At 33.4% G+C, this 144179-nt stretch overlaps 3 protein-coding genes and 1 long non-coding RNA gene across 9 annotated transcripts in view; 2 read left to right on the top strand and 2 right to left on the bottom strand.

Moving 5' to 3' along the window:
• The window catches only part of LOC128674192 (uncharacterized), a 1959-nt gene extending 704 nt beyond the window's left edge, over positions 1-1255 (top strand). For both annotated transcript variants that reach the window (XM_053752597.1, XM_053752598.2), the window contains exons 2-5: positions 1-152; positions 351-510; positions 786-833; positions 928-1255. The exon at positions 1-152 is cut by the window's left edge and continues 19 nt beyond it. In XM_053752597.1, the coding sequence (XP_053608572.1) occupies positions 1-152; positions 351-510; positions 786-833; positions 928-986 (419 nt within the window). In that variant the 3' untranslated portion in view covers positions 987-1255. The remainder of the gene's footprint in view (positions 153-350; positions 511-785; positions 834-927) is intronic.
• Positions 1256-7216: 5961 nt separating this feature from the next.
• LOC128674165 (uncharacterized) lies at positions 7217-8456 on the bottom strand. The gene is made up of 3 exons (XM_053752546.2): positions 8282-8456; positions 7583-7703; positions 7217-7393 (listed from the first exon to the last, which is right to left on the bottom strand). The coding sequence occupies exons 1-3, from the start codon at positions 8385-8387 to the stop codon at positions 7291-7293; spliced, it is 330 nt and encodes a 109-aa protein (XP_053608521.1). The 5' UTR covers positions 8388-8456; the 3' UTR covers positions 7217-7290.
• Positions 8457-45950: 37494 nt separating this feature from the next.
• Fas2 (Fasciclin 2) lies at positions 45951-134533 on the top strand. Of its 5 annotated transcripts, none has more exons than XM_053752551.2 (16): positions 46183-46394; positions 121885-122047; positions 122330-122487; positions 122896-123020; positions 123493-123633; positions 124078-124212; positions 124431-124738; positions 124922-125043; positions 125195-125345; positions 125802-125994; positions 126333-126607; positions 126960-127107; positions 127196-127388; positions 130471-130666; positions 131578-131598; positions 132035-134533. In XM_053752551.2, the coding sequence occupies exons 1-16, from the start codon at positions 46328-46330 to the stop codon at positions 132159-132161; spliced, it is 2523 nt and encodes an 840-aa protein (XP_053608526.1). In that variant the 5' UTR covers positions 46183-46327; the 3' UTR covers positions 132162-134533. The 5 variants fall into 5 exon arrangements, with proteins under 5 accessions (XP_053608527.1, XP_053608526.1, XP_053608525.1 ...); XM_053752550.2 differs by lacking the exon at positions 131578-131598 and adding an exon at positions 130911-130979; XM_053752549.2 differs by lacking the exon at positions 131578-131598 and adding an exon at positions 130875-130979.
• A 4225-nt stretch (positions 134534-138758) lies between these two features.
• Positions 138759-140736, bottom strand: LOC128674390 (uncharacterized). The gene is made up of 3 exons (XR_008405158.2): positions 140604-140736; positions 140002-140188; positions 138759-139382 (listed from the first exon to the last, which is right to left on the bottom strand). It is a non-coding gene; the product is annotated as an uncharacterized LOC128674390 (long non-coding RNA).
• Positions 140737-144179: the final 3443 nt, after the last annotated feature.

The raw sequence follows: 144179 nt of genomic DNA, 5'->3' as shown, positions 1-144179 counted from the left end.
TGGTGATATGTGTAATATATTTGCTTGTCCACTTTGATCGTGTCATGTTGGACCCAATCATGGGCATAATGACTATCAGTACCATGACCATAACTTGCTTGTCATCATACCAGATCGTTATAAGTACTCTGATGATATGGCAGAAAAGCCAGGTAAGCAGAATTTTATTTTTAACACTATTTTCATGACACAACAAAATTAGACTTTCAGAAAGGCCGACAACGGTCTTTTGAAACGCCTGTATTGCAGTTGCTTCCGAGCAGCGGTGATCACTTAACTACACTACACTATAAAAAAGACATAATTAAGTTGGACATATATTGAATTGTTTTAAATACTTTTATTTACAGAAACAACCAAAAATATTCTTTTTCTCCATATGGTTTGTGTCCCACTTGTCGATAATAACTTTGTATGCCATGATGGCCCTGGCTATTGTGGTGATTCACATGGCGAACAACAGCTTGGCCATGGGTTTATTATACTTGTTCTACAGTTGCGCATACCTAGGTATGGACATTTAATTTACTTTAAGGCCTATCTCATGAAATTGTTTCACTTTAGATCAAATTGGAATATTTTTCTATTAATTTAGGATGTAGTTCAAATTTGACATTTTTTTAATTACATTACCTAATATCATAATTTAATTGGCATTTACCAGGGTATTATTAAAATTGTATAGATTCTAATACAATCTGAATGGAAATATTTAGGTTTATAATATAATAAATATCATAGGTTTCCTAAAAACTTTATTTACTTATTTAATACGGTTGTTTCAGGCACGTTAATTTATTTCGAAGTTGTGATGAACAGTTATCTAAACTCTGGTAATATTGAAGACAGATTCCTCTGAAACTATTACAAAATTAAATTATTATACTAGAGTACAAAGATAATAATAACGCCATGCTATTATTACAGTGTTGATACCGAAACCTTTTCCGGAGATGAGCAGCCGACAACTTTCGTTACAAAATTAATTTTCCATTTTAAGTTTTTTTTTAAATTAAAAGCAAGTACATACGCAGCCATGTAAATAATGTTATTAATTTTAGCTGCATAGAAGAATACCAAGATGACCTTGATCGGCTTTTTCAATTTGAGTAGGAAGAGGAACAACTTGTTCATGGTTATTTAATGTTTCTCTTATGAATTTACATGTATTTTGTAACAGTGTTCGTTTACATTTTTAATAATCTGCTTTACAATACTATCAACGGGATTTGTAAATAAATTTACATCTTTTCTAGATGTTATTTGATTTTGAAATATATTCGTTTGAAAATGATCCAATTACTTAGCTGCGTCTAACGAAGGGAGTTTTAATTCATCCGATGTCGTCTAGATGTCTAATTGGTTCATTAAGAAAGTAAACTGATTGATCGTTTACTTTACTAATGAATACGCATGAGTTGCGAAGGTCGAGATTGAAGTTTTATTTAATACCTACTATTTTTATTTAATCTTATCTGTTTATTTAGTAAATATTCATGCTTTTAGAAAGATAGAACACAGGTATTTCAAATATCAGCTTGGGTAAAGTGCCAAGTTTTCTAGAGAACAGGTAGATAGTGAATAAATTTATACATCGTTATAAATATAAGTAAAATATCGAAGTAAACATGAGTTGATCCAGGCTTCTGCTTTACCAAAACTGTGTAATAGCTAAGTCATTTCAGGAAACTTTGATTTGATTGATTTCATTCCGCGACCTTCATTCGGAACCACGATAATGACGTCATAAAATATTACCCCGGACAATTGTTTTTTTTTCTCTGACATTCCTGAAAAAAAGGTCACTAATGTATTCCCTCGAAAACCACACCTAAGGCATCCAAGAAGTCCTTAAAACTAAAAGAAATCCGGGGACGGTGGCAGCCCTACTAGTATGAGATTTTATTGGTTTTTACACAAAAGTACGTACCTACTAAGCTAAGTTTATAGTACAATACAATTCTGGCCTTACTGTCTACCAAGGAACTCGTTAAGCTCAAGTGTACAGCCATTCCAATAGGAACCCACTGCTTAATCCATTGTGCTCCCAGATTAAGTGCGCAGGCGGTGATGGCTTACAGCGTCTTCATTTATAACCGGGACAGATGGTTGTGCAGCTTTTAGTGCCAAGAACTGCTTCATACGCGATATATTGGAACGCTGCGATTCGATTATACGAAGGACAGGGTGTCGATTCAAAATAGCATCTCGATGGTGTCAAAATCGCATTACAATTTTCAATTTCATTTAAGTATAATATGTTGCTCTTTACTATGCCAAAAATTACCTCGATCCAATGGTCCGTAATGACGTGATGGTAAGACAAACAAACACACTTTAGAAATTAAATATTTTATTTTTACTAGGTTCATATTGGTAGTAAATTTTGCATTTCAATAATATTATGGTATGGATATATATTTTATTTTGACGGAGACTGGCTAGTTCCTACTATATCAACGTAAAAGAAATTCCAATTCTTGTGATAGGCATAGAGTCGATTCCAACATAGCCTCGTAAGGCACGTGACCAATTCAAAATCGAAGGTACAAGTTGAAATACATTTGAACTGTTGAATGATGCCTCCGAGAGAAATCGATCCTCAATCGTTTTCAATCAGCTAGTACTGTAAGTTTGAAGCGGTGGTGGTTTAATGATTAAAATGAAAGGTTCCTAGGTTCGAATCTTACCCGTGCCACATGAGTTTGTTTACCAATCTGACTCATGTATTAATTTTCATAGACTACCTTCTTCCGATGAAGGAAAACATCGTGAGGAAATCTGCAGACAGATTGATTATTAGCATGTGTGTGAAATGGGGGAGGCATAGGCAAACCACTCCATTGATAGTTCCAAGAAAGTTATTGCGTGTGTTTCATTCCACGTAATGACAACGACCCTCTGCCATGTGGAAATACGACTATGAAGAGAGAGATATTCAGTACAACGACTTGACCTGGCTTGCACGGGTTTTTATGTATGTATAATAAACCTTCGGGAATAAATTGTCTAAATAACAATGAAAACTGCATTATAATTAGTTGCGTAGTTTCAAAGAAGAAAGTTTACCAGATAAACGCTGAGGGCGACTTTATTACATACTACGTAGTGATTTACGTACTTATTTATAAAACAGATTTAAGTTTGTGATTGAAATGCAAAGTGCATATCCGCGGGACGCTCGCATCTCTTAGATTCTATTTGCATATGTCTCCATACAAAGTACACACATAAACGTACATTGCAGTACAAACAAATTACTTCAAAACTCACATTCATAAAAGTACAAGTCACATTCTCATAATTATTAGCGCTTGTTATCTGATATTAGCTATTGGATGCGACTCCATCCGCGGCAAAATGTATGTCACTCACTAGGTCTCCAATTATGGACTTACGCCTGATGTTAACCCTCTTTGGGAATGCTTTTGTTGCCTATCAGCAGTCGAGGCATGTCCCTTAGTCGCTTCTTACGACATGCACGGGAGAATATGAAGTGATCCCATCCAGAGTGGAAACGTCGCGACATACCTAATGTTCTAACTCAGTAAACAGATATTACTTGGATGAAAATAGTTTAACGATTTTTTTCCCTATAATTTTCTAGGAAAAGCTGTTAAAATTGATTTAACAGTTTTTCCAAGAAAATTGGTTAAATCCACATCATGGTTTAGTCAGAACAAAGACTTGCGGCGTTATTATCGTGCAGTAAAAAAAACTGCAAAATAAAGCATTATGTGGATTTAACATGTATAGAATGTATTCAACTAATAACAACATGAAGTACATAACTAGGTATATCGTAACTGCAAGTTTCTGGAGCATTGACCCAGTTCGTGGCAGTCGCAGCGATCTGTCGGCAAATGTTGACGGAATGCAGAACCTAATCAAAACTGTTAATAGAGACTGGCTTGATTGATTTGATGTTTGTACGTGTGTACTGAGCGTACAGATGTATGAAATGAACAGTACATGTATCAGTCAATTTTGACGCCATTTTGTCTAAATGTCAGAGCGCGCCGGTTAAAATCAATGTCAAAATTAACTGGTGCACCCAGCGTGGGTTGTATCCTAAGAATAAGTAGGTACTAATATTGTTCTGAGGTTGTATAAGTCTTTGACGTTAACCTTAGCCTATATGGAATAATGCAAAGTATGCCATTTTATCTAATCGGTGGTGGCGCGTAACTTCACTGATGCAACTCACCCTATATGGTAATATGGCAACATCTTAATCTTTAGCAATTACAAATTATATTCTAGCGATATTTTATAACCTTATTCTTCACTCCAATAACTTCATTTCCATGAAGAAACACGATTCTTTATCTTTTATAACACATGACTGACGTAAACCCTCCACATGGAGTGGCTTATATTCTTTAAACTATAAAATGCTATAAAAACATTTACCAATGTGAATCGACGATCCATTCGACAAATAAGAAAGATTGAGATCTTAAAATTTCACCGCATCGTTGAAGCTATAACTCATCCCTGGATGTAATGATAAATCGTATCGGGAAATGTGCCCTAGTTGGCGATAACTCAAGCGTAGCCGAGTTGACGCAATATTGTTTCCTGGAAGCTGGAATATCGTTCAATTTGAATATGATCCGTTGACTACAGCAATGATTTATCCCAATGATTTGGCCAGATATAGGATATATAAGAATAAAGAAATTGATTAAGAATTGATGAAAACGAGCATCATTCTATCCGTTGAAAGATTAAGGTATGTACTTAGAATTTTAAAATTAAATTTAAATAATAGTATTCCGAGCTTCGTGAAAGACAGAGAGAAAGTCCTTTGCTGGGACATAAAAAATATCTTACCATCTAATATTTCATGCATGATATTTTTTGTGACGTTGCAAAATTTAGAGATTTTTTATCGTTTTATATCCAGGATTTCCCGATCGTTTGTATCCTGAACTAAACAAATTGGGCATGCGGCCGCCTCGTAGAATATGCAAAAGGCTTATGCATAAACACTAACCAACCGTATGGACGTGTAGCATTCATGCATGTATAATTCGTGAACATTTTAATATATTTATTTTACTTATTGGTATATTTAAAAAAATCTGTGAGTCTATATTCGACTGTAAATTCAAAATACAATTGGCTATGTTCCAACTAGTCAAATGAGAAGGTACATTTTTCTAATGTTAAAAACAAACTTTGATATCTGTGACGTTACAAATTTGAAGTCAAAAAGCATAATTTCCTTTAATCATAACAAAAATTAGTATAAATCGTGTAATTAATAAAATTGATTGAAAGTGACATTTAATTATGGTATTTGAGTATTTCAATGCCTTTACGCATTCTATTTTCACCGAGTTAAATAGTCTATTTTATAAATTTATGAAATCTTACGATTTTTTTACTTTTCGCAATTAAAATCAACAATGTCATCAAATCTGCCAATGTATCGGCATTGTAGGAGTTATATAAAATTTAAATAATTTTATAAAAACGCTTTTACACAATTACAAAAAATATGTTTTAAAGAAATACAATTTACTTTTTCACCAAGTCAAGAAAAAAGTAACTTGATAGTCAAAGCTCTAATTAGCGAAGAAAATCCAAATGGTGAAATTATTTACCTACCTATTCACTTGGTTCTTAATGATTAGAGATAATTGAAACTATGTCGTCATAAATACTATTTTATATTTTGACCTATGCTGCTTCGAAATTAAACCAATGGATTTGTTTATTGTGCTATACAAACTGCACAAACCTTGTTAAAACAATTGTGGTTATGTTATTGTCGAAGGTTATTGTTGTGCAATGATTTACTTTATTACCATAGGTTTTAGTTATGGATGTTTTAATTCGCTAGCCTCAGTTACTAAGTCATTGCATAGTCGTATTTATTATACATATATATTTTTTATTAAATCGTTATTTAATAATACTAAACATCTTAACCTTTGTTTTCTAAACATGTATATGAAAACTTTGCTGGTTAATTATTCTTTTATTTCAAAAATATTTCAGAATATTTTAGACTTACGGATGACGAGAAGTTTTAGGTGCATGCATAAAAATAGAGTTTTTTATAAGTAGTTTATTTATTTTAATTAGTTTAGCTAATAAAGCAAGATATTAAAAGAAGATTACTACTAATAAGATAATTATCTTTCGTTATATATCTTGCTTTATTATTAGCTAATAGTAAAAAATGTGTCAAAAATGTTTTGTAGTAGTAATACTTGCTTTATTAGCTAAACTAATAACTAATAAAGCAAGATATATAACAAAAGATAATTATCTTTCGTTATATATCTTCCTTGCATAAACTAATTAAAATAAATAAACTACTTATAAAAAACTTTTTTATAGCAAATTAAGTCTGTATTCCACCTCACTTTAATTAACACGGTGGCTGAAATATTAACATGTGAAAATCCAGGCTGGAACATTTTTCATTTAATCTCCGCCAAAATGACGCCATAAATTGCAAAACATTGTTTTCGCACTTTTTAAATTATGCTCTGTTTTAAATAGAAACTTCTAAAGTTTTTATATACATTGTTTGCTATGAAAGATATACCTGGAGTGTTTTTTTATAAAATTGTAAAGAGTGCATATTGTTTTAAAAGGAAATATCTCTCTTTCATTTGAGCGTTTTCCCGGTTGTTTGGTTTCCACAGGCGCTGAGCGTCGGAGGCCAAGGTCCGCTATCGTACTTTGACGTCTCCACTTAGACTCCACTTTAAAGAAAATATAACTAGCTATAACTGTTTGTAATGCTATTTATATCTGGCATTTTATTCTGATACATCGTGTAAAACGAATAATGACAAAACCTTTTTAAATAATTGAATTGTGTTCTAGTGAAATGGATATTTTCATTACTTATTAAATATTGGAATATACTGTATGAGTATCCTTATAAATTTCATTTAGGTATCGTGGCCGGGAGGGGGTGATCCCCTCCCAATTTATTTTTTCTATGGCTTTGGTCACCCTCCTTAGATGAAATTACAACTGATAGAAACTTGTTTCCTTTATCTCAAAGTAATTCTGCGAAAGAGATTGTATTATTTATGTTCTTATTGGTACCTATCCATAACATTAAGTTCACTATTGGATAGGAAATTCCCAGTAGTTAGTTCAATTATTATTATAATTGTGTTTGACGAGAAACATTTTTTACCGGAAAATTGCAGGAAGCCTCTGATTATATTGAAATAACACTCAGTATATTTCGCATTCATTTATCATAGTGTTATAGGCATGAATAATGAATATGAATAAAAACAGACAATCAATATTTTAGGGATCCTTCGGCTTCACAGAGTCGCAACAGTCGGGGTAAAGCAGAGACTTATTCCCTTTGACTTGGACCTGACCCTCACCCACAAATACGGAACCGCAACTGAAATTCAATATAAATTTAATTAATGTATAACATTGGCAAAATACGTGTTACATGTTGAAGACATTTAACGATACATTTGCTATTGGCTAAGTTCATTTTGAAATTAATTATAAATACCCATCACAGCAAAATGGCTAGTTACTTGTAGCAAAAAAGTAATCTTGGTTTGAGAAATGTCCGACTTACCTCGAAATAACAATTTCACCATTGTTATGGCAAATATACTGGCTGCAATCCTTCGAAAGGTAAGGTTTGTCATAGGGTAATACCGTCTTCAAATCTGGTTCGTAGCAACCAGGCTGATCAGCTGAAATTAAAGTAAAGAACATGAAGTGAATTAAACTTTTGATTAATCCATATCCAAATGTGTTTGTCATTTTTTCACGTTACATTGGAGAAACGGCTGTGGTCAAGTTGTTAAGCCCGTCCGGCAAAGTCCTTGGTTTGAATCCTACTCATGCCGCACGAGTTTGTAATACCAATCTGACTCATGTAGTCGTTTTTATAGAATCATGAGGAAATGTGTGGACGTTTAAGGTGAACTTAAACGTAGTAGTGTGTATGCGATTACTTGCTATTAGACGCGGTAGTAGCCGTAAAAGTCATGTCAGATGCCTTTAGGAGACTTACACCAGTGTTAGCAATGAACACACTAGAAAACTAAGAATTTGTTTTTTTTACGGAGACTGGCCAGGATGTACAAAGGATGATGATGATATTAATTGATAACAACATTATTCTTATAATTTCTTCTCCATTTCCCTCTATAGAAGTGGAGAAGAAATTGTAAGAGAGCGGTCCTTGGACTCTATGCGACTGAGGAAAAACGCGGGAAAAGTCAGACGTAAGATACAGAGAGATAAACGTTACCATTTATATGCTTACCTAATTCCGCCGGCTTCGGTACAGGCTTTCTAATTGCTTGAGCCCCATAGCTGATATTCACCAATACACATAGTGTAAAAATAACCATATATCCTTGACAGAACATTTTGTAGCCAAAAGTCAAATTGTTTCAACAATACAGTTACACTACACGCCAGCAACTGCTAAATATAGCTCTGCAAACGTTGCTTTATGTATATATAAGTTACGATTTTCCTGCTTAAAGATTACAGAAGTGTCCAGTTGATTAAATAAAGTAGAAAAAAAACCAACACGCATACACTATGAATACTGATGTCATCGTATACATAAACTTTGTGGAATGATGTGTGATATTGTTTTATTCAGAAAATATGACATATTTTAGATACAATATATTAAAGCTGCCCATTTATGTTTGAAAAAAAAAATGTGACGAATGATGAAACTCCTTATTTAGTACAGTTTGCGGATTTTGATGCAGAATATAGATAATTTTTACAAGGTTTTTGTTTGAGTTGCCTTAGAACTTTTGAAGTAAATATCTTCAAATGATTAAGTAGAAATTTTGTACATAAATTTAGTTTGGATAAAAATTGATTATTTAACTTCAAAATACCATGAGAGCAAAGCCCCGGGTCATAACTAGTAATATTGCAAGCAAAGACTGTGTCCATATTAATTGATTCAAAAGATTGAGTGTGATAAAACCAATTATGTAATTTTGTCGATTCGTTTTGGGTGACGATCAATAAATTAAAACATGAAACATTATCGCAATGCTCGTCACGTATAACATCGTAGTTATGTTGCGATATACCAGGGTGGCATGAAATTGACCAGATTTTGTGTTAATAAAAATTAAATGTCAACGAAATTTTCAGACGACGTAACATGAATCCATTTGTCAAATAAACCAGTTGTAACTGTGTACATAAAATAAATCCGGACTCCGATAATAACTCAATAAAATTGCCCCAATCGGGACTGCATTGTCGCTCGTATATCACTGCCTTTAATAAACCGCAAAAAATATTTCATTTGCGCTCTCTCTGAGAGAGAGAGCTCTCTCATTTGAGCGTTTTCCCGATTATTAGCGCAGCCGTTGAGCGTCGGAGCCCAGGGTCCAAGAACGTGCGAAGTGCAGACGAAAATGTAGGAAACATTTTCGTCTGCACTTCGCACGTTCTTCATCCCGGCATCCGGATTCCGGTTGTCAGATCATGGCATATCTTCCTTGAAAACATATTTTTCATTTCCCTCGTCGAGTTGATTGGATATTAATTGATATAGACATGCTGGTAATTGATACGAGTATACTGGATATGTACTATCTCCGTTATTCATAAAAAGTTAGCATACTTTAAACTATGCCTTTTGTCCCTGTAACACTTTATAATATTTGCCAATGACAGAAAGAAACAAAATATGTTTTTTTTTAATTAATAACAGGATAAGTCCTTATTGTTCGTCAATAATATCTACATAGAATATATTTGAAATAGAATTCTATCCTGGGTATCCTATCTTTCTATCACAATCTCAACAAACCCAAATTGCAATTTCATGATGCGACTAAATGGGAATATTTTATAGAGGAAAGAAATTGGGTTATTTTCATTTCATTTTCGTATCTTTTGTTGTAACGACACGTGTCTGCTTTTTTAGTTTTTATCTCGAGAGCATCGTTGTTGTACTCTCCTCGTGTATGTCGATTCTATATGGAAAATAATATATAACGGATTTATCGCTTTCGTAGAACTATTAGACAAGTCAAATATTACCCTAAACAGTTCATTTAATAATAATATTCTTTATTTCGAGCATCAAGACTCGTATAAAATTTTGTTAGTAATAAACATATAAATAAATTTAATTTAAGTACCTAGGCCTTATGCCGGTTCCACACTATCGCCGAAGTCGGACAGATGCTGTCTGCTTAAAAAATCTTATGAATTTTGAAGATTTGGCTGTGGTTTTATGACCTTCAGTCGGTCTGAAGTCTGTTGCTTTGTTATCAGCTGTTAAGCATTTCGATTCCTTAGTCGACTTGTACGATCCACGGGGGATGTGGGATAGTCTTATTCCTGGGCGGAACTTAACGCTACCGTATGGTCATTTTGCTGGTTATTTTTATACTGTAGTGTAGGTTATCTCATTTCAACGCGAATTGCTCGACACCTCAACAAAGGAATCGATAGCTTCATACAAGAAAAGGCTATTTTCCTTTGTGTGTCCCAAAATAGCCTTTGCGCTATACACTCAGTTACGTCGTAAAAGTTACTCCATTTCTTTTGATAGCTAGCTTCATAGTTAGTTTAACCTTTATATTTATTTCTATTAATAATTGAAAAAGACCAAATTTTGAAAGAAGAAAGAAGAACATTTATTTTTCAGCATTTTAAAATATATTTCTTCTACTTTAGCGTTTTATTCGTCTCGTATTTTCATTATCCATTCAAAGTTTTGCTAACATATTCCCTTACAGCTTCCCAGTCTTTTACAAGCATCTAAAAGGACTTCTTTAAATCTTGTGAGCTCCGCAAAGAGAAAATTGAATTTGAAGAAGCCTTAACTGAAAGTTACGACAACATAGAATCTAACTTTAGATAAGGATGATTTTTATTTTTAGTGAACTACATTTTAGCGGCATCTTCTCATAACATTTTATATCTAATCACAAGTAATTACGTGATATATATTTTATCAGATATAAAATCATATTCTTTTTGTTCCTTACATAATACCATTTTAAATAGGGTCGGCGCATATATGTCTTTGTCTTGTCTTAAAAAGTCTATTTTATTTCATACCTTCATGTACTTTTCAGAGTCTTAGCCATTCCTAACTCGAACACAGTCCTTCCATATCTTTTCGGTCTTCCCTTTCTCTTCGGCCTTCGGCTTTCTTTCGATCCATTTATATTCATATTAATGACCTTCTTATCATATGCGCCTCTTGCATGTTAAAACCATGATAGCCTCTATCATATCAACTTAGATATTAAATAATTCGAAGTGAATATATATTTTTAAAATTAATATTACCTACTATTACCACACAGATTAGATTTAGCCAGAAAGTAAGTGCGGTCTTGTGTTATTGGATACTAACTATATACCTTAATAAATATATGCTATTTACATATACTATATTTCATTACAAATACATACATAACTATATACGTAAAAATGTCCCAAGTGAATTTAAAAAAGATCTTATATAAACTTGACCGGAGACCGAACTCGGGACCTCTGATGATAATTAGGCCACTAATTTATAACATTTATTTGTAATGCTATTCAATTAATTTACACTTATTATTTTACTTTTATTAAATTCCTGTTTTAATCTGCATCGGTTCCAATTTATTTCGCTTAATGAAAATATTATGCGTTCTAGTTGGCCATTGTTTCTCAAACTTTTAATGAAAAGTTTTTTAAAGGAAATAAATCTTAGTCGTCGTATCCACCAACCTACCAATATATATTTATAGAGATAAGAAGTAAATGAAAAAATAACAAATCAAAATCAATCATCAAATTTCTTTTTTGCTCAAATCAGTTAACATTCGAATATAATTTGTATAATAATGTCGATTTATCTTTCTAACGATTTATAAGTTACTTATTAAACTAATTTTAAATCTCATGTTGAGAACCTATGCTCAGTGAGAATCCAGCTGGCTTAATTTCAGCAAAACGGAGATAATCTTAGGGCGTCACGTTTTTAATGGCCATTAAGTCCCCTTATTACTTACCAGCAGGAGAATAGTACTTTTAACGTAATTCACAAACAAAAACGAATGACTCTGTGCATTCATTTTTATAAGAAACTCAGTGAAAACGAAAACAGTTTTGTATCGTCCTAAAGTCCACCTCTGGTATTTTACTATTGTATTTTGATCAATTCTTAATTCGTGTCATAAAAAATCCCCCTATTGCGCCTGTCTGTCTGTATGAACGCGATAAACTTAAAAACTGCCGGACGGATTTTTGTACGGTTTCACCAATAAATAGCGTAATTCCTGAGGAAAACGTAGGTTTATAATTATCATAGTTTTACCCGAAACAGGAAGGATATGCTACTTTTTACATAAATATGACATTAATATACAGCTCCAACTTCAGGGAACCTAAACAGCATAGTTGTTGTGGGGTTATTATTTTTTTTTTACAAACGGTCTACGATGTAACTATATACACCTTTAAAAAGTCCACTGGAAATGAGTTTCCTATCATTGATGACATTTTTCAGCATCTCATAACATAACTATAGCAGGTAATGAAAGCCTACATGTAAATGTCGCGGCCATATTGTTGAATCCTCCGTTACAAGCTATAGAATGCAAGGCGCAAGATGATCTTTCAGTGAAAGTTATAGAAGTCTCTATTAACTCCAGACCAGTCAATATGAGGTTCAGCCTTAATGGAAGTGGCGTCGGGTGGCTTGAATTGTCTTACAGAATACACACAATAATTATGGTACAGATAGACTGTCAAAACCACTTACTGGCGGTTGACTGGTGGAATAAGCGAGCGCCTTTTAATTTTTGTAATAAAGCTAAATAAATCTTTATCTTAAAACATGAAGATCATTACATAATAAACTTATCTTAGGGATTTCCTTTTCTCGTTTTCCACTAAACCGTATACTCGTAAAGGTCGGTGACAACCGTGTGCATTACGCGTAGCGGTAAATGTTTTTGGCGTGTCGACTCGGCGAATCAATAAAGCCAATAAAGTTGTATTACTCCTTTATAACATGGAATTGTAACACATGTACATATAGTATGCAGCCAGACACTATTCCATGCAGTAAGTAATCCTCATGTTTCCATTGTCATTTGTCATAAGCACTCATCATTAAACATTATAAGAACGTCGCTCTTTTCGGTGGACGAGCCTCTATTTATAGACTGTCGTTGATCTTCTGGCACCGATGTTACCTCCCAACTACATTCTAAATTCTGATTTGTTTTCTGCAAGTAAATACTCTATGATGTATCTATTTTTTTAAGTTATTTGGCAGCTGTTGCATTTATACAAATTAGTTTCCATCGTTATACATATTTTGATATATGCTTATGTATCTGTGCTTTCCTTAAATTATCCAAAGTCATCCCCCTTAATAGAAAGCGCCACGTGCGCTCAAATTTCTTCATCAAGCAATTGGGTTGGCAGCATTAAGCAAAGATGCTTTATAATTGCTTAGCATCCTTCTTGGTGTTGATAATAATAATATTGGGCTGTCGGGGTTTGTAATAGTGGTTTGATAGTTGAATTTGTAAAGGGACGCAGCTGGGACACTAATGTTAACAGAATCTGAAATTGCATTTGTGACTAACCATAAGACTAGCTAGTATTCAGTTTTTATTAGTTTGGGATATCATTATTTCTTGTATTTGACTAATAGTATCATATGCTTTTTATTAGTATCATGTTTTTTGTGCAACTGTCTCTCCGATCGACTTATAACTGATACAACTGAATATTATCATAATGCTATATTATGAATATTATCATGGCTATTTAAAATATTTATTTTTATCAGATATGATAAGATAATATATGAATATGATAAGATAATATATGAGTATTATCTTATTTAAATGCAAAAGTTTGGACGACATTAATTGGCTGTGGTTGTTTGTTGTTTGTTACTGAATAACGGAAAATCTTTGCAACAAATTTTTTAAACTGTTTTTGATTCAGTAAATTGTTAAAATGTAACCTGGAATTGTACATCTAGGGTAGTTTTATACAGATTTTTTTCGAGAAGATAACCTGGGGCTGTAGCTGCTACTGTATGACATGTATACTTGATATGTAGTTGTAATCAATTTTAAATACCAATACATTAATAATGGTAAATGAAGGTTATTTAGCGTAATCAAACTCGTTATTGACATTAATATTTAACTTGAATTGTCTAAAGCCTCAATATCTGATATCAATATAACATTTAATATCATTTATCGGCGTGTTACTAACGAAATCAGCGCAATTTTCAATGTTTGCAATTTCAACTGTTCCAATTGCCATAACCATGTGGTTAGTTACTCGCCGAGTCAGTAAGTTTAAAATATACGTTTATATTCATGAAAATTTGGCATTGACAGAACGAGACAAAACATTAGCTTAAAGTATTCTTTTAATAGTAAGTGTATAAATCTGCTATTTAGGGCGATCGTGGGAAATAAAGGATAAAATAAAAAACATGTTTATTTTTACCCAGATTTTACACAGCATGCTTGTACCTATAATAAATTGCTTCATAGAGCTACCCATTAATTATACGAATCCATTCTAGTATTTTTATGTATTTGCAAAAAACGTTTAAGACAATCGAAAAAAGTGACACTAGTATGTTTTCAAGTATAACATAATATTATCTATTTGTATTTTTTAAATATCTTCCATGAGACTTCTTGTTAAGTACATCTTGTTTCATAAGTGCTAAACGAATGAAAAATTTGACCATGGAAAAGTGAAATGACATCAGTTTGTGCATTCAGGTTGTGTTGTGGCTTTACCTAGAAATATTGAAACACTGAATTCAGATTTGTGTGGTCAGTAAACTGTTGTGGGTTGATTTAATGGCCGCAATACTAAGTTATTAATGGGCATTCCATACTCCGATATATCTAGCCTCAAGGAGGAATCATGTAAATCGTACTATATGTGCTCCAAAGTTACTGACCTGAATCGTGGAGATCGTGAATATTAGATGCATTTTATACATGTTTTTTTTACCTTTATTCACTGTGATACAAGCGTTCAAAAAAGAGTTCAGTTTCGTTCAAATTTGGCATCTAAATGGCTGAAACTTAACCTGGAATAATACCTATTTAAGGTATTTTATTATTACAAGCATTTATTTAATCTGTAATGTATGAAAGTATTTTTTAAAGCTGATATTTTCAACCAATTGAGGTGAAATTTTGTACATACGTTTAGTTTGGATGACAATGCATTATTATGATAAGCATGACCTGATGGAGCACCTAGAAAACTGACGAGAAATTCTTCTACAGACCGTGCAGGACATGATTTTTTTTATCACGCATGGAATGCAATAAGATCTCTCTATCTCTCTCCAAAAATGTCATTTTTGTAAAAACTTATTTATCCAAAAATTCCCACAGTAGCGGAACCTTAAGGCGCAGCTAGTTGAGATTATTTTCTTCTATGACACGTCGTCGTAATAAAACTAATGATGGACAAGAAATATGCTGCGATGAGTTCCCGTCCGTGACGCCGCGGCGGCGCCTCCCGTAATGAGAGGCGGCTGTGCCCCGCAGTGCCCCAGTTAATATCTTGTTTATCCTTAAAATCAGCTTGTTACACCGATTAGTAAATTTGTTTGAGTGTTCCCGTTTTTTATTTACAGCCATTTCGCGCCAGACTAGTTTATGATTCAAAATTAATAAAAAAATAAATAATAATTACAATGATTTTTATAATTTTTCTATAAATTCTTGCTTTGTTATCCAAATAAACTTTATTACTAACTTATTCAGATACTAACTGTAGCCTACAGCTCCGCCTGCAGTACCTAGCCTATGTTTGACTCGGTTATTAAATATCTATTACTAATTTCATCAAAATCATCGGTTTGGCCATGAAAGTATGAGAGTATCAGACAGATTTGCGCATTTATAATATTAGTATGGATTACCAATTCTCTGATAGTGTCTATAAATTAGGACGAAGATGAAACGACGCCGAGATGTCGTCCTAATGAGCGCCTCTCACCCCAGTGTTCCAAGATTACGAAGAAGAAAATCGATACTAACGCATTTTGTGTTCATTATTTTTATGTACACTTTTTATGTACATTTTTAGGTACACTATTCCTTCTTCACAGTCATATTCCTTATGACTGAGGGTCGTGGTCATTACATGGAATGAAACACACGTAACAACTTTCTTGGCATTATTAATGGAGTGGTTTGCCATTGCCTTCTCACACACACACAAGTTAATAATCAACAAGTAGACAGGTTTCCTCACGATGTTTTTCCTTCACCGGAAGCATGTGGTGGTCGATGAAAACTACTATACATGAGTCAGATTGGTATACAAACTCATGTGGCACGAGTAGGATGCGAACCTGGGACCTTTCGATCCACAGGCGGGGATCTTAACCATTACACCACCACCGCTTCAGGTACACTATAAGCAACATTTCTTTTCATTCTTCCATTTTTTATGAGAATTAGTGTTTGTTGACATAAACTATGGAACAGAAAAAAAAGATTTGACTATTGGTTCTTTTTCACCTGTTATAAAGTAGTAAGTGTTATAACATTATAAATTCGCATGATTTTTGTTGCTGGATGAAAAAAAACCTATCTATGAAAAACATGCCCGTTAAGTAAACGGGCCAGCAATAGGCAATTAGGTACTAGCCTTCGCTCGCTTCGAACGTTTCCAACTTTTCTGTTATTTTTTTCTAATATCGCGATCAACATCGTTCAAAATGTAAATATGTTGAAAGAGTAGATCATTGGATAAGAATTGATAGGAAAAAAATCGATACGAGGAATTTATACTACATCCGAGTTGAAATTGATGACTTTCAAACTAGTCATATCTTTCATTTCTACTATAGTTAAACTAGTCGTCTAAAATATATATTTTTAAAAATAAACAAACTAAACCTGAAAATAACCTGAAAATTTAGATTTTAATATTTAGCTTGTTAAATTAAACTAATCACACTGAAATTGTTGAGCTTTTCGATGAAATTTTGTGCTCTAAATTGTATGGAAAAGCACATAATATATTAAACCCGATATTCTCTCGTGATATCTGGAGTGGATTTAATTGCAATCTGTTTTGTATGCCATTACATATATATTAGGAGAAATCACACAGATTGATCTAGCCTCAAAGTAAGTTCGGATACTAACTCAACGATACTATATTTTGTAACATATACATAATATAGGTAAACATTCAAGACCCGGGCCAATCTGAAAAAGATCATTTTCCATCATGACCCGACCGTGGATCGAACCCGGGAACTTTACCACTGCGCCACGGAGGTTGTCAAAATTATTATTGAATGATAAATAAATTGCTATTAAATAAAAACCTATTGGGGCAGCTAGTATCATTTTAATATTACGAAAATATTAGTCATTCCAGTTCGGTGTGACAGGCAGCGGCTTTTATAGCTGCTTCCGTGTCACAGCACTAAATAATTACGATCAAAATAATTTATTGACACTCGAGCTTGTCGTCGTGTAATTATAGGCCTATTTCATGGCCGTTGGATAATTTTAGCGGAATTTTGAGCAGTGTGCATTTTGGCACAAGAACATTTCAGTGACAAAACCGATCAAAAATTAAAATTAACTTTACTAGAGATTCAAAATTCAAAATATTCTTTTACGTTGAAATCCTATCAAAAAAACAAAGCATAACGAAATTAATATTGTTATTAAGTTACATAATACTAATTTTATAATTATTCCTAAAAAGCTAACAACGGTCCAAGCTGATTTAAAAGTACTTCCTCTCACGAAATAAATGTTCTCAAAATGTTGATTTCACTGTAAACAATTTATAATTCAAACCTGCTGCAAGCAATCTCATGTGCGAGATCCAAATAAAGATATGATATCCAATACCATCCCGTCTAAGAGCTGTTTAAAAATGTAGCCGCCATGTTCGGGCGAGGCTGTAAAACGAACACTGATACTCACATGTATATGTTTATGTGCGGATCTACAGTTTAAAAATTTAATATTTTCTCATGTTCATTTTTAGAATACTTCATGTACTTTTTTTTAGCTTAATAGTGCGGCTGATACATCTGAAATGTGACTAGTACATCGGACATGAATAAATAGAAAAAATATTCCATGAAATATTTTTGTGTGTGATTTTGTTTTTCATCAGAATAAATATATCGTTTTTTAGTCGGCAGTACACAGATAAGTTATATTTCAACGGCATGGACGTATAAAAAGATCTTTTTTTATACGTCCATGTTCAACGGTTCAATAATGACTAATTTTATAATTAAGTCATTATTGAATAATTTGAATATGAATTGATAGATGAAGTCGAGATATGTTTGTGCAAGTATACGTGATGAAATAAAACTTAAATAAGTACTAAGCGGATTCTGAGCTTTAATGCTCTGTGGCCTGGGAAGTTATCTGGGAAAATGCTCAAATGAAAGAGACATGAAACAAAACTAAAGTTTTCAGATTTTCGTTTTATTTTTCCTTACAGACCGTGAGGGAAAATTAATTCCGTAGTAAAGTGTATTTTTCATCTTTTTTCCAAGTATTTAAAAATACTTGGAAAAGAAATAAATAAATCCCCATTGCACTGCCTGAGCGTTGCAAGAGGGATTCGTTATAAAAGTTTGAAAAGACACGTATAGTCAATAAGGGACTTTTCTCAGATTGCTTGCTTACTTCAAATATCTAATGTAAACAGGGGAGGTGCTGTTGGTATTTTCGCAAATTCCTCGCTTGCTGTGTACCTTTCCATTACTTGTAAGTATTATGCAGAGCTCGTCAAGATATATTTGAATATTGTATGTTTGACAATACGAGTGCTATTCAAAAGTTATCAAATCAATTTCATATTTCAAATGGGGCGTGAAATTCCGGGAGATTTTTTTGTAATGGCGACATTTTCTATTCGCGGTCATTGACATTGTAAATATTGAAAGACAATTAAATTTATCCTTATTAATTTCTTTAAAATTACCTTAGAAAGACATATAATGAATTACGATTCTTATAAATTTATTACAATTAGATCCGGGTAGGATAGAACTTTGATCGTTGGTGAGCGCAATGGGATTTTCTTGGAGCTGCAATATGAATTTAGGACTACAGGCACGCACTAGGCGATATTTTGAGGCTTATGCACTGTTTTTTTCTGAAATCCCGCTGCGAGTTAGTAAGTCATGAGGCTGCATGCCTTGCCAATTGCTCACCAGTGCTACGAGTCATTCTTGCTAAGTAGACCGTTCAACCTTAACCCTGTTTATATTTAGACAGTATTTTCTCCATAATGCAAGTGTTGATTTTTTGTTGGTGCAATCATACCCATTAGCACCATTAGGCATTCACGAACTTAGTAACGGGCAGGAACATTTTATTGTTATAATACAATTTTACATTTCCTGAGACAAAAACTAGTTGGTAAATGTTGTTTCATAATTTATTATTGTTTTTGTGACGTTTAGCTAAGTCGTTTTTTACCAAGCCAAAATTATAATTAATTTTAGTTAATTGTATAAAATGTTAAAATAATTGTAATAAAAACACTTTTAAACACATCTTATGTTAGATCTGTGTAAAATATATAAGAAAATAAATAATCAATATTGCGCGGAATGAATCTCAATTTAAAACTTTTTCTTAGATGGTTCCATCTCAGGGATATGCTGTTTCATATGCAGAGTAAGTAAGACATAGTTGTCGTTGTGACCCGAGGCCCGGATATCACCGCCATATTTTGTAAAAACTACCGGGATTCCTTGCACGATATTGCGAACATACAACAATGTGTCTCTAACCCGGCGTCCTAGCTGAGCGGTACACGGAGACGCGACGCGACCTTACAGGTAACAACATAGTCAACACTCGAGGTAAAAACGATATACATACATTTGTGCTTGTCGTATTCCTATTAGCGAGGACGCGGAATTATGTACCTATCGTAGACATTGAACATTCTTTAAAAATACCATATCCACTAAAAGATCTATTATGAACATGGCGAACCTGAAAATGAATGAAATCGAATATAAACTAATGTAACAAAGGAAAAATATATCGTATCCCTGAAACTTCAATCTGAACATTCCGAATGGTTTCTTACTTTTTGTGCTGGAAAATGTGATTTCCACCACATTAGGCGCGAGTCCTGTCGTATTGGGCGCACAGACAAAAAGTTAACACCGATTCTCTGCCAAACTTGTTTGATATAATATTACATGTGACCAGTTAAGTGGACATGTGGAATGAAAAAGGATAAAAGTAATGAGATAGAATAGGATAGACATGATCCTATAGGTTCCAAGCTTCCAAATTTCACTTGTGCCACACGAGTTTGTATACCAATCGGACTCACTTATATGTATAAATAAATCATATCAAAGTCGCACTACGCACACTGAATGGTAGTTCCAAGGTGTAGCGAAGAAGATGAAGTACATTTTTAAACAATATTTCATTGCTTACTGTTCCAAAAAAATATGTCATAAAAGTTTAGTTTTAATTATCTTTTTATGTTATAATAATTTGATTGTAATTGTTACGTAAAAATTCCCAGTAAATACTGGAGTTTTCGTCTAAAATATTAGATAGACTAATCCATAGTCAGACTTTAGCACTCGTTATAAACTATTTCGCTCACTATTCTAATCTGATAGAATATACAATTATACATCCAAAAGGCAAACAAAAGGCGATCTAATTGAATGGATACAATTTGCTATCTCCTTCCGATCTGTATGTGTATGTATAGTTCATAAACAATGTATACGACCCGGATTAACTGGAAACATTTCGAGTTCTGCAGGAAAATTAAGGACCGTTTGAAGTGAAAACATTTTCATGCAAAATTTACGTTTTAGTTGTAAACTTTTGTTGCGGTGTGCACCGCAGACAATTTGATACAAGTTGCTTCCCCCTGATCTGCTAACTCAATAATGTACGAATGGAATGTACGGATTTGACTAGCGGAAGTTTTGTTTTTAATTACGTCGCGGAAATTCTGATAATGTTACGTTCTCCAATTTTGCCATTTGAATTTAACTAGGATTTTTTTATGTATGTGTTTACTCCATTTGGTCACTGCTTTGGTTCTTGCTCAACTTGTTGTCTTTTAGCTGTCAAGACTATTCTTATCCCTTGGTCGTCTCGTATGACATCTACGGCAAGATAAGTAGTGGCCCTGTTTTGTGTGGAAACCACGCGTCACTACTTTGAACCATTTACATCTTCTGTTTTGCGAAGTGTTTAGCTAAATTCACTGTGTCGACTATTATTTTAAAAATAGCTACATTTATGAACACAACTTACAAGCAACTACGCTCTATAAATCAGATAACTGGTGGACTGAAATAACCGTATTCATGCGAACAGTTACGTATGAGTTCACTAGTTTGCGGTACTTCTGAAATTATAACAAATGGCGCTATAGATCAGCGCGCTAAGCCCGGGGCAGGTGTGGGGGGAGGGCGGGGCGCGGTGATGCCCCATAATTTCACTTTGCCCCTGGTTTATCTCTTTCCCTTTTCAGCCGTTCGGGACTTGAAAGTGTAAGTTGGGAATTTTCCCCGTGTTGAACAAATAATGGTTCAATAGGTTACGAATGTTTAAAATGTTAGACGTTTATTTATAGTATCGTTGAGTTAGTATCCCCGAACGCATGTACTGATCTTACTCAATCTGTTCCTTTAAGTATATTTAGTTATTACAAGTAGTGTCATCACTAAGGACTACTAATTTTTCCTCGTCATTCAAGGTCCAAAAAAGTTAACTTTGTTAAAAATCCTCATGCATGAAGTTAATTTTAAGGTTTGTATTTAGAACACTATACATATACATACTATTGAAGCTGCGTTGAACATAATAAATATGAAAACCTACATCGATTCCTCGTGACTCGTGAGCTCCTTGCGAAGTTGCACGTCTTTCATATGCCGTTCGCAATAAGATCTGACGAGAGAATGCTGGACGCGTGCATCCATATTCACTTTATTAAGTTCTTTAGTGTTTAAAGTTATTTCATACATTGAGTACTTAGAATGCAAGCGATGCAACTTTGTAGAGATTACTGACTAACCAGTGGTCTTTGCACACTTGCCATACAATAAACATTCAAGTCATTTGTCATCATTGGACATGATACGAGTATGTACTGTTGTCGAATGATTTTCAATTATTTACCCGGACGCAACTCGAGGTGCAAGGATACTTAAGTGACTACTTATAAAACGATTATTAAATGAAGAATTACTTTTTATACATAAGAGACTTCCTTTTATTGCAAGCTTTATATGTATGTTGCTATGTCCCTGTCTCGGGTGGAATCTAGCTATTCAAGTTTGAAGCAGATATCTTCAACCGATTCAGCTGAAACTTTGTACACACGTTTAGTTTGAATGATAATGCATTATTATGATAAACATCACCAGATAGGTAGTGCACCCAGGAACGGCTCCAGACGTGAGAACTCCTCAACGGCTTACCATACGGACAAGATTGTTTTGTCACACATTGAATGCAATAAGATCTCTCTGACAACAATAAAAGCTTGTGTCAAAAATGTATAATCCTTGTAAAATACTCGACCGCATGCAACATAACATTATTTTAGAATAATTTGGAATAAAATTCGCCACGGCCAGCGCTTTATAATACATGTGAATATAAATGCCCCAATTTATTTGGAATTACCAAAAAAGAAAATACATTTTAGCTGTCATTTTTAGCAATGAATCCCTTTAATTTAAGTTCTAAAAATGGTACAAGAAAGAAAATTAGAAATGATCATAGTTATTTCTTTCTAAAGAAATCTCTTTAAGCTCGAAATGCCAATAGCAAAGCCGACTTCTTAGAGCGGCCCCTGGGCTCCGACGCTTTACGGACGAGTTGGTAACCAGGAAAACAAAGCGGATTTTTTGCAAGAGCTACAGTGAAGGCAATAATCCCGTCACATAACTCGCTGCTAGCGCAACACCGCAAGACGCAACATTATTGAAACGTCCCGAAATCCACTTAGTTTTATGACTTGGAAAATGCGCGACGACGGGGTTACAGCCGCGTGAGATTATGTGTGACATGATTTCCTCACGCGTCGCCATGGCAACGCTTTCAAAAGCACAGATCATAGAGGGCACAGGATGGCGTGGCGCGTCGTTTCGCCTTGGAAAATGATAGGCAACTACCGCATTCCCAAAGTGGACGTTAGGCAGGGGCCATAAATTCAGAGCCAGATCTCCGAAAAAGGTCATCGGCATGCAATCGGCAACACAAGAAAATGGGATTTGGCACTGATTAACAAGCAAGCAAGCCTTCGCGCGCTCAAAGACGCAAATTGTCCAAGTTTATCAGATCTGATAATGAAGAAAATATAGACTTATGTCGAAATCGTCTTGCATTTATTCAATTTATTACTTAAAAACCGTATTTTAAATAGCACACAATGACAACGTGATTAGGTACTATGAAAGCTCGAAATGGGATTTAAGATTGCATATAAATAAATTTATATTATAGTATGCTCGTATATATCTGACGTATTATATACATCTATATTCCAATATCCATGTCGGTCAGTGAAGCTCTAAAACTCGGTTCCTGATGTACAAGGCAAAGTTTAGAACAATCTAGAAACACAAACATAGCACTAAGTATAAATAATGTATGTTGGTAATAGTTAGCATTTGGTAATAGTTTGTTAAAGTTGCACTTCCGTACACTAAATTTTATGACGCCGAAGGTTGTTATGATTTTTGAATGAATTTCCATATTCACTTTACATATTCCGGCTAGGTAATGGATGTTTATTTACTTTGAAGATTATTTGGAGCGATTGTTTTATTATTTTGGCAAAATGGCCGACAGCTTCCTTTCAAGACTTGTATTTTGACTGTAAAGAGGAAAAACTGCTCATTAAAATATTCTTAAAAATTATAAGAAGTGAAACACAGTATGGTATTTCAGGTCAAATCAGTCATTGGCATAAAATACGATAAATTAAACATACAATTTTTTAACGTAAATAAATGGAAATCATATTAAAGTATGATTATAGATGTATTTGTACGTGTTAAGTATGAATTTCGGGTCTTCTAAAACACATAAGTGGTGGAGTTAGTGGGCTTCAACGCATAACGGCTGCGGGAGAAATCAAATCAGCGCTCAGATGAGAGAGTAAAATGTAAATTGATTTATAATACTGCAACAAACCAAAGCAGAACGCTTCAAAAGCAAAAAACAATTTAATTTATACTTACACTAAGTTGCAGCAGTTTATTTATTTGGCAAAGATACAGAATTTGGTTGGGTAGCAATTAAGTTCTTATGAAACATTATTAAATCAAGTTAAGTATGTACTAAACTGAACTTTATTGCATTCAAACTTGATTATAGTTTTTGTGGGTTATCTTACAGTAGAATAATAATGCCTAATTTAATATATCTAATTTTACTTAAAAAGGCGAAAGTTTGTAAGTATGTTTGTTACTTCTTCACCAAAGCAGAACACTTCAAAAGCTTATAAACATAAGGCTGGGTCAATATTTATAAAATTTGGTATTGGAGTTGCTGATACTTTTAATACCGAAAGTATGCGTCTATATAATTTTTATCAAAGAAATTGCATCTAAATGATATGAGAAAAATAAACTTTTAATCGAAATCAAAAGTGTATTAAATAATTAACAGTAAATAATTACAAATAGATTTGTCCAAGAAACGTTTAAAACATTTAACATAGTAACTCATGTTATAACTATTCAACATTAATGAAATTCTACTATGAATAATTCCACGAGCATAATTAAGATTTTATTAGATGTTAAACTTTTGAATGTATAAGAAAACGCTTTACCTCCTGCAATAAAATGCAAATCCTTGCAATCACTAGAATTGAAGATGAAAATGGAGAGATATAATTTTAATCTTTATTCCAACGAATTCCAAGATGAAAAGGTTATATGAATTCCAAAGACATAATGCCATAAAGGCGTAAATTCATCTTACAGTTGGGTCCACACCCGGGCTTTTGCTTGACGTGTCTTAGTCAAACTGTGATTTCCTGGTATTCTAATACTCGAAGAGATTCCATATACGCCCCGCTGTTTTCCGAGGAACTGTTCCACATGATGCAAATGGCCACATTCCATTATCGAACTCTTCGTTCACACTTTGGAGCCAAAGTGTCACGTATTACAGTCCGTTTTAAATGGAATTTCCTACCGCTTATTCTGAAGTCGTGGAATAAATATGATTTTCTATTGAGGTTACAACGTGGAGTTTTTTCAAAAGGTCGTGATTAATTCAGGGCCTGTAACGTTCATACTTATGACATGTTGCAGGCCTGTCCGGTCGTATACGCTGCGGTGATCACTTCCTATCAGGTGTTTATTCTGTACATATATTTTGGTCAAGTCGTGACGAAGTAAGCAAAACTTATGCAACTACGTTAAAAATTCAAGTACGAGTAGAATCCACTTCGCCAAGACCGTGTGCGGTGTGAGAATATTCAATTCTATCATATCACACCACGCTGTCTTCCAGCCGCATGTTGGAAAGTTTATGCGATGCAGTGGAATATGCAGACACGTAACTGTGTTTTCATCTCATCTTCATGTTATTGCCAACTTCAACATTGTAGTGCAATTTTTCTTTGTTATTGAGTTTTAATCTTGAGATATTTAACAAGATTTTTAATAAATTTTTGTTTTGTAAAGTTTAAATACATTTAACTACAATTGATTTACTTATATAACTTTAGATATTTTGTTCTACAAAATTGGTCTTTATACATTCCATTTTCGCTGAAAATACTAGTCTACACTACAAAATTCACGAAAACAACACTGCAACCTAATTCAGACAACGAAATTAGAATTGACGATCAAAAGTCGCGAACAATTGCGCTAATAGTCATCCCGATCAGAGAGTAGTGATCAGAGCTTAGCAATCCATTAGTACATCGAGCCTGCATCAGCAGATTTAATTTGCTGAGATAATGGATACAAATACACCCACGTCCCCACTGCAAGTGCATTTGATGGATGGACGCCATTGTTTTAGAGCCATTTCGACGAATGTCTGTTTCAACGGACGAGGGTTACTCTCATTTAGCTATGGAATTTGTCCGGATACAGCAGCGCAAGTGATGGGCGATGTTGGATGAAAGCCCAGGGTACTGGATACAAAAAGGGCGCCTCGGGTTTGCACCGCCCGGGCCTAGAATAATTGGCGTCCCTGTAAGTTCTGTGAGGAAGCTTTCTTATCACTGCTCAAAAAAAAGAACTGTTATATTTTCAGAGTTAATGTACCTATGTGGATTTCTTTATTCCACAATATTTTTTAATCGCGGAAATAACTTATATGTGAGGTATTATTCGATTCTTTATATTATACAGGTTGACAGAGGCTATAATTTTACGTCATTATTAAAGAAATATGGCGGAGATAATATATTCCATGAATTACAAGCCGAAAAACAAATTATGATCCAGTATAATTGACAGACTTTTCAGGCGATTACAATAACATATTACAGAAATGTACGGACATTTGGAAGAAAATTCGTTAAATGATACTAAACTGAATAGGGAACAACGGTCGTATTTTCTATTTTTTGTAAATTTGTTATTTAGGTTGCAGTACACACGGCCGCCGCTTTGGAAGTTCAAATGGAGGGGCACGGTGTAGACAAGTCGCCCAGAGCGATTGTAGTGTTAGAACCGGCACTATTTAGTGGTAGGTACTTGTATGTTACACTCGCTGTTACTAAAGGACAGAAAAATGTTTGAGATATATGTTGCTGCGAGTTTTTCAGTTTAGACTTTATTTTTAAAACTGTTATTTCAATGGATTTTTTGTTTTTGTTTTGTTAAATGTATGATTAGACGTAATGAAGTATATCGTTATTGTGAGCGACAGATGCTTGTTATTATTTTTCGCTAAATTTTATTAAAATCTTTGAAATGTTCAAGAAGTCTATTCTCTTCTTAGACGCATATTCTTGGAATACAATTTTCCAAAATTCCTTATTCCATTCATGAAGTGTTGAATTGTGAAATGTTATTGAAAAGAAAAATCTATAAAGAATAAAAAAAATAAATGATAAAAATCTATTAAGAATATTATTATCACTTGTTTTTAAAGTGCAGTTTCAATTTAAAGAAATCACTCTCTCGTCTGAGAGAATCGACGTTGCTTCCAATACAAAGAAATATAATTCAGATATGAAAATATGCAAAACTGCTATATTTTTAATAATAAGTAGCTTACAGTTTACTGCACTCACTGCATTGTTTTATTACTTGTTTCAGGAAAAGTTAATGTTACATGCAAATGCATGCTGGTGGCGAAAAATTGTAGAAAAGGAATTGTTTCGAGACAATAATACAAGTAAATTGCTTTATATCTGAAGTGGACACTATTGCACTGTTTGCATTATATGATAATACTCGCAACGCGTCCTGGCTTCGCGGGTAATAACATATTAAATTATACACTTATCCTTCCTCAGGAATCACACTATGTATTGGCAAAAATCGTATGAAAATCCGGGCTGTATAGTTTTTGAGTTTATCGCGAACATACAGACGCGGCAGAGGACATTGTTTTATAATTTGTAAGAATATATTATGATATATTCTGCATACCTATTTATTTATACCTTAAGATTATTTTGTAAATGGTGCAACAAAGAGTTCATCTTTTCTACAAACACCATCTAATCGAGGTTCTTCTTCGTCTTCTTCGTATCAACTTTATTAATTGTACTATCTATTACACTGGTGTGTGGTTCCGCCCTATAACCACGTGGGTCTCCATACTAGCACTAATAAAAAAACGCCACCGCACCAATTTTCTTTTGAAACGACTAATGCGCTGACTATAGTAATTTTAAAGAAAGTTCTTTCTGGCTGCGTTCCTAAAATCAATTTTCGTAAGAATATCGGGATAAATTGTATAATGTGCTGCTATGGCAGGTTATATTCTAAAATTAGTATATACTAATTTTATCAAAACGTGACTAGATTTTGCGAGATTGAGTAATAAACAAACATTAAACTTTCGCATTAATACAAACAATATTTTTTCCTTTTCTTGATGTTATGCAATAATGTTATGTTTTTAAAAGTAAACTGAATGATAATCAAATCAACATAAACTCACGCAAATCTATTTAATGCAAGGACAGCATAGACTTCATAAATATGGAGTGTACGAGTATAATTCCTAAATTACGAAGACAAATGTTAGAATTAGGTCAGAAACTACTACCATTAAGGTTTCATAGCTGGATGAGGCATAGCGTCGCCCGAAGTCAGGAAATTATTCATTGCTTGTGTTTGCATATCCCATTCACCTGGGATTTGAAGTAGACTTGCAAATATCGCAAATTTTTACGACAAGATGAGAATAATAATTTACAATGTTGTAAGGATTTATTATTTCGATTTTATTGTAATTTAAATAACTTTATTTTAGTTATAATTTTAAGTGAAAAGATTTCCAACTTTGAAATAGTGCCAATACAATTGATTGAATTGAATGAAATTTCATGCACAATACATGCATAAAGGTATTTAAATAACCAAACAGTAAAAATTAGCCAATAATAAAAAAAAAATTAAAAGATAGACGTATTCATTTATTCAGTCCTCACACGCATCCTTTTAGTTATACTTACTCATAATATATTGGAAAACATTTTGGAGCACCGACATGTTTCATTAAACATATAACGACATGAGCCAAACGGCAAGTTATAAACCAATTTCAGACTCGGAGTTGTGGCACTTGACAACTCCGTCTCATGAATATGCAGCTACAAGCAATACTGGACGGAGTTCCCTCGTGTGTCCCTTGGCCCTGCGCGGTTTTTACCTATAACAAAACACAGTCACTAAAACTTTAATGTTATCTAAAATAATCTGCATCTATCTAGCAGTAATTTGCATAATATAGTTTTTTCATCGCTCAATCATTTTGCTGTATCTAGGTATACAAAATGTCTGGTATGAACGTGATTTCTAACAAAAAATTGTTCCGAAGAAAATATTAAAAATATGATCTTTGACAAATACATTTGGTACCCCGGTACCCCATACCTACCAAACCAACCACGGTACTTCAAAATAGTTTTTGTGAAGTTTGAACTAATGTTATAAAACTTTTTAGTGTTGTATAGCTTTTGAATAATGAAAAAGAATACTAAGACACTTCAAAAATAAACTCTGTCATACAAACATTTTAATTTCTTTTAATATCTTAATATTCGTTATCAGCACGAGGAGCTCTAGAATTTAAAGGAATTTAAGCAGATATATTTTTGTTGTCACTATCGCTGTGTATTTTGTAAAGATTTTGTGGTTTTCTTTCGAATAAACTCGGAGTTCGAGACTAAACAAAAAGGACTCGAAGATGTCATCTGGAGATCACTTAAATGGATCAAGTCTACGTTCTCTCGCGGGGATCACTCCACTAAAAGGGCGAGATGGATATGCGATTTGGAAATTCCGAATGAGCATGTATTTAAAACATGAAAATCTGTGGAATTGTATAAGGGGTTATCCAGAAGGTGACAGTACTCCAATAAATGTGAAAGAAAGAGATGATGAGATCACTTTGGCCAAGATATGCTTGACTTTGGATGGCCCAGCCATCACAAACGTCAGAAAATGTAAGAGTGCTCAAGAAGCATGGAGTGCTTTAGCAGCGGCTTACGAGGATAAATCCTTGGGACGTAGGTTAGCATTGGAGCGGAAGTTGTACAGGTACAATTTAAGTGATTTTGATTGTATGGAAATGTACATAAATGCCGTGATGTCTACTTGTCAGGATTTAGCAGATATAGGCAAAGAGATTGAGGATACATCTTTAGCAGCGATACTACTAGGAGGTTTGACAACCAGATATGACCCTCTAGTAATGGCACTCGAGAATACTACGATTCAGATTACGAGCGAATATGTCAGAGGGAAATTGTTAACAGAATTTCCAAGGACATCTGTAACTGAAATGATAGAACCTGATACTGCTATGAGTGTTCAATGTAAGAAGCGCAATAAGAAAAAGGAGATAATTTGCTTTAACTGCAAGAAGCCAGGTCATAAGAAACCAGACTGTCCAATTTTGAAAAAGAAACGGGAAGGAGAAGAAAAAGGCAGATCTTCGAATTTACTTTGTGCTTTGAATGGACATACAGTAGGGGAAATCAACAAAGATAAATGGTATGTAGATTCTGGAGCGAGTGCGCATATGTCCGGTCGGTCAGATTGGATGGAAAATATTAGAGATTTTCCAATAACTGAAATAACCATTGCAAATGGAGAGACTTTATTGAGTGCCGGAGTAGGTAATGTTCCTATTACCACTAATTCTAACTCAAGACGTGGTATTAAAGAAGTAAAGAACATTTCTAATGTAGTATTAGTTCCTAACTTAGCTACTAATTTAATTTCCGTTAAGAAAGCAGTCGAAAACGGATTTACTGTTCTTTTTAATCAAAAAGGTTGTACATTTTTTGATGCTCTTACTTTTTCTTACACAGGTGATGCTATGTTGCATGGGTCCTGTAATGGTGGATTGTACTCCTTAGATTGAACTGTAAGTCTTCCCAAACAGTTATCAGCGTTCGAAGTACAGTGTGATGTATCAAATTTTCGTTTATGGCACAAACGACTTGGTCACTTATGCCGAATAGGATTACATACATTAAAAGGTAGTAATGTTGGCGTAGAGTATAAAAACGTTGATAAAGAGCCCTGCATAGCGTGTATACAAGGCAAACAGGCTAGGAAACCTTTTAAACCCATAAAATACCGCAAAGCAACATCTAAGTTAGAATTAATTTTTTCCGACCTCATGGGACCTTTCCAGGTAGAGTCATTTCAGGGTAATAAATATACTCTAACTTTTATTGACGATTTTACACGTATGGTTTTTATTTATTTTATTTCTTCGAAAAGTGAGGTGAAAAATAAATTTTGCGCTTTTAAGGCCATGATAGAACGTGAGACAGGGATGAAAGTCAAAACTTTACGAACTGATAACGGTACTGAATACGTTAATAAAGAGTTATCAGACTATTTAGAAAAGGAGGGAATTAGACACCAAACTACGGTTGTATTCAGCCCACAACAAAACGGTGTTTCTGAAAGAACAAATAGAAGTATAGTAGAAAAGGCACATTGTATGCTTTCAGATAGTTCTTTGCCTAAAAGTTATTGGCAAGATGCTGTACAGGCTGCGGTTTATTTGAAAAATCGTTGTCCGCATGCAAAGCTGGACGGCAAAACGCCTTTTGAGGCTTGGTATGGTAATAGTCCTAATTTATCTCATTTGAAGATATTCGGTTGCCGAGCAATGGTGAAGGTTCCAGATTTTCATAGAAAGAAATTGGATCCTAAGGCGCAGGAATGCATTTTTGTTGGATATTCAGAAGATCCACGAAGTTATTATTTTCGGAAACCAAGTTGTCCTAGAAAGTTAATAAAAGCTAGAGACATCGTTTTCTTTGAAAATGTGTTCTCAGACTTGGAAGTTCGAGAGACAGAATCCCATCCTTCAACATCAGTTGATGTATTTTTTTTAGATACGCCGAGTAGTCACACAAGAAGTCGAATTTCATCAGAAGAAAATTCTGTGGGTGTTATACCTTCGCGACAGGAGCCTGAAGTGGATCTTCATCAAGTAAATGATCCAAATACTTCAGAATTTTTACTGCTGATGATATTTCTGATGAAGATGATTCAGGAAATCAGACAGTAATTTCTCCTGAAGAACGATATCCACTCAGAAATCGTTTGGCTAGACGTGATGATGCTCATATTGTCAGCCATACAGGTGACATTGATGAACCCCAGAGTTTCAAGGAGGCTATAGAGTCTGGAGATAATTTTCAGTGGCGATCAGCAATGGAGACTGAGTACAACTCACTGATTAAAAACAAAACCTGGACATTAGTAGAAAGACCAAATAGATCAAAAGAGATTCGGATGGAGCAATTGTCAAATATAAAGCAAGACTAGTTGCAAAAGGTTTCAGTCAAGTTTGTGGTATTGACTACAATGAAACTTTTTCGCCAGTAGTACGCAATTCATCTCTCCGTACGCTGATAGCATTGGCGGCAGAAATGGACTTGAAGATGCATCATTTAGATGTAGATACTGCATTTCTAAATGGCGATTTGGAAGAAGAAGTATACATGCAGCAGCCTGAGGGATTTTCTGAACAAGGGGCAGAAGGGAAAGTATGTCTGCTCAGAAAATCGATTTACGGATTGAAGCAGGCGGCTCGTGCTTGGAACATAAAATTGCATCAAACTTTATCTTCTGTAGGTTTTACACAAACTTCTTCGGAACCTTGTATTTATTTGAAAAAGGTTGGTAATGAAACCATAATTATTGCGGTCTACGTTGATGACATTATTATTTTTTATAAAGAAAATATATCATTAGACAAAGTCAAAAGTGACTTAATGAAGTATTTTTCATTGAAAGACTTAGGCCCTTTATCTTATTGTTTAGGTTTAAATATAAATAAATCCATTCAAGGGGAAATATATTTAAATCAGAAAACGTATATTGAAAATGTGTTGAGTCGATTTAACATGACGCAATGCAAAGCAGTTTCAACACCTTTGAATAACAACAAATTAGAGAAGAGTAAAGGTAATAGTGATTCTTCTTATCCTTACCAAAACTTAATTGGTTGTTTAATGTACCTCGCGGTTAATACTAGACCTGATATTGCGTATGCAATTAGTTATCTTAGCCAGTTCAACAACTGTTTTGATAAATCGCACTGGTTGGCAGCTAAAAGGGTTTTACAGTACTTGAGAGGTACATCGGATTTCTGTATTGTTTACAGAAAAACTGGCAAATATTTGGTAGGTTTAACGGATGCAGATTGGGCAAATTGCATAAGTGACCGGAAGTCATACACTGGATACTATTTTGTACTTGCAGGGGGTCCAATTAGTTGGGAATGCAAAAAACTACCAACGGTTGCTCTCTCTTCGACAGAGGCAGAGTACATGGCTTTATGTAGTGCTGCAAAGGAAGGCGTATTCTTACGCAGGTTAGTGTGTGACATAACTGGTAGGTTTGATACATTGACACTGTACAACGATAGTCAGAGCGCTCAAAAGATTGTGCACAATCCCGTCCATCATAGCAGGACAAAACATATCGATACAAAGTATCATTTTATCCGTGAAAAGATTTCTGAAGGAATAATAGATGTAAAATTTCTAGCTTCGGATAAAATGAGTGCCGACATTCTGACTAAGCCTTTGAGGCGAATAGCACATGTCAGGTGTATAAAGGATATGGGTTTGATAAATAGATTTTAATTTCTATTTATATTTCATTATATTCTTTATATAGCTATATCGGTTATTTTGTATCATTTTTCAGATTTTTTCTGTACGTTTTGATTCTTTTTCATTAAAGGGGAAATATGTTATAAAACTTTTTAGTGTTGTATAGCTTTTGAATAATGAAAAAGAATACTAAGACACTTCAAAAATAAACTCTGTCATACAAACATTTTAATTTCTTTTAATATCTTAATAACTAAAGTATGTCCTTCGCTCTGTCTTGATCTAATACAATTATCAATTCTCGACTCGTGGACTTATATTCGAGGGTCAGTAAGGAGTACGTTGCCTTGAGCTCTGCAAACTGCAAACTTATATTGCACGTGACAACACACACAAGGGAACTAATAGCATGACTATGTTTTGGTCGTGCTTTCTCCTGATCTCTTCTTGTATTGAATCTCCTGATCTCTTCTTGATTATACCGTTGTTATCACTATGGTAACGAGCAATGGATGGGAAATTACTGGCGTCATTTACAGAACAGTGGAACTCAAAAAGTCAATCGTACATTATTATCTATCTATTTACTAGTTGTATGTATATTATTATAATAATAATAATACTCGAAAATAGACAGGATATATAAGTAATTATTATATTTTATTTTTTGATCAATTTACATCTTAATATAAGTGTAGTGTTTAAAGCAGTTAAAGATATGTTTTGACAAAATCAGGTAAAAACATGGCCCCTTTTTTTTTTTAAATCGGGCTTCAGGCTTTTTACTAAAATTCCTCCGTTATTTTATTGGAGGCCGTAACATAGGTATTTGCAAGTCAAACAAGTAGAAATGCTAATGTATTTTTAGGTAGAGAATATCAACAAAAATTGAAACATTTAAAACTCAATTCGAATTACATATGTAAAAGGACAATACGGTATTTTTCAATTTATACGAACTTAGCTTTTGACCACAACTTTGTATGTGAGTAAAAATCTGTTTTCCACGGTAATTTCAGGAAATCCTTTCTTAGTGCTCCACTACACTGTCCTAGGAACCTACACACCAAATTTCAGCTTCCTACGCCCAGTAGTTTCGGCTGTACGTTGTCTGTCAGTCAGTCACTCAGTAAAGCAAGAGTTTTATATATATATATATATATATTGATGTATGAAAGTGTACCAGGTGCATAAAGTCAACTACAAAATACTTATATTCTATGTTTTTATTAGTGATTCTGTGCTTGAACTTGATAGCTTGGCAAGTAAGTAAAACACGCTAACTTCCCTGACTCCCAGCAATATATCAATCGGGTTACGTAACTTTTTGGGCAGGTAAACATTATTAAAGATGGCGTAAAGCGAGTTTTACTATATTTTGTTCACGGGATGGCAATAAATCTTCCCGTGTCAGTAGGGTCGAGTCTATAAAATGGTTCAATGTTTAATAAAAGATAGCAATTACATAGAACGTATGTTTCACCGCCGTATTTGAGAAAAACTTACAATATTGCTTTAGTTATTTGCGTAACTACGTAATTATTTTTATGTAAATATCTGCTAAAGATGTAAATATCCGTTGTATTTATTAGCACCCCGTGCTTATATCGAATTAAAAAGTTTCCTATGTGGTAAGCTAATTTGTGTATTTACTAAATTTTATCCGCATCCTTACAAACTTTAACATTTATACTTACTTAATAATAGTAATAGTTATAAGTAGTATGATGCCACATGGAGTCAAAGAGAAAATATAAAATCAAAAATACAAAAGGTCACAAATGGATTGACAACATTTGAGAGATATTTCACGGCTCGATTAACAAAGATAATCGATTTAATTTTGTCGATGCACCCCCGCTCCGCACAGGGTGCACTAGTTAGGGTGTTATTTCATAGTAATGAAAATAGACTCTTATTATTGTTACTAATGTCATTCATGAGAGATTAAAATATTACATTTTAGATTTGGACAATCAAAGTACTGAGGTGATAAAATGGCAATGTTAATTCGTTTTCATCACATAACTACCTAACTAGGTATTCCAGACGACTGCCCATTATAGTAATTGGGCTTTTTAAATATAGCTTCACAAATATCTTTATATATTTGCTTAAGTATGCTCTCTTTCGATACAGTACTTAACTGTTCCAAAGTGCCACATTTTTTAACTTAAGTTTAGTTTATAATAATCTCCTATAGTGTAAACGCGCCCTTAGTATGTGACAGGGTGTTCCGATTCTCCACGCGTGTGATACAGCTATCGGTTATTGTAACCGAGGTGTGTTCCTAACAACACTGTTGTTTGGTTCCTCAATGCCCGAATGATAAAAGTTAGTGAAACGTCCTATGCCAGCGTGTTCTCTATCTCGCAGTCTAAAGCAGCTAAAGTTCTTAGGTTTTATTATGTGAGCACCAGCTCTTGTCCCTTGGGTGATTTTCCCATTTACGCTATGTCGTTTTCCACTCCTAATTATATGGGAAAATTAAAGACTATTGGATGAAGTTCGAGAAGTGGTGACAGACAAACAAACAAATAAACTTTCTTATAAATAATAGTAGTTAGAATGAAGTAGTGTAATAAAAAAATATAGTAACTTTATTATTTATTACATGATAATGAAAAGTAGATAATGAAGCTTGAGTATATCGAGCTGCCTACCGGTAAACTCCAAAGGGGAACAAACCTAACCGACTATACCCCATACATGTCTGATATCAAACGCTTATATTATTGCAACTCTCGTTTATATGTTAAAAGCGATGTCACAAATTTGACACGTGTTTAGCATCCGACCTAACTGCTATTGTCCAAAACCGTTTAGGGGGAAACCCCGTTTATTGTACCATAACAAAAGCGTTACATTTCAAATGTAGTCGGATTTCCATGCTAAATCATTTGATATTACGGTTATATGGATATTAATTTGCGATCAGTTTTTTATCGACACGAAATTGAAATATCAGAAACCATTTACGAAAGTTAATTAATTACACATTTAAGTTAAGTTTCGTAATGTGGTAAAAATTTGAAAAACAGTTCCACTAGGTACAATACTTATTATCTATTAATAATGATATCTGTTGTTCGCAATAAAGTTACTAAGTATGGGTAAATATCAATATCAAATTTGTTTACCAAACATATTTATTGAGAAATCCGAAATTTAAACATCATTGTTACAAGCAGTCAAGTAATCCTTACAACTAATCGGCAAACAACTCAGAAAGGTCAACAGTAGCAGACGCATTCGTTCATTCATTTGCAAAAATCGGGAGTTTTTTATTTATTAATTCCAAATCCGATGTGACAACACCACGTGCTCGCCGTCAGCGCACGTCACGTTTTGACAAGTGAATGACAATGAACGGGGCCAAATGAACAATGCACATCGCATTGTTCGATTGGGGCTATGATTTGGGGGCATCGATGGGGGTTATTACTTTATTTTGCATGTGAATTGGCTATTTTCCAACTAATCAAATCTAAAGTTAAAAACAAAAATATATGAAGCTTGTGTGTCAGAGATAGAAACGACTAATTGGAGATTCCAATAACTATTGGAATCTCCAATTAGACGTTTCTATAGCTATTATAATTAAATAAACATAGGAATTGAAAGTAATAACGCTTTAGAAGATAGATGAGCTAAAAGAAGAGCGTTTTTCGTTAGCATAGGTACTATAATTTATTCATTATAGTCCCGGTGTAGTAGAACACATAATACAATATTGCATCGAAGCTAGAACAAGAGTTATTTGATTGCAGTCTCCATCGAAGCATTCAATCGTCTCCGTCCTGCGACCTATTTCATCTCTACTAGATGGGATTCATTCTATTTCTGTCACCTTTATCATAGTCTTACTTATATTTTACTAGCGGCATGCATGCATGTTATATACTTACATAAAAACCTTTCTCTCGAAAACAATCATCAAAATCCGTCGCGTAGTTTTAAAAATCTAAGCATACATAGGGAAACCTATTTAACGACACCAATTTCAAACACTATTCGTAGAACATTGAGTTATGTTCGGATACATCTTGATTGTTTAGTCTACGCTCTAGTCACTACTTGGTACAAAGTCAAAGACAGGCCAGTATCAGAGGTGAATGTAAACCGACGTTAGAGGAAATTCGCAAACGTTGCGCATTCGACAATCGGCCATCTTTGACTGGCAATCATGTGAAACTATCGAAATGAAGGGCTTCGATTGAGTCCGCTGCAGACTCGTCATTCGCATTGCTAATATACCTACATGTGTAGATTGTAAGGAGTAACAGTACAGTCAGAATTTTGATCGGTTGAATTTATGAATTTCTACTATAAACATATTCCATTTTGTTCGTTCACTTTGTATTTATCCAACAGCTTTAGTTTTAGCACAAGTGTTAGATATCCTAAGCAAATTTTTGCAATACTTAAGTACAAACGATCCGTGAATGAAATGATCAATGCACTGCGTTTTCAATGTTTTTAAACACTATACACCTAAAAGTGAACACGTAGGTATGACTTAAACGTTGAATAAAACCTAGTGTTTTAAAACACTAATGCCCTAAAATTTCAAGCAAGGAAGTATGTACTTATGTATGAAATCTATATTTACCATGAAAAAATATTGCTTACTTAATCAATTTTCAAAAATAATTATGGTATTTATTTAATACTAAAAACGGTATTATTTGTAATTCTTTCCTCAGAAATTACAGCATTCGTTACCGAAATGACCCGATTACGGGCGACCTTATGGTAGGTTCCCAAGTTTTCGTGTAGCCTTTGCGTGACTATGGTACAGTTGGCTACAAAAGTTACTGTTAATTTCTCATTGACCTATTTGAACTTTAGCTCAATGTTTAGCACTGTCACAGCTTTATGTAATTTTTTACACTAAAATAATATTTAGGCACATGTGTAATTAATTAATGTACAACAATAAAATATTTACACTTTTTTGGAACCTACCCTATCGCAATTTTACAAGAAGAAAACCCATTTAATTTGGTAAGTAGGTATATTATAATTATAAAAAGCATACTAACCATTTCGAATGTGACTGTAAGTCAAATAAGAATATTTATTTTTTTGACGTACAAGGAAATTACTGTTCTCGTTTGTAGAAGTAATAAACTAATGATATTTGAAGAAATAATGCTTTATTGTCGTAATATTTCGATAGTAGACCTAGTAGGCTACAGTCATAATACTATAAAAATATAGCGCCTACAACTTTATTGTTCGCAATAGCTACTGGATGGAAATTATTGTGAACTTCTTATTATATGGTATGAGGCGGCAAACGAGCAAACGGGTTACCTGATGGTAAGTTCAGGAATCACCCGTAGTATAATTCCTGAGGAAGATTTAGGCGAAACCGAGATTGTGTAACAGTGTTTAACGATTTTAACTAATAATAAATGTTATATTTCTCAGTAATTCTTACCAAAGGCATTGATAACAAAAAATCCCGAAATATTGACAACTTTAAGTTCGATGGAGGGAAAGGCAGTCGTATATCAAATTTTCAATAAACCAAATTGCCATGCGAAATAACACGATACAATGCACCTCGGGCACTATATGTCACCAAGCCGATTTGAATGATTTACGTTATACAGCCCCTATTTTTTATAATAAGCTAGTAAAAGTATCTGACTAGTGAAGTTGTAATAAGTTATACAAAGCTTATTATTCTTATTGGCCGGAAAAGGTTTAATTGATTTCCAAAAAAGAGGATGTTGTATTTATCTTTATATTTGTTGTAACTATTCTCTTTTACAAGTCTCTGGCATCAACCACAATTGACTGTTTGGGATTTTTGATTTACAAACTTTATGTTTTTGACTCAAGTTTGTAAATCGAAAAATAACAACAATTCGATCCTTTTTTGCACAAAATACAATTTATAATCGTTCAATTTATGAAACCAAGCTGTTAATGAATTAAAAATAATCTCGTTTTAAATATGAAATGTGACTGTGCACAGCCTAAGTCGAAAATGAAATGTGAATAATGGAGTGTGAACGCGAGTAATCGATAATCGCGTCGACCATGAGGGTTATCGAATCAGGCTGATCGCGATGAAAGCGTAAGTGCTACATGATCTTGGCTTTTCCTTTAGATTCGTGATAGCACTTTTAACCTATTGGAAGCGATCCAAGAATGCGCCATACATGAATGGAACTTGATAATGTATTTTTTTTTTAAACGTAGGTAGTCTTTCTGTATATTTTTAGTAATAATACAGACACACAGAAGAGCTCAAAACATCCCTGTAACTATTTTTGACCTTTATGCTGCAAAAGCGCCTATAGAAAAACTATAACGAATTATCAAAATAATAAATGTTATATTTCTCCACACTTTCGCGTATAAGTGGAAACAACCATTAAGGTGGACAGTTTATTTAATATTTTTATAAAAAAGTCATCAATCTAAAAATAAAAGTAGATTTGCATCGTTTTTGTGGAGCTTTGCTCAACCTCTCATCACTTATTCGCTTGTTCGATTCAGCGGAGCGAGCTTTATTTAGCTTATCGATCCTTATAATAAGAGGACGTCGTATTAATTTAAATGAAGTAAAATTTGGATATGTATTTTAGGGTAGAAAATTTCTTTATGATGAAATGGAAAAAAATACATAAATTTATCCAAATAAATAAGTAATTTAAAAAATTTATTATAAGCTTTTAAAAATAATCGAAATCTATTGCGTTCGGAAGAAGGCCAACCAAATTTACAGAATCCCATTTATAAGGGAATATAATTAAACGGGAAGCAAATAAAAATCTTAAATCAGGTAAACAGTTATGAAAATGAACTAATGGTTTTGCCCTTGAAATATAGCTGACTCATAGAGGATGCGTTCGTCGACCTCAAGACAAAGAATAACAAAACGTCTGTAGGGGCGGTTTGGTAATAAATCAAGGACACGTCATAAATACCATCTCCCCTGAAGTGTCGCATTTTCCGACTCATAGACTACTTCACAATGGTGGAGTCGGAGACGGGACGAGTGGCGCAAAGGAGTTGCAATTAAATGATAACATCGCACGATCAGAATCAAATTTAAATACTATAAATAATAATAAATTTAAATCTACAAATGGAATAAGTACGGTATAATATATGTCAAATACTGAATGTATTGTCCTCTACCAGCCGGTCATATTATAACGACCTGACTACTATGGGTGACTACGTGCGATGCCCTTCCACAAACAAGTGTTATTGTATCGAGTTTATAAGGCCTACGTTATGTACACGATATTGGAATACGTATCTCTTAGATTATGCATATTATTCTAAATTCAGTCTGACATATCTTTATGAAAATCCATCGAATTACAAATCATAGGAAACATTACGATGTAATTAGGTGACAACCAAATTTTGATTATTATGTAACTAAAAATAAACAGGCTCAAATACTATTTTTTCTTACGACAAAAAGACCAATACTACAATTTATCATAATTATTTTATCAATTTACTGTATAAGCATAATGTGTTTTAGTGGAATCAAGGAGCTTAGGTAAGAGAAACAGAGGGACGTTTAAAAGCAAGTCCACAATTTCTTCACTAGACTCGCCCATGTACTCGACCAATATGATATGACAAATACATCTCCCCAGGAAAATTGTCGCGTTTTCCGAGTCGCAGCGTAGATCTCTGAATGCAGTTTTAGGAATGCTGGGGTGGGCCCGGATAGTGCTCAATTAAGTTGGGACTCGTATATTTTAATAAATTGAGTTTTTGATTTCAGATTGAATTGACGGTATAATGGAATGGAATCTTTATATGTATTAATATAACAGTTGTTTAAAATATGAGGGGGAGAGAGAGAGAGGAGGGTGTAAAGGATGTGAACTGTAAAATAAGTAGGTACATAAATTAAAATGATGTATTTTTAGGTCGTGGAATTTTATATAAACTACCTAATTGGATAAAATACGTTTATTTTAAAGATATACATTTTCCTTAAAGTCACAGTGACATCGTTAGTCACCCCGGATCTCCTAGTCGAATTTCGCGCATCACCAGAGCGGCCATATTGCTTTATTTAGAGTTTGGTAATGCTCTGCTCACCTTATACCAGGTAAGTTCGCTGGCCTGTGTCTAATCCGTCGGGACACAGTCAGGGGTACTCAACTCATCTCTCGGTGCCATGGAGACGCCTTAGTAATGGGATGAGAATCGCTTCATCGGCTACAGGTAATCTTCAAATATTTTAAAAAGAATAACTTTTTTGCCAGCATTTTTGTACTTTTTTTGGAGTATGGATTTTTAAAATTAGAACGAGATTCCAAAATTGAATGTACCTACTTATTTCTGTAGCTTACCTACAGACATGCGTATAAGAAAACATGTATAAAATTTGGTCATGAGTGACTTTTCGCAATCGTTCTGTGGATGTGAAGTTATACCTAAATCATAGGTACACCTTTATAATAAGATAAGCAATAATAGATCAATTTTCTAAATCAATGAAATGTTTACCTACTACAAAGGTTGAAAACTATTTTTTTTTCATAAGCAAATATGAATTTTAAACATTTTTTCCAAGAAAACTATTCGATTTTATCCCTCTTGCTGGTCGGGTGAACTTGCTCTGAATTGGATTATTGAATAAGGCGCTGCGAACGTTTTCATTTCTGACTTGTGTTTTAAAAAGTTACTTATAGTGCAAAGTTAGTGGGGATTGGAACCTTCGGACTGGGTTTTGTAGTTTGAAAATAGCTTTTAAGTTGTATTCTCCATTGCGAATATTATTTTTTTTAATAACTATTAGTTTTTTTTTGTTGCGGCGGAGAGGCAGACCGAGAGCGAGGTGGCGCAACTACATTCAACGCTTTTTGGCAGAATGGCGGAAATTAATAAAATATATATATATATATAATTTTATGTACAGTAAAAGTTATTTTATGTCACAGTAGTGGTCAGACGCATTAAAGGACATTTTTATAATATGTAAGTTTAAATATGGTATAGGTATTACAGGCTAAATATTTAAGATTGTATAAAAATTAAAAGTTTATTATTATAATAAGTATATTATTTTAATAAATGCATGTTATCTATTAGCATATTATTATTACATAAAAACCTTTATATAATAACACGAACAATGACATATGCGCTATGCAGTTAGCTATACATAAGTTGTAGAAATTAATACGTTTGCACAGACCAGGCTCTATAGAGCTATTGATTTATTCGGCTTGGCTAATAGAGCGTTATTATCGGGATATGGGGAGTTTTAATTCTATTTGTCCAGCCAAAACAAGGGCTTGCCGAGCCCTTTCAATTAATGCAGCCGAAATTCTGTGTGCGTTTATAGGGCTTTTAACTTTTGCGGCTGCGTTTTGTTTTCCTAACCGCAGTATATCATGGCAGGTAAGTTAAAGTTAACGCCAAAGTTAACTGGTGCAACTCACCTTAAGGTTTACTTTGGCGTTAACTTTAACTTACGCGCCGCTGAAGTTTAGATTAGAATTACGTACTTTGCGTTTATCTGCGCTGGTTAGCTTTAACGTCATAGTTGACTGATGTAACGCACCCTTAGTTTCAATTAATATAATATAATTAACTGAACTATGAAAATATATTGAGTCTCACTTTATTAGCATGTACCTATTAATTAAATTTATATATCATTAAATGTTTAGTTAAATAAGAACCCTTGACAGCTCTTTCCAAAGCGAGCTGACATCAATCAGGCGGCCGTCGGCCGGTTGTAATTTATTTTTTACGTATATCCTGGACTTCGGGAATACGAGATGTATGTAAGAGAGAGAGGGGAGAGAAATGCAATAAAAAAAAACCGAAGCTTAATATTCGTGAAACCCGCTTTAGTACAGATACGATTATATAAATACAAATAATATCGTGAAATATAATTTTTACAATTTACAAATTGGAATGACTAAAAGGCTTAGAACGGATATCGCACCGGAAAAGTAAAATAAAAAAGAAAGTGACATAATGACTTTACTGTAATTCAAGTAAGTGCAGAGGTAGGTTTAACAAATTGATCTTAAAGTGCAAGATACGTTGGTACTTATCTATCATAATCATATTTACTTATCGTGATTGGGATAACGTTCAAAATCGCGAATTTACCTAAGAAACAATTGATTACCCTATCTAGTTATATTAATTTTAAACCCTTTCTAAATATATTAATGTACTTTCTCTTACATTAACTGAGTGTTGTGCAATATGCGTTTGATAAAATTGAAATGACTTTCTATCGAATTATAAAACAGATCTATGGCTTTCTATTCCAGCTAAGTTCAACATCTTATTAGACATAGAATATACCTAGAATCTATATCACCATTAATATCTATAAATATATTCTAGGTAAACAAAATGTGTATGACATGAATGACGCTAAATGGAAGGGCTGGAATGGAAGGGAAGGGAAACTAGATAAGCAGACAACAGGAAGGCCATATGAACTGAGAATAGTACACAAACATCTAGAAGGCCTTCATTTAATATTTCATACATCATTGGTAGGTATTATAGTGGTAACAATATATGCAATATTTATATATTAGGTATTTATCCCTTAAAGAGTAGAAAGAGCCCTGAGTTGTGAAACTAAAGAATACATTTTCATAAGATCTATTACAATCCTCTTATATCCACAAGAAATAAAATCGAATGATCCGGAATTCCCGACTTATATCAGAAATATACTTTTTTTGCCATTCCTCGCGGTACCCGGATCGTTGGCGGCAATCCAGTAGTTTCATAAAACCTAGGCACATATGAATAGCCTGCTAAGTGCTTTTCCTGCTCGAGATGAGTGCCTGAAACGAGAAATGGTTGTATACTTAGTTGTATATGCCTTAGCCAAAGGGATTCGTTACAAGAAAACGTTTGATTAATATGCCTATGTGTATCCTATCGTTTTAAAATTGTATTCATACATATGGACACGATATAAATGCCTTTGTTTAGTCTGTATGTTTTGTGTGCATCGTGTCTGTGGTTTTTAGGATAAAAACAATTTGAAACATCAAAGAGAATCAGTATTTTTACTGATCCGACATTGCTTCACACGTTTCCGGTTATGTCAATATATCAATATATATTTTTTTTATAAGAACCACTGACCGAATATTATTAAAATTAATAAGAGTTTTTAATTTATACTTTTTACCTAGTTCATATTTTTGGTCGTTAGCATAATACAATATATATAACAATACTTCATATTGTATTGATCGCTCAACTGGTGGTTTACAATCGAGATATAATCCTATTAGTTACCAATGGATAAAACATTGCCCTAAGACCTGGTTACAGCTGCAAACAATTTATCTATAGCTATGTATATCGAGGATATATCGAGGATATCATGCTGCTAGCTAAGGTAGATATTATCAGCATTTCTGTTTTCCAAGATCCGCTTTTAGTATAGAAAGAGAGACTATAATTGTTGATGTAATCGTTAGTAAGATTTCTTGTTGGTAGTGATTGGCACCACTACCACCACAAAATGTACTGTAACAAATGTCCATCGAACGATGAGTCAGATTAGTATACAAACTCATGTGGATCGAGTAGGATTTAAACGTGGGACTTATAGATCGAAGGCGGTCTTAACCACTGCGCCACCACCGCATCGTAACGTCACAGTCGTCGGTGACGATAATAGATGATTTTTAAACAAACAAGGCTAGTTATTAAATAAAGACCAGTGGAATGGAAGTATAGAAAAACTTATAGGCTAATTAGTAATTACATAATTGATTCCATTCCATTTATTCCATAAAATAATACTTCATGTTGGAAATGACTTGTCATTATGAATTTTTATTATGCAAAATGATGCGCAGGACTTGAATGTATTTAAAAACTAATTAAAATGATATACTACTATATAATATAATTATAATAACATATGCGTATTGTATTTTAAAAATTAAGTGTTTAAAATATTATTTATAGGTTACATCTAACTTAAAAAAATACTTTTACCAAATAGAGTAAATAAAAGCAAGCTATTTTTATGAAAGTAATTATTTATACATTATGCAAATGACGAGTTGGGAGCTATAAATATTTCAACCGACAGTATGGACTAACAGTGTGGGAAGACTTTTATGTCTAAGACAAAGGTTCATTTTGTTTCCAAGTGGAAGAAGCAGAAAAAAATATTTAGTTCTCTTTTTTCGATATTATTTATTATATAATTTTAGACATTATCTAATGAAGTATTTTTAAAAACATTTATCGAACTTATTCTTCGAAAATAACTTTAACTAGAACTTTTAACTGAATACAATGCTCACTCGATTTTCGAAATAATTACATGGTACCTATCGTGATCCACGTCCCAGTTACTGGTAAGTAACCTAATACTTATTACCACAACATAAGTCGGTGCTTATTACCTATGTAACAAGAAAAATCTCATATAGGTACCTTAGTACATGAAATTTGTTAATAAACACTAAACTGCACAAAGCCAATCTTGGTCCTTGCATGATGTCTTGCAATGCAACTATACAAACTTGGTTGTACTCGGTTGTACTCTAGTACGCCGACGCTTCCTAGTTCCATTTTCTCCCACTATGGGAGCGTGTCGCGATCGTCGCGACAGTACCGCCTTGCGCCTAGTTGGGGACGGACGTGCGTTACCCGCATTTTAGCTCGGTGCACGCTACACGAAACAAGTTTATTACTTCACATTCAGAAGATTCTTATTCTATGAGTAAACATTGAACTTACATCACGATGTTCTTTGCTGAACTACTTGTAAAAACATTATTCGTGCGGAATTTTTCACGTTAAAGACATTTCTTGTGCAAGTTGTGATTACTTCATTATCTTTATCGGACGATAGAGTACGCGAAGGTGTGACAAATACGCGAGTGAATTTGTTTGTTTTTAAACAAAAGACACGTTCGTTGCAGAAGCTGAGTTTGAAAGGTTGTTTTTGTTTTTTAAAAGGACGCATAGCGTGTTGAAAAGAGACAAGATGAGGCCCCAGCGCGGAAGAGCGACAGGTGTAGTGGCGTTGGTGGTTTTGTTGGCGACTGTTACAGGTAATTTTTAAACCAGTCTGGTTTAAAATATTTAAAACAATAAGATATAGATATTATTTACTAAGTTCATGTCGTTCCATTGCTTTTATATTTTGTTCTTTGTAATTCTTGATATCTGTCGGTATTAAAATATACGTTATAGTGTAAGTTTACTCATACGGTTGGCAACACACATGACGTTAGGTATGATTCATACAAGATCCTTATAGGTTAGGTCGTGCTTTAATCATTACAAGATAATTTTTGCTTTTACCTGTTTTCACAAAGTTTCTAATATAGATACTTTTTATTTTGTTATTATTCTTATTTTATGAAAACATATTTAAAAAATAAAGTACGCAAAGGATTTTGATGCAATTTACAATGACAATTTATTCCCAAATAAATTGTCTAAATAACAGACAGTTTATACATACATTAGTGCCCTCATGCAAAGCCGGGAGAAGTCGCTAGTATACATATAATAATCGTCTCGTGTCTTATATAGAAAATATTCATGAATTTGAAAATGTGTGTTAATAGCAGCAAATATTGTTTTGACAAATTGGTACCTATTCCGAGCAAATTTACAAATACAAAAAAAACAATTCGACAGTTCCATTGAAAGTTCACCTACTTTTAGAAGTGAAACAATTAAAAGATTGAGCAGTTCGCCTCGGACGTGACGACCACAAGTAAAGACCTAGTTGTGCAAAAACCGTTGTCAGCCGTTATACGGACAAACAGGTGGTATTGTCTACCACAGAAGCCGGCTACCTGGAACAATCGCAAATTCTGCCACATTTGTTCTGAACTCATCCGTGCGTTACTTTCTCGTCTGAATGCCGACGAGTCAATCAATCGGAAATCTGTTTCAATTTCCTTTAATTGTAAGTGGATTGTATTAATATCACGATCGGGAATAAAAGGAGACTTCTATAAGCTATTTTTAAAGCCTTTCAATGATGATCAATAAAATCAATCTGTTAAAGTAAATTTTTGTCTCATTATCAAAGAATAGATAAAAACACTAAAACAAAAAAAAAGAACTTCTGAAGAACCTGAGATCGGTAAGCTCTATTTTTTACAAATACATTATAACAAGTTAAGATTTCGGTGGCGGCGCACAAAACTTAACAACGAAGTTATTAACATAAACCTGTTAATTATAATAAGATCAGAGGACTGATACTACACAAACAGGATTAATTCGTCACAATCGAACCATGTAGCTCAGTAATGATATAATATGCTCAACTAAAACCATTGAAGGTATTATCTATTGATCTACATGTGTCTGAGATACAATTTACATGAATTCGTACCATCTGCTGTGTCATTAACCTTAGTAATTTAAGCCTGTTAACGTTCTGAGACTTCTGTAATAGTTTGTTGACGGCTTTCCACGGCCATATCAAGACCGTTTGTTTTAATGACTTCAGCTCTGAAATGGCAGTCATATTTGTGATAGTTAAGATTTTATCTATAAGCAAGCGATCCACAATTCAAGTAAATGTTAAAATGACGATACATATTCACTACGCTTCTTGAATTGAGGTTTCAAAAGCCACCAACCGTAAACTTAAGCTATATAAACAATAAGATATAATAAATAGGATATTCCATTTCAAGATCCTGAAAATGTATAACCACATTTTCAGAAACTGAAATGGGATACCCACAAAGGAAACGTTTTCAAGTTCCTGGTAATAATACTACCCGTAGTTCCAAAAGCAGGAACTATTGGAACTACTTGAACCAAGACTATTGGTGGCTACAGCTTCCTGTTCGCAAATAACCAGATAGAGCATAATTGTGTTACAGTGAAAATAGTTATTAGCGTTAATAAAGCGATTGATTCGCTGGATAGGGTTGATACTTACGAGTATTTAACGACTAAGAATACTTTTCAGCAGTATAATTGAATGATACTGATATTTATGTCCCTCTACCGATGCCCTAAAGTGATCATAAAATAAGTCATAAATAGTATTGAAGTCAGAGATTAATTTTTTTCGAACTCTTGTGTCATTAAAGAAAAATGTATCGGAAAATATTTCGCAATTTGATGCCTTTGAGGTTATATCATAACGTGATCACGGACCGTTAATGCGCTTTAGAAAACTGAATTATAGGCTTTTTTCTAACAGTATCATGCAAAGTTACGTTGCCAGTTGTCCGTGATGATTCACACATGAGCACGTACTTTACTACTTTTTATTCTACGTGACAGCGTAATCTACTGTTAAGCTCGGTAGTTACGATGTCCAGTTGAAGCACTTATCTGACTTAAAATAGTAACTGGCCTATAATAATGATACTGATAAGAGGCACTTATGTAAAGTCAAAATGGCGCCCGGAAATTAAATATTTGTAAGTATATTTATAATATGACTCAAGATTTTCTAAAATAGTGGGTCAACTTTTTTAGTATTAGGTAAAACCGTTATAATAAGTCTATTTGTATATCCCGATATGAATCTCGAACTATACATAAATGCAACAGGAAATCGTATTTATAAACAGTGACAAGACGTGATTGAACTTGCATATCTAGGCTATGTCATCAATGATAAACCGCTTATCTTATCAAGAGGTAGTCCCCAGACTAATACGACTCGCTATTATTCGCGTAACGCGTATGCTTTTATCAGTGGAAAATCAATAGTACCAACATACTTATTGTCTTTTCGTCGCAGATGTATAATGAATTTGATTCTTACCATGTGTCAAGTATCAACATTAGTTGCTCGAAATTAAAGTCTTAATTTTTTTTTAATTAAAATAAAATTTTTGGCACTATGACTGATATTTTTGTCGTAGATGGCAATTATGTAGGAATACGTATTACGTAATTAAATTTAAGTAATTCCACATATAAAATGTTTGTAAGGTAAACATTTAGAAAAACTATTACTTAATCTTGACATCTTTAATTTAAATTTCATTTCACCTGCATGCCAGGACAGCCCAGAATTATCATGAATTAGAAAACTTAGTAAAATATTCCGATCGGATATCCTCAGATCGTCAATCTGATTTCAGTTTTTGCCGAGTTTTCCAGGAAGCTCATTTCCTTCAGCCCATCACTGCCAGTAGCGAGTGAGTTACTGATAAACCGACAACCAAACAAACACGTTAGACCGGTTCAGCACGCTGTACCGGCTATTGGTATCGACGCTGTTTCGTTTCGTACAAAAGTGAATTTGTGCTACTATGGGATTTGGTATATTTGACGTTGTCATTTGTCACAATTCAATTAAAACGTTAAAAAGTTTAACGTCCTGTTTTATTCACGCTACTCATGTATACGACGATACGTATGACTTGTAATTTTTATTGAAATATCTAGAAGATCAATATTTATTATGTTCTTGTCCTAGATGTCCTAAAAGTTTTAACAAAGATTTATTTACATTTTAGATGATGCCCGCGACTTCATTCGCCTGGACTCTATGACTCCAGTGAATTATAAATACGAAATTGAGGATGTTTGTTACTTAGTTATGCCAAATCAGCTGGACGGATTTTATACATATATGATCCGTCGTTATCGAAAATTAAGTCAAAGTTTTTACCACCACTACGTGGAGGTATACATATATCCACGTGGTGAAGGCGGTAAAAATTTACGACTCCCAGATTCGTCTAGTAGTTCCGGAACTATTGGCCAGATTTGAATAAAACTCCGGAAATTAGCGTACAGACAAACAAACAGTCATTTTTTATAATTCTTACTCTATTACTGTTTCTTTATCTGAATTATTTTTTTGTAAATATATTAAATGAACAAACTTTTTTTACTGTTTCATTCTATGTATTGATTGATATACCTAAGTAAATTCTGCGTGGTGTATGTTACATTAAACAACTAAATACCGTTACATATCTTCACAGTTCTTAAGTAAATTTGAACTCCGTTAACTCCTAAAGCCTAATATTAGTCACGAGTCACGGTCTTGACTCCAAATTGGTGATTTGTAACACTTACGTAATTGTAATAGCGTATAAGAATGGCTATCTACATAATTTAGCGAAAGCTTACTTTTTTAAATAGGTGTGCGACTCTGATTTTGGGGCATCCATTTTTTATCTTTCATGGTCTGTTGGATCGACGCCGGCCGTCATAGTATCGCCAAATTTAACATGATAATTATATCTTCATTAGCTGCACAATAGTACTAAGTCCCAATTATTTGCACTATTGTTTTGCGATCGTGTTAAATTAAATCTTCATTATAACGGCGATCGGCGCTTGCTTGTGTCTCAATATAATTTTTGTTTCCTGAACAGTAAAACTGTATGAATAATTTGATTGGAAGACTAATATCAGTATCAGGAGTCCAAGAACAATTGATTCGTCTGATCCCAGTTATAATTTATCGACCTGAAATTGTCATATTTCTTATATTTTCCTTTGTAACAAAATTTCATATTTCTAATGTCCCTTTCGTGGAACTTCCTAGAACTGTCAATATGGAGGATATTTCCTGGTAAGTTTGTTGAAAAGCGAGAAGAATGACTGCGAAACAGTTTGGCATTGGAAAGTCCATTACATTTCACGTCTTCTGATTTGATTGGAGACAGGCACGAGTCGCGTGCGCATAGATTGTTCTCAATAGTCAATGGACAGAATTGTTTTGTGATTAATTTGCAAGGTTTAATTTTGTAGTTGGTCAGATTCAGGACAAGTTAAATACACAGCGATCTAATTTTATACTTGTTTAGGTAAAGCTCTCGGGTACAAAAGTCAGATATTTTATACTGATATAAAAAGACCAATATTTATCTAACTGGAAAAATACTATCAAAATTAAGTATGTTTGCGTTTGCAAACATACTGAATTGAGGTTGCAGTGGTCAGATAGAAATATGCAATAGATGACAATAACACATATAAATCATTAAATATGAAAGCATATTGTGATTAAGAAGATAACCATATTAGTACAAAATGTGTGAAAAAAAACATGCTAAGATATACTAGAATAGTTGATATGTTTGCTAATAGTCTATTCTTCTATACCTATCTTCTACTTCCCAATTGTACATTTTATTGAAACGTAAACTTTAATGAATTTGGCTCCCTGGCCTCCAAACTGGACAATTCGTGCCTCGACCATAAAAACGTCACGCACTTTTATGCGTTATGGCTCTATAAATTGAAATGATTGATACAATGCACGAAATAAAATAAAATTTCTTCGTAAATTAATGAAAATGTTTTGAGATATGTACTCAATGCTTTGTTGGCGTTGTTTCATTTACTACCACTTTTCATTGTTAAAAATGGAATACTGTCATTCCAATTGTATTTTTGAAAATGGTTTAACAAAAAAATAATATATTTATAAAAATACGTTCACAAGTTGCAATCTGTAGATACCTACACCTACCTACTTGCTAAGTATACACTTAGCAAGTTGCCAAGTTAGTTTCCAACGGGTTTGCTGGTCTGACAAACAGAGTGTGGCGGACCGGCCGGCGACCAGCAGACCTTGACGGCTGAACCCACACTCTTTGCTCTTTGTGTCCACGATGCCACTGCGTTTTGTTACTGTATTCCTTGATTCGACAATTTCTAGGTCGTTTATTTCGAACTAAATGGCAAATCAAGATCAAAACGCAGAAGCAACGCAAAACGTTTTGCTTTCAATTTTACTATCTGATTCGTCTAGATTGGATATTATTCAGACAGTTTTATACACAGGAATAAATAGAATGAAAATGTATATAACGGTGTTTCGCAATTTTCAGATCCATACGCAAATACGAATCGAATAATATGCGAATTGATGTTGAAAACACTCTTCGAAAGTAAATTTATCAGTTTGTAAGTTTCTCCCTTACAAAACTTGTGAGCTTTCGAGCCCAGCCGAACCTGTCATTGCAAGAAGTTATCGACTTGATACTATTGTTGTGTTATCGGGGATCATTTTCTAAAGCCGGGTTATGTGCGTGTGAAGTGTACAAATTGTTTGTGTCACCGTTCAATCTACTGAATATACAAATACAATACATGGACCTTTATACCACAGCAATAGTGGCGAATATGCAATGAATTTCTGTAGGTCGGTGTGATGTGGACTGTACTGCATGACGAATCATGTGTCTGAAATTGGCTAAAACAATTCTTGTGAATTCTCACCATAAATTTCCATACTGCGTACCAAAGTTGGTCGAAACTGCGGTGACATTAAATTTACTATCCGTTTCGTATTTCTTGCGAGTGCATTACTGGAGCCCCTGTAGTTTATGGGGGATTATTGTTATTTAGAAATCGTACTTATACGCTGTAATAAACTTGCACTTTGGCAGTAAAACTTATGTGGTATTTAGTATCGAACTATGCTTGGAAGTTACATACGTATTCACATGATGTTTATCAGGCAGCGGGGTGCTAAGTTTCCGTGTTCAAAGTTTGGCAAGATTCAATCCCAACTGATATTATAGAGGCAATAGTAAGTTTATTTGTAACCTCTTCAAGCTTTATCTACCCAACTTATGTTGTTTGAAGTACGAAGATGGACATAGGGTACCATTCATCTCGGAAAAATGACTATTTCCGTGGAAAAACAACGCAGGCGCAGCCGCGGCCGAAAGCTCGAAGTAGGTCATACTAACATATATGCATATGTTTAGGAATTTATCGGATATCATAAGACGCAGAAACAATTCAATAAATAATGACAGAGAGAGAATTCAGGTCCAAAGTTATTGAAACTTAATTTTTCCGTTTATTCATTTAAAAGACTCCCAAACACAATAGAGCCAAATCAGACTGGAACAGCAAGATAGTTCGCGAAACACATAACAGGAGAAATGCAATTTGCATTAATTCTCTCACGAAGGCACAAATTTTATTCTCGAAGCTTCTCACCATTGTTCCTATATAATTGTGCTCGGTTTACGTTTTTCTGCGATATTCCATCTAGATTGCTTGTTCCGCGATGCACAGTCCGTTACATCAGATTTTTTTACTTGGTTTTGGTTTGCCCTGCATTTTTGATATGATTCTATTATTTCAATATACATAAAAATCTCGGAAAATTAAAATTTCGAAATCAAGTTAATAAGATCGGTAAAAAGTACCTTAAGTGCTATTCCAGCTTACATACTACCTCTGTATCAAATTTAATTGAAATTTGTTCAGTGGATTAAACGTGATTGTGCAACAAATATTTGTAAAAATAAATAAAAAGTAGTATTAATAAATTTGTGGATTAGGTTTGCATATCAAACGGTCAATAATTAATAACCCAACCATTATCGAAGCAATAACATTTATGAAGAAGACATAAACAAGTGCACTCAAATGATCTTCGACATGATTCTACTAATCTAGCAGTGCGTAAGAGCTCTGATAAAGCGATCAAACTCATAATACAAGTAACACATATACTGAACGGTTTAAAATTAATCCGGCTAAGGAAAATAGTTAGTATTTTGCTGCCAAATTCAACCGCGTAATAATGTTATTCCGAGAGAAATTGGACCAATATAATGAAATCATTAGATTTCAGCAAGTTTGTGCTTCTTGAAATGCGTAACAAAATGTTTGATGAGCAGTAACTTTTTATTATGAAAAGTGCGCAATTTTCCGGAGATGGTGAAATTCCGTACATAATTGGTTCGTTTTTGTTGCAAATATTGATAAAAAATATCATGGCGCGTTAATTTAAGATATTCTAAGAATTACTTAATAATTTTTTATATTCAATTTTTAATAGCAGTGGCTGAGGCATTTTATGTGAAAAAATTATCTGTTTTGACTTTATTTAAAGAACTGTCGAATTTGTTGTATACCAACCTAAAATACCACGCCAACTCTAAAATATCACGACTCTTTTAAAATTTTATAAACTCACCTCAAGACCTTATTTAATGCGTTTTACCATGCAGAACCGCAAAACATTACAATGGGTGAATTAAGGTCATAAGGACAAGAAAGTATAATGACAGATCTGTCAAACAATCACATCATCGAGGTCAGCTGATCGTGTCAAAGCCTGAACGTAAGCAATACACGCGATACGCTTTATAATTGCCTAACGTGAGAAACAAAGATGGTCTTTTGTCTGAAGCGTGAAGTTATTTCCAAACAATGTTCCTCTAAAACCGAGAATGGGTATCAGCTGCGAAATGTGGAGCGAAAATGTTCTCAAAAGTCGGTGAATTTTTCCGACTATTGTTTGCGTCTGCGATAGCTTGAAATATTGTTGAACACGAAACCTAGCTCATGATGCATCGTGTTTTCTACATAGTATTATCTATAAAATGACTGACGTCCGAGTTGTGAAAAATACTGTTACCTTATTATTATCTAGTTCTGATGATATTTATGAAGGCAAAGAATATGACTTTTAGCTTTTATAACAATCAATTTTATTTTATGTAACTATTGTTTCGAATTTCATAAATAATATACGAGTATATGCATAAATGATGAATTAATATTACATTTTCTGCTCGGTGATAGATATTAGGATGAATGTACCAAATCTTTCTGAGTTCCATGACTTTCATACTAGCGCCACCGAATCGCTACTTTGGCTAACCGCCAGAAGATAACCACTCGACCCAGACTTACCCTGCCTTAATTCGAGGCTAATGACCTCCCAAGTCCACAAGTTTTACTTCAAAATTGTTTTTAAACAAGTCCCTACCTGTTTGGGTGTAGTTTATGCGCTCCCTGCATGCTGCACAAAAGTTTGAAACTATCTGCATAGAAATGCGAAATGAAATTTATTTTCTAATAAGTGTAATTTAAGTATTCGTATGGATGCTGAGTGCGATAGCACCACGATGTCATCCAAAGAAATATGTCGTTAAACAAATTCGTTTGGCATCGTCATCAGCCCTTGTCCCATCACTCGTGGTCTGCGCAATATGTTACATTCGTTCATATAAAATTTATCGTTTATATAAAATAAACACAGCGACAATGACAAAATACTTAGACATCATGGGATTTTTTTACAAAGTAGTTATACTTTCTCACGATAATTCTTTTCATTAGCTTCGCCTGAGATCTTCCAATTAAGTCTTTAGAAAATGACTTTTATAATGTTATATTATTTGCTTTCCGTGTAAATGTTTATTTACACGTTGAGTTTTGGTATCTGATGTCGATAGTATCTAGTTAACCATCCAATGTGTGTTTTAGGTATATTATATACCTAAGCTATAATAGCTGTGCTTAGGCAATCTATAACTTCAATATCAGCTTCTAAACAGTGCGACAGTTCATATTAAATATATGAGTATTTGCTAATAACATTAAATAATTGAATTTGGTTTATACTTTAGGTTAGTTATAAGACTATACAACAACATTGCGAATACCCTCTACAGCGATAACGACGTTAATTACAAAGGTGACAGTAATTAAGGATATATTCAAAGTAGTTGTCACCATAAGCCAGTCCCATGCTTGTCAGGTTTTCATGAATATTAATGGGGCCCTTTGGTATTAAAATTAATGTGTTCAATTGGTCAACCCGCTCGTTTCACTGAAATAAAGTTACTCGTGTATTTTAATAAAGTTACTCGTGTATTTTTGGTCAGTCATGTCCTCATTTCGACATTAAGACAGATCTAATTTCAAACATTTGCGTTAGTAATTTTACACTAAAAGTTTCAAAATAACGTTTACAGTTAAATCCGAAAAAAGCTATTTCACATAAAATCTCTGATTTATTTATCTTTTTTTCAGATAGGCTAAAAAATACAATACGTCAATATATTTTTGACAATTCGTATCAAAAATTATCTAAGCTCTTTTTTATATCTCAAGAAATATTAAATTTTATCATCATCTCAACCGCAATAAGTCTACGAAGTTTGAAATGACATTTTATTTTCTGTGGTCGAAAACCACAATCCCGTTCAGGCATTTTTTGTCTTTTAATCCACGAGATAATTATACACTAACGTATATAACGTATATTATAATGAAACATTAGATATATATCTACAAAATTATAACTAAAATTTAAATTATATTTTTAATTAATTATTTCAAACATTTCAGTAACTTTGTTTTACTATAATTACTCATCTCGACCAACAACTTCGCTATAATTGCAGTTGTAATTGATTTTAAATTTTAGAGTCAGAGTAATTTTCTTGAAGTGCCATTTGCTGTAAATAGAAAAACAATTAATTACATCACAACCTTGAATAAATTGATTGTCGTGTAAATTGCAAAGGAACCCATCTACAATCGTTGAATTGTTTCCGAAGAGATACGTGTAAATATATTTATTGGGATCTATTCCTGAACTCGTTTTCTGATTCATAAATAACGATAACATTTCTAAACAATCTATTATTACAATCAGTCAATAGTCTGGTAGGATGATAAGGGCTAGAAAATAGAAGGTGTAAAATATACATCTTGAGATTTTAACCCAGATTCGAGGTAAATTTTGACTGCTTTTTTTTCAATGCGTAAAGAGGGTAATATCTTTATAATAACCATGGTTTTATCTCTCCCGTAGTTTCCTTATCGACTTGAATGAAGATTACAGTGAAAACTATATTATAGTCTCGTTTAAAATATAGATTTCACTCTCATTTTAGTAATTACTACTTATGAATTTTTTTAAGTGTATTCCGGCAACAAATTATGGTTTAGTTAGCATTTCTGAACATGTTAGCATATAGTGTTGTCTTTAAAACTTAAAATTAGGCACTTTTCTTCTTTCTTTTATTCTATCTTTTACCTAAATGAAGCAAAGCGTTGCTAACACCTACTCGTACAAACATTTCCCACATTAAAATGACCGATGCGGCGTAATATTCGTAATGTTCAGACGACGTAACATTCATTTCTCTGTTGACGGGATTAAAGAAACCGTCTGCGGGGCGGCTGTTTTCTGAGATCAAAGGAAACATGTTTACCGCTTACTGCAAATTGATGATTATAATTCACGATGCCTTGTTACTTAAGACTTAAAAAACAGGAACAAATTAGTCGATACGAAGGAATGAAATGAATCATTACAATAAAATTGAATTATTATCATTTTAAAAATTTGTGTACCTAGTTTATTTACAAGATTGGCAAACTTATCTGGTTCGGTAAAGATGTCTGAATATTGACAAGAAAACCATCGCGGTTAATTAAGAACCTTGCCTTTTTTTAAATTGGCTTTAAGTGATTTTTGAAAGGTTCAGTAATTGATCGTTGGACCAAAAATTGTGACAAATTTTGCTGCGTATTAATAGCCATAAATTGAAAATTTGAAAGCATGTATAATATAAAATAAATTGTATTCTAAATAAGGGTACTACTGGGCGCATAATAAACGATAATGCCTTGAAATTTCGGTTAGGTATCATCGACGAAACAAACGTTCAGACTCAGAGACTAAGACTAGAATTAATAAGAGTAAAGCAGACAACGATAGTTTCAGTTGTGATTTCTGGTTTCAAGTTGAGTTGAGCTGCGTTATCTTGTTAATTTCGTGTTTGATCATAGATACCGTCAATATTAGTATCTACTTGCTTTGAACTGATTTATCACTAACTACTTACAATGTTTTGATACTCATTCACGATGGCCTAGAGAGTTTTTAAATCATATAGTTGTTTGTTAACACTGCGCGTGTGATGTGTAGTGTCCACGCCATCGCTGCATACAACATCAATATTGTTGATAGATAGATATCGATCTCGGTCACTAAACCGATAGACACTAGGTCGATCGATAGCCACTAGGCTATGTCCAAAATTTATACTCATGTACTTTTTGTGTCCATTCAATTTTCAACACCAGCTTTTTACTAAACCGATCTCCAAGCAGCTTACTATACTACACTGAAATGACCATAGTGAATTCCCGCAGGCAACGATAAGTATTAATCGTTTAGCTTGTAATTTCTATTCTTCAGTGAAGTCTATCATTTACCATCGTAATAGCATGTAGACACAAGTTTTATAAGTTGTTTAAAATTTAAAAGGCTCTTAAATTCGTGCACGAATTCACGGCAGCTATTTTCAGCTGTGCCCATGACCTGATTACGTCCGGCTCACGTTAGATACGTTAAACAAAGGTCACAAGGATACTGACCGTTCTTTGAACTATAACAGTGTGAATGCAATTTTTTATGTAGTTAATTATATCGTGCATGATAATGATACAGATGTTGACGAGATTGATGATGAACGGAACACACATCTAGTTTATCAATACAGACTTATTACTCAAGCTTTGTCAATTGAACCAATAGAATTACTTTACGAATTAAAAAAGAAATGGTATTGGCCATAAATAATGTGTTCGTTAGATGTGTAAATAATGTTCTAATTTCAGATTATGCGTGTTCGATTTTGAAATCACGTTCGTCAAGCATATCAATTAAATTTAAAATGCTCACTTTTATAGACATTTGGACGTATCATTGTTGTACAAATATTTAGATAACGTAACTTTATATTACCCTGATCAGTTCCCATAAACTCGTTCGTCACAGCTGCCTCCATTAAAGTCGGGATAATCAACATTTGACTTCCTACCAAATTCGCTGTCCTAATTGTCCCCTTTGTTTGTAAAGCAACCCGATATGACACCCACACCGGATGCTTTACTTGTTACTGTCAATAATGCCCAAAGTACTATTAAGAGGTGACTCATTGCGTAAGTGTGAATTGTGATATGTAAACTTACTGTACGTGTAGCCCAGTTCGCCTGAAAATTTAAAGGTAGGAAAAGCCTAAAAATAAATAGTTCTAGGCTTCTGTTATCCACCGATTCGGCACAAAATACATTGTTATCCCAACTGTTTACTTATTGATTTGTAATTGAGTTTCTGTTACGTCTTCACGCTTTATTAATTCAAGCGATCTTCCTGAAACAATAGTTATTTTTACGAAAACATATTCTACATTCGTCACAGAAAAAAAAAAAAACTGTTGTTGTGCTAAATTAACGCGGGCCGCTGCGGGGAAAAATTATTACGTGGATGTACATACCTGTGTTGACTACAAGTTTACAAAAAATAAAAAAATAAAATAAAACACTATCAAAATAAGTCGTCATTTCAAATGCGATGTTATTACGAAGTTGAAATTACAAATACTTATCATTTGTGGGAAATTTTTGTCTTAGTCCAGCACTCATAATTACATATTTCGCAAAAACATTAGCAAACCTTAATCTAATTTTTTGTTTCATTTTTAAGTTAACCGCTACCTTTTTTATATAAAGGTCGTTCCCACTACGAGTCATGAGAACAGATGTGCTAATACATAGTGGATAGTCATTAAACAGACAACACACCATAAAAACACACCAATGTGTGAAATAAAAATGAGTTTATTTTAACAACGCTCAATTTTTACTTGTTCTGTATTAGGGAGTTAACTCACTATCAGATTTTTCCTGTTAGAATTTTAATAGTATTTTAAAATGTTATCAGCTCGCTGTCGTCGTAACTATACTTATTAGAAGATTCCATCATGTTAATATATATTTCTAAATTAGTCGGAAAGTCTTAGCAATTTCGAAGTCTTAGAAATTCTTTTATTTCTTAAGTAATCATTGTCATACAAAAATATTATTGTAGGGTTAATATTTCGAAATTTTATGCACAATAAGGGGAAAAGGCCATAAACTGATTGATGGGTTATAGCAACCTGTCACTATTTATTTATACTTTATTGCGCAAAATACAATTTGTAAAATATAAAAGGTTGACTTAAAGCATTACATTTTGCATTTACATACAATTGACTTTTAGCAATGCTGTATAGTTGCAAAAATAATACTATCAGCTCTGTCCACCCTGGAAGGGATAAATATTTGGAACTGTATCTCTTAAATTGAAGAGAATTTGGCGTCAATGTGCAGTCGTCTTAATTCGATGCTCCCTCTTCAGGACGCAGCTAATTGTGGTTTCTCGTTGAAACATCGTAAACACGGTGACGACACGTTAACGTCCTCCGTTTTACTTAAAAACATATAAAGCTAATGGAGATGTACCCTTTATAAGCCACAGTCTTCAAGTCAAGCTGTGAATAGCTAAGTTGGCGACAAAAGTTCGTTAACGACAAAACTGACAAATTAGGGAGGAAGTTCAGAGTTAATCTGTCCACGGGGCTCGGTTGCAACTCAAACAGAAATTAGAACTAAAATAAGTCAGCTGAATTATTAAACCAAGTATTTCTGGTTGAAGTCGGTTATAGAGATTATATACTAGCGGCCCGTCCCGGCTTTGCCTGAATAAAGATTTTGCGTTTATCGCATTCTTACAGACAGACATACGCGACACGGTTTCTTTTTATAATATGTAAGGATTAATTCCAATATACATATACATATATTTGGATAGTTTGATGTCCTGACTCTTAAAAATGAAGGTTCTACCAGTATAACTTTGTAGTGAGTTCTTCAATAACTTATGAAGTTAACAAACTACGCTTAAAGGTAAATTTGTTTGTCTCAAAGAATAATAAACTAACTTCAGTATTTGTATTAAACCTGTACTGAGGCTATGTACGAGTAATTATTGAGTATAACTTTAATCATGTTTAGTAGTTTGGGGAAATTTTTAAACAGGATATTAAAATAGTAGAGCTTGTAGTGTGGTACAAGTTAAAGAAAAGTGTAATATGAAATCAAACCAAATCATTTATGACATGTCTTCCACGCTAGTCAACAATAACACTTTGTGGAGGTAATAGTAAAGAATTGGCGATGAATTTGAGTAGATTAACTGTTGACTATACTACAGGAGAATACATGCAGGCCAAATTTGATTAGTCGTTTATTAAAACACAAACCAAATAAAAATAATTAATTAGGTGTTCAGAGGAGATTTGAAAATTAGCTGCGAATCAGAGCTTTTCGCTAAATAATTGATTAATGTTTGCAATCTACTGTAAGGTATAATTAATTTTGTTGAACATACCAAATTTGCTACGTTTAGTTTGGAAACACCGTCTTCATAATTGTTTTTACGGCTCATTAATCTTAAGAGTAAAAAGCTAACTTTTTTATCTCGTCTCATTTTGCATTAATTTATACTTATATTCTTAGATTTGATAACATTTGTTATAATATGTAATAACTATGTTAAAAATATTATTATTCTTCATAAAGCTTTGTATGTGTAATGTTAAGAAAAACTTAGCGTTTATGTGAAATTTTGCTGAAATTGTCAGAAACCTCTTGTGAAACTTGAATAGAAATAGAACTGGGTTAGACTAAATTATTTATTGATTTAGCGACATTGTGGCGACTAGGTCAAGTCGCCAGGCCCTACAATAGTGTTCTTCGCGTAAGAATAAAGAAAGAAAGGAAAAACTTGGTGAGTTTTGATGGATGGAGTTAATAAAAAAACGGAAAGAAAACCAGTAGAGTGAAACCAGTAGAGTGAAGTAGAAAACCAGTAAAAATATTTATATTTGTTAATTAGTATGATTACACGAATTAATTAAAATCGGGAAGTTAGTTCGGCGGAAAATTGATAGTTAATTTGTTGGACGATTACCGCTGTTAACTTTACAATCCATCGGGAAATTAATTTAGTAATTATTTTTGTATTACCGCAAACAAACTGTCAATATTAATATGGAGTGTACTTAGTAATGTGTAGTTTTATTTTGTAACAGTTTATGGTTTAGCAAGTTGTATAAACAAATGCTCTAATAAAACTAAAATTGCAATAGAATGTATTTTTTTAAATCAGCAATAAAATGTGTTTTACAAAAATATCTAAAACTTTATAATAATAAAGAAACGTCCGATTTTCACAAAATAAAAAAATCTGATCTCATTTAGCGGAGATTCGCGTTAGTGCCTAATTTTAATGTGAAGGTCCAATAAATTTTAAATGTCCAATTATATGAAAGGTTCGTTTAATTGGCAGAATTAGGAGTGCGTCACGGCTGCAGTCTGGGTCCGTTAAACTAGTCTCGACGAGAGTTTATCATTTAACTATTCGGTATGTAGAACGGAAATTGTATCTTGTATTGCACTGTTTGTAGCACTATTGTATGTATGTCGCAAATTGACATGCAAAAATATATATGTTTGTACCGGACGGTTTTCATTAGTGTGATTCCTGAAGATGGTATAGGTGAATAATTTAATATTAATATAATTAGCCGAGATATTTGCTTATCATTATAAATTTTTGAGAAAATCATGACATTCAAATGTAGCATTTTCTATCTATTAAAAAATGTATATAGTATGTATGTCTTAGGTGGTGTGTGTTTTGATAGTTAGAAACTTATTAAATTTTGTTCAGATACCTTTCAAATTATTACCGTTTCAAGTACCATTTGATCGTCGTATCTTTATTGCAATTTAAGCGTCGGTGGAGGGAAGCACAAAGTACGTAAACAGTGAACCTACACAATGGCCACCTATCTGGTCTTTGAGGACGACATTGTTGCTTAATGGACAGCGCGAAATGTGTCAACTCATTTAACTTTATGATTTATTTTTGCTACGGGGTTTTATTTTGGCAAAATAAAACGGTAACTTAGTGAAAATTTCTTTCCTAGGTGGCCATATTGACTGGAAAATACGCAGTTTATAAAAATCTAAATACAACGGGAACGGGAACTTCAAAATGTCAGGCAATAGGTTATATCTTAATGAGTATGTTTTTATTTGATGAGAACATTTGTTTTATCCATGGTTTTAGTAACTACTCCATGGTTTTATTTGTAACTAAGGATGAGTTGACGTTGACTTTTGACCTTCGCGCCGCTGATGTTTAGATAAAATGGCGTACTTTGCGTTGTCGAAGTTGACTGTGCCACCCATTCTAAATATACATTATCCGCTATCGAAACTGTTAAAAAATATCTTCATAACCACGATGTACAACTGTGATTGTCTGATAGTGTAATGTCTATTTTAGTCGAGACAACAAGTTCATTTGTCAGACAAATTAAAAAACCTCCAACTTTCAATATTCATTTCGCTACAACTTTTGAACGGCTGAACCGATTTTAATCAAACATATCCAAGTACCGTCGCATAAAAATTTTCTATCAAATAAAAAAAAACCGCATCCAAATCGGTTCATCCGTTGATGCGATGCCACGTACACAGACAAACAGACACACTTAGCGGTCAAACTTATTACACCCCTCTTTTTGCTTCGGGGGTTAAAAATAAACCATAGCGCATTAAACTTGCGTTTTCTTTTTGTATGCATTAACTGGTTGCATTAAAGCAACGATTTTACGATTACGGGCTTTATTTGCACTTCGTCTTCAGAATCACGACAATCGGTAGTCACGATAATACAATAACTATATTTTCTACTCCAAAAATAAATAGAATGGAGTCCACTCTCACTACGTTATTAGCGGGAAACGAAATCACGTTTAAGCCCTTTTGAAGATTTACTGAGATTTCTTCGGTTTGCAGTGTTTTATATTATATGTATTTTCATCTGAAGCTCCATTTACAATCCTAATGAATGAATTCGAATCGAAGCTGTTTGACATTTAATGTCATTGTCATCTGGACAGAACAAAGATTAACATTTCTTATATTGGCACCATGCTTTTTACGTTTCAATTTATGCTGCTTTACAATACATAAATATGAATGGTATCAGGCTGTGCCAACTTTTCATGAATCTGTGCTGTATGAAATGAATAAAACTTATTTCTCCGGATTTCCTGTGATTAAGTATTTTATTGGTTTGAAAACGGCAAAACGTGACCGCGCGAAAAAGAATTTGCATGAGAAACAAAATAAAGATCGGTAATAAAACTCTTTTCACCTAAGTCAGTGATATAGATAAAAGAAACTGATTAGTATTTCTACTTGTTTACAGGATAAATACATAGGGACGTCGTAAAATGATCTAAATGACTCTTCTCATATAAATAAATTATCGCTGCAAACACAAAGTCCGACTGTAACAGTATTTTGAATCGATTTGTACAACATTGCACGCATCAGTGCATCGCTAATCGCAATCGCGTACTCGCGTTGCGTGCGCTGCGCATCTTCGAAACGAATATTTGTAAAATTTATGTAGCATTTTCCATTTTATGATGTTTACATGTAAACCGATTCAAAATGGACAGGGAAATCACTAATTTATCTAATATTTACATTATGTGATTCTTAATTATGACATCGTTGTTTAATTAATAATTTAAAACGCAAATGAGAAATGCTAAATCAATTGTATACATGTTCCCACGGAATGCTTGAATACGCGTAAATGTTTGATATGGGTAAGAAAAGAAATCAAGATTAGAATTTAAAACTCTCTAGGCGAAGCTATGCGATAGGTACCCGTGCTCACGACCCAGGAAGAGAGATTTCCTGTGTAAGTACCTTATATAATAAATGCTATAGATTGACTATTAAAAGGCATCAAAAGGATGCTAAAATCGATTGGATGTATTCAATTTGATTTTAACATCAATTTACATGGTTTACCGGTAGCCGGTTACCGAATAACAATTGTTTATGTGCATTGTGTCTCGAATCTTCGCAATCTAATAAAAATAACGATAACTATAAAATAATACTTTTTCACAACTGCTTGTGAAACTCAATTGTTATGGCGGCCGAAAAGGATTTAATACATTATTCAATAATTTAAACTTGACTGTGTATAGAATTTATTTCACTCGATGCAATCGTATTCAGAGCTGGTAAAGCTTTCTCGATGCCTCGACGCGTGCTTCATATTTTTTTTAAGTAAAAAAAAAGAAATGAGCCCTGTTCCGGGTTATTTGCCCTTTTGTGCGTTCACAAATGTTTCCCGGGTGCTAATGCGGTGGGGTTGGTTGCGGTGCATTCAGTATTCTTATGGAGCGCTTGATATTATCGGCGATGTTATTGTGACATGTATTTAGATTAATCGCCTGTTAAAAAATATAACGCACTTTAATATATATATATCTTTGATTTTAGGATGTTTTATGTTTTGCCTATCTAGGAGTAATTTGTATAATTTAATCAAAAATCAGGTCTCAAGAAGCAAAGATAAAAAAAAATGTATATGAAAATCGAACTGGTTCACTAAAGATTGCAATAATAATATTTTATTTCAGACCATTTCAGTCGTACCGTTATATGAAATTGCGGCTTTTGAAATCCTATTTCAAACGATAAAGTTAAGAAAATATTGGTTCTCTTCGACTAGTATTTTCAATAGAAATACGTGTAGGTTTTTCAGAGTTCATGTATCTCAATATTTTAAAACTTCGCAGACCGTTGTCGGCTTGTCGGGTTGCATGAATATAAAGCGAGAAGTTACAAAGGCACAGATGCGGTTCCTTACAATGCATAGTATCAATAATTCAGAAATCGCGCTGAATGACATGACAAATGTTACACTTTTGCGCATTGAAAAGATTGGAAAGTATCCTGTGTGAATACTTTTCATACGAGAAGCTGGAAATGACATCGAGATAGACGTATATATCATCTGTTTGTAACAGTAAGAAAAAATAATTTCAAGTAACTGCCGAAACATCATTGTCTAATATCGAAAGCCGCACTCACCTACGGCTCTCGTAACACTGATGTAGTGACGTTACCAGACACGAGACGTAGTTGGTTCACATACATCATACCTCCCTTGTTAATCGAATTAAAACATGGTAGAAATAAACACAAACAGTGATACAACAGATGCTTCCGCATAATTTATCTAAATAACACAACATCTAACATTGGCCTACCTGTGCAAAAATTGGTTAATGAGATTCCATTTGTCATAATAAAATGACTATTACACGGCGTTGTTCCGCCCGTACGCAGCCACCAAATTACGCTTCTAAGAAAAAAAAAAACAAAAGACCATAAACAATGGCGCATGATGTAGAGGGAGTCTCAGGAACGATCGACACTCGGAGAGCATTGTTCTGTCCCTGTAGGGAAGTTGAATTTCGGCTCAGCAGGGGGTATGTCCACAATGTTAGCGTTTATAATATTCTTCTAATTTAATCAACGTTGTAAATGTAGTTTTTCTGCATGGACCTCCATCGCATCTGGGGTGTTTCATATCATGGTTTCCAACGTTTCATCGTTTTCCAACCTTTTCTTCTCCACTATTCGTACGATTTTCTGTGCAACGAAAAATACCTATTGCGACGCTAATATCAGTGAAATTGCGACTATTTTCTTCTGAAGATAAAATTTTCATCCTAAAGAAATACTTATTATGTCACGAAACTCACTTAATTCTTTCCACAAATGTTACACATTTCATTTCACCGCCATAAGTGAGGCCTTACAGATCGCTTTTTCCTTCAAACCGTTTAGAGCGTGTACCATGAATTATGTGCATTAATTTAATCTTTGTTTTTATTTTTATTCCATTCGAGACCACTCGATCACGGGACGATGGGTCATTGAAATTCAGCATTTAGGGCTGAGATAGTTGCCGAGAGGGAAACATTTTGACTTCAAAATATGTAGTGGAAAACATTATGCTAAAACAATAACGAATAAAGCTAAGAAATTGTGCTATAAAGTGAACGTATCATTTTACTGTTATGATCTGATTGGGAGTCTGTGAAGCAAATGATTTCACCAATGAAATTGCACGGCCGCTTAGATTTCAAATGCACTTCAAAATTACCAGATTGTAACTGATGCATTTCATATCAGACGGAATATACAAGTACTAATGAAAGTCTTGATTGTTCTTGCTTCTGGGAAGACTCAAATGGTCAATTAACTCTCCAGCATGCTTGTCTGATTTCATACTCGGATTTCAATGGTATGTGAAGAATTGCGTCCATAGGATGAAATGCTGCTCTATTTTTAGCAAAGGCGTAGGCAGAGTATAAGTTAAGAATAAAATAAAATCTTCAACTTAAGTCGAGATACTGGCCTGTAGTTGCATGCCAAGATTGTTTTTATTTTTAGTACTCATGTTGTTATGGCAGCCAGTATTTTGCAACGAACTTCTAAGACGTGTTGTATCTCGGTGTAGTGAGCACTTGATAATACTTTATCACATCAAGTAATATAAATGCGGAAATTTGACGACGGATAGATGTTTGTCACTCTTTCGTGCAAAATTTACTGGACAGATAATAATTTGGTACACGTTTATAAAATAACCTGATTTTTATACCGATATTTCCACGGGGGCAAAACCCACCGCTAGTGTGACATAACTTTGTTATGCTCAGCAGGTCCAGTTTTCTGGTACGTTTAAAATGAAAGAATCAGATTAAATAGTTTCTAGAGAAAGAATTTGTGACGGAGGGTCGTGCAGCGACCCTGCGCTAATCGGAACGTGAGGAGGAAACAAAGAACACCGAATTCTCAATTCTCGATGCCCGATGAGTCAAGATTACAACTTGTTTCGATTGGAGAAAAAACTAAAGAAATTAGAACCCAAAATGTTTGTATTGTTGAGGCTTGAAATGTACAGAGTTGGCTTAAAATTGCCTATTCACTGACCTCGAAAATGTAGGTGACTATGAGGCCCACTATGATATAACTTTGTTGTTAGTTTTTATTAATAATTAATTTTAGCTAATGGGGAGGCTTGACGTTTCATTTTAATTAAACTACTCGGACTATGCTAAGAGTTAGTTAACTTTTAGGTTAAATATAACCTGTGCGCCATTTTGTCTAAACATCAGCGCAGGTTAAAGTAAACGTCAAAATTGGCAACTCACCCTAAGAATCGTAATGTTGAAAAGTTGAAAAGGCAAAAAAAATACTGGCATTAAATGATATTGTATAAAAATGCTGGACTTTTAATACGATGTTGTAGCAATATCATTTCGATTACGCTCCGTTATGCTCACTACATTATCTGGCCATCGGACTTTAAAATATTACAGACTAAATTACGGTACTGCACACCAATTTTGCAATATTCTGATTAAGAAACAGTCTTACAATACTTATTGTAAAATATTTCTGGTTTTAAAAAACAATGTTGCACATTTGCGGCATATTTAAATCTTATCTCTTATGCTTGTCGCTCTATTATCCGTTTTGTGAGACTTCAACAATAAATAATAATAATGATTTAAAAACTTCCCATAAAACACTTTATGTCAAATTAATAGGCGTTAAAACGCACTCTAAAATTAGGCCAAAATGTTGTCTAGTCTAGACATTTTGCGAGCTAAAATGCAAAAAAATTCAACTGAAGCAAAGCTTCTTTTCAAAGCTTTGTCATCAAGAAACGCTGGCCCTGAGCATAGCTTTTATTTTTGCAATCAAATGTGGAGTTTTAAAAAGTTAATTCAGCGGCAGATGTAGATATTTTTTAAATCTTAATTTCAGGTGTTTTACCTCTTTTTTTACACACAAGCCTAAATAATAATGAGATTGGGTAATTTGCATAGCTGTATCATGCTGTACTTATACGTAAGCCCTTTGTTTTTCTTTGCTGACCTTATCTTTATCATACTTACAAAATATTTTTCGTAGTAAACCAAATAACCAAAAACCCCACCAAGTACTAAGAACATGTACAAAATTATTTCTATCGACTTTACCAGAATATTAACTTCCATTGTTTCTTTACGACCAACAATTGTACGTTATTCTTGATCATCATCTTTAATTTTAGTGTCATTGTATATAGCTGCATCTAAATTTAAATTAACAGCCCCAGTTAACTAACCGTTAAGTAAGACACCCACAGTGGTCGTAAATTAATACAATTACTCCCACTGTAAAGAATATTGTCGTATGGAGACGTCCGTTGTAGCACGCTTCATAAATAATTTTAATAATTCATCGCTGACGAATGACGTAGAGACTTAAGCGGTTTCATACTGGTCCAGTAGAAAATATTATAAATAGAAGGTTTTATCAACGTTGATGCTTTTCAAATAATTCTCAAGATTAGGTACTGGCCTTTTGTTACTTCTCGTTGACCTAAAATCATGACATTTGTTAAAAAATAAAGGCTTACAATACAGACAAAGGGAAAAAGACGTAAATGTAGATGAAACTATTTTTGTGATTTATGAAAACCATATCAGGAGGCCCTTACTTTTACTATCCTTCGCTGTATTCATTAGCGGCTTCAATGGCTTTTATTTTTAGACTCATTTGGTTACTTATCTTTATGGATGATGCAATATGGCTTCCGAAACTTTTAGTCCAGAAAGATGAACTGTTTAAAATTGTTTATCATTTCATGATCAAAAGTTTTTTAAAAATGATTTCAAATAGAAAATGATTGTATTAAGAGTTAATATAGTACAATTCAGTCTAATTTGAAAGTTGTCAAAGTATTTCATGGCTTATTTCGAAGTTTTCTTAGTTTATTTAACGATGTTATCCATCGTCTTTGTATCGACCCATCCGTACCAAAGTTGCTTCATAAGGAAGTGTCCTTATGGAGCGACTTGTAAACAGATGTCTTTTTATAAACAAAATTATTAATTATTACAGTCTTCTGCTTTACTGTAATAAATCTATAGGGGAAGTCGTCAACCTTCGCCGCATAAAGTTCACTTTACTTACACACATCAAACGTCTTATGAAAATGATGATATCATGACAAATTAATTTTTTGTTCTGTATTTCTAGAACTTTCGTAATTTATTTATAAATAATTCTTTTGTTTCAGGTATGCGTAATATGCTATGGTAATATGTATCAAATCAGATAACCCAAAATTCATGACAGTCAAATTAAAATGGTAAGAAAAATTTAATAAGTCTATCTTTTATGATATTTCTACTTTCTTAACTAATCTAACTGAAACTCATGATTTTTGTTTATTACTAATACATGGTATCTAAGTAATAATGTTACTAAACGAATAACCGTTTAGTTATATATTGTAGAAAATTAAACACAGGTTCATATGTAGGTACGTGTGTTTAATTTTATACAATATGAATATTAAAAGTGTAGTGAAAAATCATCCTATAAAATTGGTTAAAATATATATAAGGTACTTACACTTATTCGGTATATCACTTACGAATTCCAAGCTTATTCGAAGTAGATTTTTACAAATTTTGTTATTGTTTAATGAAGTGTATCGAGGCGGGCCGGGAAAGCGTAGCCGGCAATATGGCGGAGTCCCAAAGGTCATGATTGAGGGTCTCCACGTGGGTGACGCATTTTCTTTTGCAATCAATCATCCGCCGGTTTAAGGGCAAGGGCAATTTCGAGATATTTCGATATAAATACATATAATAATAATAAAGGAACTACCATTAAAAAGTTTTACACAAAACTGTATCAATAATTCTCCTAAATAGCTTGTTGGTCCATGTTGCTTGCTAATGGGTTGATAAATATTTTTATTTCTTAATTACATTAGAATGTAAAAATTAAATAAATGTTATTCAAGATTCAAAATTCTTGAAAATGGACTTTCATATATTTATACTATTTGTAGCTACTATTTGTTTTATACTTACCACTTTGTGACTTCTGTATCCTAAAAGACAACCAATTTACTTATTAGCAGAATGGTTTCCTGTTTGCTTATTCATTTATATCCCTAAACTGGGCTCTGACATGGACATGTCAACAAATATAACAGAAGATAGAACTAGTGATACGATAAAAGCATCGGACACAAGCCAAATATCAATAACAGTTCGTGGTCCCCCATCTGTTAGAGACGAGGTGTGAACAAAAGACCTGCTTTCCGTCTGATATTTTGTTACAAAAGATGGTGCGTGTCTAAGGGCCTTTACATCCATGGATAGTCGTCGTTGTTATATCCTGTGTTTATTTTCTGCGAAAACTTGGAAAGTATCTTTATGACAGTAATAAAATATCGAATTTCAGTACAGCAAAGGAATCGTTATGTCATCCGTTATAAAATCTGTATCAATTCCGTACTGTATTAATTTAATAATGTACCTATGAACATTTCCTAGCTTGAACCAGCATTTATGGGACGATAAAATCTTATATTATCAAGTTTCATACTCCGTGTGTGTAGTACGAAGTCAGAGAATATCACAAATTCATGAGTCCAGACAACGGGTATAGCACTAAGCTGTGATAATCTAGGCTTTAGTTGTTATGCCGCTATATGTAATAGGGTTTGCATAAATAAACTGTTTTTAGTTATGCTTGGCTCTAGTAAATATAAAAAAAATAAAATAAACAATTACTTTTTCTCTTTCTAATCGAGTGTTTTATTGCTAACACTGCTATAAGATTTAATTTAGGTCAGCCAAAGGCATCTCACATGACCTCTCAACTGCCTACAACTATCAGAGATTATTACATATACAAAATATTTGTAAGCTATAAATATATCAAAATTAGTAATTAAAGATATAGTTGAATATTATGGAGTAAGAAACCTTATCAGAAAATATTGTATAGATCAAATAAAAGTTCAAGTTTCAGATATCGATCTTAACAACGGAATGTCCGGCTTACCGGCTAACGGTCGAAATGTGAGGAATTTTTATCACGACCCCAGTTGAAGCCTTCTGCTATGAATTATGTGCATGAAACATTACACTCGGTATTGTCTTATTTTGTGGGACCGACTCCTCTTACTGCTGGCATTTTTATGAGACATTTCGGGATAAATCACTCGTGCTGACCTCTAGACGTTAGGGTTAAGTTTATGGCGTTTTCTGAATCTGAATTGACACTCAATGAATTTCATGTTGAATTACTTACTGAACTTCTTGAAGCAAAAAAATGAATAAAAATAAGTGATTTGAATTGTGGTGAGTATAAATAAGCTAAGATAAGAATAATATGATACATAGTGAGTCATCGATCCAATTTTATTACAAGTGTAAAGGCTTGATACAGGCATCGTGAAATGTAATTTTAGAGCCATTGGATGTAGTCAAAATGAAATAAATACTAGACGATGAAAATAAGTTTGAATTGTAAAATAAAAAAATACTTATACGATTTCATTCGAAATGAGGACACAGCTTGAGGAATAAAATTGACAAAACTTTTGAGATATACAGCAAAAAGCGACATTTCACAAAAGGTGGTCTTAAAAGCATAACACATTTTAATCGAAATTGCCGACACACTTTTTTGGTTTCACATTTTACTTTTTGACTCATCGGCTCATAAAATCGTGGTGCTTCCAAATTCAAGTTATCTTTATATTCCAATACTAAAATACATTTTTTTTATTGTTCGTAGAAGGAATATGTATATGAGCGTATTCGGGGTGTATTTATGGTTTCGTAGGAACATTTGTACACGCCAGTCGATAAAACTTTTATTGGTCGGTTAAAATGTTTTACGATTCGAATCAGATTATATCAAGTCGTTGTTTCACTACATATTTGAGATACACCATTTTTTGTTATGAATGCATGTTTTATTTATATTAGGACTTTTAAATGCAATTAAAAGTACAAATAAATTTTATTTATTTTGTATATCCTTTATCCATAAAGGTTCATTTGGATGCTCCAGCATCCGAATGATTAATATTAAAATTGTACATTTATGGTTATGAAATACAATACAATCCAATAAATTAATAAAATTTATAACTGAACATTACACACCAGAGGTGTGTGTTTATGTTCTTTTTTCAATTGGATACCCTTTGTCAACATCCAGTTGATTTAAAAAGCCCTCAACATAAAAAAATACAATTAGAAAATTCGCCGGCGAGCCTAAAATACATTTGTGGACCACCCGACCTCGATCTCATAGCAATTCTCTTTAGTATTGTATAAAGCCGTGCAAACACGCCCGAGCCTTTTAGCATTTCGCGCCTATCCATTCAGGGATCCCTAATCCAATACAAGTACTGACCACATCATTAATTTTCTACAACATAGCACCCTCGAAAGCGTTAGATATTTCAGCGGGAACTATTTATATTTCTCGTGGCAACAAAGGCGTACTATAAATAAAGGTCCTGTACTCTCGAGGGGTTAGCGCCTTACTGCCTTTGATACGGCCCCTTTCTTATTTTGATGCGGTCTGAAGGTCTGATGTAACTGACTCCTCGGTATCACTTTCTTTGTGGTTCATAAATCATTACTCGTTGCCCCGGTGAAAAGAGATTGTGTTCTTTGTTGTCTATAAACAAAAAAAATTTGTAACATTTTTTTATGTAATATTATACATACTATTAGTTAATAATACGATAAAATTGTCCATTGTGAGAATTAAAATAGTGACTTCAGAGTCGTATAAAATATACTTATTTAATGCATCACTGTTTTTAAGAACAAAAGTTAATTGGCCAAACGGCATAATATAATCCATAATAGAACACTATTTGTACTTTTTACTCATACCTATTTGAATGAAATTAGTTTTGCACTCTGGCACCGCGATATTGCGTTGGTCTACGTGCATAATACAGTTCTGTTAAAACCCCTATTCTCCATGTCTGAGTTTCAGACGTCGTCGGTAACTCAGAGCAACTAATTTAAGTACAATTTGCTGCGTGGAACTTGATATTGATGGAAGCCACACTCATGTTTATGGTTGGGAACTCTTAGTAGTGCTACTATTAAACTCATTGGATTTATGTCCCATTACATTTCACCTGTCCTTTCAGATTGGAATTCATTTAAGTGCACATAAAATAAAATGGCTTCATTGACTATTGTAAAAATATTTCCAGTCTCTTACACGTTTGGTGAAATATACAATTTATGAAAATTGTGAACAGAAAATGAGAATATGTATTCACCGTATTCAAATATAAACCATCTTAAGATATTATCTACTCTTGGGTTTTGTAAACCAGACGCTTTCTGATCCTTCACATTTGGGGCACTTAGCTCTGAAGGAGCAAGTCCAGATAAAAATAGGTGAAGGCTTAAGTTACCTTCGAGTGTTTCGGTTGTACGAGATATGAATATGAAATTATACATAAATCTCCATCATATTGATAAATACGAAACAAAGTAACTCTTCACGACTTTTTTTTGCTGTTGCTGTTGGAAATTATTATAGATCTGTGGCCAAATGTTCGTTACATTTAGTGAATCTATTTATTTACAGGTTTTGTTATAGAGATTGTATGTTGTTTAAAAAAATTGCTAAAGAATTTTATATATTTTCTATATTTTTGTCAGTGATTCGAGTACTGATTTTATTAATTACCAGAGCTATATTACTTAAAAATAAGGAAGTTTCTTCGTTTCAGGAATTCAATTGTTAGAAGTAAATGAAATGGTATTCATTATGAATTTCTAAATACTTGCGCTAAATTACGTTGAGAACTTTGTTCGCAGTCTAATGAACAACGTTAACTTCAGTTAATACATTGTGCCTGGGTCGGCAGTGAACAAATAGGCGAATCGCTTAACTTTATTTCGTTGCACTATTGGAACTTTGTTCATTAGCACTTCATCAATGACTATTGTTCGCCTCGCTTGCTTAACTTATTTGGGAATCCATGTTGCAATTTGTAATTTAGAGTACTACAAATACAGGACCATTGCTTATTATATGTTTATCACTTCTGTTGCTGAAACCCAAAAACGAAATTAATTTGTTTGCAACATTGATGTTTATATTGTACGTGATGTGGACACAGACCAACATGTGTATACCAAATAACAATTTAATCTGTTTGCAGATTTTGAGCGAATTGGCAATAACAGGTGGACGGACAGATACACCAGTAATACTGTATTGCATATTTTAATCTGATTATTATCTTCAATTGGAGATAAAAATTTGAAATGTATAAGGGAAATAACAATACCGTTCATTCTATATCTACATTACTAGTATCTTGTAGAGAATTACTAAAAGTCAGTTATGAATGATTTATTCGTAAAACTTCAATACAATATCCCTCCTTGCATTTAATTAACATAGCTCAACGATTTTCTCCTTTCATTAGAGAAAGTTGGCTAATCAGGTCGAATTCAAACAATACTAATTCCTTGAGGAATTTCCATAATGCCCTAGCCGTGAATCACTGTTTACTCAAATTATCCCATAATTGCTCAAATGTACCAGTTAATTACGAATTTGCAAGTACTCGAAACTTAATTTATGATTTATCTTGGAAGTTCGTGTCAGCTCATTTTGATATTGTTGAAAATTTCGGTTTAATAACGGAGGTGGTTTCATCAAGGAAATTTAATTAGTCGATAAACTGTCGTTCTAACTACATTGGTAATTTTAGAAGCTTGAATGAATAATTTGTGTAATATTAATAGTGTAATATTATAAATTATTTAAATACCATATTCAATACATTATATTGATATCCAGTATTTGCTTTTATTAGATTTTAATACTTTCTGATCTGAATGAGATGAATTTAATTCGAATCTCTTTTATTTACTTAAAAACAAACATATATAATAATCATATTTTAATTCAATTAGAGACTAGGTTTCTAATTGTGATCAGAAAAGAGCTGATATAATTTCGTGAACACGAGTACCAAACAAAGACGTAAATTGACATGTAACGTCAATTAAAAAAGCTTTTAATAATGCCGCATACGCAAATAGACTAAAATTGTACCCAATCAAAGCCAATTAAGTCAGAGTACAAGCCGGCGAGTATTTCCAACTTTATTTCCTATTCGACAACCACTTTGACACTTGGGTATAATTGCATAGAGGATCCACTTTACCAAAGTAAAGACATTGGTATTTCCATCCACGGTTGTTATATTGTTTCTGAATAGTTTAATAGTCTGGGAATGTGGCATGTTAAATGCAAGGCTTTGGCAGTTTTGAAAGTTGTTATTCTCTTTCATGCCTTATGTTTTAACAAAGGGTGTTAAGTTTGTATTTTATAGAGGTATTATCAAATTTAATAAAATTTGACGTGACACAGGTAAATTTGTGCATTATACTATAGACTAATAGTTAGAATTAAAACCATTTCTGTAAATAAAAAAGACAAAATATCTAGTATAAAGCTCTAATCTATATATTTTTTATGGATGAAAATATCATATAAAAAATAAAAGTAACACTATATATTACGATTTTTGTTGATAGTTTTTTAAAATGTAATCATTATCAGTCACCATAAAAATCCGATTTCAATGCTGCTCACCAACAGGTGTTACAATAACTTGAAGAGGATGTAACCGGACACCGAAGAAAAAAGATGACTTCAGCAAATATCGTCGCAAAAATACTTTTTCTGCTCTTCTTGTGTATTTCATAACGGAATATGGGACCACCCTAAAGTCGTATGTCATCAGAAACACAAAATACTGAGGATGTAGAAATAACCGTTATTAAATGTTAGTGCAGTTTTTATTCAGTTTCGACGCCAATGACTAAAAGTTAAAAAATAAAAAAACCCTTCTAACAATATTACACAAAAAATAATATAGTTGTCGTGGTCGTCAATCGAATTTTCTGATCTCATCATTCGTGTTACAGTTTTTTGGGCGGGCATTCATTTGTTTTTGCACAAAACTCAATTCATATTCATTATTTGTCTCAGTAATCAGCACAAAGGCAATTCTTAAATATCGACAATAAATTCTTATAAAATCTGCTGATTTTAAAGAATTTAGTATGGATCGTTGAATAAAGTCAAGCTTTTCATACTACTAGTATTATGAATGCGAAAGTTTGAATGTAAGAATATAAGTGAGTATATGTTTTCAAGCAAGGTCTATTTATTTATAGGATTATATACACATATAAATAATACAAGAAACAGTATACTAAGTACTTATCTCTAATCTCTTCCGCAGTATAGGTATAGCGGAATACTGGCGTAACACATTAATTAAAAAATGAAAGTAAAAGAAATAGAAATTCCCTATTGTGAGCTACTTCTTACCAGTGTGCTCTTTGGAGGACATCCGTGGTCTCTTCGTACTTCATCACTCTAATCAACCCGGAAGCTAAGATTCTCTTTGGGTCGCTGAGTCACCGAGGTAAATAAGTAAATGTAGTTTTAAATGTGTTTAGATGAATTTCTGCGAGAGATCGCGGACGCAGCTAGTTTTATCATAACAATATTCTCCATAACAATGAAGATTAATTTCGTTCCATTTTATTAAGCAGATGAAAAGTACAGAAATAAAAGATATGTGAGCGCTACAATATGGTCGCTTATTTTCCTTTGTTCTCGTCGTTTAATTAAATTGCAGCATTTCTGCAAATTTTACCAGGGAATGTTGAAAAGGGACTTGTTTGGGTTGTGTGTTTTTTTTTAAACTCGTGTGTTCGAGTGGGTTAGTCAAGTGGGCGGCAGGTAGACCGTTTTTTGCCAATCTCCTGGGCACACGACATGTGGTTGTAATAATATCTTGAGATGAAACGATTGAAACATGAGCCTTAGGGTTGTTTTACACATAATCGACGACTTGCATTGTTGTATTTAATACAATAATCTTTATTAACAAAACTATTTTTCTAAGCTAAAAATCTCAAAAATTTTACTTTCTCTGTTTTGAGTATTTAGTATTAACAGTATGTAACATCTCAGCTCTGATTCATAGTTATTTGTAGCAATATGTTCTGAAATGAATAAACAATGTTACACAAAGCATTGCGTTCATCGTTCAACACGTATACAACTAAATGGCAGTACAAATATATTTGTTCTAGTAGTTATATCACCCCTCTGACATATCAATACTGCTACGTCTATAAATATTTCTGTTTCTTTACTTTTTGTGGAGAAATTGCCTTTGGTTGAGTGTCGAGTGCACGGAATGGTTTCCTTGAAAAGTTGCACTTGGCATATTTTTTACTTCATGCACGGTCGGTCGTTATTTTTAAATCCAAGTATCGTTCAAGTATTTTTTAAGAATAGTAGGTATTTTAATATCATACTTAATAATTCCTCAAATTATTACAGAAAATTACGAATTTAACCGAAATAACAATTGATTTTAAATTTATCGACGAGAATTTGCCATCGACTTTAAACTTCCAGCGAAACCTGCCATAAACGTTACAAGCTTTTGCACAATGCTTATTATTTAGTACCTGTTCGTACCAAAGTAGGTACTGGCAATTTATAAATCACAGCTTTACGATCGAAAGCAGGTAACTTGCGAATCTAACAATGAGCTCTTAATCCTAACTCTGCTGAAGTTGTCACGACAATCAGGGGTCCCTTGCGTCGATTGGGCACGTCTGGGCCCTGTGTGCCCCGTATATGGCCCCTTGTTTGTTATTGTAAGAAATGCCCAAACATTCGGATGTTTTGGCTGCGAGAACAATGAAGTCTTTTTCATTGCATGCGCGACTTTCGTATGAACTTTAGTACACTTCTTTTATTTAATGTATACCTAGTAATATATAGTAGTTTATATCAACTAGTAGGTACATGAAACATTTTTTTAACTGTGAGGAATAAGACTTATGATTTTTTCATACAAATTCTTCGCCATCCTTATCATGGCATCTACAATGGCTTTACCATGAGAATTTCTATTTGGGTCATCTATGAGTGTGGGACATCCTAATAATACAGATTATCAATATCTAAGGTAGATCAATAGACTTTTTATTGCATATTGTTATAACTAGGCATTCAAACATAAATTAGCGCAAATTAAGGTAGGTAACTGCTTTTCGTTTGTAAGTTGATATGCTTAATATTAATTCAAAATAAAATATGGATGTTGCATACAATACTACAGATAAAAAATCTTCTGCTTAATTGGTTACATTGTAATATACGAGTTAAGTTAACTTAGTTAATAATGCAAGGGAAAGCATTTTTTACTTTTTGATTCAATGTAAATACGAATAATGTGAATCACTGTGAATGAGTTTGCGTGGGAACCGCGAGATTGACATTATGTGAATATTACTGTTACTGCTCATATTTTTTTATTCCTTTTTTGTTGTGTCGACCTCAGTTTATTTTAAAATAAAAGCCTAATTTGGCCATCCTTACTAAACTTTCTTTCCATTTTCAATATTCAATAGGAAATTTACTTTTCACCCGAAAAGGAGGAAATTATTGTACAAAATATATTTTAAAAGAATAATATTCATCGAAAAAACATTTCAATTCGTTATATACTCCAAAATAAAACTTCTGGCAGAATCCTACTTCTGACTGCATTTACCATATAAATCTACGTGTTTTATGTATACCTATACCATTAGATTTTCTTTTCTCATGCGTCATTTAACATTGACTTTAAAAATACTTGTAATATTAAGGGTGAACCCAAAAAAACTCGTCGATAAAACGAAAACAAAGTAACTTTTAGGAGATTGAAAGCGACATTCTACTAAACTTGGAATGCTGTCCAAAAGTTATGATTTATGCGCATTTTGATCATCCCTCAAGAGTTTAGAGGTAACTTCTACGTTTTCAACTTAATAAATCTATCGGAAAGTTACATTACTTACCTACACACATTTTAAAACGCCAAACGTACGTAGTACTTACGCTAACAATTTTTACTTCAAAGATAACATCGTGTGTGTAGTTCTCTCCAAAAAATAAGCATAATATAACTAGAAGTCTTCCCAAAATATCCACGAGAATATATTTCAGCTCCAGGCAAAGTAATATTAATTAAGTATAAAATGTGCCAGCATTTTTTTGATAAAACACAGACGAAAAGGATATACCTACACGGAAATGTAAATGAAATCCCGAAACATCGCATTCAGATTCCAATTATGAAATTCCATCAAACTCTCATTAACAATAACAATGAAACCCTCTGATTAGCTCGTCAACAACTTTTATAAAATCCGTATAAAAACCTAACAATGGCATGTATTTTCCTACGCAGAAACGTATATTTGAGCAACTTTGAGATTTAGCCTCAATTATATACAAAATGACCTACCTATTAACATGTTCATATTTTAATTTTACATCCTATAACATACCACTTTTATTTTTTACACAATACGAACATTTTCAACTTACTATCCGGGCTTAGCGACCAAAAATGAGTCTTGAGCTTCAAATTTAAGAGAGAACGCCATTTAAAAAAAAATATATTTTTGCAGTTCTATAATTATTAACTTTGTACGTAGGTATTTAAAATCGACAATGAACAGTGTCGATTTTTACTTTTATAGCCGTAACCTAAACAAACTAAAGTTGAAATTAAATTTAAAAAATAATACATAACGGTCCTTGTTTCTTTTGTTATAGTAACAAGTCCAATCAATTCGTAACACCAACGAAGCCATACCCTGATCGTTTTAATCAAATACTGATATGGCTTTCTATAGATGAGATTGTTTTCATTTTCTAATATAAATTGAAAATGTCGCGCTATTATTCAGAATGATTTTCAATTTCGTTTCTCTTTGGGAATCTTTAATTTTTATTATATGCAATATGCAATGGAGGATACAAATAAGAATAAACGGAAGTGGTTACGACATACAAATTATGCAAATCTCGTCGAGATATTATGAACTTACATATAATTTATGATTAATACAAGTTATCTAAACAATTATCGTGTAACACATTTTGTATTATTGCATAATTAATTCTTCTTCTTTTTAATTTTGTCTCTTAGTAGATGTCTTTATTAAAAGCTTTCATTTAACTTGCAATGTAACTATGTGTGTCGCTATGTCCCTATGTCTCGGGTGGAATCTTGCAACACAAGTTTGAAATATATAGGTATCTTCACCCACTTGTGTTGAAACGTAGTACACGCGTTTAGTTTGGACGACAATGCATTATTATGATAAGTATGAACTGAAGGTGCACCCAGGAACGGCTGCAAATAAGGTATCTGTGACAACAAAAAAACTTGGGTCAAAAATCACATTTTTGTAAAAAACTTATATTCTCTGATTAGTTTATTTAAAGTTATCAATTATTAAACTGATAAATATTTAAGTAGCATATTTTTACGATAATTTCATAATTTTTATATATATAGATAGTAAATAAATTTCAATAATTTGGCCCATGGATCCTAAAGCTATCTTATATTTATATCAAAGTAAGAGGCAATCTTTGGAAATACAGCATTGTCCATGTTCGCGGATAAGCTAAACCTTTCACTAAGAAGTTAATACACTTTCTCTTAAAAAATCAATTTGTTTCGTCCGAGGGGGCCGAACGGAGGCAACAATATAAGAACATAGAATAAAAAGTGAACAGGATTAGCTATTGGACATCTTCGATTTAAAAAGTACATACGTACTTATTATATATATATATATATATACTTAGCTACAAAATCACAGCAAAATGATTTATGTTTTTCCTTCAAAAAAAGTAATTGAGTTGGTGTGTGACTGCGTGTTTTAAGCGTTATAAGGAATCGAAATATCCGACTTAAATAAAACTTAAAATTATTTCATCATTTTAATTGACACGTCGTATGTATTTATACAATCTGTCCTATTCCCAAACACGAGAAACTTTATTAGGATCGGCAATGCTCATGTGACAAGAGTGTTGCAGACCGCCAATTGCAACCAAGAGGGCTGCATGCCTTTTTGCCTGCTTAAATTCCACGAATCCACTCGATAGTTACAAGTGTTAATTCTACAGTCTGCATATTTTATGATAAAGGTCTTACTTCATCACGGCTGCTTCGCTTCTATCTAGATAAGTAAATTTATTGAAGAGTGAGTTAGAGAGCAAGGCTTTTGTTTTGATCGCGATTGATAACCATGATTAGATTCCTTTTGTTGCACGATTTAAATTAACAGGAAAAAGTCAGCACAAAGCTTTGCCATTCCCTTTCTGAACTAAACAAGAATACTTACAAATGCATTGGAGTTGAACACGATAAATTTAAATAGAGATCTGAATTGTACAACTTGAAGGAATGGTTTCCTTTTCATGAAGTTAGTACTTACCTAGGAGGATAAATGTATAAAAAATAACACTATAAATGTATGAAATGAAGACATCGTGTCCGTGTGAAGTGTGACCTCTATATTCTTTAGATCATCTAGTCCAAAAATCTTTAAACATCTACTGATCTAATCTCCTTGCATTCACGTCTAAACAATTTTGTTCCGGAACTAAAATGCAAAATGCCAAAGTAAGAAAATATCTGATATCAATTTCTAATAATCAATTTGCCTTAATAGCAAAATGCCTAAAACTCAAATTCTCTTATGCACATCGCGTTTTAGACGTCAGGAGGACGCGCTCAGGAGGGAAATGAGAATTACAATTCGTAACTTTATGTGTGCAGTAACCCTAGTTGTACAAAGTGAATCTGTACTAACTCTTGCCAGCTGTTAACTCCAAGGCTCCGTATGTCCTCATCACCTAGTGCGCTGTACTGGACGACGTCCACATTCTTAAGTCACGTATACCACTCTCCCAATCGGCCCTCATTAATGAGCTTAATAATATGAGAGAAAATTTAACAAACGTCTTACAACAATCTGAACTGATAAATTGAACCAAAAGGCTCATTTAACTAGTAATTGGAGCGGCGGCGACGTGATTTTCCCGAGTATTCCCGAATAGTTCAGTACATTCATATCACAAAGGACAGTACGCGAACAGGTAATTGCATCTCTGCAATCCTATTTCACTTCGACGTTTGAGCAAAGTGAAACATCCGATAGATTATATACATATGTTTATTACATATGATTCTAAGGAATTTAAAAATACTTTAATGAATAGGTATTTTCATTTGTAATTACTACGCTGCCTTATAATATCACGCTTCTTTGTCTTTTAAGGGTTAAAAACCCATGTTTTATTATATTTTATTGTACACTTTGATACAAGACGTTACTAATATACTAGTTGATATACAATTTAGACATGGGGACATCGTAACAATTAAAAAAAAATTAAACATATATTAAACATTCGTAGAGTTTGATAAATGGTTTTACATTTTGACGAAAATAATAGGATAGATATCTAAAATGTCATACATACTCTCACTGTGTAACAAAATTTAATTGTTTATTTATTTTAAATTCTTCTTTCTTTATAACCATCTAGTTTAGTACTTGACCACTGTATAAATGATAATACAGAATAGTGGCACTTGGACAAGCAGTTCGTGGGTGGCGGATCTATTTCAACATGCAGATTGGTTCCGCAGAAGGGTCTTCCTGTCCCTTTGATGATCCCTCAGGACACTCGCGGAATTTTGATCGGCGAAGAAAAGCTCGTAACGTCTTTTGGAAGTTGAAACAAAACGCATTCATTATTGCGTTTTGTTTACTTCGCAAGGAAAGTTTTTAATATTGCCATTAATTTCGTGTCTAGGTTTTTAGATCCATGTTTATTTACATAATTAAATGTACGGTACGTAAAGTGAAAAGCAAAGTACTTTTCAAAATATATTTAATTTAAAAATATCAGTATCAGTAAGTTAGCACAGAATATTAATAGTGAACAAAATGTACTTAACATTTTGTTCACTTTTAATATTCTGTGCTGTCGAAAAATTTCGCTTTCATTTCACTAAGATTGCAAAGTTCAAAGTTTAAGTGATACCGTCGACAGCGTGAGATTCGCAGCAAAGTCATATTCATGAACGTCATATTGTCAATCAATGTTGTGGTGAAAATTTTTGAGTCGATCGCAATGAACAACATGGACTTTCTATGAATTTTTTGCAAATACGTGATAACTCATCTCAAAAAAGCAGTAAAGATTTGCTAGATTTTAATTTAAATGAACAATAAAAATACTTAAACAAATTCTATAACCTGTTTAAACCTTACCTGGCACACTTTCATTATCATAAATTAAGTGCCAAATAGACAATTATTAAACACTCGAATACACGTGCGACGCTAAACCTTCTTAAGCAACCCCAAAAGACTAAATTGTAAGAAAATTAACATCAATTTAATTAAAATTTCCTACAAAATATGCAAAGCAAATACTTGCAAATATGAAGTGTACGCATGTGTTATTTAGGTACGTATAAGAAATGTTGTAAATAACAATATATTGCGGAGGGTGGTGGAGTGATCTATATGCAAATTTTATAACCCGCTTATTATTTTGTATTTTCCGAGCAAGTGCGGTTACAGCGCAGCACGTTTTATTAATAATAATACTCTGTTAGGGATATATTTTGATTATTAGGTAGGTACCCATATAAAATATAATAATAACCTGTCTGTTTTAAATAAATATTTCAACAAAATTGCATAAATACTTAAAATTCACTTCAGCTGCCCATTATATATGAAAATTAGTTTATTAGTCAAAATATTAATGTTTAATATCGGTTACAAATTAGGTCTTTATTAACACTGTAAAACGCAGTTATATTGTATTCGACGCTAGGGGTGCTCGTGTAGAATGAGGTTCATGTCCAAGGCAAAATGCATTAACACGGTCTTTTTTGCGAGTACCTCTACAGCGGCGCTAACTAGTGGAAATGAGAAAGCTATGTAATGGTATCGTTTCTCGGTACCCCCCATTACATAGCAAACCACAATTGTCCACGTTGACCAGCTGAGATTGGCCCGCACTCAGTATTTTCCATATCGTCCGACAATCTTACGTGTTTTTCTACGCTTTACTTGCATGTGAAACATTTCTGCTCCAAGGTCCATGGGTAATAAGCCCTATGTGCCTTGCCCTGCCACCAATTAAAGTTAAAATTGTGAGATACGTCTAATAATTACGAATAAAACAAAAGATCCGTCGATCCCATTAAAAATTTACAAACTTGGAAAAGAAAGAGGACAAAGTAGATTAACAAATTAACGAAGTACCCTGCCTATTTTTATTTCCCTCAGTAGTGAAAGCGTCTTAACGAATTAATTCGTCCATATCCGCTGCGTTCCGATTCACTTTGACTTTTTCCGGCGGCTCCCTAGTTATACATCTACCCTCCGGAATTCCGCGTTCGTTTGTGGCATTACATTAGGCGTATTGTCCTTAAATGAGACGTTGAAAGAAAATACAAATGGCTTTTATTGAGTTTGTGGAATGTTCGGTGATAAAATTTCCTTTAGATGAAGGTAAAGAATAGAAATAAGAGAGGTGGAGAATAGTCTAATAGATATAGCGTTGTACCCAGGCGTGACACGGTATTAGAGAGAAATATTATTTATTCATTATTTTGAGGATTTCAATGGCGCACTGATTAGATCGCTCGGCTTGTGATAGTGGCGGTTAAGACACTCTCACAATGGTCGGTCATTGGATGGGTGACCAAAATTATTTTAAGCTTCTCCGTGCTTCGGAAGGCACAAAAGGCGTTGGTCCCGGTTGTAACTGCAGTCATTAGAACCCGCCAATCTGTAATGGGCCCGAGTGGTGGGTCGTGGCCCAAACTCTTTATCCATCCGTAAGAAGGACAGTGCCCGAGAAGTGGGGACGTTTAAATTTTCGTCGATGATGAATGTTTATTCATTTTGTAAAATACTCTGTTCAGCAGCTCTTTAATAATAATATCTCTGGTCTAAATAATATAGCTCTGGCCATAAATTCACTGAGATAGTCTTAAAGTCAACATAATTAAATATATTAATAGAAACAATTTCATTAAAAGCATTTCTTTTCACTCTACGTTAATACAAGTGCGGAGTTATCGGAAACTTTCATTTTCTCAATATCTCTCGTTGATATTGTTCGCTGACGTCTTTTTCCACAATGCATTCGATTTATCATTCTGTTGCATTGTGCAAGATGCGGTTATTGAATTGTATCGTAGGTACTTCGCCTCGGAAAGTTCTTAATTTCCTGAATTAAAAACGGAAAATACTTAGGAATTTGTACTGCGAGAATGTTGTTCGTTTATTTATTTCTTCCTTTATTAATGGGTTTAGGAAGTAAATATTTATTATAATGTGATACTTTGTTTATAATGCATTCTTCATAACTTGTATTTTAACTATCGTAATTATGTTAATATACGTTTTGTCCTATGCAGAGAAATATTAATTAATAAAATTAATAATCTGTACTCTAAAATGAGAAAAATATAAAAAATAAGACAATTACTAACAAGCCAAAATTAAGCACGCAAAAGACGCTTTATATTTTCACGTTTTACAAATACCTATAAAATTGCCTCATACCTATGAAACTTCATATAAGAAATCATAATGTCATATATTTTTATTCATATGTTCGAATTAGGCTGCAGCATTAATATTATACATGGATGATGATATAAACAGAAAATTAGTTCTCAATCCCAAAGCCAATCCACAATTTCCCGGAATCAGAGAATCCAATAAGATCATTCATTTTAGGATTTCGTTTCGATCTCTGAAAATGCTACTTATTACATTTTACAAATTACCGCTTTCATTTTGATTCTGGTGAATTCACGTAATGGAATCGAGGTTATTATTAATGTAATACAAATTATGGTCAGACTTAAGAGTATTATGAAAATATTGATAATGGAAAATTGAATTCGTATTGTTATTCGTTCCGAATTAGATGGAAAAGCCGACGATCTATGCTTTCTGTCTGAATTTCCGAATTATCTCTGTTATTCATGCTTTTGTTACCAAGAAAATCGCGAAATAGGCCAAAATCACACAACATACCCGCTGTAGCCTTGGGTTAACTGTATACATTCCGAATTTAATCAAAGGTGCAGTGGTTTAGCCTCCATGAAAACGTGACAGACAGCCAGACAAACAGACTTTTGCATTTATAATATACACAACATAACAAACTAAACATATATATTATATTTTCTTATTATGCTGTGCCGGTTGAACCCACCCGGTTCGATTCTGAAGAAATTTCCGTAGATTCTAAACAGCATTCAGGATCAGTTATGCATGATTGAACGTTCATTGTCACCACTGATACCAGAGATTAGAGTGTAAAGATTTCTTAATATTAAGATGGAAAATTAAGTTTATTATTTTGTTTGATATCAACAGAGCGCAAAATACGAAACTCTTCGTTCGGCATTGTGCAAAATTAGCTCTTGTTTCCGAAGTATTTCGGCAACATAATTAGATTCTGTTGTTCATTCGCCATTATTCTGCGCAACTTGGACAAAATCGGCTGATGTGATATTGATGTGTTGAATATTTATAATGTTGATAAGGATGGGTGAGGAGATTGAGGAATGATGAGAAATTAAGTAAAGAATTCCCGCTGTCTTGGTATAGAATAATTTCAATCAATATATTCTCATAATTGGCGAGCGTCTATAAACATATTTGTAGAAGCAATATACATTATTACTAGCGACCCGTCCTAGCTTCGGGCAAAACATAATATAGGTACACCTAAACTATCCTCAGTAGTTACATCATCTTTGGTGAAAACCGCATAAAAATCCGCGCAGTAGCTTTTGAGTTTATCGAACAGATAAACAGATACGGCGAATAGGTCTTTGTTTTATAATATGTAAGGATCGTTGCAATTACAAATACCGGGACCCTGCCACCATCACGCAGGCGTGACAATATATGTATGTAGTATATTTAAAAGACGAGCTTCTGAAAGCACATATATGAGAAAGTATCAAAATACCTAAGTAAAAGATTATTTAAATTGGCTAAAAAACTATTTTGCCCTCACGAGTTGCCCTCTCACCTGAAATTAATGTAGTGGAAAGCAAACCAACCCCTTGTTCCTTTGAAACCAACTTGATTGACTGATTGAACTGATTTACCTGATTAAAAGTCGAATTTCACGAATACAATCGAATAGAAAATCCCTCGCTGAATCAATTTGTTGCTGTGCAATCGCTCTCGTAAGATAAATGAAACCGTCGAGTTTGAAGTTTAATTACAGGTAGGATTTTCCATTGATATTTTGCAAGGTAAAGGTGTATTCCAATAAGGCCAGTGCACATAGACATGCTTTTAGTATGGATTTGAAATAAGTTCATAAAAAAAATTCACGGGCACTTGCTACGCATTCGGTGTGTCTTGTTTAATTTGCCTTTATTATGGATTTAAATGGCTTTGGAAGTTGCAAAATTGATTATATTTTGTGGTTTCCATAGACATAATATTCCGTACGAGTTTTCAATTTGTTACAGTTATCTTTTGAGAGTACGGAAGCCTATAAAGCATATAAACAATAGAGAACGGATTTTATTTTTGTTATTGTAATACCAAATGGAATGGTTATGATTGCATGGTAAATAAACACCTAGTGTGGCCAGTCAAGAGGACACATCATTGATATTTATTTTCTTCTCTTTATAGACAGACTGTAAGTTTGAGATATTATATTAGGTCTGTAAATAGTCACAAGAACTAATATTGAGTACCTATGTAAGATATATCTTTGTAGGTCTAGAACACTGAAGTATACTTATCAAGGTTCATTAAACACAGGGATACTCATATCTCTCAATAAATCGCGTAAGATTGAATAGAAGAATACAATCGTAAATCAAGTCGCGAGTCGACAATAGTCTCACTAAAGAATCGATTCTTAAGATACGATCTGCCCTAACTTGTTTATAAGTATCGATATAAAATCGAATCGTCTCCAAGAGAAGTTTATCTTAATCTTAAAGGCTCCGTTTTGATGGAATTTAGATATGTAGCGCGTCTAAGTAATTGGTAGGGGCTAGGGATGTTCTTATCGATACTCGTCAATCGCAAAAATTGCTCTCTATGCATCGGCTCGGATAGATCGAATAGTGATTCGCAATCTTCCCTGCAGTTGTGAGATAGTGTGTAACAGGGATATAGAAATTTATGTTTTTATTACTTTCATGCTAAGTTACGCGTGCAATGCGCAGTAGAATCTGTGTTTTATTTTTATTTTGCTAGGATTTCAAATAAGTCTACTTACTATTCCAGACATGCATTTTATTTTTGACTGTAACTATTTATTTATTTTGAGTGTAACTATTTAGCTTGTTTATCGATTTTTTTTGGATCATTTTAAAAATTCCATTGTTTTCTTGTTGCAGGTATGTTATCTTTTCTGGAGAAGAGTAGACGTATGTAATAAAGCATGTTATATATATTTTTTCTTATAGTATAGTGGACAAAAGAGTATCCGACTTGCCTAATGGTAAGCAAACACAGCCCATGGATCCATTTTAATCTGTTATTATCAAAAATAAAAGTCAAAATGATATTCTCGCTCATACAATTTTTTATTTACAATCTTAAAAGTTAGAGACACGACACGTGCCCGTATTAATTCTTCTATCGCGTTAATTACGCAGCCTCCCTAATAAACCTTATAAAGGCGACCGCACACTTGCGATAACCCGACCTCCATTTCAGCTATACATAAATAAGGAGTAATAAATACGTCGTTACGTCTCTACAGGAAATTGTTGGTTGGTTGCGAGGCAAAATAGTGATGGTATGGAATAGACACTTCTTAGAACAGTGCTTCTTTTTTTAAGCACGTGCTGTTACTTATGAAGTTCGCTTTAGCACTAAAATGATATAGAGCTTTATGTGAGGCCCTATATAATATTATATCCGAAACTGTTTTACATTGCAGCAACATAATCTACTGATGGTGAAAAATTATTTTAAAATTATGTGTGCATTCTATAATATTAACCTTTGGAGCCCTGGACGAAATTTGAAATGTCAGTGAATAAAATCTGACACAAGTATTTACAACTAATACACTCATATACAATTATACATATTACAATTAACACACTCGAAAAGAAGAAGAATTCAATACAAGTTACCACTATGTGCTCTATATATTTTATGCTTGTGGTAACCCTCATTTTTATTTGAATTGAGAGCTCAGTTTAATTAATATTTCCTAATGAAGTATACTAAAGTGCGACTACAGATGTGGGCGGATACTAACTGGTTAAATGTGTGATTGATGGTATATTTGTTTATCTAATCTAAAGTCATGAACGCATCATCATTTCGTAATCGTAGCGGAAAGGAAGTCGAGGAATCCTAAGTGGTATATGAAATCTAAAAATTAATTAAAGTCAGACTTAAGGTTATGACAAATTCCAAATTATATTATTATTAATAATTTTGAATACACAACTACAACAAAATAATAAAGGACAAGGAAACAAAGAACTTCTATTTGAGTCAAGTCAATAAAATTTAATTTGACTCCCTCAAATTATAAGTTACGAGTGCTTATGAACCTAGTTTCGTTTCGCTAAAGCAATTCAGAATCAATCCCCCATTGTTTCTTCAGAATAGGGAACTATTAACGGTCTTTTTTTTCAAATTCGAACAAAGAAGTTCTATTTTTAATTTTGGGCATTGGATGACGTCACAAAACACAAAGCATAGTTCGGGAGCCGTAATCGTAAATGCATGTAATGAAATACGGGTTTGCTTCGCATATGTTTGTGTTTAATGTCTGGGGATCAATTTGTAGTTTGACGCAATACTCTCTCTCTCACGGTTCCATTGTGACAGTGTTCGTTAGCGGCCTAATTGTCAGCTTTAAAGTAACATGGGACGACTGGCCAAGTGTGCATAATGTGCATTCTTGGATGGTTTAGCTTCTTAACAAGAACAATTATATATGGAGACATAATGGACACAATCTTCCTTAATAGAAATTTAATAAATAATAAACATTTTGAGTTAATCATGCAAACATAAATAGAAATTAAGCCTGACATTAAATTAGTTCAAACGTTTTACTTAATAGACCTTTGAATTTCCTGGAAATAATCCTCATAAAATTTTCCTTCAAAGTTTATTCTAAATCTATTTGAGTTTATATTAACTTTAAATGAATTTGACCTACCGAGAAATCGTCAAACAAATATTGGAGCATCGAGCCGTGAAATATTAGTCAGTTGAGTAAAGCTAATCGACTTCATTAAAAAATAAGTGATATAAGCTTCTCGACTATATTTCTGCCATCTCATAAGGCCCGCATAAAGGAATTATTATGTTCGCTTTATGTTCTTGCATGCCACTTTGAAATATGCTCTTATTCTGCCTTTAAAAATATTACCTAACATAAAGTAGATATTTATTGTGACAGCATATTTTTAATAAACGTTAAAATACAATGTAACTATAAATTCCGTTATTTTTTACAATATTTACATACTTTTGCGCGTCGTTGAAAGTGGACCATGGGCTCCGATGCTCAATGGCGGAAGAAACCTGGAAAATGTTAAGATGAGAGAAAATACTTTAACTCGTAGTATCTATATGACTTATGATATATTACAGTTTGAGGCAAAGGGAATCGTTACCTATCGGATATTTTTAAAGTACTATGAATGACAATGTATGAAATTAATACATTTCTGTTGAAAATTACATCATACCACCACCATGATTACAAACAGAATAAATCAAAACATAAATTCACAGTAAGATAAACGTCAAAATATAATATTAATAATAAAATATATATTTGCTGTTAGCTGTGGCTTCATTTACCGAACAAAGGAAAGTAACAATTTTGGCACTAATATATTAAGTTTCATGAAACAGGCTAGCTATATTTGTTGTAGCGGCTAATCGGCAATAAAATTAGGCAGATTGTTGTGCTGACTGTACCGAATAAAGATGGTGTAATATCAGACAGATGTATATTTTATAATAGAGGATTAAGTATTTAAGTTGCTATTAAGAGGATGATGTTGTCGACGAATGAATGTAAGGATTATTAGGAGTTGGGTTGCGTTCAATGGATAATGCTGCGCAGGCCTGTCTGTACGTAGACGAATATGGAGTAAAATTATTTATTAGTTTTTCAAATTTAATTGTAGGAAATTATATATTTACAAAGATTATAGTAGCCTATTTCAACGCATTTTTGGATAAGAATAATTCAAATAGTTTCCATGTCATCAAAATTAATCGGTCATTTATAATGAAACAAGATTCTTATTTCTATTTTACATATAAACGATAAAATAAAATACATTTTCTGTAGTCAATCCTAATATTATGTGTGTATTCATCGCAAATTTTGCAACTTTGGTAACACAGCTCATTGGTCATTTAAGCATCTTGACCCTAACGCTTCGAAAGTGCCTTCGAAAGTATTGGTCGTTATCTATCAAGCTTGAAAATTATACATTGCAATTTGATTATCAAAGTGATTTCACGGAATAAAATGACAACGAACTTTGGTTTATAGTTAATTAAAACAGCCAGAAACACTAGGGAAAAAGAGATAACGAAACTTTTTGTTAAATTATTTGTTACGTGTGTCGTCAAATATTCGTAAAATATTCTAAAATTCATTCCATCAAAACGAAACCTCGAAAAATAATTAGTTTGGTCGGCATTCGTCTCGCTGGCTGGCCGCCCCGTTGTTATGACTCGGGTTAAATATTGAGTTGACAGGGGTTGTTAATTTGCAAAATAGTAGGTACCTGTGCAGTGATGCACAGAAATTGTCCCTGTGTGCAGCCACTGGGGCATGTCACATGTCTGCAGCGGTGGCTGGTATTGGACTTCTGATTAGACTGGGCCCAGGAGATATTTATTTTTAAAAAATACATACAGCAGGATTGTAAAAGTTATTAGTACAGATCATAAAGAATGCTATAGTTAAAGTAAAATAAAAATACTTATTTATAACCGCATTTATGCATAAAGTTTATATCTCATTCTCGTATAAAACATCAAACAACCATTTTTCATAAAAGCCACAAGTAATAAAAAGTCCTTTGACGCGGAACGCTCAAGTCTTGCTTTCACATAGCTTTAAAAAAAGTGGCTTGCGCTTGAATGAAACCACATGATTATATTTAGGCTGTCATCGTCTCCATTTATGTGATTTATATGAGATATTTAACATGTGCTTTAGAAAAAATGGATTTATTACATCACTGATCGCAAGCGTTTAGAACGAATGTTTTTCAAATTACGACATTAGTTTAGTGTCGTAGTAAGTTTTGAAATAACAATATCGTGAAAATTTGTTTTCAACTTACAAATGCGTGACAAATTGTGGTTAGGTGACGTCGTGAACCCTAAAATTAAGAACCTGTTTAATTTAAATAGTATTTAAAGAACAGATAAGTATAGGACATAATGCTTGATGTCATCAAGAAAGATAGCGTGCTAATCGGTAATCGTTTGTTATGACAACTAAGGATGCTGACGATTGTGTGAAGTGGAAGAGAAAGTAAGAAAAGCGGACCCTGAGCTCCGAGGCTCTATGACTGAGGAAAAAACCGGGAAAATGCTCAGATGACAGAGAAGTACAAAGAGCAGCTATCTCTATATTTTGTGTTGTTTCTGGATTGCCACTTTCCTATTTTAATGATTATTTTAAAGTCAAGCTATTCGTGTCGTGTAGCTTAGTACTAACACCAACAAACAAACAGATAAATTTCCAAAAACTATTGGTCGCGCGAACGTTTTGCAAAATAAAAGTGTACTATTTGGCGGAATGTAATAAATAACAAACTGTCACGCATGCAACCTCCAGGGGGCGCACTAACTCCACAGGGACCCTACTCACGCAGGGTTGAGTACTTTCATCCTATCTGGTGTTAATGCACTTAGTGCTACTATGTATTGTTATGTACTATGAAGAGCCATTTTATTAGAGCTATAAAGGAAAATGCCGTAACTTAAATTCCTGTCAATAAGTATGGATTTTATGGGATAGAGATGGAAATATCTGATGGGATCTAAAAGTATTTTTAACTATGGCACCCGCGGATGATCAGCTTCGTGATTACCTAAAGCCGTGGCGTAGGCAGAGCTGCACCAATTTGGGTATAAAATGCAATTTGTAACGTCGACCGTTTTGTAATACGAAATTAAAATTGTTATGTAAATGGTTTTTCTTTATTTCCTTACGTAATAATTGCAGAAATGATGATTCGTTAGCATAAAAACTAATAATTAGATAAGATGATTATTAATTATGTTTATTTTTTTATTCAATTTGAATACTGAAATACTTCTGAATACAACCAAACTAACCATTGTTATTAATAATGTACTACACCACTAATTACTTAACTCAACTCAAATCTATTTTCGAATCTATCTCCGTAAAATTTGGTCGTTTCCCAAACATATTGGTTACGTCGTATCTATTCAAAAATCAGCTTCTATTCACAACACACTTATTTCCATACGCTATGCTATGAGTTATCGAAGAGTGGTTCATTGAATTGCTAATGGGCTGGTCTGAATCGGATCCTATTGAAATGTCAATTTGTTTTCTATTGGGGTTGGATGTTTGGTTACCTCCAGATATATCGCCTTACTATTGTGACTTTCGGCTTTAAGAATCGGAACTGGAACTTTCCCTCTCGTGAATTCAGGCTTTGTTTTCACAACATCGCTCTCATTTCAAGTGTCACAGCTCCATAACTTTTTATAGTCTATTAACGTTTAACTAAACCTTTCTCTTAAGTTGGTGAAAGGTGATCCCTATCATTTTACTCTTTAATATATATATATATATATATTTTGTGCAATGTAATCGCAATCATCTTACGCGTTTTTTTAACCATCATAAAAGTTTTAATCGTGACAATAAAACTGGGTGTCTATAGAAAAAAAAATTGTCGTCATAATAAAGTCGGTAAGAAAGTTTAAATCGCGAACTGAGTTTGACAAAGTGGGCTTGAAATTGTGGGGATTCGTTTTTTTATCGAGTGGTTTTTTTTATAGTAAGGGTGTGGAGTTTGCGGTGATCACATCCGGCTGTATCCGGTTTTTATTAGAGCCAGTATCGAGTGGCTTCCGAGGGCTTTTGTGATACGGAATTCAACCTATTGTGAGCAAGATGTCGACCGCCGCTGGTGTAATTTTATAGCAAAAAAACGTTATGTCGTTTTGCTGGTAATATCGAAAATCCTTTTGTAATATTTGAAGATTGAAAAAGCAGGCTCTACGAAAAAAAATGCTCTTTGATCCACTTGCTGAATCTGAATGAAATGTGAAAAATCAGAAGCTTAAAACTGATAAACCTATAATATTTATTTTTTGTAAAATTTTTCTATGTTTTTTTTTAATAATTGAAAACATTTTAGCAAAACAGCAGTCAGTCTTTAAAAGACAAACTTTACGCCGGCAAAATAAACTGAAAAGACGATTCAACTTTAAAATTACTTTCGGGGACGTAAACAAAATAAGGCTGCAACTTATCCTGTAACCCGATTAGGGGCGAATCATTGAAATTCAGATTTCAGCATTAAGATTCAAACAGCCTTCAGCGGGGCTCAAATGTTTATGTTCAAGACAAAATAATCGACATTCTTGTTCTAATTTCACGAGGATATCCTTCAAAATGGCGGGTGTCATCAGATTCGTCTTTTAGTGGTGTGTTTGTGTCAAATATGTGGTATACTCGTCGTTTAATTAACAATGAGGGTGATATTATTTGGCGAAATTTGTGCGCTCAGCTTAGCTCTTTGCCTTTCTTTAATAAAAGATAGGTACAGTCTGTCAAGGAAGTGGAGAAAATAAATGAGGAAGCTGTCTCCTGTTGGCTGGCAACGCTGGGTGTTTATCAATCAATCTTTACCATTCCAATTGAATGGCAAAAAATGTAGTCCCTTTAAAATAAATTTTCTTCACTTTCTTGACTACATGTCTATCATTATTGTTGACTATACGACAATACAATACTTCAATTCGACCTTGACTTGCCGGGTTAAAAATATTCATAACTTGAATCGCTTATTGTGTGTCTTGATCATTAGTATGTAAAATCTTTATAAACATTGATGTCACACGTATACCTTATTACCTATTTAAGTAAGGTATAATTTGCGTGGGAAGTTAACAATGGAACATGCTCTACACAAGCCATCAGTCCTTGTTTTTTTGTTAGCTTTGTAACTTTAAATATGACTGGAATCCTAATCGGCACATTAGTTTTTGTTATCAAGTATCACCGACCTCACTTGTAACTAATTAAACTAAATAGTCTGTCAAGTAAGGATGGTGGTCTGACAATCATAAGAAATGGAGAAGAAAAAGTATGAAAGCGAACCCTGGGCGCCGACGCTTAACAGCCGTGGAAGAAAACGAGGGAGAGATCTGTAATTTACCATATCATCTTAGATGAGTATCGTAAATGTAAATCCGATGTAGCGTATTATACATAGATACATCTAGATTAAGATCTACACCGTAATAGCTAAGTTATGTTTTACGAAATCCGTTCTGTGGAAATTGCATGAAAGAGCAAATATGAATCCATCCATCTTCATAAGCTTTCACTTTTTTAGACGTGAGATAATAATGATATTATTAAATCCTAAGTTTAGTAACTTATATAATTTATTAGTTACTTGAACAAAAAATATGATTAATATCAAAATGCTGTTTTCTGACAACGTAATTAGATTAAGCTTAAAACCTTTAAAATGTTATCTATTTATTTCTACATATAACTATTATCTTTAGAACTTAATCAATACATATTATACTTAAATAGAGATAGGCTCAGGCGGAAGCAGTCATTTATTTTACCCTAGAATAAACTCACCTGAATTATGGGTATGCGTCTGGGCGAAAAATTAAAGGTCAAAGACTAGGTAGACAATCGTGTAATGTGCGTTTTATGTTGACGCAAATCTCTCACGTTACCATCTGTACCGCTAAACAGTCTCACGGAATGCAGTTCAAAATAACTTACTGAGTTGGCGATTTACAAATGTTTGGAGTAACCCGGCTTGTTTACATTCGCAAGCTGCAATCCTCAAAGCTGCATTCTGTTTCTGTTTCGCTTTTGCTTGTAACGAAACGTAAACTTAGAGGTGAACGACCGGATCTAAACACCATCCATTTCTCCATTCAAAATGTGTCAAAAAGAATGCGATCCATTATACAGGGGTAAGTTTACGCCCTTAAATCATATTTAGGGCAGACCTAAGAGAAATTTCGGGTCGGAATCGGACTTACAACGTTTTATTTCTTTTTAAATAAATACTTTTAGTTTTTTTTAATAAACTAAAAATGGCCACAAACTACAAATTTTACAAATTGTATTTTTGAAGTACTTATTTACTTACATTGACATATTTCATAACAATAAATTAACAAAATGCATTAAAATAGCTTTCACAAAAATACTGGTGCAAAAGGTCGAAAAAATTGTATATCAATCACTTCACGTGGCACTTCAAAAAATATGAACAAATGAGCTCGTCAAACTCAGAAGTGAACCGTGCGATCAACACTTTCTAAACAAATTATTCCCATAATTTCTCACCGGTGTGGTCACCTGGCTGCGCTTGCGTCCATCAACGATTAATCATATTAACGCGAGGTCACTTCTAATGGAAGGTCGCGATCTTTGCAGGGCTGTCGACTTTAAATATTACTGCTGGTAAATAATCTAATAGTAAAAATGTTGTAAAACGTCATTCTGTGGTACTGTACAGGTTTCCCATTGGAACTAGAAAAAAATAAATTTAGAAAAAAATCATACAATAAAAAAAAAAACAAAAACACCAAAGAATACTCGTAGCTTCCATTTTATTCCCATAACAACTGTAGTATTTTCATAGAAATCCGTTCCCGTCAAAGCAATTTTATTATAGAAATTATAGAAATAAAAATATGGCTTTGACATTTGAAGCCTGATAGAAGATTGGTTTACATTTTTTCCGATACAGTTATGCTTATCAATTATATAATATATACAAGTAATAATACAATATATACAACACATATTTATCCCTTACGGGGTAGACACAGCTCTATCACTTTATGAGCTCTGGCTCATATTATTATTATTATAACCTGATATATAATAATAAATCAGGTTATAATAATAATATAATATTAAAAATGTCTGGTAAATTCTTATTGACAGCCCTATCAGTAATCAGGGTTGAGAGAAACCCTAGTTAGATTGCGGGGTATTTCTAAAGGCAGGCAATTTAAGTTAGACCACGTGTGTTACGGAGGGTTCTGATAGCCAAACATATTACCACCTCGGGGAGACCGTGTTGTCGACACGATATTTGATTTTAGTTTAATAGCTTAAAGAATTAAATAGTATGTGAATTATCACACTTTACTTAGTTATTTAGGTGGAAAGTGGATTGGTAAAGGAACCAAAATTATACACAGTTTATACAACCAACTGCCTCCAATGTTAGTTCTTTTACCATGTGCTTTTATTTAAAATTCACAGCGAATTCACAACGAAAAACGAAGTATATATAAATTGTGCATGTTATATAAAAATCCAATCTTAAAAATTAATTTACCCTATTTATCTCTGTTTATATCTGTTGACTATAGTGCTGGTTATAATTTGAAGTAACTTCTTCGAGAATAGCATACTTCGTGATTTCTTTTAGAATATTAGACATAGACTACCAGTTTCGAATTCGAATCTTTTTTATTGTATTCCCATAAGGTCCAATTTACGTTGGTGTTATCATATTCACTTATGACGTCACAGTCTGGTATCGCCGCCATCGAATGATATATGGACGGAAGCACCAATTGCTTTATTAAACCTTTTTTTTGATAAATTCGCTCATTGTAGTTTCGTATGATATATCCGGTGTTTTGTTTTCAGTTTTGCACATTGCGGTTAATTCTGCACGTTTGTTTTTCAGTTATTGAATGTCTGTGGTTTTGTGTGCTTTTGTATTGGTGATTGAGTTGTTGAAAGTGATTTATCAAAAGAGTTTTTTTGTTTGTATTAGTCACTACATAGTATAAACAATTTCGTTTCCCGCTGTCTGTCCTTATGTACGCTTGAAATCTACGCAGCAGATTTTGATGTTTATTTTTTTAAATAGATTAGATGGTGTGATTCTTGAGGAAGGTTTAGGTGGTAATTTATTATGGTTATTATACCCGAGCGAAGCTGGGACGGGCCCTATTGTAATTAATAAAGTTAACTGCACACTGAGATCCATGATGGGTAACATGATATGTGGTTGACTGGACCTAGATCTGTCTAAAAGAAATTGAAACTGGATAAGGGTAGCCAAGGACAGAGAAGGTTGGTGTAAAGGACAGGAGGTCTATACCCAGTAGTGGGTCACTTAGGGCTGAAGATTATGATGAATATATCCGACAGCTTTCGATAATCAATTTCATTATAAGTTTAGATAATGATGAGACTAGCAGACATCAGCTTTCGATAATTAATTTTATTATAAGTATTTTGTAAAATAAAGTTGCTAGGTTAAGACGGCGCCATAACTTCTAATTTCATTTGAGACAATGTCTACAAAAGTTACAGTTTCAGCTAGAAACTACGCTACGTAAAGAGCGTTAAAAATCTTGTCTTTACCAGATTACAAGTTGTGAAAACTAGATGATCTAATGATTTTTTCACGGATATTTAATAGCATTCATTGGAGACCAATTTGACTGTGCAAAAGTTAAAAAAAATTACGATCATGCTTTATTGAAATGGACTGTTAAGAGCGGCAATATCCCCAATGTTCTAGAGTGCTCCATCTGACTCACTCAGTAATGGCGTAACTGAACGATTGCCTATGAGGGGTTGTCAACTAACTGAGGAAACCCCTCATATTAATGGAAATGAGAAATTGTTACTTGTCATCTTTATAAATCTCGTAAGAATATATACCAACTAGGGATAATCACTGAGGTCTTGCTATGTTATTATTGTTATTATTTTAATGTAACTTTATTAATGGGAGATTCTTGTATTTCCTTTTTTATTGTTGTATGGAATTTGGTGATATACACTGCTGCGCGATTTTTGTTGCAGGTAAATTAAATTGTGATAAGAAAGTATAATTTAAGCATACTCAAAGTATAATTTGAATATGCTTAAATTATACTTTCATGATACATAAATTATATATAAAATGTGAAAACAACCCTAAAATAGTTAATACCAACATCGTTTCTCAACCTTAGATTAAAATTAATCGAGCATTGACATCAAAATAAATTCCGCCAGAGATTTCCATTCTTAGGGCGTTTGACTGATCATCATCATGGGGTGCCATCTTCGAATTGAAGTTTGACTGATGACTTTGCAATATCCTTGATTAATACCTACTCGTTTTTTAAAAAGAAACTCTATATTTTTTTATGATTTTCATTATTGATTTTGTAGATACGCGGCCCGACTTCCTTTGTCCTACCGATTGGACAAAATGCGCTTAGAGCGCCGTCCATTGTTTTTTAATCGAACCAATCTATCAGAATTTCCAATTCGTGCATAATACCTAAAAAAGATTTGCAAAAATTTATATTGTATATTGATGTACATTGATTAAATCGTGCGTAATTACATAATGTAAGTTCCTTATCCCCTTGCAATTCGCTGATTGACCTGAAGATCCGACGATTGCTCTCCGAACTTGCGTCATTAAAAGATTGAAAGATTACTTGTTCACTTGCTTGGGGTAAAAATTCACCCCCAACAGGGGTATTACCTCGTTAGTTAAATGATGCGACTGTTGCGGGGTTTGTAATTTTCTAATGTTTATTTTTTAGATAAATGGCAGTGAAAACTCATCGATAAAACAAAAGCTAGACAAGATATTCACAAACCGTAACACGATTCAATGACATCTGTCTTATTTACACAAGTCTCGTCGTCAACTTTCTTTGGGGCTAACTCAATCTGTGTGATTTGTGCATATATATTTATTTATATTTTTAATACAAATGTGATGATGAGACAGCAAAAAATAATGTATTTCATAATGTCATCTCACTTATGCTTAAAGATTTTGATCTTTAACCGATATTTTGTCTTCAATGACATATATTATAATCATTTGTGTATAAATTTACACATCTTTTTTTTTAAACGCAATAAAATATTTTCGGATTGTTTACAAAATATTACGGAAAACGAAACTTGATTATTATATTCCGAAATTCACTAACTTGGAAAGATACAGATACATTTAGTAAATGTATCCCAGAAAATAAGTCACATCCTCGACCAATTACTGCAAATTACAGTCGACATCTCGAAGATTTTACGATGTACAGAATGCATCACATCAACTGATGCCAGGGGGAGGCATATTGGGAAAGTTTTAACTGGATTAGATTTGCTTAGGACCAACTTTGTACGCTGCTTTATGGCCCTGATAACTTGGACGTGTTAATCTAGAGTTTTGATTACACGTTTTTATTGGGGGATGAAGCTATAAAAAGTTATGGAATATTACTTTGGTATTCAGATTTTTTATAATCTGACGCGTCGAAATATAAATGTATATTTCGTTTAGATATTTGATAAATATCCGCAGTACAGTGATATAAATAAACAATCTAACATGTTAACTTCCCAAGAAAAATATCTAGCGCTTTAAAGTTTCTAGTAAGTACCTGGTAAATAAGAAATGGAACGAAAATGCGCTTGTAATTCGGGTTTCTCAGCAGTAGCTGCGACTGCAAACATTTCTAGTACAAATAACAATAACACAATAACAGTAAAAGTGCTTAAGTCCGCCTCTGCTTTACCGCTGTAGACAACCAAACGAGGCGCAAGTTATGTGCGAAAGCGTTTATTACGTAAACTTTAGCTCAATTTGCAGTATATACCCCGTTTCAAAGTGTTAATCTCTAAGATTGGGTTTGGAATAATCTTTAAGATTGGGTTTCACCGTCAACTTTGATATTAACTATAACGTGCGCAAAAAAACTCAAAGTACGCCATTTGTCAAAACGTCAATGACGCGCCGGTTAAAGTCAATGTCAAATTTGACGGTGTAACTCAACCTCAGTAAATTGAAATCTTAAAATCCTACGTTTTTTAAACGGTTTTATTTAGCTCTGCTCGTTTGTTAAAATATAATAAATATAATGAAACAAACTAAATTAAATTACACTATGTGTACGGAACTCTAACATGAAATATCTTAACTTACAGAGTGACTACCAACTAGTGCTGTTATTGTCATGTAAGTAAATCAAATGGAATAAATGAATTCGTTTATTTTGCTCATTTCGTTCATTGATAATTTAAGTTTCGTGGTTTACCTATTTCAATGTGCTAAGTATCAGACGTATTGATTTCAAGCCATATAATTTCAGTTTCTCAAAAATAATGTTAAGCCCTAACCATTTATTCAATTTTGGATTACATTTCGCGTCCGCTACCGCCTATGCGAATTAGGCGTGTCGTGTTTCACTTCCAGTTGGACCACACTTCAGCAGTCTCCTACAAAGCGAAGCAAACAACGGGAAGGTTTGTGTTCACACCGTACCCCACTCCTCTTAAGGACTCCTGAGTATATTCTAACTGGGATTTTCATCCAATACAAACATCGTCAAAAGAAAAAAGGCACAAATGCCAAGCACAAATTAGAAAACATTGCCCATGATTTACTTAATCATATAATTAAATTTGATTTTATTATTAATTTTTCATGGTTCAGGTTCATTGAAGGCGTTCCTAAATTAAATGTAAATAAAACCTACATTCATATTAGAACATTCTTTCTTGAAAAAGGAGGATTTACAAGCCATTGCTCTGAAAACTTTGGGATAAAATATTTTATTTTAAGACACGACATGAGATTATGTTTGACACAATGATGCGAAAACATAAAAGCTACATGAAGATTTTATCTCGTCTTCGTGAATAACACAATGAATAAATAATTTCCATGATAATATAAAGGTCATGATCTGTTTCAACATCCGACCAATTGTAAGATGAGAATCAGTGCGGTTAGCATTCAATACAGGTCATTCTTTGTATTTATTGTAACTAATACGATTCTAAGGTATATTTACACGTGGAATATAGGGTATCCGTCTAGTATATATTGTTAAATGCTTCGATCATAAAGAATTTTGCGTATGGCGGTACTACAGCATCTGGTTTGATAAATAAGACTTGTACCGCTTTATTGATAAACATTTAATTCTCTGATTAGGCTTAGAGTAGTATTTTTTTGTTTTGTCCCTCTCTCTCTTTACAGTATTTGACATTGAAAGAACGAGACCAATACAGAGAATAACTATTCCGAGGCTAATCAGAGAAAAATGTTTTTATTAATAAGGGGGTTAACGTTTTAATTTTGTTAAGTCCAGGTGGTAGGAATATTTGAAAATATGGCCGTATATGAAATAATAATAATTATAAAATAATTTTTCAGATTAGATTTATAAAAAAATCGTTGATTTTTACTGACGAAATTTTTAGATCTTGTAAAGTATAATGTTAAATATTAAAATTGAACATTCAAAATTGGCGTTATGCCTTTTAGAATACAAAAATAAAAATACAAAGGTACTTATCTACGTAAGTATTATTCATAAAATCATTCCATATATCTTCTATAACAAAATCTGATATTGCTTCGAAAGTAGATTACGCCAATTTTAAACCTAATGAAGCAGTTGTTTCATCGCCATTTTATTTGTAAGTACTTTCTAATTCGTGATTGGTTTTGATTGTTCATTGATGATATTCTGCGTGAGAATGTTATTTATTTAAAAATAATCAATATAGTTATATAATTAGCGTTACGCAATAATAGTATATGTAAATAATAATAATGTCAACCACATTATTATTATTTTGGTCTAATATATAAGGTATCTTCACCAAGTATGTTGTACTTATTGTAACATAGACGAACTGTATATTCGGTGAACAAATTGTAATTTTATTTCAGCAGTCGTTTACAATGGCCATTTATGTTCACAAACAAGTCATACAATCGTTACGTTCCATCATATATCGTCCATTTCTAGCAAAATGAAAACATTTTACGTATAAAGTAATAACGGGTACCTAACTAAATATCAGAGAGCTGTATATCACGGAGTCCCTCCTTATTGCGGCATTTCGTCTCATCTCTGGACCATATTTTAGGCAAATATTACACGCAGGTGCAGAGGTTATCATTAATGGTGGATTACGGTACCCCTCCATTCTCTCTGTCTCTGTCTAACACTAGTAACATTTACGTGCTTTCTCGGTTGCACAAAAAAAATGTGATAAAAATTAAATTGGCGAGGTCTTCCTCTGATTTATTTTAGTTAATGTATTCATACGAGTTATACCAGACACGAATTTACTGTGCATTGTCTGAAAATAAATTAATTGAAACAACTCTTCGATAGATGGAATAAAAACAAAAGAAAGGGTATCAATACCAAAAACTTTTCAAAAAGTTAGGTATTGCATTGTGTTTATTTTACATATTTATCATATTACACAGGACAAAAATATTTGCGGAGCCATGTCACGTTCTAACTTTATCTTTCCGCTGACGATGGCCTGAAACACGGGCGAGCGACTTTTTTTTTAAATTTAGGGATGTAAAATTTGACGGAGATAATACCGTCCTACTGCTTAATTAAGTTTATTAGAATTTATTTGGCGGAACGTGCTCTCTTAATACAGCTTTTTACCCTTTTCACCGCTGGCAACAGGACAAATCTGGTTTCAGCCGGTTTAGTGCAGTAATGGGCTTAAACAATTTTGTGTAGCGTTTGTGTACAATAGAATTTGGTTAGAGAGAGCCTTTGACTTGTGAATATTCTATTATATCCTTAGCTTAGTGGATTATTTTTTATGAAAACGTGAGGTTTTTCTATAATTGCGTATTTAATTGAAAATAAGTAAGTAACGATTTTACTAAATTGAGTTTTCGAAACCGAATATTGTTATTGAATTATTTGCTATATGTTTCTTTATATTGCTAATGTTGCATATTGCTTTCTTGATTGTTTAAACACTTTCCCCTCTGGTTTGACTATAATAGGGACTTAAAACCCTCATTGCAATTCAGTCTTTGTCTTTGATGAATTTGGTGTTTAATTTTAGAAATCTTGCGAAATTATTTACTTAATACATAATTATTCCTCTTTGTGATTAAATATGTATAGTCTCACTAATCTGAACGCATTATTGGTTCCTTTCTTAACCTTAGAGCTACAAAGCCCTGGGCCCGCCTTCCTACTTTTCTCCTTCACTTTATACGATAATCGTAATGAATTTAGATTGATATTCTACTAAAACCTATAACATTTTATTTACAGCGCAAAAAAGAGACATGATTTCACACTTATTTTGTTTCAAAGTTTTAGGTAAATAACAATCTGCAATGGACCACGGCTGTTATTGCTCAAGTCAAGACATTAATAGTCGCCCATTAGTCAGGCCTCAGGTTCAAATTAAAGTTTCTGAGAGATACCTATTACTTCAGTCTATTTCTATTTAGTCCCGGCTTCACTCGGGTATATAACATATTAAATTATACACCTAAATCTTCCTCAAGAATCACACTATGTATTGGTGAAAACTGCATGAAAATCCATGGAGTATAGATTTTGAGTGTCTCGCATACAGACGCAGTAGAGGACTTTCGCATAATTTTTTTTTTCATGATAAAAGGTAATCTAATCGTTACCCTTAAAGGTCTAGTCTCCATGATACAGATAATGCTATTAGCATTAAATCTGTTCTAGTTAATATTTTGTTAAATAAATAAAAAACCTGGATGCAAAGATTCTCGGTTACAATATTATTCATTTAGTTGTTTCTTTGGGTATTTTGCTCGAAGTACCAGGCGTTTGTTACCTAGACAGGAGAATTATTCGATCATCATTACGAATTCTGGGCACACCGTGAGGAAGCCGGTTGTTTTGTTTTGTCTGTCTGTCTGCACGAGGTGCAGCGTCTAGGGTAGATGGAATCGGTTGCGAAGAAGTAATAATATGATTTAGATCCCTCTGTATTAGCGTTAGCGAATCTGTGACGTGTTTTGCCTATGAAAATATTAAATTTGATCGAAAAAAAAAATTTGCCGTGGTAAACGTTACAATGTATTAATAATGTAATGTATATTCATCGGGCTAACGTTGCAGTTGCCGCCAATTGACGTACCTATGTACATTTCTATTTATTTTGTCAGTTGTGTAGAAAATACAACGAATTCTGGGCAAATTTAACCACAAGTTCCTACAAATAAACGGGAACTTGTGAAACCAATAACTAGATTACGCAAGACCGGATCAAATAGAAAAAATGGAGGAATGCAGTGGGAAACTCAACGGCATGAAATTATAATATTAATATATGTTTGGATATCAAAGATAACTATATATGTTCGTATTTTGCTTAATTTTCTTATATATATATATATATATATATATATATATATATATATATATATATATATATAAGCATAATAAGAACCGAGCGAACTTTGTTCCAATTTCTTTGGTGTACCTATATTATTACTCCAAATGTATCTCACGTGAAATTAGCAAGTTATGTATATTCAATGAAGTTAAAATTTTGTTGCAGGTATTTCAACAATTCCTCCGCACACTGCTAATTCTGGAAGGGTACGTGACAACCATCAGTTTACCCCGATTATTCTCGAATTTCCCTGAATTAATCCTCAGATGCTCCAATGTTGAGGATTTATCCGCAATAGCAGGGCTATTTGTTGTCACTGTAGATGTTTGCTTTGGGCTACGTTGTCTTGTATTATAACACATAATACTCTACGGTTTAGAGATTTCAGTATATACTTAACTGTTATTGTTTTAGTGTAAATTGTAAGTATAAGTATTGTAAGTTTATTTTTTTTTTCAAATGCAATGCATTATATAATTCGGGTCTGAAAGGGTTTATAGGTACCTAAACATAATTATAATGTAATGATAAAAGATTACCTACCTTCTTAAACTGGTAAGTCTAATTCTTTAGAGTTGACAAAAAAATACTTGTTGAAGATAAGCGCATAATTTCAAAACTGAGACAAATTATAAAATATAAAAAATTAAAAAAAAATCACATGAATTTATTGTACTGTCCTATGTTTACACGAAAATTTACTTGTCTCAAAACATATTATTGCGGTATGTGTAATGTTTGTTAACGAACGCCAGATGAATCCTCTCGAGGTTTCCGACGGGAAATGACAAAAAGTGACGCGATACGACTACGAATACTGGCAAGTGGAATTTGAGCAAAAAATATCACCACCTGTGTGTTGCCATCGTCAATGTCACTCGCATCACCTTTGGATGATTTTGAAAATGGAATGTTCTCGACTTATTTAAAACTTATTTATTTTTCAGAGCAATACAGAAATAGGTATTTTTATTATGCCAAAGGAATTTTCTTATTTGCCAATCGCTATGTAAAAAAATCAAACGTGTTTGCGATATATTTTTTTATAACTTCGCTCGCCGATATAATATGTTCTTTGTTTCTTGCCATGTCTGGTTAAACATAACCACGACAGAGCCAAATGCATTTAGAACAACACACGTAATCTCCACTAATGAATGGGCCGAGCAATGTGATGCATACGAGCCGTCAGTCCCCACCGCCCCATGTGTCCCAGGGCCCTGCTCAGGTGCCATGGTACATCGCCTAATTTGTCATTTGAGAACTCTCTACTAGGGTTGAGGTGCTTACTCTGTTTAGACAAAGACGCACTCTGTCATGGGTATATCTCTACTAACGATGGTTAGTCTGCTTTGAGTTTGATTCGGGTCACAATATATGTAATCAAAAAGTATACAGAATCATATTTATCAGATTTTGATATTAAAATTAATGTTTTAAATTATATAGGTTGTGCTGTTGCTTTTTTAGTCAAAGTGGTGACAAAGACATAAAATTACATAAAGGTGCCTGAATGGAATTAAATTTTCGCACTGAACCCAATACTTACCACCAAACCGCAAACCCATCTGTCTAAATACACTTTTGAAGACGAATCATCAGAAAGTCGATTTGATTAAATTCATGCTTATTAACTTTTAATGTATAGAACTTACAAATTCGTTGCTAATTTTCTGTAGCGAATAACCATAAATCATATTCTTCAACGGTTAAAGATTCAGTTTACTTCCTTAGCTGTTTATGACCGGACCATATCTTCATCTCACAAAAAATAAAGCGGCTATATTTTCCGAGTTATTTCCCACTCGTTCAATTAGGCCTCGGTTTAGTATGGACCCGCAGCACTCGAGCATTCGTTATTGTCTACGTGACGAGACGGTCCACAGTGCCTATTCGTTATGTCGAGATATACGCAACTATACAGCCATGCTAGCATTGTACAAAAGTGATTCACTTTGGATTTGTTGGATTTTCGACAAACTTGTCTCATTTTACCCCTTGTCGACTCCTCAGACAAAAGTTTCTGCGGGGTCAATAAGGAATTAAAGATGCATAATATTAATAGCTAAGAACTTGGCTCATTTTGAAGTTGTTAAATGTGTTCATATTTTTTATAGGTCTTTATTTTGTATCTATGTTATTATATCGTAGGATTATTAAATAATACTACGCGGAAAGTATAATCTGAAAACGAATATATAAGGATGAGGCTTTCAATTTAGAAATACCCCATTTGTTTTTCAATAATAAATCATAATGGAAAGAGCAAAAAGATTGGAGTGCGACCCAGTTGGAGGCAATATGGTTGTACTTATTGGGATTATTCACAACAAAAACGGGGCGAATCGGGACTGCGATTAACTTTATTAGAATTCATTCGAGACGAGAGGGGCGTTCTAATGAGCTGTTTATCCGACCATCGATAGAAAGCAATCGATAAGTCTGAGACTGTAGGGAGATTTTATTTTCTTATTTTAGTACTATATTTAAAATTTTATAACTAATTAACTTTGGATTACACGTCCCACAGCGATATTGTAATATATGTATATATATAGGTTCGACAATTAAAAAGTTGGCAACGAGTTGGTTACTGGTCAGAGGACTTTTTTGCTTACAATCAGACAACCTTGTGTACCTAACCTACTGTGTTTAAAAAAGAATAAGTACGAGTTACATAAAGATGCCTTCCATTTAATGACCCTGGTGAAATAAAAAAAAGCGAACACCAAAAAGGTTTTAATTCACACGATCTTTACTTTTCTACCGTAAATAACCACTATTACTACTGAAAGATGTCGAAAATAACTAACTTTTACGAAAGGCGATTCGCGCATCGTAAAACCATGACATTATCTATTACAAGATGGTTACAAATGACAGTTATTAGACTCCATCATCTAGCCATTGTGTTTATTTATCTGTGAAGTCTTTCCGCGGAACCAATTAATTACAATGACGTCTTAGAAATGACGGCAATTGGAGCATTCCAAACTTTCCGCAACTTCCGGAAAATTAATGAGAGTAATTTTTAGTCTGTTATCTTCATTTTAATATTTTAATGATCGTACTTTCCGTATTGTTTCAAATCAAAAATATTTTACTCGCATAAATGAGGTAAGTTAAAGTTTTTTATTTTTGTAACTCAGCAGAAAACTGAAGACTTCGATCGCGATGTACAAAATTTGACATCAAAAATTGAATACCTACTATCTATAATGATCAAAAAACTTTTTTTAAATGAAATCAAGTGTCATTGTCAAACTCATGACATTGTTGAAGTTCGTGCCTTATCACGTGTCTTGGGGTCGTGCATAGTAGACACTTGCACTTTTCAACATTTTCTATTAGTTTCGCCGAGGGGAGTGGGAGCATAGTGAAATTTTGTTCTATAAATCCTTGTCTATTATTCCTAATTTATAAATTTTACTGTCTGCAAGAATACTGACAGCCAGTCAGTATTCTTATTAAAAAATATTAAACAAATGCTTGAAAATTGATTGGTTTAGTTGAGTGTCTAAAGAGTAACCTATAAACTAAAGAATAATAAGGCAATTTTGTTGTGGAGTAAATATTTATATAATAAACATATTTTTTATTTATTTATTTTAGATGAGTTTAGTCGAGCATCTATATATATACTCGACCTACTTACTACCTACTTACTCGGTTTTACAATTTGAAAATTAATTTATGTTTCTTACTTGTGTTTAACAGATACCTAAACGCGTAAAAATTGTAATACCTATTCAAATTTCCTAAGCCCGTGTTCATTCAACGAAAATGGTTTTAATATATATTTTGAATTTGTGGAGGGTTGCGCTCCACTTCAGTGATATAAATTACAAACGGGGAAGGAATAGGTTTCGGAGATAAAACGGCGGAAAGTTGATATAAAGCTGAAATTACATTACGGTGTTGCTATAAATTTATTTTGGCGTATGAGCAACGAAGGTTGATTGTGGTGGAAGGTATTTAATTTATTGACTCTCGACGCAAAAACGGAGAGTGCCATTTATATACCATGTTTATTTGAATTATAAGTTACGCATGTCTGTCTGTAATGTTTTAGTTTCCCAAAGGATGTACCGATTTGAATGAGATGTTTTGCTTCTTGAGCGTATTAATTTTATTAATTTACGTTTTTGTACCAAAGCCCTATAAATAATTAAATCTGAAGCAATGTTGAAGATTTCGTTTTATAGGATCTCTTCAGAAGATATCTTAGAAGGTAGAAGTATTTTTAATTAGTTAGCTAGTTATAATAAAATATTGTTTTATGACTCGATTTTGTTTGACGTGAAATAAAAATTTTACTAGAATTCAATTTCCGAAACATTTATAAACATTCCGAAACATTTCTAACGAAATAGGATTATATTATTTAGTTCTATTATTTACTCCAGTTCTTGCTAGCGGGCAGTTTGTTTATCTAACCGTAGATTTATAAGATATAAAACGTGGATGTAAATTTGATAATTCAAAATATTTAAAGCTCGCGTAGATGGATTATAAAGAAATGTATATAATACAGGAAAATTTTCTACAACAACATACTGATTCTATATGTACTGTACCTATATGACAATAAAAAGACTGTCATTCCAATTAATTTTATATAACAGTAACTTTAATCGAAGTCGGTGTCATTAAATATGTGTACAAAATAAATTAAATAAAAATGTAGTCCTGTGAGTATGTGGCTCACATCGTATGCCTCCCTCTGTCGCCAAAATTGGTACGTTGCGTAGTGCCGCGCCGCTCCGTTATTTTACACAGGTTTTGACATTGACATGAGTCAACCATACGTTAAAACAACAGAGCTCTAAGTAGAAGAGAAGTGGTAGGTACTGATTTAAAAAAGAATTACATACACTATTTCGTAAATGGTTGTCAAAATCCAATATTATTTCCACACTGCCGCTTATCTGCCATTGGCCAGTGGCCGGCCAACGGAAAACAGTTTTCGCCACGCAGCCGTGTGCGACGGTGCGCATGATTCGATGTAACACTTCGCGGTACCACAAAATGGCTAGTCCAGCCAAAAGGTAATTGTCAAGATTATGATGGCCGTTATCGATAACCGTTACTTTTATATCCATTAAAATAACTTCGTATGTCAAGTTGGAAATTAAAATCCATACCTCATACGTAATAATCGATTGTTTTAATAATAAATCATATATCATATTTTTATGGTGAGTTTGCCATCAAAATTGTATGTCTGCTACATACGTAAAATTATATGTAAAATATGTAAAATTAAATATTTCAATACATGATGCAAAAAGTAATTAATCCCTTGTGACTCATATCCTTGTTGTAGAGGCTTTTAATTGGTAGAAATATATTTAAAAACATGTGAGTAGGTTGATACCAAGAACAATTTATTTTAACTTACACATTGTTATTTTCTTTTATAATATTATTCTGGGAAAGTAGTTAAATATATGCTTATAATAATTTTCAAACATAATTTATTCATTTTAAAATATATCGCATCTCAACATTTTTAGTTTCCAAGACAATTGAAGAATGGACATCATGTTGCCATAAATAGATTATTTTGTACATTACTTGCGGCCCGTCGCGGCTTCGCTTGGGTAAATCCATAATAAATTATACACCCAAACCTTCCTCAGGAAACACACTATGTATTGGTGAAAATAGTTTTTAAAAAAAGTTTATTGCATTCATACAGATAGATAGAAAGACAGATGTGTCAGCGAGACTTCTTTTTATAATAAGTAAGGACATTGCCACTGTATGGTGGCACACCAAAAGCCACCGTTGTTTAATAATTTTCATTACCCTCCTTGTGTGTCCAGTCAACTTAAATTGTTTACTTTCGGCTATAAAGCCGTGCAGAAACCCAAATTAGTCCTAGAGCCACCCCTGTTTATAAAGCGTCCACGGCTGAATGATTGCCTCTCTGCTAGTTTGCGCATTTCTCATGAACATGACACATGGTGGTACGAAATTAGTTTGATTAGTTGGTTATGAAAACTGAGACATGATAATTTTGCTGTGATTAAACTTAAAGAAGTTTTAGGGTTTGGTTTTGAGGTTAATATAAAGTTGATAAAATTTCATTTCTATATCTCTCTCATTTTAGTTTTCCCGGTTCCTTCTGCCGCCATAGAAAGCTGGTGCCAAGGGTCCGTTTAAAATTTTATTTTTATCATCATCGACCGACTACCCTTTTTATACTATATGTGGGGTCGGTACAGCGTGGCAGTCTCATCCACCTTTCCCTATCTGATGTTATGCGATCAATTATGTACTTACTGCCTTTTTTGCCAGGTTTTGCTTTACACAATATCTAACTCTTCATTTAGGTATATCTGATTTTAAAAATAGTGATTCATTAGTTCTTTGAGAGTAATACAATCTACACAGGAAGACAAATAATAATTATATTCATATTTTTTAGGCAAATGCTTGTTATTTTTTCCAAAACACATTTTCGTCACGTTTCGCCATGAAAACTATTGAAAGCCAACAAAAAGCCGGTAATTGGTGTGCACCTGACTTCTGCAGCGGAATAACAACGAGGGAGCCGTGGCTATTAAAACTACGTAGGGCTGCATTTGACGAGAGCCGCGAGCGACACCTTGGAAAATTGGATAGGAAATAATAATTGGAAAATTATAAGGGGTCGCCACTTTCCCGCCACATCATCTATGAAGTGAAACCTTGAGCGCAGGAATATGAACCAATAGAGGAGTTTGGATTAAAAATTATTTCCGCTAACTAAGTTTTGAAGTGAGTATGAATGCAAAAAAGCGTGAGGATTTTTTTTAAATTCCTGCAATAGTACGACTCCTGATGATCTTCACCTTCATTTAGGTGGTGACGAAAAATACAGTTCCTTGTTAATAAGTTTGTATATTATATTTTTTTACATACCTAAAATATCTAGAGACCACATTGTTCATCATCATCCATTTAAATAAGGCTCAAAATACAGTACTGACAATTGGATGAATTAATGGCAATTTATGGCAATTATTTTTAAATAACACCTTGAAAAAGGTCATTGAACCACTAGTTACACAATAATGTAACTAGAGTGTCAATGACCTTATCTTACAAAGCGTAACAGTTGAAGTGTCAAAAATGTCACATAATTTACACTAGAAACACTTAAAAGTGGGAAACATGGAGTGTTACATTATAACTCGGACGTTTATGAGAGAACATAAAAGCAAGGCATGGAACTGATCGTTCTCACGATAAAATAGGAAAGGGTATGTTGGCAATACTGACACGTAGCTGAAATTTAGATTGTCCGGTTTCTTGATAAGATTCTATCTTGTTCTCGGGAACAATGATGACATCATTATATTTGACATGAGTGACGCGTGCATAGGAAGTAATACTTATTTATTGTTTAGTTAGGTTATTATTGTATTATTTTATAATTTTCTTTCAATAAGTTCTCATTTTGACGCCCAACATATTCTCCATACGAAAGAAAAGAAAATACTATTTAAGTATCAATAAGTTCGCTACTTTCCAACTAATCAAATGTCAAAAATAAAAATAATGGAACTTATGTCAGTGATTTGGAGTCAAAAAGCCAACAATGAGAACAAGAATAAACATAAAACAAAAATGATTAATTAATATGACATTTAATATGTTGGTTATTCAAATACCGCATATTATGTGCATTTTATTTTTTAACCAATGAATTGATTGCATATTTTGTCCAGTGTGTCGGGAGACTTATCGGTACGATGTTCTCTATACATTATTGGGTTTGCGAGTCATGTACGTCAAGTAGGACATCAACATTATCTGACGCGTATTTTTTTAAATTCCCAATCGCTTTAGCTATGATTTTTTTAAATAACCTCCAAAACCAAGTACATAAAGTTTGTCTGGTACATTGTTAAATAATTCAAATAGAAATAGATTTCAATTCGACTGTCGAAAATGTTATGATTTCCCATACCCGAGACCCATCGCCCGTCACCGTCAAATGCCGATTTTTCCACTTGTCATACTTTCCAATTTTCTCCAGAATATCGTCTCTGGAGGTTTCTGTAGCATTTTTTGGTGGGAATTTTAGAGTTACATCAAGTAAAGTGTGACAAAGTCGGCTTGCAATTACTTTTTGATAAATTACTATTTATAAAGGGTTATGTAAAATTTTGTTTCTTATTTTATTTCCTGAAATTCATTATCTTATTTTTTTAGTTTCTTATACAAATATAGTAAAAGTACAGATTTTATGCTAAGAACATAATCTCAGTCAACTTTTGTGACATTTAGGGAAGACTATGTACGAGTATCTGTCTTCTGTAGCCATCGATGTCGATAGCAGATTTTTCCAAACAAGAGATTACTCTCATTTTTACTTCCTTTATTCGCTGGCATTTTAACCCTTCCGCTGTTCATTTCGACAGACGGTCATAACGTTCGTAAAATATCTTAATTGGATTGTGTTGTGTAGCAAAGCGTCTCTTCATGGCTCGTTGGATGGGTTTCATTATAAATTAGAAATAGATATTAAGCTGGGGTCCCAATTTAGATATATTTACGTAGGATTTATTTCACATGTTCCTCGCTTATGGGGTAGACACGCGAAGCTTACGTTTAGCTCATATTAGCGCTTTGGAGGATTTGCGATTCTAAAACAACATTTACAGAAAAAGTTGTTATTCTTTTTAATGTAAGATAAAATACTAAATTTTATATATATAGCTATATTTTATCATTAAAAGCACGTAGGTACCTTCCTAATAGATCAGGCAAACAGTGCGTGATCGCAGGCGGTTTGATCAGATTTGTGTGTTTGCTTGTTTGCATGTTTTGTTTGAGTATAGATCCTGCGATACTTCGATGGGCGTTGGAAACTGAGCATTTGGCGGGAACGCATTGTTGTGTAAATATTTTGGAACGCGCGCAAACAAAAATTTGAATTTCATTTTGTGACGTGACTTGTCAATTGGTGTCATAGACTTCATGATTTCTTTTCTTTTCTGCAAAGATATAAGTTAGTATCCGGTTTTTTAAAATAATCATTTAAAAAAAAGGATACAAACTTATATCTTTGCAGTTATAATTTTAACTTCATTTTAGAATGCGCCACGGATAACTTACAGGTTTACATTTAATTTTATCTTTCTGTCCTTCCTTCGTGACCTATTTCTCGTAAACTTTTAATAATATCTTAATATTCAACAGCAATAAAACTGAAAAATGCGTGGTCTTCACAGAACAGATTGGTTTCAGGGGAATGCCCGGAGATTTATACTAAAAAGTCACGGCTCACCTTATTGGCAAACATGGCGGGGGCAATAATTAAACTGGGCGACGGATGACGACAGAATACAAAGCGATGAGATATGTACGGGAATGAGACATGAGACGGCTTGAATTAGAAAGACATTTCTTTTGAATTTTGTTTTCACTTCTCTTTCTTGGAAAATATTTAATTTTCATTGCATATGGGCGATATAAAATCCGATTTTATGCTCTAGATAGTAAACTAAAATCTTCGGGTGGAGTGGTGTGAAAAAGGTGTGGAGATAACGCATGTTAAACGCATGTTAAAAACTTAAAACTATATACAAAACAAGAAAGTAAAGATACAATGGTGGACTTATTTTTTGTGCGAAAGTTTGTATTCGCACAGGGTATTATCTGTTTTTATTAAATGCGAAATGCGTAGTTTAGAATGTGTCTATAATTATAAAATTGAGCCACGTTAAAACTAACCTGTAATAAACTTATAATAACTACTAATAAGAAAAAATAAAATCTTGTAAAAATCGATTTGGCATAATCTGCATAGATGTTTTACTTTTTCTAATGTAAAAATAGCAAGTGACGTCGCGTAGTAACTCAGGTCACCTACGCTCTTGTTACTCAATTTAAGATTACAATCACTTGATGGTTCACCAGCCGCAACGCATCATCCTATTAATTCCCCTATTGTTATTGAGTCTTAATACAAAACAGACGATTGCACAAATAAAATATCTACAAAAAATTCAAATTTGTACAGTCAAGCGCATGTCAAAGTTGCCCTGAATAGCACCATATGTGGGGCAGTAATAACGGCGAATTTGCAATGTATTGTAGTAGCTTGATGTGCTATTGATCGTACATACATTATATCATAATACTATCTACAGATTAAATTATGTAATAGATATATTTTTATCCATTAATCAAACCGTGCGCACGCACTGTAAAAAACGGGGTGGATTTAAATATCGTTAATTAGTATTTATTCTTGCTATTGTCGTTCTCTGACCCCAATTAAGGTTTGGGAAAAGTACCAATAATGTTTTTTCCTCTCCACGTGTTTAAGAAAAGCTTTTGGTTTAAATAAATCTGAAAATTTCTTAATTAGAAAATATTATATGAGAGAACCCACTTTTATATGTATATATGTTCTCAAGATAAGTATATTTCAAGACTGCGAGGCGAAGATGTTCGCACGTCAAAAGCGTTATGAAAGCCAGCGTAATCTAACTTATCCGCAAAGAAAACTAAAGATGGCTTAAAGTGAGCAATCTCAGCCGTGGCTCAGCTCAAAGCAGAACTCCTTGAAAGAATGCCAATTTCATCTAGGAACGAAGGCAAATCTCCAATTTCTTCCGTCGACTCGTAACCATTCCCAAGAATAACATAAAATTAAATAAAGTTCCGCGATTCCTTCCTTTCGACGTTAAACACCCAATTAATTTTGCGTTGACCAAACACTGACGTCGAAGTTGTTAATTGGCTGGGAAAGACTTGAATTTTTTAATGTGCCCATAAAAATATCAATAAAATATAATTAATTAAAACAAATCTAGAGCTTTTTAATTGGAGTTGGTGATAATCTGTAATTTAATACCAAACATATCTTTTTGTGACGCCCAACAATTTAGATCAATTTAGAAAAAAATATATTAGAATTAGATAGAATAGAAAGTTCAAAAATGTTTGATTAGGCATGTCATCCCAAGATCATTGTGACATTCTCAATATAACTTGAAGTATTTACAACTTTCTCCGAAGTCAATTAAAGCGCAGAAAACTTTTCAGGGCGAGGTAATAAACAAACGCGGGGTGAAATGATGTCGGCCTGTTTGCGGGACATAAAGTGAGGAACGGTCGTACATCGGGGCTTCTCGGTAGGCATCTACTGGTAATTAATGGTCCGCCAAGCCAGGGGTGAAATCGGATCAATTTGCCAGCTATTCTTTGCTTTAAAGCCCCAACAAACATTGATTACAAAATCCACAACATCTAAGAAAGAATTCCTTCTTAGCCCCTAACTCCCTTTCAGCAAATTTACCTAAGAAACAATGTTTTGAATTTCAAAATTTATAGGTCCCGTAGGACGCCGTAAAGATCCTAAGCAATAAAAGACTCCCTAAAATTCTGCAAATTCAGCACATATTGAGTGATCTCGACTTTTAAGTATGGGAAGCGCGTTAAAGGTAGCTTCCGACCCTCGTATTTAGCTATTGTTTTAAGTGGGCTACACTTCGTTACGCCCCTGCACTCAGCGAATTTCAGACATCGCTTTTTATGTTTTTTTAGAAGGGCTCGGTCTAAACTGATAATGACGCTGGGCTCAAGGGGAATTCGGATAGCCCCGGAGTTTAGCAAGGTTTTAGCGCTGAAAATTTATTGGAACGGTTGTGCTTCTCCTTTCTAGTTATAGCACCATTAACGGTAATCCCAAGAACTCAAACACCTAACTCGAGTCATTAAAGGATACCTCAGAATATGCTTTTCTGAAAATTTCATCGCACCTTTCGCTCAGCTCTCTTCGATTGAGAAATATTGTTGGCACTTTCTTTGCAAACGTTATTTACATCTAAATAATTATACTTAGTATTGGCAAATAAAATACATGGCTCAAAAGTTCAGCTGCTTTACTGAATTCTTACGAGTCACCTCCTCGTCTATAACTTTTAGCAAAATTTGCTTGCGATAATATAAGTCAATGCACGGGTTGCAGCCCCTGGGGCTTGCCGACATCCCCTTTCACGGCCTGGACAAGCCACAAGAGTAATTTATCTCATTTCCCTCAATTATGGCCTTTTCACTACAGATACAGTCACATGTCAAGTAGGGTCGGCTGATTGTATATAAATATTTTATGTGATAGAATGATAATGCGGTCACGATTCCTTATATTAATCGTATCTACTTAATTGATTTATGATTTAGATACAGGGAATCATGCTTATTAATTCTACTTCCTTCCGTTTGGACGTTTTCTCTGAGTTTCTTTTATACGTGTTAGATAAAAAATCCTTATATTACACAGTGTAACTTTTATTTATTGTATCTCGAAAATACTTTATATCCATTAGTCCATTACAATAGTCTATTGTTTATCATGAGATCTATTTAATTTTTTCCTTTGAAACAATACAAAGTTGCATAAATGCGAATGACGTGTTTCACCCATATGGTTCAGATTCAAACCGGTACTTTCGTTTTCTGTCTGAAGTAACTTTGTTTTTGTTTGGAGTTCTCTCGACCCCTCAGACGCCTCCGGCAACGTTCCGTATCAAGGGGAAGGTGGGCTTAATTAGGAAATAATGCCTAAGCGATTAATCACAATACCTACCCTACCACCGAGGTTGTGTACAGACACACATCTTTTGTTCCCTATTAGACCCGTGTGGTCTCAAGTCAGAACTGATTTCCAATGGGACACGTAAGGGTCTCCGTTAGACCTGAAACTGCCACGGTTCGTTTCACATCGGCGTATTTGCGTATTGTTGTAAAAATGTCAAAGGTTACCGCTATGTATCGAATTTGGTTCGATCCCAATCTTTTTCGCTTTGTAAACATGAAATTTGAATTCGGTTTAAAAGGGTGAATTGGGATTGCATTTTCTTTGTGTGTTTTCCATTTCTATCTTAACAAGGATGTCCTTTAACCATTCGTATTCGTTGGTTATATTTCGAACAGTGTCAGATTGTAAAGCTTGTTATGAATTAAAGGAACATAATTGGTAACACAAAACCGCGTAGGGACCCAGAGCCGTTATAAGGCATACAAATTTTCCGCAAACCCTTTAATCCGCCGCTCGCTTATTTCACTTGTCCCCTCGTTGCCACATTCACCCCTCCCAATGCAGTTGATGAAATTTTGGTGATGCCTCCAAGGCACAGTCTGTTTGTAAAATTCATGTTAAGCTTTTGATGCGGTACCGTCTGCGTAATACTGTCTGTACGTACTCTCTTTTACGAATGGGGCTCAGGGGATCTGAGTACTAACATATTACGGAAATACCTGTCCATTATTTATTGCTTTTGTTTTATACTCAGTTACGTTGTATAAACAATTTCATTGTGTGTTCGCAAAATAAAGAGAGAAATATCTGGGTACTAACACATTTTATATATTCTTATTCATAACTTCAGAATATTTACTACTACCAGTTCCCAAAACTTGTAATAATGAATTATATAAAATGTGTTAGTACCCAGAAGTTAGTATAAAAAGTACTACGACTAAGACTACATACCTACTTTTGATATGATATGGCATATCAAAAGTAAGTACGTAGTACATTATAATATATAGTTACATTTTTAAGTGTGAATTAATTCACACTTATTCATATCAATATATTATCTGTATCATGAAATTAGCCCATCAAATAAACGAAGATCAAGTTTACAATAATCTTTTTTACAACAAATACAATCAAGAGATCTCCAAAATTACATAGAACTTAAAGGTACAGATAACACACGTTTCCGAGAGGGAATTCAATACAAATTCCCCCAGCCAATTTGCATGGAAGGAGGTCGTGAAACCTATTTTTTACTATATAAAAATTGTGTTCCGCGGTATCCCCTTGGGCCACCCGCTCTCATCATAACATTATATTGTAGATAAAAATATAAGTCTCGGCTATGATGCTTCATCGTTTTTTTTAATTCACTACAGCAGTTTTTTTGAGCTGGGATAGACAAAAGGCCCAGAAATCATGAGATTAAAGCAGTGTAAATATATTTTAAATCGTAATCCCAAAATCAATAAAAACTTGTGTACAGCTGTTACTGTAGTAAATAAAGATTTCAGCACAGTAGCAGTAAAATAAAATAACGTGAAAAATAAGTCTATAGAAAGTACTCATAAAACATTAGCTACACAGTTAACTTCTTCATAAATTACAAAGTTACTTACTAACTACGTATACTTACTTAATAGAAAAGCGTTTAAATAGCTTAGATAGTAGACATGTTTTTATGCAATACTATAAAGAAGCATCAGCGGTTGGAAAATCTCCAGAAAAACGGAGCGGACGTGTCTCGCATTCTACGTAGAATCACGATGGACCACAGTCCAATAAAGCTGCATTTTTTAGAAGGTCCCATGAGTTGAAAGGGACCTGGGCTGGCCGGTTTGAAAACGGCTAGTTTTTGGACACCCATTTTTGTGTAGAAGTAGAAAAACAGCTGAATTATGGTTGGATAAGTTACTCAAAGGTTTGATTTTGAATGGAGACGGTTGTTTGAGTGTGATATGCAACATGAAAACAATTACATAATTTTACACACGTGTTTTCATTTAGATGATCTATGGATGTTTAATAACTTGTTATTCGTAAAAAAGTTAAGTCATTTTAAGCTAAAGTATATTTTATCTCGTTCCGTCAACGTTAACATATAGGATTGGAAACAGGACAAATATTGAGAGTTTTCAATGGTGGACAAAAATATATTACCTATAGTAACCCTAGTCTGCTATGAGGATAAAAAAGTTGTTTATTGTGTCCTACCTATGCAACATGTCTAACAAGGCGTGCCCGCATGAATGGTCTGACGACACTTGAGTCGTCGAGGCGGAAGATATTATCCATGTCGTGTAGATAGGCCTCAAAGCTTTTCGTCGCGTTCTTTAAACTGACTTCCTAGATATGATGGTCTAGAACAATCATTGTCATGTATATTTATTTATAATCTTCTGTTAAAATAGTTTTTTTCGAACTTTATGGTTTGCAATAACTCTCATCTAAATTAATTGCTTCCTCAATATATTACTTTTATGGAATAAAATATAATGTTACTGTTTCTTGTACTTCATATTTTTTACACAAGCCCCAGATTTCGAGGCAAATAGAATGCAACAATTAAAGTATAATGTGAGATTTTTTGTATTTCTTCGATAAAAAAATTGTCAATTACAATTAACATCAGCAATTTCGACTGTTCAAAACTGTGAAATATCAACAATTTCATGAAAACTGAGTAGTCATAAGTAACAAGTTGATAGATTCACGATAATGGGTAACACTGACTGGGCAGTAGTTTCACGGTACACCAGGCACGTTAATAAATACCGCTGTGTCACGTGCCGCTGAGTAACTTGCGGTTAACTAATTACAGACTTCGTCGCAGGAGTCGTCAGGGCCCATATTTTATATCCCTTTGAATATTTGATCAAAGCATCAAATGGAATAGTTTACTAGTCATCTTTTGTTTGTAATAACTTTATTTAACGAAAAGTACTTTACAATATGTAATGTAGTTTTTATTTATTTAACTAGTGAATTCTGATAAAACAATTTCGTAAAAGTATTTTTTTCATATATATGTATTCTTTTATTTGACTAGTTTTGCGTCTCGAAATATTGGAAAAAAGAGGGCTCAAACCTCAAACAGATTGATTTATTGATTGATTTATAGATGTAGATACTCTTAGCAGTTACATTAAAATTAAAATTTATTGAGAAAGGTTTAAATATATTATAGCTACTTACATTTTAAAAGTAGTACATATTCTACATCATCCCTTTCTTTCCAGGATGCTCCGGACAGAATCTCCGGATATTCCCAATGCAGAAGGTGCAGACGGTTGCTATCGGCAAGGCTGTAGTGCTGACCTGCCAGGTGGATGGCACAGATCCGGCCTTGACCACGCAGCCACAGTGGAAGGACCCTAAGGGACAAGTCATCAATGAAGCGGCGTAAGTCGAATTAGTCTCGAATTACCCCCTGTTTCGTATCAAAATTTGGTACATAACATTCACCTATTTAATGTCTATTTAAATCGAATCTATTAATCCATAATTGTATAAATTACCTTCCTCTAGCCAACCAATTCAGATTCTTGTGTGTACTGATCACAATTATTTTTCTAACCTTACTCACCGGTAGCCGGCTACCTGATTGTTAACGCATTATATTTTGATTTTCCGCGGTCCAGTGGGTTTTATGCAGGATATTTGTAACATTTCATCTTCACACAGTCCCGGCACAAGACCAGAGATTTACACGGAGTCCATGCCAGCGCGACAACAACAGCTGTACATTTCTTCCATCACACCCGCCATGGCCGGGAACTATACCTGCGTGTCCAGCTACACGAATATCGGACTCGCCGCTAGCGTTATCTTGGAGACTTACGGTAAATGCTAGTAGTTTGCACTGATCAATATTATTTAATTTAGAATTTGACGTAAAAAGAGGTTTCTTCTAATTTTTTATTGAATATGCTTTGATGCCAAGATCCAATTGTGATATGTGTATTAATGGCGTTTTATTAGTTCTATGAATATCAGGAACCTACTCAGTGTCTATCTTCGATAATATATCTGTTCGAAATTTCAAAAAGTTTTCTGGAGAATAATAAATTTGACTTGAGGAAAGCAAGGAAACTTTCTTCATTTATTAAAATTAATAGATCTTCTCTTGATTTATTTAAATTAATAGATCTTGATAAATTATTACTCTTAATTTTTAGTACAAACTACTGAAATACTGTGTAAAATTGTGCCCATATTTTGAATTCGGTCTGATAATAATTCATTTGCAGTCGCTATCACCTGGACCAACGCCAACGAGAACCAGTTCGCGACGAAAGGGAAGGATTTCAAAGTTATGTGCGAAGTGACTGCTGAACCATCGCCCTCTATAGATTGGTTCAAGGAAGGAACTCCTGTAAGTAATATAGGTTTCTTTTCGCATTTAAACTTATATTATTCATTGGTACGATGTCATAATTTTTAATAGTGAACTTCTTGATGGTTCAATTTTCTTTGATAAGGTCTCGCAGAAATTAAATTTCTGCTTTTCTGAAGATCAAAAACTGTCAACAGCATTTGATAAGATTTCATGCTAGCTACATTAATCGTAACGAATAGACGTACGAATACGAACTACATATCACTTTATTATCCGCGGCAATCCAGATGAGCCTTTGGCCTCCAACTTTAACACAAGAGTATGCTATCGTCCCTAGTTTAAACATGTCGTTTCATTGCTGTTTCTTAACGTGAGCTTTGTATTAATGCAAGGAAAATCTAGCAGTGTAATTCGTTTCATCACGATCTTGGCCGAATACGGGTAGGTGACATTAGTGTACAACAACATTTGTGAAGTATTTGTAAGTAAAACTGCCATTTGGTTTCAGATTGCAACTGACGATAGATACGTAATTCACACAAATGGTTTGCAAATCAAAAATGTCCAAGAAAGTGATGACGGTACATACACTTGCCGAGCTGTTGTCATCAAAACTGGTGAACTGGCTGAGAGACACATCAAGCTTGAGGTAAGATGTTTAGGATAACTATAAAATTATGTTTAAGATATTATGTCGTACCTACTTAGTTAACATAACAATTTTCTCACTGTAAAACATTACATTTGCTGAATGTCTAAAATAGAATAGTTGTATGTCACCGAAGTAATATATGAACGTATAGTGTGAGCATCCGGTTTACTTAATCAACTGACCGAGAATTGTGTAGCCTCAATTCGGTTCAAATCTATTTCATTCAAATCTTTTTGTCTGCTTCTTCGTACTCCTGACGCGACATTTCAAGAAGATTGGTTGAGTAGATAAAGCGTTAAGAGATGAAAATCAAACTCACTTTTGCATTTAAAAATAAGTTGGGATAATATCTCAGAAGACCTCGATTTAATGATCATATATTTCATTTATCAAAGAGTATGTGTAAAAGAATATGTGAAAGCATTTATTTTTTTTTTGTAGGTATACACGGCACCAGAAATGGAGGAAAGGGAACCAAAAGTAGTGCTTAAGGAAGGCGAATCAGCTTCCATCACTTGCAAAGCCAGAGGCAAGCCGCCCCCCACTTACACTTGGATCAAGGCCAGCACTCGGGAGGTAATGTATTTTAATTATTATACTATATACTGAGGTTAGAATGCCACAAAAATTCATCGATATTGAAAGCTTTGAGAATTATTTTCATTTCAACAAATTGTTGGTGATAATTCAAACGTTAAGTTATTTAATACTGAAACTTAAGTTTGCTTAAACTGGATTAAGGTAAATTTTGAACACATCGGTTACTTCTTTATATAAAATTAAAATTCTTCTAGAATTTGGCGTCTACATCAAGATTTAGTGTGAATGAAATCAGTGGACTTCTGACATTTGACCGCGTCGAAGCCGGTGATTACGGCAAGTACATCTGCAGTGCCGTCAACCAAGCTGGCCAGAACGAGACAGAGATAGACGTTGATGTCCTTGTTCGACCGAAAATCTTTGAATTTTTCAATATCACCGCTCCTGAGAGATCCGAAACGAGATTAGAATGCAAAGCTACTGGAAGACCAGCTCCTCGATTGAGTTTCAGGAAACTCTCAAATCCCGATAGGTTCCTAAACGGAGCTAACGATGATGGAAGGTAAGTAAAATATTAAATAAATAATGAATGAAATATCATTGAAATATAAAATTATTGTTACCGTTTATTCGATGGTTGTATTCGTTCATATTCAATCAGATACTTTTAATATACTCAATAGAAGTAGACATTATAATTTTAGAGGCTAAGTCGTTTATATGTTTGACGATATCTTTTTTGCAGAATTTTAATTGAGACGAGCAGTCGGCAGACAGGGGATCAAATGCAATCCAGCGCAGTTATCACAATTTCCAATCTAAATAGGACGGATGATGGCTTGTACGAGTGTGTTGCAGAAAATGGCGGTATGTATGTTTTATTCAAAACAGTAGTAGACAGTGCGTTAAAATTACCTGTATTTACTATCAAACTGATATAGTTTTTTATCCATAGGTACTAATTTTATATTTGAATTATTTAATGTTACTTACAAAATATTTTCATTAATTCTTTTAGGTGGTGAGGCAAGGAAGAATGGGCATTTGACTGTACAATTCGCACCGACATTTGAAAATATGCCTAATGCACCAATTTGGAGCTGGAACGGTCTTCCAGTGAACATCAGCTGTATCGCTGAAAGTATACCAAACGCCACAATCAAATGGAGGTAATGATTGTGATTTTAATATATTTATTTCCTTCAACAATGATCTAGCAATTTGTTATAAAAATATTATAGAGTGATTTACAAAGGAAATCTGCAACACGCTTCGTCGATAAGATCATAGAAATAAATATGCCACATGCTTCATCAAAATCTTAACAGCCAAAATCTTAGCGACAATTTACGTCATTAAATAATTATTTCTCGATTATTTACTTTCATTGTCTTGTAATGTTGTTGAATAAACAAAAATCTGAGTCCAGTTAAGTTGTAATAACACACTAGGTTGTCTTCTATGAGACAAAGCGGCGCAATGATACGCGACGTAAAAATATCAAATGTGTGGAATGAATGTTAGAATACAGTATTTACAGTGCCTCCATTTGTCATGGCTGCCGAAAGGGTTTCAATGAGTACGCATGGTAAGAATGGCAGACTTAAATCTTCATTTGTTTCCAGGTTCCTCGACAGAGATTTGGTAGAGTCTCCCCAAGTAAAGATCTATGGTTCGGGACCTTACAGCTACGTTACCATTCAGCCTACAGACCGAGCTCTCTATGGTGTATACAAATGCATTGCAACCAACACTCTTGGCGAAGCGGAACACATAATTCAGCTCAGAGAAGCTTTCCCTCCAAGACAAATAGATCAGGTACAAGTTTATATTGGATCATCATTTCTGTTTCTTCCATCTTTGGAAGCAATAAAAAATTACGAAGAATATTATGATAAAAACGCCTATCCAAAAACCTAGACATTTTACTTTAAGTACTTTAAATAAGAATTATTCTACAAGCTGCATACTAATAGTTACTACTTTTACTATTATTTACAAGAATTAATATACTTATATACTAAAAAAGGATTGTAAAAAAAGAACAACTTAATTAAAAATAGGCATGTTCATATTAATGCTTTTGATTCTACGAATTTGATAATACTAATTATAATTAACTATATCGTATGTAATTACCAATGTATAATCAATAGGTACGCCAAGAGACGATAACGGCGACATCGGTGTCCTTCAACATAATTGGACCAGCTGAAGATATGGGTCCGCCAATCCTGGCGTACACCGCCCAATATAAAGAAAACACTAATTTCGACTGGAACCTTGCGCTGAATAGGACTTGGTCTGTCAACTCGCCGTATATTGTCGAGAACTTGAGACCTATGTTCACGTATGACTTCAGATTTGCTGCAGTCAATCAAGTTGGCGCCGGTGCCTGGGGAGCTCCTTTAACAGTCATCATGCCTAGAAGGTACGTTAAAATGCATTATGTTTTATAAGTTATGTAATAAATAATCATAAATAAATAATAATTCGAGACTTGTGCAATGGGATACTAAAAATCAATGTATTTTATTATTTAAATATATACTATAGATAAACATCCAAGAAACAGGTCAATCAGAAAAATATCATTGTCTATCTTGACCTGACCGGATTAAACCCTCCAGTGCGTAGCAGACCGTTATGATGGCCATTAGGCTACAGAGGTCGTCAATTTACTGTTATATCTTGTCGACGTATTTTTGCTATTTTTACATTTTGTACGATAGACGTATTAATTTGATCTTCTGTTAATTTGCACTTATTTTATTTGTTTGTAGATCGCCTCCCGAACAACCAAAGTGGAGAGAAAATATAAGTTCGGAATCTCTTATACAGGGAGTGTACGCAGATAAATATGAACTGAAGTGGAAAGTTCCTGCAAATAACGGTGAACCCATCGATATGTACGAAATCAGTTACTGCCCTGTAAGTGTTCAACTTGTTAATACAATATAAATTACTGGTACTGCAGAAGTTGACAATATTTATGTTAATAATTTGTTTATTTCAACAGGTATTGAAAGTAAGCGGAAATTGGAAGATTGCGTCAGAATCTCAATGTGTAGTGGAAAAGCTAAACTCTTTCGAAGATATTAGCTACGAAGTGAGAGGGCTCATCCCTGACACACGTTACCGTATGCATGTCAAGGCACACAACATACTCGGATATTCTGCGCCGGCGCAGCTTTACGTCCAGACCGCTCTTGGTGAGTACAATCAAGAAAGCAATGACGTGCCGTTGCGTGCCGGTTTCTACGACATTTATACTGCCCCAGACCCATTGACTCCTTCCGCGGCATCAACCACCACTTACTGTTTGAGTTTGGTCATCCTTGACGTACTATTGTTTTTGTAAAATGTTACACTTCATTTTGTATTTATTGCTAGTAGATCTAAGAATTTCACTACTGCAGTGCTGTGTGCATTAGATTTACCAGTCATCGTTTCTTTCATCTTTGCTTCTTTATGTAAGTACAATTTAGTTTTAGACGCCAGTTTGAGTTAACCAGATTCTCATTTTCTTTATAACATTTATATACTGTTTTTTCTTTTTCATCTTGTCATCTTGCTTGCAGAAAAAATTCCATTGTATTCGCGCCATTTGAGGTACAAATTTATAACGTGTGTGCAGCCGAAAATTATTTTTGTTTTGTTAACATTTGCATTTATTTTGAAAGTGATTTTGCTTCTCTTTATATTTTTATAAGTTAGACATTATTCGATATGGTTATATATATTTTGTTGGTGTTAATTTATTATTGATGGTAAGTTATTTTAACTTTAGTTTTACTATCATTCCTTCTGACTAAAATATTGTCATTCATTCGTTGCTTTAGTAATTTGATATCTAATATTAAACGATCTATGCGTATTTATTGGTTGAAATATTTTCTAGGTAATCCAAATGGAAGTGCAAGCCATTTCACGTGGAATCATTTTATACTGGATATACTTTCAACAATTTTTGCAACATTTTATCTAAAATAAGTACCTTCCAGCGATAAATTATTCGAGTTTTGAACTAATATGTTAATTATAACGACTGTTATTATGTTAGGGGAAATACTTGTTGTGATAAAGCAATTTGTTAGTATTAATAAAATTTTACTAAACTTCAATCGGAAAAAATATCATTTAATGATTTTATCAAATATATATATGTATATAAGTATATATTTGAAACGAATTTGATTCAAATTATAGGAAGTTTATTTAAATTCACTTTTATTAAGCGTTTTGATAGGTGTAATGTTTTATGTAAGTAGATAATCATTAGATAGTTACGAGGCTAATAAATTAACACTGCCAAAATATAATATTTAGTGTTAATTCTCAAATTATGCCAAAACAATTGGCAAAAATAATGACATTAGTAATTTGTAAGCATTTTGAAAAAATATGTAAGGATTTTTGATGAGTATTTTGAATTTTTGATATAGAGTAAAGTAATATAGGGTAAAATTGAAGAGAATATCGTCCAGCTGTAAGATTGTGTGAACAGACTACTCTCGATAAAGTTATGAAAGTTTGATATATCGTAAATGTAAATTATGGCAAATCTTTTGCAAATTACGATTTTTCAATTAATTTAATTTTTTTTCCAAAGAATGCAGCTCAATTTCAGAAAACTGAAATCGTAATCTGCAAATGATATCGCACCGAATGTAAATAAATAGAAAAGAAATAAGAGAATTACGGCTTTCTAATGTGAGATCAAGGAGAATCGACCAATGTGAAAAGAAATAAATGTATGAAAAAAATTTTATTTGTTTCAAGTTTTCCATCCAAGAAAATGAATGAAGTAGCGCTAAAGAGTGTTTTATGTTTTCATTCGTTTTAACTGTCTGTAAATACCCTATTCATGGTAGCTTTATAAACCTATAGTAGCATTGATATCTTAATGAGCTGATAAATTAATATGATAGAAAAGAAAGCTGTCAAGATGCCAATCAAGACACCAATCATTTCCTAACCTTGTATGTTAGAAGTGTTTGTGTCGCCCTCACAGAGATTGGGTAAATATATTTTATATTAATAACTTAATGAACTCGCTACCTAGTTTCCTTTAGAATGAACTAATTACCTATTGCATGACCTGGTCGTTTATGTTCACCCTTTCAACAGAGGTTATTTCACTTCCACTAAGCATGGTCGATATTAACCAAAAACTTAAAGATTCTTGATTATCTATATTCCATTTAAAATTAAGTACTAATAGAGTTAGTTGGTCATAGATGTTTTATTTATTTATGTCCTTAGCTGTTACCTGATTTATTTCATCCAAGCATGGATAGTTACATACTAGGTACCTATCTACTTAAATTTAACTGCCATCATGATTATCAAATAATGTTTGCTTAATCTAATAAATATATTACCTACTCGTGCTTTATTGTTATCTGGCAGTTTCATTAATCTAATGTAGTATTTCGTTATAAGTTATTTGAAATGTGGCTAAAATAAATTATTTATATATTTTGTACAATTGTAAAATTACATCATTTCAATTAACTTTGTAAATGTATATTTAAATATTATAGAATACGTTATAAGTATTTATGTATTACAGGTGCTGGTACTATAAATACAAATTCATTACTAGTTTAGACAAGATGTGAGAGAATAAAATTATGTAATAACCTCTATATACTGCTTAAATAGATTACGTATTTGTCATGGGGTTTGAACATTTATTTTGCGTTGGACGATGTTATTTGGAATGTTTGCATCTTGACAACTTTTCTTTTACTTTATTCTTTAAGGTTAGATTGTATGCATCACCATTCATTTCATAAGTGTCATTTCTTCATTTCATTTCAAACCCCATCTCATTCTAGAGGAGAGCTTTCCACGGCAATATATACTTATACCTAGATACATATGTTTGTGACTTTGTCTTAGACTTAGTTTATGAGTACATTGGTGATTGGGTGCACGTTTTCTTGAACTGAAAGCACTCCCTATTTATCACCATCTAATTGATTGTAATGAATGTCAAATGCTTTCAATGACCTCTGTCGATTCCTTAATCTAAAATCACTGCTATTGTGCACAAAAGCTAGACAATGCATTTGTTACAATCACTGTCATGTCATCTAACATCTTCAGCTTTCATGACATGAAGCATATGATGCATAAAACTAACAAAAGTCAAGAGCAGTCGATATTTCAGCATTTCATTACATTTTAATAGATTTAATTAATTTATGTGATAGTATTGCTTATTCTACTGCTCTTTTATGTTTGTTTTAAGAAAATAAATAATTATTTTATAATTATCCTCCACAGGAGTACAAACCTCCGGATTTGCTCCTCCTCAACTACTTTCAAGCGGGGCCATTATTGGGATAGCGCTAACTGGCGTGTTCATCTGCTTGCTGATAGTGGACTTGCTACTATTCTGCTTCAGACGACAGGGTGTCATAGCCACGATTTGTGGCAAACGAACCAAGAAACATGAAGAGGATGAAGCAAAACTCGGCAGGTAATTATTACAAAATTTCAAATTTTAATTTAATGTCACGTGAATAACAGTTAACCTTATGTGTCACTTGATAATTTAGCACATCATCGACATCATGATTTTCATTCAATTTTAAGTTTATCCCTGCATTTATGTCGATGCCTGGTCCTTCCCGTCCGATTTCCTCATTTAAGTGTTAGTGTCGATGAGAGATGTTTCTGCCCGCTAGTCTGTACGGTTGGCGCTTCCCGCTCCCTTATTGCAGCACGAAGCCGCGCGCGCCGCCCTCCCCCGCGCCCCTGCCGCCACCCGTCAAGCTCGTGCCGACACCAACGTAAGGCATACCCTCAGGTTGAGATTGCCTGCATGCTTGTTTGTCGGTTGCCACGCCTCGATCAGTGAGAAGACCTGAACATGGCACTCCATGTCAACTTTTTGCTTGGCCTTGTTGACTTGTCATTGTAAATACACAGTTCCCAACGGGCACAAGCTTAGCATTTGCCTCTGTAAATATAGCTGAATGAATAGTTTGTTTTGATATTGGAAATAATATTTGCTTCTTTTTCGTTTCGTTTAAAATACGAGTAACAGTTTTGTGAACCTTAAATAAATAAATAAACATAGCAGTAGTTTCATATGCCTGAATTTTGTGGGGTTGAATAAATAGTAGGATTATTTGTGAGGTGATCAGTGACGTAAACGTCATTTTATTTTTTATTAGTACTTCGTAGTCAGTTCTTGTCTGGAACATCTCTTACGACAGTGATTTAATATCCAAATTATATTATTCAACATTAGTTTACCCTTATTCCTTTTTATTTTGGTTTGTTCTTGAATCATGCATTTTTACTTTAAATCATTGTATTTTTACATTATACATATTCTAATTATATAATTGTCTTTCCCACGCTGCCACCCTCCGGTCATTGTAGTTATGTTCCGACTACACCTGTGTAAGAATTTTTAAATCACGATTGCACTAACATATTTTATAATGTCTTTGATTACTCGTCTTTCATTCGCTTCATAATAAATATAACTACTTAGAAACTGTATGTAAAAAGCGTTATTTGTTGACAGTGATGGATATTTTTATTTGCACTTATTTGCCGTCATGATCTGATGTGATATAATCGGTTTTATTTTTTGTTTCATTAAGTTTTTATTGTAGTTGAGTGCCCATGGTGTGTTGTTGTATATAATTGCTGTACATATTTTGCACTAAACCTAACAGTCAACAATTTGATAGTCAAAATAAATAAATACGTGTATTCAAAAAGGTTTTAAAATAAAATGAAAAAATACTTGATTTATTTCAAAAAGTTTTGACTTTATTTTGTTGACTGTACTATAAAATCGAAATATTAATATTTTCTTATCCACTTCTAGGGATGAAAAGGAACCTCTGAAAGTTGGAGACGATGCCATAAAAAGAAATTCTTCGGTAGAATTCGACGGTCGTCGAGTTTACGCGACCAGTGGGGGAGCAATCATAGGCAAAAATTCTGCTGTATAAGATTGTTTTATTCTGAAGGCTTAGGGATGACGCGCTCTCAATATGACGAAGACATGACAATATAATTTATAATGGTAGTTCATGTTTTCAGTCCAGTAAAATATTGAATGTAAGTCTGAGTCATAAAAATAATATTATGTGGCTGGTGAAAATAGGTAATAAACTGTACCACCGTAAAATGATGAATTTTATTATAGATTTCTATGTACTGATAGAATGAAACTATGTATTTTTAAAACATCCATTTGAACAATTTATAAACAATTGATTTTAATAAAAAAAATTGAATTGGTAATGGAATAAAAGAAAGACTTGTATCGAAATGTGTCTTTATAAAGCTTGTGTATGTGTGGATGGCGCGACCAGTATTCTAAACTGCCAAATGAGGATTGATGTTACTATGTAGTTATCAGCTTTACTTACTGTTGTTACTTTTATTCAACTATGATAATCTATTTTTATTGATTGTTCTGAACAGGGACCAAAGAATCATTCAACTAATCGTACATCCCTTCTTTTAATGATATTTTTGTGTTTAGCCTACAGAGAGATGAGTTATGTTTTTTCTTTGTTATTTATAATTTTTTTCTTTAATTTATTTCATTAATTCAATTAAAAAAGACTTTTTTATTACATTTTCTATGGCCCTTGTTCAGCGGTCAATAATACGAAGCGCTTGATATATGGGTATCGCGTTAGTATTAGATAATATAAGATACTTAATTATATGAAGCTTCAAGAGGTACAAAATGTGCCTTTTAGTATATGTACTTCTAATGAGGGTATGTAACTTAAGGTTTATGTAAATAGATATTAGAGTAACGCTCACGTCACAACACTGTAATAATCACATGATTTATTTTTATTAAAAATGAAAGTTAATAATTGATACCGTTATGAAATTAATTAGTGTACTAAATCTTGATTGTCTTTTTATATGCGCATTAGACCAACAAACAATTTGATATTATGTTATACACAAAATATTTTATAATTTTGTTTAAACACGCTTCATTTCATATTTGAAATACCTATTTATACGATAATTATTTAATTGAATCCGTTTACTTTTAAGATTTGTAAATAATAAATAAGGCTTTGTAAATATACTTTTATTTGTTCACTAGATTAGAAATAATATGTTGTATTTTGTCTTGGTACAATTTTGCTTTTGTTAGAGCAAAATGGATAATGATGAATTTGTTATACAGATGGGCCAAATGTCCAGCATAAATATATTATTACACCAGGCAGGCATATTATGGCATTTTGTCATCAACGTTTTATGTATTACTATTTGAATAATTAACGACAATTTTATATTCTACACATTTATTGCCTCTTTTATACCTACATGTATAAGTAAAATAAAATTGATTGCTTTGTAAGTGAACTATATACTTCTAGTAATTTATATTAAATTGTTTTAAGTGGAATGTAATCGATAAATATAATTTCCATGTACCTACCTGCCTATTAGATTACTATGTATTAATTAGAAATGAAAGTTTTAAGATTAGCAAAACAGTCATCTCATTTATTTAAAAAAATGTTATAAAATGAATATATCTCCCTACAATTTTCCTTTTAAATTTTATGAATGACTTCGTAAAATATATTTTTCTTACGAAATTTAGTTTCTTATATTATTACACTGACTTTAATACAATATTGATAACTTGATACATTAAAATATTACACACAATCGTCTTTTGCAAAGCTGATATTGAACTTTATTACCGATTGTAAAAAAATACAAAATCATACGTCTTTTGTTTCTTTATATGTACAACATAGGTACACAGTTCACTTCGTTTTTAAATATTGTTATAAATTGACATAATAAATAACGAACCTTTAAAACCTTTTTATGTAAAATATGTTATTGCTCATTGTTGAATGTTGGAAATATTTCTCAAATTTTCACGCTTTGACATACCTAACTATATCCGTTAGCTAAGTACATGTAATAAAACATGGATGCCAAGTCCCATCAATATTATAAACCTTCGATCCTGAATATAATAAAAACAATTAAACAACAATAGGACCCACAATCCGATCGGACCGCGCAGGAACTAAAAGGTTAAGACGAATAAGAACAAAACATATTTTTACTAAAATGGGTTTAAAGTGTTTCCTAATTTTTTATAATAATAATTTTAGACTCACAATTCTTACGTACACTCTATTTCATTATCTGTTAGATATAATCTGACCAGTGTATTAACTAATCGATGCACAAATTATGGTATGTCTATTTAATGACAATGCTTTTGATATCGTTGTGATCGCTTGTTCGCGCATGTGTCGTGGCGGATGTTGAAGGAATAACAGCGCATTTTTTACAAAATAAATGTCTCGAAATAAAATATGTCTTTTGATTTAATCATTTGACTAGTTAAGGAATCATAATTTAAATAAAGAAGACAAACATATATAAATATATAACTGATCAAATTACGTCTAGAAATTATAAATAAAAAAAATCTAACAATTTAAAATTATTTATATTGTATCTAATTACCCACTACTACCGTTTCTCTGGTAATGGAGAGATTTAGCAATTAATTAGAGTATTACTGAAGTGCATCATACATTACATCTGTGCATTACTGAATAAATAACGACCAACTGAAATTCACATGTTCACTACATTTCTAAAACAACAATATAACTACTTACATGAAACCTACCCGCCGGCAAAATGTTTAACCCGGCGATTTAAAATTACATACCAACATGTTTTTTTTTTAATACACGGATCATCAATTACAATTTTGTAATACCAAATGAATATAAATAGTGACGCCCAAAAAATTTGTCGACAAAGACTTGATTTATTTCCGTGTATTACAATTACAAGCTACGCTTTTTAGTAGTAATTCTTATTACAATGTAATCTTTTGTGAGGGATGCGCCAACAGACGGGGCCCGTAGTTTTGGGAACAATGCAAGTAATGTTGTGCAACAACACTTACTAACTTATTAGGGTTAGGGATGTAATAAGGATTTTCAGAGCATTTTTATCGATACAAAACGAGTTCAATAGAAGTTAAGTACGAACATTATTTTATTTATACATGATTATATACTTATATATAATTATTTTATTAACTCAAAATTTTATAAAATCAAAATGTATATGCCTATGCAGTCATTATTCACCTTTGGCTTTTGAAAGTTAGATGTTCTGATACTTTACTGAATTTCAACTAAAAGTGGAAAATGGATTATTATTATTGTAACCAAACGCCAAGTAGCCTCTTAAAATAAAAGTTTATAGAACAATGGTTACAGGAAAAATGTCGAACGATCGGATGGATGAATGAAAAGCATAAGGAAAATATCTTAGACTAAGAATTCTGCTGAATTATCGTTTGTTTGAATAGTGGCAAGTATTTAAGAGAAAAATATATTTTTTACTTTTACTATATATGTATATACATGAAAAAAAAAATAGGGGATCGTGTCGCTCAGTAGGGGGAGACACGCAGCTATGAAAATGAAATTTTGAGTTAAGTATTTATTATGACAGACAAAACACGGCATATCGATACAAACATCGTCAACACTATTGCCAAAAGCTATGCGTCACGGTCGCAGTCAATCGGTGCGGTTTAATACATTTTGAGGTACAGACACACGGACACAATGACACTCCCTGCAGTAGGTAATTTATGGACTGGCCGCCGGTAGGGTGACGTCGCGTGCCTTATCTGCGGGACTTGATAAATGAATTGAGAGTAAACAATGCGGAGTTGAAGATATTGAAGTAGTTTTTGGTGATCTATTATAGCTCATACGAGATACGTAGCGAGAAAAAGGAAATTGAACTAAAGATGAAAAAAATGCGAATTTGAATCATATAAGTTTACCAGACTTACAGAGTACGCGATAAAAATATTACTGAGATTTTGCTATGAAATTCACGCGGGCGAAGTTTAGTAAGCAAAATACTACATCAGAACTACTAATAGTTCATAAAATTGCAAAGCATAACGAAACGGAATCAACAGGCTGCCTACAGGATAAACTAAGTCCCCACAATAAGTCTTAACTTTATCTTATATACACGATTTTGAAAGTTAAATCCGAGAAACATTTCTCTGCCGAATAAGTTGCCGACAGAATAGGTGGTGAGGCGACGCAAATATTTTATAGTAATTTTAAAGCAATACCTGCAGTATTGTAAATTTACCATCGAATAATAATTTACAAAATAAAATTAAAAACTTCTTAATTATTTATTTTTCAGTGCATAAAATTTGTCAACACTCTGTTTAATTGTCAAAATACGTCTTTGAAATCACTTGTTCCGTCGGTTCGGTTCGGTTGTCCACACCCTTCAATATTAATTTCTTAGCAATATGGCCACCCTAAATAATCCCTTATTGGTTATCGGACGCAACAATTACTCCTGCACGCGTATGGGCTTACGTGTGGTTCATTTTGCTCCCTTTAAATAATTACCCAGTTGCCCTAGTAGCAGATGATACGGATTATCCCAAATAGCATGGTCGCCCCATTTTAATTCATGAAAACTAAAAACATGGATCGAGTTTTTGATAGCGATACTCTTTCATTATAGAAACCCGCCCCATAAAAATAGCTAATTGGAAGCTCTTTTTTATTAGTAAATAGATTGTTATGTCAGTGTGTCTTTTTAGTATTAATTACAGTCGTAACATTACATTTCATTGAAAAAATAAATTTTATCCGTTCGTCATCAAAAGGGGGACTATTGCGTGCGTACTTCTAGATAATTTAAAATAGCCACATAAAGTTAGTTTAGAACCAGCATTATGTCTCTCTGTATCTTTATTCTTCCTTCAACCATTCTTGTTAGACGCGACATTCACATTCTCACACATTCGACTCACTCATTCGCGACATCACAAAAGAATAATCTTAAGAAACTATGCTAGATAGTCTCGTCCCACAATGAAAAAAAAATCTCTAATTTTGGCCTCATATTCCCTCTGCCGTTCGGGGCTATGGTGACACGAAGACCGGAATCATGGTAAAAAATAACCCTTAAAGCTTTGAAAATTCGGTTGTTACTTTAGATCCATACCACTGCCCACGTCAACCCTCCTTGGGAATACTATTGTTACCAGTCAGCTGCCAAAGCTATGTGTTCTTTAGTCGCTTCGTATTAACCACGGGAGTATATGGCGTGGTTCTAATCTAAGGAGAAACAACCGTTATAAAAAAGAAATTAAAACTTAAACAGTCTATTAAAATTAGTTAATGTTTTGCAGCACTTAGATATTGACGCGTTATGTAATAATTTTATCCGGCAGTATTATCGCTGGTTTAATTATTGGATCACTACGGACTGATAAATCGCAAGTGAATTAATTAATTGGCCTTACTTTCGTTGTAAATCTGTATCATTTATTATACTCTGTAACGCTGTGAATTCTGAATAAATAAATACTAAACACTAAAAATGACATAACACAATCAAGCAACATTGACATAATAACAATAGCAAGAGTAGTAAGCACTTACCATGTCAGTCAGGATCTATAACTATCCAATTATGCTGTCTGTCTCAGCTAATAACGTTTTGACTTACTACTCGATACGATGTCAGTAATTACTTTACTGGTACCGGCAAGGAACTGTCGCTGAATTTAGTCCAGTTACTAACAAGACATTAAGTTGCTTTGTAATTAAAAATCACACAGATTGAGTTAGCCTCAAAGTAAGTTCTAGACGAACCTATTTACTTTTAACTTTATTATAATTAGTTACCATACAATATTGTCTTTGTATATAATATAATATTTGTGCGTCAGACTGGTATTCGAATCACCATGTGGCATACAGGATTCGAATCTAGGACCTTTCGTTCACAGACGGACCATTACTTTACCTATATATCTGCCTTCTTTATTTTCGATACTAAAACATAATAATATTATAATATAGTGAAATCATCTCGTTTTGCGCTAATCACGAGTAGATTTTTCAAAATAGTTAATGAACCTCATATAGTAAAATCTCGTAGCCCGAAATCAATAAAGCCAAAACAATATTGAAATTGATCTCCCAGTTTTGTTACCGACTGTACACAACTTCGCAGCCCCCTCCTGTGCTCTATCAATTTAGCTCATAGTTTTGACAACTACACTGAAAAAAAAAAATGGTTGCTAGTAGCTAAAAGTTTAGCTGCATATCACCAAAATCGAGTGACTACTAAACTGAGGGCTACAAGTAACTAAAACATGTTTTGTAAACAGAGTTTAGTAATATTATATTAACTTCTTTTAGGTAACTGGTGATAACTTAGTTTTGTTATTTGAACTAAACTGTTTGGCTGTCAATAGTGCTCCGGTAAAGTTGCTTTAGCAAAGTTACTTTGGCTAATTAAAGCTAAAGTGTTAAATAACTAGTAAATCTAACAGTTCAGTAAGAAATATTAAATTATTTGTTTAATAATTAATGTTAAGGTGTGGTTATCTCTTGCTAATCTGTTTCATTACTAGTAGACAAACACTTTATGTGGAGGTAACAGCATTGTTTGTTTACCTGCTCCTGTTGGTTTATTTACCAGTAGCTGGTCCTAGATCTGCTATTGGACCTGGATCTACAGGCCACCTTCAATATTATTGGGATGTACTGGATTGATATGATTAATCATATCAATCCAGTAAATCCCAATAATATTATCAAATGGTGTCCTGCCTTGTGGATGTATATACAGGTCTAACAGCCACCTGAACATAGGGATAACGGGCTAAGTGCAATAATGAATAAAAAAATGTATATTATATAAGTAATTTTTTTGAATTATTTATTTAAAATGTTCAAAAAAATAAAATAACACAATTTAATGTCTTGTCATTCACTCAAGAAAATCCAGATTATTAAACTTAAGTTACATACGCTGTAGTATCTCCATTGTATAATAACTGGTAATCAAACACCAATATATTATAAAACATTAATAGGGCTAATAAAAATAAAGAATAGTTAACCAAATATAAGACATTGCTTAGCCCAAATTAATGTCAAACACATTACTTGAGTTTAAAATTTAACATAACAATCATAGTCTGTTTTCTTCATTTTATATAATTCATTGCACACCGGGAGAGGCTTGGCGAAGATACTTAGAAGAATTAACTTTCAGGAATTCATTCCGTTTTCTTTGTAGCGAAGAAGTAGTCCTTTTCCTTCATTACATGAACTCAAAGTGTTGTATACTCCCTGAAATTTAAGAAACTATAGAGTGAACTAATAACAGTCCTCTTGTTTTCTTATTATATTGTTGATGCTCTGCCATACCAGGTTAATAAATAATAATAAAAATGGCTAAGTGCTAGTTGGACTCGCCACGAAGGGTTCCATGTCATTATTATTACATATTATCGAGCAAAAAATGGCAAAAAAAGAACATTTATTTTATAGGAGGTGCTCCTTGTTAACTTATATTATTTATTTTTAGTACTTAAATTTATATATTCATTGAAGTAGGTATATATCACACTAATATTATAAATGTGAAAGTGGGTTTGTTTGGATGTTTGGCCGTTAATCACGCTAAAGCTACTGAACGGATTTTGATGAAATTTGGTATACAGACAGGGTATGAGCTAACTTAGGTGATAGGATACTTTTTGTCGAACGGGAATAGGATAAACGGGATGTAGAGCGAAACGAAGTTCGCGGGAAAAGCTAGTACTTAGTAATGAAATTGCAACCGTCTAGCCATTATGGTTCATGAGACACAGCCTAGTAATAGACAGACAGATGGACGAAGCAAGTGAAATCTCAGTAATAAGATCCCGTTTTAATCCGTTTTACCTTAAAAAGTAAAAATGCTTACATTTGTATTTAAGTTTGGTACTTCCTCATTCTGTATATTTGTCCAAGTTCTGTAAGTTTTCAAGTCCTGATTCAGCAATATACTAGTAGGTAATGTATGGTGCTATCAGGAAGGATTGGCAAGTTATTGATACACACAGCATTTGATGATGCGATGATGCAGGGATGCTATCATCATGGATATTATGCTGTAAAAAATATGAAATTATTATCCACACTATTAATAAAACATACACATCTTCGGGATATTTTATTAGTTAAGATTGGTAAAAACATATTGCTTACATCAGAGGTTAATCATAACAATTATTATCATCTTAACTGCAAACCAAAACTAGACTGATAACAATTGTGAAAAATATCTTAAAAATTCTAAGTCCTCTGGACTGCCCTCCAGTAGCAAGCGGCGCGAATGGAACTTTGAATGAAGCGACCCGCCTCGCCCACTGGCGACAAGACACACTACGGGGCTTCCCTGCCGCTTTCGTGCTACCCGATCCGGCAGCCCTCTGCGATACCTACTCTGACCGCGCCAATATTTGATGATTGTTCGACTGAACATTAAACTAACACGAACTAAATAAAAATTAAACATTCACATACCTTTGAACAAATTTATGTACATTTCAAGACCCCATAAGCGCAAATAGTCACTCATAGGATCAGCGGAGGTCTCGTCTTGACCGTCTGCCATTGCACTATTTATTACGAAAACACGTTTACTAAGTTTTTTTTATATACGTAATGTCGCTACAAATCTCCCGAAAACAATAGGAATGTGAAAATCAATTCGATTTGCCGCCTTCACCAGCCAAGCCACACAATAATGACCGAACGCAGAGAACGAGTTCTAATGTGAATCGCATATAACTTTAATGTACTGACTCGGACGCAGTGCTGCCAACAGTGCCAACTAGTTTTAACAATATTTTAATTAAATATTGTTAAACAGTTTTGTGATAATACTTACATTTTTATTTTAACTTCATACATTCGACATAGGCAAATATTAATCAAATGATGATTTAATGGCTGCTAGAAAAGTTTACTACAAATAAATAAATTGATGAATGTCCAAATAATGACTTTGATTGTGTTATCTATAAATAAATTCATGACAATGTTTTAATCAACATTGTATTAAATTTAAGTACATATGTTCGGTTACCAGCTATGAAACAGTTTGTTCTTGCAGCTAAAGTAGTTTGACTGGTTTATTTTAATAAATAATAGCTAACATTTTAATTACTGATTATCAAGAACTGATTAGCTTATCTGGTTTGGGACATGCAGTTACATTGGTTTAGATAATTACAACCAAAGTTTGGTATCTATTAAAGAAATTTGCAAATAGCAAAACTGGTTCAGCTATTTCTTTTTTTCAGTGTATGCGATCCATCAATATGACGTCATACCCCTACCGTACCCTACCTACAATTTCAACCAGACCGAGCTAAGTAGAATTATTAGTCACTTAGTTCACATCACGAATGATACACTTGAAAATGTACGAAAAATATAAATACTAGCCGCGCTTCGGGGTTTCGCTCCCGAGGGAATTTCGGGATAAAAAGTACTCGATGTGTTATTCCAGGTTATGTTCTTCCTCCAAACTTCAATTCGAGGATGGCACCGCATGACGATGATGTTCTACCCATGTACCAATTTCATAGCAATCTGTCCAGTTGATTTTGCCTGAAAGAGTAACACACATACATACAAATGCGTCCTCACAAACGTTCGCATTTATAATATTATTAGGACCGTACCTATATTATTATTTTTTTCTAACCTTTTGTGTCCTACGACTGCTGCGGGAAAAGGCCTACCCTTATTTCTTCAAGGTAAACCTTACATGGATATAATAAAAACAATTGAACAACAAGTCGGTAGTTAGTAAGTAAAAACACTTTAACAAAAACAAGATAAGTACAATTTGAACAATACAACTAGAAAGATGCCTGGTTTATGGATTTTTTAAAGTCGATAATGCATTTCATTCAAATGCAAGTACCAACTTACGACTGTACTCGCAATAGTAATATACATAGTTATAGTGCATACGAAATGCAGGCAGCGCAAAGAAATGGGTAGCCATTTCTTTTGTAACAAAAGTGGTTCTACTTACAGCGAGCTTTACATAACTCTGTTTAACTTGCATGCTGTTGCGAGACAAACTTTTCGTGTGGCTTCCGTAAAGCTGTGCTTTCAATTTATGTGTGCATGTGTTCCTCTTTTGTATGAACTTTATGAGAAATTGTCATACATGAACAAACATTTTCACTTTGGCGGATACTGAACTAGATACAAAAGGAGTTGTTAAAACGTAAAAAAGCTAATTCCATCTAAGTAGGTAAGAAAAACCACAACATACTAGACGAAGTCTAAGAATTTTATTTCCATTACTAATTTCAATTTACGTATTTTAATTTCCAGAAAATTGATGGGCCTTATAGTTTGAAGTAAATTCGTGGTTCTATTTTGGGGCGGAACCACACGCCCGAAGTAATATTAACTCATAAATGCAAAGCCGCTGCCTCATTTCCTGAATTGTGAAGCAAAACATACTGAATTAAATTTATCTTCAAAATCAAATTTCAAATCTATTTGACATATTTCGTTAAAAATACACTGGTATATTAAAGGGAGCACCTAAAATTTCTTCAAGAGCGTAGGTAAAATTTAATAAATTGATATATGCACAAAATATACCAAAAACATATTTCACTATTATGGGGGCAGTCGAGTCAAATCACGCGCAGTCTCCCGCAAGTGGCACGTCAAACAGGCGTGCTGCACTCATCAGTCAGAAAAGATTATTTTTTTATCGACGGGTTTACAGAACATTGGAAAAATTCATAGCTATTTGTCAAGTTTATATGAAAATAAAGAAAACCTCAATATTAAAAGAGGACTACAGTTTCCTTATCTTACCTACATTAGAAGTTTATAAAATTTACTTCATACTTTCCTAATTCCTAAATCTTATTTCTGTGTTTCTGTGTGTACTTATTATTTCTATAAGTTAAAGCAAAATTCTAATTACATAATTTTTATATTTCATGAATTTGAGGCACTACAAAAATAATTGTCACATTAAGCAGCTAAAAATCTTTAAAACTGACCAAAAAATAATTAAATTCCGACAAAATACTTAATGCGATATTGTGATTACCTAACTATGCTTTCATTCACATGTTGCCCTCCGTGACCCACTGCTGGGTAAATAGGCCTTCTTCCGTCTACGCCAGCCATCTTAGTCCTGGGCCACCCTTATAGTTGCCAGCAATTTCCATTGTGCATATTATGAGGATGCAAAATTAACCCCAATGTTGACAGTTCGCCACTAATAACAAAAGACTCTTATTAATACATTTCGGACCCGGGTATAATCTAATCCGGCGATGTTTATCCTGACCGGCCCCGGGCAGACAAACAAGGGGATTATGTCGCTGTGATAATTGACGACGGCAACCGTGCCGGTGCATGCCGATCAGAAGTTTAAGCCTCGATTAGGAATCGAGAGAAAGGCGGTGATGTAGCTGTTAACATAAATATAAATAATATAAATATAAAAAAATATATTACGACAAATCACACCGATTGAGCAAGCTCCAAAGTTCGAGACTTGTGTCATGGGATACTATATTTTATAACATATACATATATAGATAAACATTCAAGACCCGGGCCAATCAGAAAAAGATCATTTTCCATCATGACCGGACCGGGGATCGAACCCGGGACCTCGAACTTTACCACTGCACCACCGAGGTTGTCAAATAATAAAAATAAATATTCATATACTTCTAATAATGCGAAGATCTGTCTGTAACGCCGGCTATATATTATCGCGTTACAGTTTGCTGAACTTTGGCGGATTCGATAAACATTGCCTGTCTATATAATCTAAACAAAAGAATAGCTATTTTTCAAGAAAAACAATAATGTCTTATTTTATACACTTAATACGGAAAAACAAACGAGTTCGTTAATATTTTTAAAATTCTTAAGTAAACATTTCCATCCCGGAACGAATAACAATAGTACATACCTAATTTAAAAGTTCCAACATCCATCTTCCATTTATTTCGTTAGACCCTCATCATTCGCAATATCACATTCGTCTATCTTCATCAAATAAATGAGCCCAATCTCAAAAGATTTATCTTATTCTTT

Source organism: Plodia interpunctella, chromosome 12 (genome assembly GCF_027563975.2).
Source record: "Plodia interpunctella isolate USDA-ARS_2022_Savannah chromosome 12, ilPloInte3.2, whole genome shotgun sequence".
NCBI classification, from domain to species: Eukaryota; Metazoa; Arthropoda; class Insecta; order Lepidoptera; family Pyralidae; genus Plodia; species Plodia interpunctella.
The sequence above is the reverse complement of the archived record's forward strand: the minus strand, read 5'-3'. Positions and strand labels throughout refer to the sequence as shown.

Excerpts from the sequence above, each read along its gene's own strand:
- LOC128674165 (XM_053752546.2), bottom strand. The coding sequence starts at position 8,387 with ATGTTCTGTCAAGGATATATGGTTATTTTTACACTATGTGTATTGGTG. Across the intron at positions 7,704-8,281 it reads ACCGAAGCCGGCGGAATTAG|CTGATCAGCCTGGTTGCTAC; the intron begins GTAAGCATATAA and ends CTTTAATTTCAG. Across the intron at positions 7,394-7,582 it reads GGTGAAATTGTTATTTCGAG|TTGCGGTTCCGTATTTGTGG; the intron begins GTAAGTCGGACA and ends ATTGAATTTCAG.
- Fas2 (XM_053752549.2), top strand. The coding sequence starts at position 46,328 with ATGAGGCCCCAGCGCGGAAGAGCGACAGGTGTAGTGGCGTTGGTGGTT. Across the intron at positions 122,048-122,329 it reads CAAGTCATCAATGAAGCGGC|TCCCGGCACAAGACCAGAGA; the intron begins GTAAGTCGAATT and ends ATCTTCACACAG. Across the intron at positions 125,995-126,332 it reads CTCCAAGACAAATAGATCAG|GTACGCCAAGAGACGATAAC; the intron begins GTACAAGTTTAT and ends TATAATCAATAG.